At 43.9% G+C, this 144179-nt stretch overlaps 2 protein-coding genes across 2 annotated transcripts in view; one reads left to right on the top strand and one right to left on the bottom strand.

The window, feature by feature from the left end:
• slx4ip (SLX4 interacting protein) overlaps nt 1-44362 on the top strand; it is a 114224-nt gene extending 69862 nt beyond the window's left edge. Inside the window, 5 exon segments of the mRNA XM_080199722.1 lie at nt 13715-13792; nt 20895-20983; nt 37022-37128; nt 43114-43927; nt 43929-44362. Coding sequence (XP_080055848.1) covers nt 13715-13792; nt 20895-20983; nt 37022-37128; nt 43114-43927; nt 43929-43982 — 1142 coding nt within the window. The 3' untranslated portion in view covers nt 43983-44362.
• Nucleotides 44363-62900: 18538 nt separating this feature from the next.
• Nucleotides 62901-127950, bottom strand: jag1b (jagged canonical Notch ligand 1b). Its single transcript, XM_080200015.1, has 26 exons — nt 127744-127950; nt 126601-126909; nt 107845-107893; nt 99951-100205; nt 99742-99802; nt 94659-94789; nt 93759-93878; nt 91615-91728; nt 91277-91390; nt 89442-89555; nt 88545-88591; nt 87439-87612; nt 85793-85943; nt 83695-83859; nt 82566-82679; nt 80711-80824; nt 80473-80586; nt 79580-79696; nt 76980-77007; nt 76807-76892; nt 73216-73329; nt 72030-72139; nt 69990-70223; nt 68514-68645; nt 67472-67622; nt 62901-65672 (listed from the first exon to the last, which is right to left on the bottom strand). Exons 1-26 carry the CDS (start codon nt 127888-127890, stop codon nt 65218-65220), a joined length of 3720 nt encoding a protein of 1239 aa, XP_080056141.1. The 5' UTR covers nt 127891-127950; the 3' UTR covers nt 62901-65217.
• Nucleotides 127951-144179: the final 16229 nt, after the last annotated feature.

The raw sequence follows: 144179 nt of genomic DNA, 5'->3' as shown, positions 1-144179 counted from the left end.
GAGGCAATTAAATTAGATTAGGTTATTTGCATAGATTAAAGAAAGACCTCGCATATAGTTTACCCAGAAACATGAAAAACGGCCCACCCATCTTTTGGGCACCCTTGGGTCATGGGACATTGACCTACAAAATTAGTTCTTGTTACATCTCTTTTGCACCTATAAAAAGGGCGCAACTATGGGTGCTACTAGCTCTAATTCCTAAAGCCAATTGTCAAACTGCATTTTGCATCGAGCCTTCAGAGGGTAATCAACACCACTATTAACTAAATATTGATTCAACTACATGTAATGGATTTGTCCAATATAGCATGATAATCTATACTTAGTGGGCAAACATCTTTTTAAATTAGAATGGTACGTGGCATGTCTATTTTTGAACAAATCCAAGTTTTCCTGGAAGTAGTCCCAATCAATCAATCAATTAAGCACAATTAATGCTTATTGTCCACATAATATTGTTTACATACACTTGAATCCTTGTAATTTTCCCTACATTAGTCTTTGAATGGAAGCAATTTTCCAGTGGACACTGATGAAACTGCGGCTAAAATCTGGGGTCATTTAAATGATTAAGATGACAAGTCGTTTTTACAGATGGACAACATTACAACTTAAATCTTTCTCATCATCACACATGCTTCTAATACTGAAGGGAGATTAAAAACATGAGCAAAACCTGGAGTATTTGCCAATTTCAAACATGTAGTTGTCACTGGGCCAGTTTTACCCGTTTAGTTGTCATTTAAAGGATACCTAGCCAATAGTATACCAGCGCATTCTGTATCCATGACAAAGAACTACAGACATGAAACACTGGAAGTGATTACACTGATAATCTCTCCAGATGTCCACGGGCTATTTGAGGTGGTTTTATCAAAGTACATCTGCTTAATTTCTAGAATAACTTACTTATTTGACTACATGAGCTCTGCCTGTATACATAGTTTTAATTATCATACGTAAATTGATAAACACAGCTTAGATGTCCTCCTGATTCGTACTGTCATCGTAACTTATTCTTGCTTACATAAGATTTTAATTACCTCGAAAATAAATATGGGTTGTCCTTTGTAACAAAACTTATGGGTATTTTTAATATGCAGCTAATAGGCTTCCAACTTGCAAGATAAGTTATGTGATTGTAATGGAAAGATAGTTAAAAGTTTAAGAGTAAAACGATTAAATTTCCCAATTAAAAGAGCAAACTTTTTTTGAATTTAAATTTCTTGAAGTTGTGAACTCATATGTTGGCTGTTTACAGGAAGACAATGTGCCTCCTTTAGTCTGATACACAGTTTAGAGAAAATGCTGCTGGTGTTAGTGGTAGAGTTATGCAGGTGCCAGATTCCGCTGGGACAGGAACACCTGCCAGGCTGCTCCAGATAACTCAGCAGCTTTGAGGCATTTTCCCAGGCTCCCAAATGAATGGTCACTAATAGCCGTGGGAGAGGGCTTCCAGTGTCGCCAAGTGTACCACATTCTCCACTTGGCAGTGCTATGTAGCTGAAGTCTGTTTGGCTGTGATTGCAATTTTTTTCAAGACTGAAGAAATATGCAGCAAAGGTTTTTTTTTCATTTTTCATCTTGAACAATTCTTAAGTTTAATAAGCATAACAAAATGATCTAATTGTAAGATGGTAACTTTGAAATATAAGCAACTACACTATCTCCTAAAATGGTGTAACTTGATTACAGTCAGTGTATCAGATAATGCTCTGCTGGAGAAAGGCTGAAGGTAGCTGCCAAAAATGACTAAAAGTAATTGCACATCATTCTGCAGTTGGTGAAGTTATTTTGAAAGTTTACATGACTTGAAATGCTCAGACATACTTGACCACTTCCCAGATTCAAGCGGAGACATGTAACTGTGCTATCTCCTGGGAAATAAAGATATTGACTGAAAACATTTGCAAAACTCAGTGTGGTCAGCAATTACATGTTATGTGGTTTAGAACTGATTTTGCAAATATATTCAAAAGTACTGTTTACTGATTTTTGTAATTAATAAGGTTATGAACTGTGTATAGTTATTCAATACTTAAAGAAAATGGATAATTTATTTTGTATCAAATTTTATATAGCTTTTCATATTACAGTACTTTGTATTTTGTTGACGAAGCTTTATAGTACATTATTGGCATATGATAAAAGTTTAGAATTCTTTGTCAATATTGCTGATGTGTGATGTTCACTGTGTAATTACCTTTGTGTGCTTGTTTTAGCTTGGTCTGTTCAATTTGTCTTAGTAGTTTTTATTTTCTAAAGTATTTGTTATATTTACTCATTGCTATTAGCCAAATGGGTCATAGAAGAAAGAAATTAGATTTGCAGAGGAATTCAGCTTTAAGTCTTAAGGCAAAAGGTATTGATTAACTATTGAGGAAAATGTCTCATTGATTGATACAGGTTTAAACTGGAATGACTGATTGATACAAGTTTTTTACAATTCTAGTTCTCTCAGAATCCATTCGAAAAAGATGAAATTCTAAGAATCCCTTGGGGGCTACCACCTTATATCTCCAAGATTCTCACATGAATTAGTCTCTTGGGGGACAAGCAAACAGAATCTGGTCGCTATAATAGCTTAACTTTTCCCTTACAGCAGACTAACTTGACAAGGCGGCTAGACTCAACTCTGATTTCTGGGATCAATCTTAATTGCCATTGCCATTATAAACTTTAGATTAGAGAAGGCATTAAAATCCCCACCCTCGCATCCATTACCTCATTGAATTGAAAGTGAAAGAGTTGACTTGTGACATAATAAGTTGTGTATTTTAAGATACGCACGTCTTTTTCTCTTGTCCAATTTTCTCTTCTTGTATTTCCACTATTACCAAGCACCTAAATGTTATGTTCCTCTGTTATGTTCTCCTCCTTGCAACGGACTGCAAGAAGGCAGTTGACCTATGCTCTCTCAAGAGCAGTTAGAGACGGGCATTAAGTGCTGGCCTAGCCAGTGATGTCTACATCCCATCCGTAAAGATTCTTCAAGGAGCCCTTACAGATTGGCAAACTGTTCCATAACATCAATTTTAATCTATGATGTGGAGATGCCGGTGTTGGACTAGGGTGGGCACAGTAAGAAGTATCACAATACTGGGTTAAAGTCCAACAGGTTTATTTGGCAGCATGAGCTCTTGGAGCACTGCCAGTCATCTGAAGAAGGACACTGCTCCGAAAGCATATGCTATCAAATAAACCTGTTGGACTTCAATCTGATGTTGTGAGACTTCTAACAATGTGAATCTATGCTGGGTTTTGGAACTTTGGTCCTATATTTGGACTCTTGACTAGACACTCAATGCTCGTACTTTAATTAAAGCCCTTGAATTAATGTGTATTATTTTAAAAATGTGCAACAAATATCAAAATTTGATTTTTTTACAAAATTTGCGTCTATGCAGATTTCCTATCTACAAAATCTTTCTTCCTCTGTCGACTTTCCACATCATTAATTATGTCTGCATTCATGATGAAGACAGCCCATATCACACTACAGTTGCACACTCCCCACCATTAATGATGATGTAGTGCCTCTATTTGACTCACCCAGCTCTTTAGGTTACCTTTCTCTCTTCAACCTTAGCAACATATGGTACAACCTATTTCTGACTGATAACCGAGCATTGACTAGATGCGGTGGGGAAGTCACCCCTCCCTTTCCACTGGATATGAGTACTCTGCTGGTTGTTAACCTGGTATTCAGAGGTTTCGTTCTGACTTGCTCACTGTGGCTATGTTAAAATGAGTCATTCCACTGTCGTTGGATGAATGTTTCCCACTGGATGTCTGATATTTGGACATTAGACAGAGCTCTTACTCCAGAGAGACTCCAATGTTCCAATCAAAGCTCCTTCTCTCCTTCCTCAATTGCTGTAGGTTTTGGTCCTTGGACATGTAAAATCAAAGCTATGGCAGAATATCTGACTTTACAATTGGAACTCAATTCTGTTGATTCATGATCATCCAATTACCCCTCAAACTCTTCCGTCCTCTAACTCTGCTTCCCTTGAAGATTATACTTGGGCTTGACTCCCAATTTGTGGTATCATAAGTGTTAGCTGGGACAAAGCAACTTGTATTTATATGGTATTTCTAACATAGAAAAACATTCTATGCAAGTGTAATCAGATGAAATAATGGCAAAGGAGAGCTTAGATATGACTAAAAAGTTTGTCACGAAGTTTGATTTTAAGGACAGTGTTAAAGGAGAAGAGAGAGAAGTATAGATATTTTAGAAGGGAATTCCAGACCTTGGGATCAATACACCTAAAGGCATGGCTGCGAAAGTGTGTTGCATGAGATGTCAAAGTCAGATACAGAGTTTTCAGAAAGTTGTATGACTGGAGAAAGTTGCAGAGATGAAGAGGAAGAGACCAGAAGATTTGTACATGAGGATAAGAATTTTAAATTTGAGGCATACTAGCTAGCTCTCTAGAAGCTAGGCCATGATTTAATTTTGAGTTAATTGTTAGTTAATTAAGAAAGTAGTTAACTAAATAAAATAAGTAACATTGGCTGGATTGGTGAGATGTGCAGCTGTAGAAAGTGGGGGTTTCTGAATGGCAATGTGACTCAGGACAAACCAACCTACAGAAAGTGTAAGCAGCTTGAATTCGGATCAAGATTATTGACCTGGAAGCCAAACTGCAGACGCTGAGCAACATAAGGGAGGGGAAGATATACCTGGATACTTTGTTCCAAAAGGTGGTCACACTTCTTGGAATAAGATTTTGTGATGCTGTTTTGGCCGTAGCACCATGGTACAGGAAGCCATTCAAGTAGGAAGAACGAACAGGAATGCAGTGGTAATAGGAGACAGTTTAGTGAGGGTCATTGATACTGCTCTCTGCAACAGAGAGCAAGAGTCCAGAGCAGTGTTTTGCCTGCCTGGTGCCAAGGTTTGAGACATTTGCTCAAGGCTGGAGAGCAATTTACAATGGAAAGGAGAACTCAGTTATTGTAGTGTACGTAAGTACCAGTGACATTAACAGGACAAGGAAAGAGTTTCTTTATAATCAGTGTGATTTAGGAATTAGGAAGTGGCACCTCTGGATTATTACCTGAACTGAATGCAAATTGACACAGAGCAAATAAAATTAGAAAAATGAGTGAGTTGCTCAAAGACTGGTGAGGGGGAAGTGGGTTCTGGTTCGTGGGTCACTGGCATCAGGACTGGGGAAAGTGGGGGCTTTACTTTTGGGGTGGTCTACATCTGAGCTGTGCTGCAACCGATGTTCTGGCAAGTTGCATATCAATGGAAGTAGAGAGGGCTTTAAACTAAACAACGGAGGTGAGGGATCAAGTTTGAGTAGATGTAACAAATCAAGGAATAGAATCAAGGCAGGAGAGCAAAATAGGTTCGGAGAATGGCAGGAACAGAGAGAAAAAAAATAAAGTGTGCATCAACAGTCAAGGCTAGATTCAGCAAGATAAGAAAAGGCTCTGTATCTGAATGTGTGTAGCATTCATGACAAAAGTATATCAATTGAACAATGCATATTGCAGTAAATAAATACGATCTGATAGCCATTACATAGACACGGTAGCATGATTGCAGAGAATTGGGTCCTGAATGTTGAGAGGTATGTGATATGATATTCAAGAAGAATAAGAAGTGAGGTAAAAGTGGAGGGGTCGCACTGTTAATTAAAAGTGCCATTGGTGCAATAGTTAGAGATGACCTTGTTTCAGGAGGTCACAATATGGAATCAGTTTGGGCAGAGCTGAAGAATAATCAGGGTAAGAAGTCACTAGTGGGAGTGAGCTACAGACCCCCTAACAGTAAGCACAACGCAGGACAAAGTATACAAGAAGAAGTGAATGTGGATTACAGGGTCAACAGCAGGGCCCTCAGGAATGTGGAAGAACAGAGAGATCTTGGGGTTCATACCCACAGATCTCTGAAGGTTGCCACTCAAGTGGATAGAGCTGTGAAGAAGGCTTATAGAGCGTTAGCATTTATTAACAGCAGGTTTGAGTTTAAGAGTCATGGGGTTATGCTGCAACTATACAGGACCTTGGTAAGACCATATTTGGAATATTGTGTGCAGTTTTGCTCACCTCACTGTAAGAAGGATGTGGAAGCATTGGGGAGAGTGCAGAGGAGATTTACCAGGATGCTGCCTGGTTTGGAGGGTAGGTCTTATGAGGAAAGGTTGAGGGAGCTGGGGCTTTTCTCTTTGGAGGAAGGAGGATAAGAGGCGACTTAATAGAAGTTTATAAGATGATGAGGGGATAGATAGAATGGATGTCCAGAGACTGTTTTCTCGGGTAGCTGTTACTAGGGGGCATAACTGTAAGGTTCATGGTGGGAGATATGGGAGGGATGTCCGAGGTAGATTCTTTACTCAGAGAGTGGTTGGGGTGTGGAATGCACTGCCTGCTGTGTTAGTGGAGTCAGGACAATTTAGAAACTTTCAAGCGGCTATTGGATAGGCACATGGAGCACACCAGAATGATAGGGAGTGGGATTGCTTGATCTTGGGTTCAGACATAGCTCAGCACAACATTGAAGGCTGAAGGGCTTGTACTGTGCTGTACTGTTCTATGTTCTAAATGTTGGGGGCTTGTGATAAAGGGGTGGCAATAATCGTGGGTGATTTTAATCTGCATATGAAGTGAAGAAATTGGATTGGCATAGTAGCTTGGATGAAGAGTTCAAAGAATATTTTTGAGATAGTTTCTTAGAGCAGCACATTAAGGAACCAACCAGGGATCACTTGTAATCCCTGGTAATGCGACAGGATTAATTCATGATCTCAGCGTAAAGGTACCCCAGGTAGCAGTGCCACAATATATTTGAATTTTACATCCAGTTTGAAAGGGAGAAGAGTGAGCCTAAGACTAATATATTAAACTTAAATAAGGACAACTTTGTGGACATGAAAGCTGAGCTAGCTGAAGTGAATTGGGATACAAGACTAGAGGGTAGATCAATAGAGAAGGAGCAGCAGACTTTAAAGGGATATTTCTGAATATTCTGAATAAATGTATTCCTACTTATAGAAAAATTCTTGGAAGCAGACCCACTATCAGTGAGCAACAAAAGAAGGTAAGGCAAGTATCAAACTTGGCTTGCAACTGCATAAAGATGAGTGGCAGTTTAAATGGTTGGTCAGGATATAAAGAACAGCAGAGAATGACTAAAAGGTTAATCAGGAGAAATGAATTAGGGTATGAGATGAAGATAGCTGGAAATGTAAACATGGATATAAGAATTTTATAGGTAATATAAAGGAAAAGAGTAAGTTAAGTCACTCTAGAGAATGACAATTGGGAGTTAATAGTAGGTAATAAGGAAATTGTGGATTAAATGAACAAATATTTTGCTTCCATTTTACTATGGAGGCTAAAAAAAACACTCCACTAATAACTGTAAATCGGGAGGTGGAAGGGAGAGGAGAAGTTCGTGAAATTGCAATCACTAGGAAAGCCTTACTGAGTAAACTGATGGAGCTGTGGATAGCAGATCTCCAAGTCCTGATAGACTTCATCTTTGGGTCTTAAAAGGGATAGCTAATGAGGTACTAGATACCTGGGTATTAATTTTCCAAAACAGTAGATCCTGGAAAGGATCCATCAGACTGATCATGAATGACCATGCAACCATTGTGTATTGTTGGAAAAACCCATCTGGTTCACTAACGTCCTTTAGGGAAGGAAATTTGCCATCCTTACCTGGTCTGACCTACATGTGACTCCAGAGACACAGCAATGACTCTTAACATGCCATTTGAAATGGCCGAGCAAGCCACTCAGTTCAACGACAACTAAGAAAGGGCAATAAATGATGGCTAGCCAGGGATGCCCATGTCTCACAAATGAATAGAAAAAAAATGGCTTTTTCTGCTCCTGTATTGTATGTTCATATGCAAATCAAAGGTGTGTGTAATCTAGTTGAAGTACAGGTAGAGTTTTAAAATGATACACATTTTTTCAAATTCAGCAACTTTACATTTTTCCCAAGAAACTATTTTTGAATAATGTCTTCCCCTCATCTTTTGTCACTTGTCACTCGGTGCACCTAATCATTTGCACACAGATCAAAGTTGTTAAAGAGTTCAACATATTAAATTCAGCTATTCAAACTTCCATTCACAACTTGGGTTAGTATAATATTTTATGCTGTAGGTTAGCATGGAAACCTGTAATAGAATTTTGGCGTCTAAACTCCTGGTTGTCTGTCACATCTGACACTACTTAGTCTTTGGATAGACTGCAGGATAGCACACCCTTTAACTCAGACTATACTGTTGCACTTTGTATGAGAGAAAAAATAATATTTTCCATGGTCTGTCTTCAATTTGCACGAAGTGCAACAACAGTGACAAGAATACTGGAATATTCCACACCCTGCACTCTTCCATTCTCATTGTTGGAGAAGGGCGGCACAGTGGCATGGTGGTGCTGCCTCACAGTACCAGTGACCCAGGTTCAATTCCAGCCTTGGGTGATTGTCTGTGTGCAGTCTGCACATTCTCCCCGTGTCTGTGTGGGTTTCCTCCGGGTGCTTCGATTTTCTCCCACACTCCGAAGATATGTGGGTAGGATGATTGGCCATACTAAATTGTCCCTTAATGTTAGGTGGATTGGCAGGATAAACAGGTGGGATTACAGGGTTAGGACCTTAATGGGATTGTTGTCAGTGCAGTCTTGATGGGCTGAACGGCCTCCTTCTGCACTGTAATGATTCTATGATTCTAAGACTGTACCCAGTGATTATGAGCTCTGCAATTCATGGGGCTGAGGGGTGGGCAAATGACAGCTGAGATTTAATGTAGAGTTTCATTCTAATAGAACATGGAGAGGCAATATAAAATGAAGGGTGCAGGAGCAGAGGGACCTGAGTATGTATGTGCATAAAACATTGAAGGTAGCAGAACAAGTTGAGAGAGAGGTTAATAAAACAGCAAACTAGGTTTTATAAATAGTAGCATAGACTGTTAAATTCATATAAAGCACTGGTTTGGCCTCAACTGTAGTACTGCGTCCAGTTCTGGACATCACACTTTCAGAAAGACATGATTACATTAGAGAGAGTTCAGAAAAGATTCATGCATTTGATTTGCATTCATTTATTATTGTCCCATGTATTAGTATACAGTGAAAAGTATTGTTTTCTGCCTGCTATACAGACAAAGCATACCGTTCATAGAGAAGGAAAGGAGAGAGTGCAGAATATAGTGTTACAGTCGTAGCTAGGGTGTAGAGAAAGATCAACTTGGTGCAAGGTAGATCCATTCAAAAGTCTGATGGCAGCTGGGAAGAAGCTGTTATTGAGTTGGTTGGCACGTGTTCTCAGACTTTTGTATCTTTTTCTCAATGGAAGAAGGTGGAAGAGAATATGTCTGGGGTGCATGGGGTCTTTATTCATACTGGCTACTTTTCCGAGGCAGCAGGAAGTGTAGACAGTGTCAATGTGTGGAAAGCTGGTTTGAGTGAAGGATTGGGCTTCGTTCGCAATCTTTTGTAGTTTCTTGCGGTCTTGGGTAGAGCAGGAGCCATGTCAAGCTATGATATGATCAGAAAGAATGTTTTCTATGATGCATCTGTAAAAGTTGGTGACAGCCGTAGCAGACATGCCAAATTTCCTGAGTCTTCTGAGAAAGCAGAGGTGTTGGCAGGCTTTCTTAACTATAGTGTCGGCATGGAGGGACCAGGGCATTTTATTGGTGATCTGGATACCTAAAAGCTTGAAGCTGTAAACCATTTCTACTTTGTCCTCATTGATGTAGTTGGGTGGGGGTGGGGGGCATGTCATTCACTATACTTCCTGAAGTCAATGACTATCTCCTTCGTTTTGTTGACACCGAGGGAAAGATTATTATCGTTGCACCAGTTCACCAGATTCTCTATCTCTTTCCTGTACTTCATCATTATTTGAGATCTGGCCCATACAGTGGTGACTTTCAGCAAACTTGAAATTGAATTGGAGGTGAATTTGGCTACTCCATCATTGGTGTATAAGGAGTATAGTAGAGGGCTGAAGATACAGCCTTGTGGGGCACCGGTGTTGAGGATGATTGTGGAGAATCCTTAATGATTGCAGTCTGTGGATTCAGAAATTCAGGATCCAGTCACAGAGGGAGGAGCTGAGCCTCAGACTATGGAGTTTGAAGATGAGATTGTAGGAATAATGGTGTTGAAGGTTGAGCTGTAGTTGATAAATAGGAGTCTTTGTTATCCAAGTATTCCAGGTTTGAGTGCAGGGCCAGGGAGATGGCGTCTGCTGTGGACCTATTGCAGCGGTAGGCAAACTGTAATGGATCCAGGCAATCTGGCTAGCCAGAATTGATTTGTGCCATGACTAACCTTTTGAAGCATTCACAATGATGGATGTCAGATCACTGGGCGATAGTCATTAAGGCACACTCCCTGACTTTTCTTTGGTACCGGTATGATGGTCGTCTTCCTGAACAGAGAGGGACCTCAGATTGGTGTAAGGAGAGGTTGAAGATATCAACTGATTGTAGAAATAGATTGGAGAAACATAGCAACATAGAAAAACTACAGAATAATCAGGCCTTTCAGCCCACAAGTTGCAACGAACATGTCCCTTCCTACTAGGCGCACTTATAACCCTCTATCTTACTAAATTCCATGTACTTATCCAAAAGTCTCTTAAAAGACCCTATCGAATCCGCCTCCACCACCACTGCCAGCAGCCAATTCCACACACCCAGCACCCTCTGAGTGAAAAACTTAGTCCTGACACCTCGTCTGTACCTATTGTCCAGCACCCTAAACCTGCGTCCTCTTGTGGCAATCATTTCAGCCCTGGGAAAAAGCTTCTGAGAATCCACTTGATCAATACCTCTCATCATCTTATACACCTCTATCAGGTCACCCCTCATCTTTTGTCTCTCCAAGGAGAAAAGACCAAACGCTCTCAACCTATCCTCATAAGGCATGCTACCCAATCCAGGCAACATCCTTGTAAATCTCCTCTGCACCCTTTCTATGGCTTCCACATCCTTTCTGTAACGAGGCGACCAAAACTGAGCGCAGTACTCCAAGTGGGGCCTGACCAGGGTCTTATACAGCTGCAGCATTTTCTCCCAACTCCTAAACTCAACTCCTCGACTGATGAATGCCAGTACACCATACGGCTTCTTAACCTCTACCTGTGAAGCTGCTTTGAGCGTCCTATGAACCCTGACCCCAAAATCCTCCCGATCTTCACACTGCCAAGAGTCTTACCCTTAATATTCTAATCTGTCATCCTGTTTGACCTGCCAAAATGAATCACCACACACTTATCTGGATTGAAGTCCATCTGCTACTTCTCCGCCCAGTCTTGCATCCTATCAATGTCTTGCTGCAACTTCAGACATCCCTCCACACGATCCACAACACCTCCAACCTTTGTGTCATCAACAAACTTATCAACTCATCCCTCTACTCCCTCTTCCAGGTCATTTATAAAAATCACAAAGAGCAAGAGTCCCAGAAGAGTCCTTGGGGCACTCCACTGGTGCCTGACCTCCATGCAGTAAAAGACCCATCTACAGCCACTCTTTGCCTTCTGTGTGCACGCCAGTTCTGAATCCACAGAGCAATGTCCCCTTGAATCCCATGACCCCTCACTTTCTCAATAAGCCTTGCATGGGACACCTTATCAAACGCCTTGCTGAAGTTCATATAAACCACATCGACTGCTCTTCCTTCTCAATGTATAGACACATTCTCAAAAAATTCAATCAGGCGCAAAAGGTATGATCTGCCTTTGACAAAGCTGTGCTGACTATTCTTGATCATACTATACCTCTCCAAATGTTCATAAATCCTGTCTCTCAGGATCTTCTCCTTCAACTTACCAACCACTGAGGTTAGACTCACTGGTCTATAATTTCCTGGGCTATCATTTCTCCCTTTCTTGAATAAAGGAACCACATCCGCAGTCCTCCGGAACCACTCCTATCTCCATTCATGACGCAAAGATCATCGCCAGAGGCTCAGCAATCTTTTCCCTCACCTCCCACAGTAACCTGGGGTATATCCCATCCGGTCCCGGTGACTTATCTAACTTGATGCTTTTCAAAAGCTCCAACACATCCTCTTTCTTAATGTCTACATACTCGAGCTTTTCAGTCCACTGCAAGCCCGCACTACAGCCATCAAGATCCTTTTCTATTGTGAATACTGAAGTAAAGTATTCATTGAGTACCTCTGCAGTTTCTACCAGTTCTACACAAACCTTCCCACTGTCACACTTGATAGGTCCTATTCCTTTCACATCTTATCCTCTTGCTCTTCACATACTTTTAGAAAGCCTTGGGAAGTTGGGACTGTTTTCCCTGGTGAAATGAAGGTTGAGAGGAGATGTGATAGAGGTATTCAAAATTATGAGGGGTTTGGACAGAGCAGAGAGGGAGAAACTGTTTGCATTAGTGAAAAGATTGAGAACCGTTGGGCACAGATTTAAGGTAATTGGCAAATGAAGCTGTAGCGACACGAGGAAAATCTTTTTCGTGTAGCAAGTGCATCTGGAATTCCATGCCTGGGAGTGTGCTGGAGTTCAGTCGAAGCTTTCAAGAGAGAATTAGTTTATTATTTGAAGAGGAAAAATGTACAGAGCTACAGGGGAATGGCAGCAATGAATTGCTCCTTCATAGTCAGCACTGGCCTGATTCTGAATGGCCTCTTTTTGTGCTGTGACCATTCTGTGTGTGCTTCACAATTCTAGCAGGATATGTGTGGAGGAATATTAGCTCCAAAATATTTGTAAGATGAAATTAAATAACATAAATTAAGATTTAGCTGATAGTTTTGCATTGTGTACTTTTTGTTTTGATTAATCCAGAGAACCGAGGAACAAGACACTGGTAAGGCTGCACTTGGAATACTGTGTACAGTTCTGATCACCCTATTATAGAAAGGATATTATTAAACTAGAAAGATACAGAAAAGATTTATAGGATGCTACTGGGACTTGATGGTTTGAGTTAAGGGGAGGTTGGATAGACTGGGATTTTTTTCTCTGGAACGTAGAAGGCTGAGGGGTGATCTTATAGAAGTCTATAAAATAATGAAGGGCATAGATCAGCTAGATAGTCAATATATTTTCCCAAAGGTAGGGGAGTCTAAAACTAGATCATAGGTTTAAGGTGAGAGGGGAGAGATACAAAAGTACCCAGAGGGGCAAATTTTTCACATAGTGGGTGATGAGTGTCTAGAACAAGTTGCCAGAGGTAGTAGTAGAGACGAGTACAGTTTTGTCTTTTAAAAAGCATTTAGACAGTTACATGGGTAAAGAGGGATACGGACAAAATGCAAGCAATTGGGACTAGCTTAGGGGTTTGAAAAAAAGGGTGGCATGAACAAGTTGGGCCGACGGGCCTGTTTCCATGCTGTAAACTCTATGACTCTGTTTTAATGGCCGTGCTTATGCTCATCATGTCAGGAACCTTTCTCTGAAAGGCTGCACCTCATTCACTGAAGGCTCAGCTACCTCTAGAGCCTTAGCCACTCAAAGACAACAGATGCCTAGTTTTCTAGCTTATAATGCATTATAACCAATTACAAAAAGTATTGTCACATCTTACTCTGATAGAAAAGGATATAATGCATCCCCAAAACAATTCAGGAACTTTGTATACACATGAAGTAGGTGTGAAAGGCATATTATGGCAGCACTTGGTTATATCAGATGAATTGTTCAAAATATGTTTTGTACTATGCATTGATTTTCACATTTATTTTCTAGGGGAAAATTTTCGACTTGCCTCTTATTTTATAAAGAGATATACAAACTTGCGATGTGTCACACAGAAGCAGCATTGTGGTATGTACATATTTAGGAATGGTAGAAGTTTAATCACATTTTAATGGGAAAATGTTTCGTATGTTTTGCACTTCCATAAGTAACTGAATAAACTGAAAATGCTATGTAGAATTAAGATGAATTATTCATACTTTAGTGTTCTACGTAACTGTTCTCCATTCTTGTTTTGGTTGGATTTTCTTTTCTGTACTTTAACGTGGAAGGAAAACTGAGGAGTCAATGAGTGGAGAATATGACAGGAAATAGAGGATAACCATTGAATAAGCCAGCACTCTGGCCACATCACTGACAGACAGGCAGCATCCTACAGTTGTTCCATAGAAAACAGGAAATCATATTCAGACTGGGCTAGGAACTGCCTCAGAGTCACCCAACACCACAAATCCATATTGTAAATTGGAAAGCTGCCACTAAAAAGCCATTAATGATTGCATAAAACCATTGAGGAACCCTGCAGGGCAGATTTGGGTGGAATCCCAACATATGGCTAAAGTTTTAAATGACTATTTTGCATCACTCTTCAGAACTGAAGATGACGCCAAGTTAATAATGCTGCGATATATAGCTGATGCTAAAATTATGTGTGTAAAAGTGAATGTGAAAACTTAAAGCAAACTGAACTGTGCTATGCTGCCTGATACATGTGCTGGCTCATATATGTAGTAGTCGCTGAGATCTCAGATTGTTCCCACCTACAGGGAAGAGGCCTGCATGATGCCTATATTTAAAAAAGAACAATGAGTCAGTGCTAGGAAACTGCACGTCTGTTAACTTCAGTTGGCGGTACTTTGTTAGAAGGGATTATTGGAGATGCTTTATGTTGAGAAAGGGTTATTAGCAAATTGCCAGCATGGCTTCTGCAAAAGGAATCTTACCAATTTGGATTTTTCAGAAGATTACAAAGTTGATAGATAATGAAAGCCTGGTCAATAGTGTGTATTAGATTTTAAAAAATGCTTTTGATAATAGGCAGCACAAAGGCTTCTAAGTAAGATTGTACCTTGTGAGATTTGTTGTGAGATCTCCAGTTGGTTAGTGACTTGGTTGTACTTGTATAAGGGAGTTAATAAAAGTGGTGGTTTTCCATTGGGGAGTCCTGCAGGAATTGCTTTTAGCACTGTTCACTTTTTATTATCCATTTGGATGTTGGCATCAGGAAAATGCTGAAATGTGGATGACTAAGAAACATGCAGGAGTTAGGAGCTTTGATGGAAAGAAATGCAGGTGGACGGAGACACAATGAAAGAATGCTGTCCCCCTCCCCCCAAACTCCTGACATTTCTTTTTCAGTATAGATACGTGCATTGTGAACCATCTTGGGGTGCGAAATTTCAAGTTTGTAAACTCTATACAGGATTGCACATTCAAAGCTGCTGAATGGGAGAAGAACCTGGGAGTTATGGTGCATGAATCTTTTAAGGTTCAGTGGCTGGCCCTGGAGAATGTTGTGGCGAATTATTAGGATACTTGTAAAAGGTCTCGATCTGGAGTTACTGTACCTAATTTTGAATCTTTCACGTCTGCCAAAGCCCTGGGAAAGATTAAAGAGAGAATCTAAGTACCTTAATAAAAGCAAATTTCTGCAGATGCTGGAATCTGAAACCAAAAGGGTCATCTGGACTTGAAACGTCAGCTCTTTACTCTTCCTACAGATGTTGTCAGACCTGAGATTTTCCAGTATTTTCTCTTTTGATCTAAGTACCTTTGTTATCAGGACAGACTTAGAGAACTGAACCTTATTATTTTGTAAGAGACTTTGAGGAGAATATGAATAAAAGCTGTAAACTGATGAAGGAATTAGATTCTGTTCTTTAGTAAAGGTTATTTGAGTTAGAAAAGCAAGGGGCATCTAAGAGACATCAATAAGAATTAGCTTAGGTGGTAGAAGTACTTGTTCTATGATTACTGAGTGTGGCAAGTGTTCGAAAGAGAACTGTGGTGGAAGACATCATGATTTATGGATGATAGGTGAGTTAACAAATCCCAGTGCTGGAGCTTATTTGATAACCATCAGAATTTGGAGCATAATTTCCTGCATCCCCCTTATCCATATCCTATCCCTCCCCTTAAATTGGCCAACCATCCCCCTGAAGCTTATGTTACCTTAACAGTGGTGGGATGGATGACTGGCAAGTGTGCAGCAATGGGACAAGCTTGATGGACTAGCTGGTCTTTTTCTGCCCTTTTTCATATGTTCTTCTTTCCCTATCTGATTGTGTGGTTCCAGAGTGGCATTCAGGCCACCATGCCCTCCACTGTAGCTGTTTTGTTCATCACAAGGTTACGTCACATCAAACAAAATATTAAAACAATTATTATACTTACATAATTTTTTAAAATAGGAATATTTTAAACAATAAGAAATCACCAGACTGTCTATTTTTTTAAGCTATATTAAATTTAGTCTTTTTATTTTTAAGAATCTGAGAAACCACCAACTATGTTGACTGTGCACATGTTAAGCATCATTTCATAATCAGACTACACATCTAAACGATATACAGTAAAACCTTTGTTAGCTGGTATGCTCAGGGAATAGGTGGTGCCGTTTAAACAAAAGTGCTGATTAACAGGAAGTTACATTACTCTGGACACAAGACAAGGTGCAGTATATTTTTGCTCAGGCACAATAGCCACAACTGACCCAATAATAATTTCAGTGTAAAGCCCAAGAACTTCTGCATACTTGCAATCCATTATTATTAGCTTTTTTAAAAAAGAATGCGTTATCTGAGCACTGGAAGTGATTTGCTTATAAAAACATCGAGCTGTCAGACGTGGTTACTATAAAATTTTGGTCAGTAGAAGGATTAGTGGTTAAGTTAATTTACAAGGTAATATTTACATCAGATTGCTATTTAAAGATGTATCAGCCTCTAAAATTTTCCTGATGTATTCCTGGTTGATAGATGTGTAATTTGTTCCTATAAAGTCACTTTAGCCACTAGTTTACATAAAGCATTAACCTATTTAAAATAAATGAGTTAACACCTCCATTGAAAATAACAGATGTAGAAATGTCACATCATTGTGCAAAGCATTCATCTATTAATGTCTCTGATAGTAATTTCTATTTCTTAGTTTAAAATGAGGAACAAAGTGAAGTAATATTCATTGCATTGAAGGTCACTGAAAATCCTAAAGGAATAAATTTGCATATACGTTTGTGATGTTTGGTATACTCCTAAAATTAGCACAAAAGGAACCCAGTATATTTTATGTTTATTTTCTATCAGGTTACTTTTAATGTTGGTGTTTTCAGTTACTTATCATTTTGAATTCATATTTGTTTTTTGCCTGTGGGAGCCACAACATGGATACAGAATAAATTAACATTTGCTATATTCAGAGTGCATGGTACTGATTTTTTTACGAACAAGAATTGTTTCTGACACATCCTTTCTAGCTAGTCTGAAGACTGAATAATATGTAGGCTGACTGAGTGAGCTAAGCTTGCAAAACTTTATTTGAGCTGATCACTCTATGGAGGTCATAAGTTTGAATGACCTTAAAGGATTAATATTAAAAATGTATTAAATATCTGTAAATAGAGTGTGATATCTAAACTTTATTCATTACTTTTATCAGAGTGAATACCTGAGAACAATTAAGATTATATTTTATAATGTGTCGCAATGAAGACATGATGTTCTACTGTAATACTTAACAGATGGATAGCTGGTAATCGTCTGTAGTCAAGTTATTAGTAGCACCGTTACACTCAGTCAGGATTGAATTAGTATCAAAAGTAATGATAAATTAAAACAAAATATTTTTATAAATTCAAATATGGTTTGAAATTTTAGGCAATCGTAACTAAAGAATGAAGGAATCCCTCTTTCCCCCATCTTTTTGTTTTAATCACCATTCATTTTCTCTCTGTTAATTTATAAAGCAAAAAAAATTCTCATTCACATCTAGTACTTGTGACAAGAGTTGCCTAGGTTGATAATTTTCTCAGAGTGCCTTCAATTTTTTTTGATATTATACCCGCTTTCCCTTAAAACCAATACACCTTTAGCAGCTTTGCTAATTTTCTTGCATAACCCCTTTTTAAACTTCCTTCTGTAACTTTCCTATATGTATTCATCATAGGTTTTATTTTAAATATTTGCTCCATTAGTATTCTGTGTTTCTTTTCCCGTTTCAAATTTGATTTAATCGCCCTCGTCAATCATGGAACCGCAGCTTTCCATGTATTCCCTTTGTTCCTTTGGAATATGCTTAATATGTACTATTCCTGTCTCCTGTATCTAACTGTTTTTAATTGCTGATGTACAATGTTATTTGCTAATTTGTACTTTTGTCTCAATATGTCTTATATAAGGATTAGTGTGTATTTTTATGAATATTTTACGGGCGGCATGGTAGCACAGTGGTTAGCACTGCTGCTTCACAGCTCCAGGGACCTGGGTTCGATTCCCAGCTCGGGTCACTGTCTGTGCACATTCTCCTCGTGTCTGCTTGGGTTTCTTCAAGTTGTTCCGGTTTCCTCCCACAGTCCAAAGATGTGTGGGTTAGGTTAATTGGCCATGCTGAAAAATTGCCCCCTTGTGTCCTAGGATGCTTAGGTTAGAGGGATTAGCGGGTAATAATATGTAGAGAGTAGGGCCTGGGTGGGATTGTGGTCGGTGCAGACCCGATGGGCCGAAGGGCCTCTTTCTGCACTGTAGGGTTCTGTGATTCTATTCTTTTTATATATCTATTTATATGTGTTATATTTTTGTATAAAATATGTATATTAAATATATGGGCACTTGCTTTTTTTAGTCAAGTGCTCTTAGTCCTCATTCTTCTTTTTCCCTTTTCTGTTCTTTATTAAATCTATATATATAGTGGTCTGTACTTCACAAATTTTCCCTATTTTCGGATCACTTACTTTCTCCATTTAATTAGCCAGATCTGGTCAAGAAATGTTTCCCTCTTGGAATAATAACATGTTGATTGAGATAACAATTCTGGACACAGCGCAAAAAAACTTTTTATCACAAATGATCTTCCTGACACAATATATTTTTGAATAATTAGAATCTCCTCTTTGTATTTTTTTGAATTCTACATTATATTTATGTCAGATACATTCAAAGTCATGCTAAAAGCCACACTACTATCGCGGGCTGATCTTAAGAGTAGGCCGCTCCAGTTAAGCTTGAATACTCGGAACAATTCTCATTCTTTTACCAGATGTCGCCGTCTGGACTTCAGAGCCAAGAATGATCTACAGTTAGCTGGGCCTGTACTGACTGTGGGCTGGCAGGCCACCCTCTTTCTCACTTGCACTAGTAGGTCAGACTCCCACACTATTAAGTGAAATATGCTGAATGAACAAGGAAATAAAATTACTTATCTTTAGAGCCTTCATCATTCTTAAATATCCTTTATATACTAAGATGAATGCCCCCATTCTTTTTGGAATTTATTGTATACTTTTACCATGTTCTATTTTCTGCTTTCTGTAGGGGAGAATCGATTCACCAGTTCTTTCACATAGCAAAAAGGGTGCCTTCATTGGTATTTAAAATATAATAAATAGGCTATATTCACATTTGAAGATAGAAAAAAATATTCTCTGTTCTCCCTCATTTCCTTGCTATAAATCAGAATTATCTTGAAAGGATTCAAATACCTGGATTATCCCATTCTCCCTAATGCGATTGAACTTTTCAAAGTCGTCTGTCAATTGTGTCATGTCTGGGTTGTATGGGGTGAGGGAGAAGGTGTATGGCAGGCAAATACAAAGGTATGTGAAAGCGTCAGTACATTCCCACCAAATATGTGGCTCTGCACAGAAGATTTGTTGGCATTGAATGGTCTGTGAAACAGCAGTACTACAGCAACTATTTGTAATTATACATGCCTCTAATGTAGCATTATGCCACAAAGCACTTTGCAGGAGTGCTCTAAAGCAAAATTTGACAGCAAGGCACATGAAGACATATTAAAGTTTGGTCAAAGAGATAGGGAATGCACAAAAGGCCAGAATTGGAGGAACACAGAGATCTTGGTGATGGGGAATTGGGGAAGAGACAGGTCTGATGTGAGCGGTTTTAAGTCTGTAGGACATTGCAGAGATAGGGAGAGGATGAGACGAAGCTTTTGAGGCGAGGTAACAACGAGCAGCATTTATTTTTGCGTACCTCTTGCCAGTGCACTAGTTCTGTAAAAGGAACTTCTTCCCTTTCCTCCCCTTCCCTCCTCCCCTTCCCTCCTCCTTTCCTATTGTATTTCCATCTGATTATAGCACTGCTTCTCTTGCATCTGATATTGCCAAATTCCAAATGTGTTTTCAGTGTTGAAAGTTGTTTCTTAGCCAACCTAAGACTCAGGAACCCGAGTCTGTGCATTTTAGAGACAAATTTACTTTAATGCTAACGTAAAAATTTAATCATATTCGACATTTGAGGAGCAGAGTTTTGTGTGTAAATTGTTAGAAATCAGCCTTGTTGTGTTCTTTGTGTGGGTTTGAAAGACAGTACAATCATTGGCAGAAAACTTTCATAACTTGAAATACATATTAGATTACCATTTTGGGAATACTTTAGAGGAAGTAGTCTAAATTATTTTTAAAAGTTAATTATATTTCATTATTTATGGCTGAATGGAAAAGTTATTTGTTACTTTAACTTAGTATGATATATTTTTTTCCTTTCTTAAAATTTAATGTTCCCACTCACAAAATCATAGAATTCTACAGGGCAGAAGGATGCCAATCAGCCCATCAAGTCTGTGCCGACTTAACATCTCACCAAGGCCTATCCCAATCACCCCATGTATTTACCCAGCTAAGACCCTGAACCTACACATCATAGGACACTAAAGAGCAATTTAACGTGACTAATCCACCTAATCTGCACATTTTTGGAGTGCTGGAGGAAAGCATAATACCTGGAGGAAATTCATGCAGACATGGGGAGAATGTGCAGACTGCATACAGGCAGTGACCCAAGGCCAGAATTGAACACAGGTCCCTGGCAGTGTGAGGCATGCTAACCACTCCCGTTTCATGTTTACATGTCCACCATAATATTGCTAATATTGATGAGGTTTGGTGCAAGCATTGCATGAAAACATCATGTGAAAAATGTAATCTTCCCCTTTATAGGACTCTACATATTCCCTGATCGTTTTGTGGTTTGCATAACTCCATGTGAAACTGGTCCAAAGAATGAAATGGCTGAGGAACCGATTACTGTATGTATTTTTTATAAAATTTCTGAATTATGATACTGGTTTGTCAAACCTCATAATAATGTTGAATATTTTGTTACTTTCACAACAATTCACTAACGTTTGAACTTTTGAAAGAAGCTGCACTCCTATTAGCAAGGTTTAGGTATGTTACACATTGGTAAAAGTTTGCAGAGCTCAGTTCCCATTGAGAACCTTGCTAGATTTGAAGGTAGTGCCACAAAACTACAAGGCTGCTTTCTGCAACCTGTGTTCCCACCAAAGCTCCAATTTGGGAATGAAGACTTATAAAATTTCTTCCTGTATATTTTTTTTCTTTATGTGATAGCAATGGATGTCAAGTTTAGGTTTATTGGAACAGAAGGCAACATATGATTTTAAACCTGGGTTTAAATCAAGATGATGTCATTCCAGGTATACTTTGATTCTGTTTGCTTTTTAGTTTAAGCTATATCTATATAGAGAAATATTTTTGCATCCTGTTTTGCAGTTTATAACAAATCAAAGGCTGTGTGGGTATATTAGTAGTGGCTAAACTAGCAGGTAACAAATAAAAAGGTGCAAAACTGATCTAATTGACAACTCCTTGCTGATCTTCTTGTGTGAAGAGCTGCCTGTCTCACACTTCATATTTGATCTATTTATAACTTCTAAACAGGAAGTCAGAATGACCTGCGTGCTCTGAAGCAAAAGAATGTCATGTATTGAATAGAGACAGCTGCCTCCATTTATTCGTGACACATGTAATACTTGATACATAGAAGTTGTTTAACCCTTTTTCCATAATGTAAGTGGGAGTGCATACTTCACTGAAGTCACCAAGGTTTTATAAATGTTTATTTCATTACAATTTATATAGCATTACAAAACACTTCCATTTGAACAACTTGGAAACTTAAGAATTCAATAAATTAAAAGGTCAAGTTTTTTCATAATCTTTCTGTACAAAATAGAAATGCATATTTTAAGTATAAACATTAAGTATTGCAACAGTAATGGATTATTAAATGAAAATGTTTACTACTCTGTGTTCTTATTACATTATTTTGGAGATAGTAGTGGCAGCTGGTGGTATTATTTATTACCTTGAGGCATAATATAGAAGTGTTGTGATCCCTAATTTAAACCTTTGTATTAAATATATATTCATTTTGCAATGAGTTAAATTTCAGCTTTATAGTAAACTAAAAATAGAAATAGTCTTTCTATACACACTGAAGTTCTATGTATCAACAGTGGATCTGTACCAGTAAATAATGTCTTAATTGAAAAAATATATAATCTGGGATTAGTACTTCAAAAGGAATTAAATTAAATTTACAGATACATTACTTATGGCAAGCCTTGTTTTAAAATGTTATCTTTATATTAATTAGCCAAATCATAATCAATGTGCTTTCTGAACTGTGTGGACAAATGCCGAGTTTACTTATAAGCGATAGTTAAAACTGGCTCTTTGAAATGTTAAGAAGTAGGCCCTACAGCTAATGTAATGTAATCTCCCACATCACTGATGTATTTACTCATTTGGTCACACAAATGTAGCTTTCTAAGCCGTAGATAGATTGCATTGATGGTGGTTATCACCAGTTGTTCTGCTCTGTTTGAATTATCTTCCTGAAAATAGTCATCAGATGATGTATAACTTGCCTGCAATCACTTATCATATTTCTGTTTGCAAACAACACATTATATACTTGCAGACCTATTTAGTGTAATCAGAAATGTTACTTTGAAAATATATTTGAGGTAGCTTGCTCTCAAATGTCTGGCTTTTGCTTCGTTCTGCACAGTTCTAGGATGCTTGTTAATGTATCATGACAGATTTGTGCAGTATATTACAATGAAAATGAAGTGTTTGTGAAAACAGTACCACTGGACTACTGATCAGGGGAGTTTATTTTAAAATATCAGTGACAACTATACACTAGCATAGAATCATTGAATCTTAGAATCCCTATTGTGCAGAAGGAGGCCATTTGGCCCATTGAGTCTGTGCCAACCACAGTCCCATCCAGGCCCTATTCCCGTGACCCCATATATTTACCTTGCTAGTCCCCTGACACCTAGGGGCAATTTAGCATGGCCAATCCACCTAACCCGCACACCTTTGGAGTGTGGGAGGAAACCGGAGCACCCGGAGGAAACCCATGCAGACACGGGGAGAACCGTAAACTCCACACAGACAGTGAACTGAGCTGGAAGTGAACCCCTGACACTGAGAGTCATTAACTAATTGCCTTACTATCTCTCTCCAACTTAAAAAGCCCCCTCAAAATCATTGCCAGTTTCGTCAGATACTTCCTTTTTTTTTACTTTCTGCTTTGCGTTCAGCATACCCCAAACAAGCACCTTGGGATGGTTAATTAAATGAATCATATTAAATCAGTATAACCTGCCAACAGAATAGCATCTTTAAGAATGGTGCAATTTTGTGGACAAAAATGAACTGATATTCCATGTTCTTTTGTTCTTTATTTTGTCATAGTTTTCTTTGTCAGTTGTCTCCTCTTTTCTGGAAAGTGCAGATCCCTTGCTGGGGATTTCCATAAATATCAATTGCCACTTGGAACATTACCCAAATTACTATTCTCCCTTGGAGAATTAATGCAGTGAGTAGCAGTTGCCTGTTGAACTATGGAGCTATCGGAGTTTAGCCTAACTCTGCCCTCACCTAATGTTCACAGGTGCCAATTTCAGCTGTTTCCCTTTCTGCCTGGTACTTCCTGCATCACGTGTTACTTGACCAATAGGTAAGGCGAGCAAATGACTTCCAGGCCTCTACCAATACTGCAACTGTGTGAACAGTGCGGTTATTCCGTAGCTAATTTGCCTTTGACCAACCTGCTCCCCACCGAAATTTTCTCGCAGAAAATTTTTTTTAATGGTCCATGTGAAGCTGCGAAATTGTGTAGATAATTTATCAAAAGACCTGTGATCTATCAGCTATGGATGACTTTCATTAATAGTATGCAATTCACACCTGATTATGTATCTACAATTTTGGTCGACAGCCATAGTGAACATTGGTCCCAGACATTCAATTTTGTTTGCTTGATTATGTCAGACAAAGAGCACTTACCAGTATTTTGAATCATGTTTAGTGGTAGACTATCAGCAAAAATATATTTTGATGAATTCTCCCTTGATGCATATGTTTATCTCAGGTCGTGTTAGTCTTGAATGTCTCTTTGGGATGGACCTTTAGCAAACAGCCTCTTTGGTCAATAGCTGCTTGAGGAGCAGAACTATCAGATCTGTTAACTGGAGTTCTATGCTTCTTACTCTTTGAACCTTTTGAAAAAAAAACCTCATGATTAAACCAGTGTTCCTGAGAACAGACAAAACCACAGTGACGTTTTATTTGAACAAGCAAAGCAGAATGTGTTTGCTATTACTCGGAGCTTAGTCAGAGCATTTTTAAATGGTCCCTGGTGAGGAACAGTTGTGGTTGTGGCCAGCCATCTTTCAGAAAAGTAACAGTAAGCTGAATTTGCTTGATGATGTTATGACAAGTTTCCTCCAGGTGAATGGTCCTCCTACTCACTCTCGTGTGTTCTCTCGCCTGCACCTACTCTCCTTTATTCTACAGAAGTTCAAACAATCTATTGTAAAAAAAAATCAAATTGCTGATTCATGACCTGGCTGGCTATGGCTTTCAGAACATTCACCTGATAATCTTTTGCAACTTCTCTGGTTAAAACTCCATCCAGACTACCACTGATAGTGACAAAGCTTTATATACTACTTCCAGTCTTTGTGAAACTTCTTACCTAGAAAGTGCTTCATCAAAATGTGTGTCCAAGATTTAAGAAAAGGCCTAAAAACAGAGCTGGGGTTGAACTGGGGTTTCTAATCACATTTTGAGGCAGTGAACGTTTCTGGTTTGCATATACGCAACCCAGTTATAAACATTCTGGGGTGAACTTGGACTTGAATCTGAAGAAGGTGACACATCAGAAACATGATCACTCTGTGTCCAAACTTGTTGGCACAAAGCCTGAGCCAAACTCAACACTGGGTCTCATCTGTACTTAACATTGAGCTGTGGGGGCTGGAGTGAAGGGAGACTGTGGGGTGTCTGGAAGCAGCTCACTGATACCCACTACTGCTAGCATTGGCTGCAGTCCTCAGTGGTGGGGAAACGATGTTGAGTAGATAAACAGTGGCTGCCAGCAGAGCAGAAAGTGAAATGCAGCTTGACCTGCACTTTGTCCACTGTAGAACTGATCAGACTTTAAGAACTTGGCCGGATTCTGAAATAGTCACACTGCTCTTCGGATTTCTGTCTAATGCACAGAAAAAAGGAACCCTGTTGGAAGTTCCATACTCACTTTACTGGAATGATACCACTGCCCTGTGCGAGGACAGTAATAATTTTCAGTGTTGCTAGTGGCAAATTTACTGACAAGTTACTTGTGTTTTCTTTGCCACTAGTTATCTTTCTTTGTGCTTATGTTATCTGATATGGTGCACCAATGAAAATCACTTGATGTTCCAATTTTGTTTCCCTAAAAGTGGAACTCAATCATGCATGTGCATCGTTGTGTCTTTTCCTCCATGTGAAAATTCTTCAGCGACTAAATTGGGCATTTCTTTGTACTTTGCAGACAAATAAGAATGGAAGATGGTGTTGAAAATTCACCCACATATTTCCCACTAGAAGTGTGCAGTGTGCCATTTTGGTAAAGTGATCTCACACTCCTTACCTTTCTTCTTTCACCAAATATCACATTGTCCTCTCATTGCCAACATTTAAAGAAAATAATTAAAATTTAATTTTATCTGTTCACACCTTAAAAAATGTACAAAACCAAATTAATTACTATTGTGCATTCCTTTAGTGCCCCTCTTCTGTGTGCCTTTACCTATCCTAGTGTTCTTCTGAGGTTCTTTCCCAGTGATTGGAGTATGAGTGATGAAAGCTGATCTTCATTTGAGGAGACTCTAAATGCTTTGGCCTCAAGCAGCCCGGGGCCGAGAGGGCCCATCTTAAGATTGTCCACCTTGGCCTGGGCTCCAAATCTCTGGGCTGGCTGGCAGACTAGCTGACTGTAGCCAGAGTGCAGGGTTGAGAGCAGGAATTCTGACATCCAGAGAGCGAGGACAGCATGTTTCTGCTCCATAGAACCGTTGCCTCAATATTTCTCCTGATTGTTGGAAAACAGATTGATGGATTCTAATGACACATTGTATTCAGAGCCACGATGGGAGCAGCCTGAGCTTGCAATGCATGAATCTGAGATTTCACTGCAGCATTCGGGCCTTTGAAGTTTTTGTGCTGCAACAGAAACTTTGACGTCTGCCATCATGACAACGCTCCACAAGGGTGCTGATGGAGATGACCATGCGGCCAGTGAACAACAGGGGCAACAGTGGCTGCTCTCAGGAATTACAGGAATCAGCAAGCAACACAAATGCAACATTCTGCATGCAACATAATGAAGATGTGCAGGTTTATTGTTCATTGAGAAATTCACGCCTGTGTTCAGTCTTATACAATTCAAGGCCTATCATGTTCCACAGAAAAACAACCAGTGCTGATCACTGAGTGCTATATATTAAGTAAGCACAGTGGCTATTAATATTGCAAGACCTTTTCAGGGAACAGGATCATGCTCCTTCTCTAATATGTTAATTGAAAGCTGTGATAACCCCCATGAGATCTATGGGGAAATCATTTTTGAGTATGAGTTCCCCTAAAAACAGGCAGCAGACTGTCCAGTTGGAACTCATAACTGAAGCTTTTTATAAGGCAGGACCCAGGACTGGGCCTGCTGAACTGTATGTCCATCGTAAAGGCTTTACTTTGCATTCTGTAATAAACTATGGGAATTCCTTTCCAGTCAGGCTTCCTGACTCATTACAAAAGCATAGTGGCTTAACAGGGTAGACGTTGAGAGATTGTTTTCTACTGCTAGGGAATCCAAAACATGATGCTGCAGACTAAGGATAAGAGTCGATCGCTTAAGGTTGAGAAGAGGAGAAATTTCTTTACTCAAAGGGCTGTGAACCTTTGGTATTTTCTACCCCACAGAGTTGTGGATGCTCCAATGTTGAGTGTATTTAAGGCTGAGATAGAGTTTTGCTGTCTCAGGGAATCAATGGATATGGGGAACCTGTGGGAAAGTAGAGGTGAGGCAGAAGGTCAGCCATGATGGTATCGCCATATGAATGGCAGAGCAGGTCCAAGGAGCCTTATGATCAATTGCTGCTCCGATTCCTTCTGTTTTCAAGCCCTTACAGCTCTTCCTGACACATTTAGAACCTTATACTGAAAAAATGAAATGCTGAGTTGAAGGTTCACTTTAAACATTTATTTTTATTTAAAGGTAAAATAATTAAACACTTTATTGTAAGTGTTTTTGAAAACCTTTAAGAGACGGTTCTATTATCATAATGCAAGAACTAAAATAGAACATAGAACATTACAGCGCAGAACAGGCCCTTCGGCCCACGATGTTGCGCCGACCAGTTAAAACAATGACCCACTAACCTAAACCAATCCCTTTTTGTCCATAAACCTATCCACGGATCTCTTAAATGCCCCCAAACTAGGCGCATTTACAACCGCAGCAGGCAGGGCATTCCAATCCCTCACCACCCTCTGGGTAAAGAACCTACCCCTGACATCCGTCCTATAACTACCCCCCCTTAATTTAAAGCCATGCTATTAAATGGCTATTAACTGACATTAAATAATATGCCTTTTTGCTGTATCAAGTCTAAAATTCACAAGTTAAGGCTGTGACATGTCTTGGCTTGGCTAGTATGAGAACTAAATGTGACACCCAAACCTCTCTGTTTTTGTTTGTTAATGCAATCGGTCTTTTATTTTGCTGTGTATGTTATTTCCATTTTGCTACCTTTGTAGATTGTACAATATTTTTGCAGTATTAGGAACGATTTCCATTAGTTTTGCAGCCTTACATAATTCATTTTATGAAATTAGAATAATTGAAAACTAAGCAGATGAAATAGGCCCATTTAGAAATATATCACAATTAATTTGGTGAACCTATGCTTTAACCAGTGTTGGGATCTAAACTTCCAGTCATGGATTATAATGGGGTGGAAAATCTAGTTATTTTCATATTGTGGACTGTATGGATCAATAGCAACCTAATGAAGAATGCCATGCTGCACGTCTATGTCCTCAGTGTCCTCCCTACTTAGTAAGGGAAGTTAACAGGGATGGCAGCGCAGTGTTCCTCCTGTGGGATGTTTGAGGTGAGGGACACCATTATGTCCCAGCTGAGTACACCTGCAGGAAGTGCACCCAATTCCAGCTCCTTGAAGTCTGTTTTAGGGAACTGGAGCTGGAACTGGATGAACTCGGGATCATTCGGGAGGCAGAGACAGTTATAGAGAAAAGATATAGGGAGATAGTTACTCCTAGAAATGAGGACACTTGGGTGACTGCTAGAAGGGGTAAGAAGCAGTCAGTGCAGCGATTCCTTGTGGCCATTTCTCTGTATAAGAAGTATACTGTTTTGGATATCGTTGAGAGGGGGGTACTTACCAGGGGTAAGCCATGGGGTACAGGTCTCTGGCACAGAGTCTGCCTCTGTTGCTCAGAAGGGAAAGGGGGAGAGGAGTAGAGCATTAGTCATTGGGGACTCCATAGTTAGGGGGACAGATAAGAGATTCTGTGGGAATGAGAGAAAATTGTGGTTGGTGTGTTGGCTCCCAGGTGCCAGGGTTCGTGATGTCTCGGATCGTGTTTTCGGGATCCTTAAGGGAGAGGGAGACTAGCCCCAAGTTGTGGTCCACACAGGCACCAAAGACTTAGGTAGGAAAAGGGATGGGGATGTAAGGCAGAAATTCAGAGAGTTAGGGTGGAAGCTTAGAGCTAGATCAAACAGTTGTTATTTCTGGTTTATTACCCGCACCACGTGCTATTGAGGAAAGGAATAGGGAGAGAGAGCAGTTGAACACATAGCTACAGAGATGGTGCAGGAGGGAGGGATTCAGATACCTGGATAATTGGGAGTCATTCTGGGGTAGGTGGGACCTCTACAAATGGGATGGTCTACACCTGAACCAGAGGAGTACCAATATCCGGGGGGTGGGGGGGTGGCAGGCAGGCAATTTGCTAATGCTCTTTGGGAGGGTTTAAACTAATTCAGCAGGGGGTTGGGAACCTGAATTGTAGCTCCAGTGTACAGGAGGTTGAAAGCAGTGAGGTCTTGAATAAGGTTTCAAAGTCGCAGGAGTGTACTGGCAGGCAGAAAGGTGGTTTGAAGTTGTCTACTTCAATGCCAGGAGCATCTGGAATAAGGTGGGTGAACTTGCAGTTGGTACCTGGGACTTCGATGTTGTGGCCATTTTGGAGACATGGATAGAGCAGGGACAGGAATGGTTGTTGCAGGTTCCAGGGTTTGGATGTTTCAGTAAGATTGGGGAAGGTGATAAAAGAAGGGGAGGTGTGGCATTGTTAGTCAGGGACAGTATTACGGTGGCAGAAAGGACATTTGGTGAGACTCATCTACTGAGGTGGTATGGGCTGAGGTTAGAAACAGGAAAGGAGAGGTCTCCCTGTTAGGAGTTTTCTATAGGCCTCCAAAAAGTTCCAGAGATGTAAAGGAAAGGATTGCGAAGATGGTTCTGGATAGGAGTGAAAATAACAGGGTAGTTGTTATAGGGGACATTAACTTTACAAATATTGACTGGAAACGCTATAGTTCGAGTACTTTAGATGGGTCAGTTTTTGTCCAATGTGTGCAGGAGGGTTTCCTGACACAGTATGTAGATAGGCCAACAAGAGGCGAGGCCACATTGGATTTGGTACTGGGTAATGAACCAGGCCAGGTGTTAGATTTGGAGGTAGGTGAACACTTTGGTGATAGTGACCACAATTCGGTTACGTTTACATTAGCTGTGGAAAGGGATAAGTATATATTGCAGGGCAAGAGCTATAGCTGGGGGAAAGGAAATTATGATGCAATGAGGCGAGATTTAGGAAGCATAGGATGTGGAAGGATCTGGATAGGCTGAGCGAGTGGGTGAGGACCTGGCAGATGGAGTATAATGTTAGTAAGTGTGAGGTTATCCACTTTGGTAGAAATAATAGTAGGAGGGATTATTATTTAAAAGGTGAAAAGCTGTAGCATGCTACGGTGCAGAGGGACCTGGGGGTCTTTGCGCACGAGTTGCAAAAACCCAGTCTGCAGGTGCAGCAGGTGATCAAGAAGGCGAATGGAATGTTGGCCTTTATAACAAGGGGGATAGAATATAAAAGTAGGGAGGTCTTGCTGCAACTGTACAGGGTACTGGTGAGGCCGCAGCTGGAGTACTGTGTGCAGTTTTGGTCGCCGCACTTGCGGAAGGATATATTGGCCTTGGAGGGAGTGCAGAGGAGGTTCACTAGGCTGATACCGGAGGTGAGGGGGTTAGCCTATAAAGAGAGACTAAATAGACTGGTTCTGTACCCGTTGGAGTTTAAAAGGCTGAGGGGGGATCTTATGGAGACGTATAAGATAATGAAGGGGATAGTTGGGTAGAGGTAGAGAGATTCTTCTCGCTTAGAAAGGATAGCAGGACTAAAGGGCACAGCCTCAAGATAAGGGGGGAGCAGTTTAGATCGGAGTTGAGGAGGAACTTCTTCACTCAAAGGGTGGTGAATCTCTGGAATTCTCTGCCTGTTGAAGTGGTGGAGGCTACCTCGCTGAATGGATTTAAGGCACGGGTAGAGCCAGGAGGAGACATGAGAAGTCTTTGGCAGGTAGGATCAAAGAAAACCCTAAACTTTTCTGTAGGTATGTCAAGAATAAAAGAATGACTAGGATAAGATTAGGGCCAGTCAAGGACAGTAGTGGGAAGTCGTGTGTGGAGTCCGAAGAGATAAGAGAGGTGCTAAATTAATATTTTTCGTCAGTATTCTCACAGGAAAAAGACAGTGTTGTCGAGGAGAGTTCTGAGATACAGGCTATTAGACTAGACGGGATTGAGGTTCACGAGGAAGTGTTAGCAATTCTGGAAAGTATGAAAATAGATAAGTCCTCTGGGACGAATGGGATTTATCCTAGGATTCTTTGGGAGGCTAGGGAGGAGATTGCAGAGCCTTTGGTTTTGATCTTTAAGTCATCATTGTCTACAGGAATAGTACCAGAAGACTGAAGGATAGCAAATGTTGTCCCCTTGTTCAAGAAGGGGAGTAGAGACAACTCTGGTAATTATAGACCAGTGAGCCTTACTTCTGTTGTGGGCAAAGTTTTGGAAAGGATTATAAGAGATAGGATTTATAAACATCTAGAAAGGAATAATTTGATTAGGGATAGTCAACACGGTTTTGTGAAGGGTAGGTCGTGCCTCTCATAAACCTTATTGAGTTCTTTGAGAAGGTGAGCAAAGAGGTGGATGAGAGTAAAGCAGTTGATGTGGTGTACATGGATTTCAGTAAAGCGTTTGATAAGGTTCCCCACGGTAAGCTATTGCAGAAGATACAGAGGCGTGGGATTGAGGGTGATTTAGCAGTTTGGATCAGAAATTGGCTAGCTGTAAGAAGACAGAAGGTAGTGGTTGATGGGAAATGTTCATCCTGGAATTCAGCTACTCGTGGTGTACCGCAAGGATCTGTTTTGGGGCCACTGCTGTTTGTCATTTTTATAAATGACCTAGATGAGGGCGTAGAAGGATGGGTTAGTAAATTTGCCGATGACACTGAAGTCGGTGGAGTTGTGGACAGCGCAGAAGGATGTTGCAGGTTACAGAGGGACATAGATAAGCTGCAGAGCTGGGCTGAGAGGTGGCAAATGGAGTTTTATGCGGAAAAGTGTGAAGTGATTCACTTTGGAAGGAGTAACAGGAATACAGAGTATTGGGCTAATGGTAATTTACTTGCTAATGTGGATGAGCAGAAATCTCAGTGTGCATAGATCCCTGAAAGTTGGCACCCAGGTTGATAGGGTTGTTAAGAAGGCGTACGGTGTGTTAGCTTTTATTGGTAGAGGGATTGAGTTTCAGAGCCATGAGATCATGTTGCAGCTGTACAAAACTCTGGTGTGGCTGCACTTGGAGTATTACATACAGTTCTGGTCGCCACATTATAGAAAGGATGTGAAAGCATGGGAAAGGGTGCAGAGGAGATTTACCAGGATGTTGCCTGGTATGGTGGGAAAGTCTTATGAGGAAAGGCTGAGGAACTTGAGGCTGTTTTCATTAGAGAGAAGAAGGTTAAGAGGTGACTTATTAGAGGCATATAAGATGATCAGAGGATTCGATAGGTGGACAGTGAGAGCTTTTTTCCTCAGACGGAGATTGCTAGCACAAGGGGATATAGCTTTAAATTGAGGGGTGATGGATATAGGACAGATGTCAGAGGTTGGCTCTTTACTCAGAGAGTAGTAAGGGCGTGGAATGCCCTGCCTGCAACAGTAGTGGACTCGCCAACATTAAGGGCATTTAAATGGTCATTGGATAAACATATGGATGATATTTGAATAGTGTAGGTTGGGCTTTGGTAATGGGCTTTGGATTGGTTTCACAGGTTGGCGCAACATCAAGGGCCGAAGGGCCTGTACTGCACTGTAATGTTCTATGTTCTACAGTGGTGAGACCCAGACAACATATGCTAGCAGGGGAAAAAACTGAACAATGCTCACCTTTGTTGTCTCAGAAGTATTATTAACATGTCTTCTTGGGACAGGGTCACCAACTCAGAGGTTTTGGACCATGCTAATTGTATCAGCATACATTTATTAATATGTTGATGGTGTGTGTGTTGACTTGGCCATGTTTGTTGGATGGATGACGGCCATATACCCAAAGACCTTCTGTACAGTGAACTGGCCACTGGGTCACGACCTGCTGGGAGTGTTCTTATGCTTCAAGGAGACCTGCAAACAAAATATAAAGACAGCAGACATCAGCACATACAGCTGTGAGACAGTCATCAACAGCTGGGACATCTGGAAGCTGACTGTTCGGAAGAGACACTGGAAGAGGCGAGGACAAATGGAAAGCTCAGCTGGCTGAGAAGAGGGCCCAGGGAAAATAGAGCAGTGAATTCTGCATCTTCTCAGCTTTCTGTCTTCATCTGCAGCAACTAAGGCAGAGAGTGGGGTTCTTGGATCATATCAGGCATTGCTTAACATACAGTTGACCACCAAGGCTCAGATCATCATCTCATGAGACTAAAGGCTGCCAGAGAATAATTCCTATTGTGGAAACATTCTAATTATTTCAAAGTTTCTCGTAAGTTTATAAGGTAAGTAGAATACCCTATACGTTAAGCTATGAGACGACTCATACATATGTGAACTCTTAACTTATGATGCTATCCTCATTTGTTTTATTCATGTTATAAGGTGAACTCAATAATTCTTTGTTGATTTTGGCTGGCAAGTTGCCAGTGGAATTTGCAGGCTAGATTTTTTTCCGGGGTTTTAGTTACCTTGACATAATTTTGTATAAAGCCACTGAAGCAATTTTAACATATTCTATCAGTGTAAAGATTTTGTGTAAAGAATAGTGGTTTGTGAAGTTATTGGGTGGGTGGGGGGTAGGCGGGTGAGGTATCAGACAGGGCAGATGACACTGGTGGCACTACTGCATTTGGCATGAATGGAGGCCTTTATTTACTATACTGAGGAGTCTTGAAGTATTGTAGAAATAAATTTTAAAGCAAAAATTGCCTTTTTTTCAGTTCCTTCTATAAATACTAAAACTATAGATCAAGATGGGATGTAAGCAACATTCAAAATTCATACAAAATGTTTCTTTTAAAATTAAATAGAAGTTACATGATGGCGAAATATATGGGCTAAAAATAAGTCCTAAGCACGGAATTATCAGATCTAATATTAAACACACATTGCAATATTTTTAACATCGGAAGTAAAAACTAGGTTATTTTAAGCGCAACAATGCATGCCTTTTGATCAACAAACATCTGGGGCTATCACTGTGTCCCGTTTTTGTCTTCTAAAAGCTGCTTAATTGATGCCTACAGGAAGGATTGCTGCGTCAGATTTAGTTTACCATAACAAATGTTTCTGAAAGAGTTTGTGGTGTTCTGATTGAAGCAGTTGCAAAGATTCCAACTTCATTTATGCCACCCCTATTCTAAATAGAGACTGATTAAGTTTGAGAACATTGAGGAAAATCACAAGAAATACATCCGTATTAGCTCAGTGATTGCTTGGACTTACATTCTGTGTCATGTCCTTTGGCTTTCCTTATTACAGCTTCCCTTTGTGGCTTATTTCCAGCCTGAGGGAGTTTACATAATTCTTTCAGAAGAATTTTCAGCAGTTCCCACAGTGTCTTTCAGTATCAAGGGCTGACTCATAGTTGAGTCCTTTAATTGAACAATTCTGCATCTATTTTGTGTGTTCTTTTCATGTTTTGTTTTGTTTTAAAACTACTCTGGGGAATGGGGGAGAGAGAAACACTCACTTATGACCTACCCAGACTGTGATCACTTGTTTTAAGAACTCATGTTTATTAACTCTTTCAGGGCTGCGAAAGCAATTCTGCAGCAAAAGAACCTGCCCCAAGATTTATTGTTAATCCCAGGATTACTAGAGTGATGCAACTTGCTGCACATTTCTTTCTTTTATAATATTTTGTATCAGTAATGAATATGAATTATAATTTTCACTCGCTAAATATGAAATATATTTTGAAAGGCAAAACATGAAAAATAAACAAAGGACAAAGAAAATTACAGCACAGGAACAGGTCCTTCAGCCGTCCAAGCCTGCACCGACCATGCTGCCCGACTGAAACCCCTTACCCTTCCAGGGACCATATCCCTCTTCCCGTTCTATTTATGTATTTGTCAAGATGCCTCTTAAAAGTCACTATTGTATCTGCTTCCACCACCTCTCCCAGCAATGAGTTCAGGCACCCACCACCCACATTCTGTATAATAGAGGTTGAAAATTAGAATTACCGTGCCGATTAAACTGGGGGAGGTTTTGATGTACGTATTTTGGATTGGTGCGGTTGTTACATTTGGATTGTTTATTTTATCTTACATAGAAACATAAAGGGATCAATAGTATAATAAACAGAACAGTCTAATGTTTTATTATATTTTTACAAGCAGTGACCCAATACATGATATAGAAACAATAAACTTTGATGTGTTTTACTGATTTGATTGCATGTTATGAAATTAAATCATGAACCATCATATGTTTGTTATATTGTTTATTCAGTGCAAGTCCTAAGAGCTGCCTTTGTAATTTATATTTATAGGATCATGAGAAACCAGAATGTACTAAATATTTAATATTTAAATGATATGACATTTTCAGTAATGAAATGTGGGTGCACCCTTCTTTTGAAATACCTTGATATTTGAGAGCACTGTGATGAGATATGCATTGTTTCTATGTCGTGTTGCTAGGTGGTTCCTTTTTAGCCCTATAGGATATGCTACCGTCCTGGTCAGGCCATGCCCATAGAACCATAGAATTCCTACAGTGCAGAAAGAGGCCGTTCAGCCTATTAAGTCTGCACTGACTCTCTGAAATAGCATCCCACCCAGGCCTGCCCTTTGTCCTATCCCCGTAGCCCACCCACACCGCCACCCCCCTCCCGATTTTCCAATGGTAATTCACCTAACTACACATCTTTGACACTAAGTGACAATGCAGTATGGCCAATCCACCTAACCTGCACATCTTTATGACTAAGAGAAGAAAACAGAGAAAACTTTGTATGAGGAAACCCACACAGTCACCCATGGCTGGAATCAAACCCAGGTCTCTGGAGCTGAGAGGCAGCAGTGTTACCTAATCACTGTGTCACCATTGCTAGATACACTAACAGAATCAAAGTTTTGCAGTTTCCATTTTGCAGGAAAGATCCTACATTAGTGGAGCGTGAACTGTCTTGGTCCACTTGTGAATAGGCAGATTGGCAACACAGACGTTTTCTTAATGTGATGCTAATTGGCACTAAATTAACAATTTCAATGAGAGAGTTTATACAGCATGTGTGGTGTTAGAAATGGCAATGGGATGTTCTTTTGTGATTGAGATTGAGGCAGAGTGGGCATGCCTAACTTTGTTCTGCACAAATCCAGTGATTTATCACAGTATATTTACCCAAACGTCAAACGAATTGTGGGTAAAATTTTAAGGAGATTGTGTTGTAAATTAAAATAATAGCTTCAGTTGAAATGTGCTAATGTGCCTTCAGAGATACCTGAATAGAGTTGGTTTTAAATCTGCTTTGAATAATAAGCTTGCTTGTTAAATTGTTTCTTTTCAAATAATAGAAAAGTGAACATTGGGATCAGCTGCATTGTTGCACTATATCAGCTGGAGCTGTGGTATGGCATGCAGCCAAATAAAGCTGATTCAGTACAATACAGCCGATGCATTACAGCTGATACTTAAACTTGATTCCAGCAATCAAGTTTATTTTATTCACTATCTCAAAATACAAAATGCCAAAAATGAGTCAATGGAATAAATAATTCCTATTATGGGCCAGAACTCTACCACCTTGCCCACCACAGAATCGGTTGGGCAAGCATCCGACAACAGGAGTCTCTGTTGACCTCGGGTGGGAATTTCCAGTCCCGCCCAAACAAGGCCGTAAGAGTCTACCCAATATGTTAGCTTTCCTAAGGAACAAAAGTATGTTTCAGGATTGATTAAATTTATAAACCATCTCCTATAGCCTTGAAGAGACAATTTCACAATCATGTTTATTGATAGCAGACTTTACGTACCAGCTCCAAAATGTGATTTCATGAGCTTTGGCTATAACTAACCTAGAATTAAGTTTAAGTTTATTTATTAGTGTCACAAAATGGCTTACACTGACACTGCAGTGAAGTTAATGTGAAAATCCCCTAGTCACCATACTCCAGCGCCTGTTCAGGCACACTGAGGGAGAATTTGGCATCGCCGATGTGCCTAACCAGCACGTCTTGCACCTTGCTGCTTATGGGTGACCCAGATAGAAAGTATTTTATTTCCCAGTTGGTGATAAGTGATTAGTGCATAAAATAATAAAACAATAAGCAGATTTCTATATAAGCACACCTTTTCTTAATGAGATATTGTATTTCTTTAATAGGGCACAGAGCATGGAGCCTCAGAATACTTCACTGGGGATTCAGAAATGAAAGAGCTTCCGGATGTGTCTCTTTCAGTACAGAAGAAGAAAGAAGCTTTGAAACACATGTATGTATTACTAGATAATTAGGCTGAAGAGCTTAGTCCCCGACTATAAAATGAAAAGCCTTAAGTCCGACTATGTTATGGACTTATGTAAAAGGAAAGCTGCATTTTTTGCAACTTTTGAAGAGGCACCATTAATTGCTATTTGAGAGTTCCAGTCCTCTAGTGGAAAGCTTGGTTGCAGGTGGGATGGAAAAATTTGGAGAACAAGCAAAAATCAATTGAAGCCACTGGCAGGACTGTAAAATTCCATATGTTGCTCTCTTCTATATAGCAGGCACATTTTAGGCCTTAACTTTATGCCTTGGTGAGAAATTTTTGGAGTTTGTTTTTCTTTCCTACCTGCATGCCACAATGTATCAGTGCAAACTTTTGCATCTACTACCTCACATTTTTCTATAACTCTATCAAGCTGTAACATTTCATACAGATCATTCAATGGTGTTAATCAATTATTTGATCTCTTGAGAGATGATACTTAAACCATAATGACAACTTTTAGCACTTTTAACATAAACAGTGTCCAAAAGCACTTCACACAGGTACAATCAGAAAAAAAGATGTCCATCTAAAGGAGATAACTAAAGGATGGGTAATTAAAACATTGATCAAAGAGATGGGTTTTAAGGAAGGTCTTAGCGAAGGAGTGTGTGGTGGAGTCATTTCAGGTAAATCTAATAAAATAAACTGAGTAGTGGTTTGCAATCCTTCTGTTACTCACCTGGAGTCACCACAGTAACAGAATAAATATGCCTACATAACAAAGAGAGTTAATTGGAAATGTCCATTGTCTTGCTGGGAGTCAATGATAACATTGACTTTGATTGCAAAGAGCCTTGATGGTCCTTTTCTTTAGGCAACTTGCTTGGTCTCTCTTTTAACTAGCTTTTAAAAACTAACCTCAGTTGTCTATGTGAAGTGCTTTGGAATATTAGTGGTTGGAGTACTCTCATCCGTGTGCAGAAATTCCTTTAAAGTGCTCTTGCCATTCTTCGTAATCCATCTGGTGCTACAGAAACTAGAAAAAGAAGCAGTATTCCTACTGGTTTCTCATTTCCCAAACTATTCCAGACAAAGCTCTAATCCCAGTACTATTCAAATTAATATATCCTCCACTTACAGCAGTGACTGTTATAGATCATAGGCAGCTATCTTTGAAATGTTATTTTTGGCTCTAATCCCAGTTGCAAGTGAGAAAGTTATAAATTCTAATGGCAAAAATACCATTATCTTATCTAGATTGAATTTAGAACAGTGATTAGTGTGTCTTGTTTTGGGATTTTTGGTACATTTTTCTTCATGGAAAGGATGCAGATATGACTAATGCTAAAGTGTTGATTTAGATTGTTTTCCAAGATTAGACATCCTCCTCCAACATGAACCTGCTGGGACAGAGATGGGATTTATATATTAATTGCCCAGGCTCTAAATTAGTTTCGTATGCTGATTTTGGTTTAGTAGGAAATCATTATCTGAGGCATTGACACTATGGTAGGATAGAAGGTTCTGTCCTGTTGAGCTTTGCACAAAACTCATTTCAATTCAGACAGCAGGCTTGATTAGCTGCTCTTTAGGCCAACTCCCAGTTCCCAGACTGGGAACCAAGCCTCAACTTCCTGTAGATATAGAAGATGAAGAGAACAAAGACTCTCGTTGAGAGATCGGCTGATAAAGTCTACTAAGAGGGGGCGACCAAGCAAGTTGCCTAAACATCCAGGCTCTTTGCACTTCTTCATCTAGCTTAATACCGACTGGCTACAAGCAAATGTATTCAGCCCACCGATTTAGATAGGATCTTTTATATTTTTCTTACTCAGCTTAAACAGTTATTTAGAGCAAGTAAAATTTTGTTATGTTTGTTATTAGCATTCTGTCAGTAAAATAAAACTACGTAACAATGTGTGTTTAAGAATTGGCTCACCATATTGCTCTATCTTTGAAAAGGTCGGTAACAGTGCAGTTAAAGATATCTGCGAAAAGATGCTGTCTTAGGTTCTGATTGCATGGCTGTCCTATTATTTTGTTTCCCAGGATATGCTGTTGCAAATTGCACGGTATGAGCTTAAGTATAAGACTTAGACCACTTCTAGAAGTGCCCAGCATCCAAAAGAATATATTTGGCAAAACCCGAACCCTGACATGGTCTGCTTTCACAATGGTCCTAAATTTACCAATGGAAATAAATTCTATAATGTGATTTTCAAATAGGTATCTACTTATCAAACTGATCTGTAGATCCAATTACTAGCATTTTGTTTCTTGCTTTTCACGTTAAGTGGTGTAATAACAGAGTATGGTTAGAGGCAGTAGTAACAGAAATCAATATTGCATTATACTGAACTGGTAGTTGCTGGGAATGGAAGACTTGGAGAGACTGCTGGTATATCATTGAGAAAGTGTCTGGTTTCCTACAACCTAAAAATAAGTTGGTGGTTTTCTATAACCCAAACTATGCTACTGAAACCCAGTATTAAATTCCTGACCAACCCCTTTAAGATGACTTTCACTTCCCCCTTAAAAAATGTTACACTCCAAACCAGCTTCTTCCAATGCCACAGCACTGACTGATGGCCAAAGCCTTGAATGATATCTTCTATGATATTGACTGTAGTGAGTGTTCCCTCTGTCTTCCTCAGTCTTTTCACAATGTTGAACAATGTAGATCTCTGTCCTGGCCCTCCCATGCCAACGCTATAGTTAAGAAAACCCACCAACGCCTATACTTTCTCAGAAGTCTAAGGAAATTTGGCATGTCAGCTACAACTCTCACCAACTTTTACAGGTGCACCATAGAAAGCATTATTTGTGGTTGTATCACAGCATGGTATGGCTCCTGCTCGGCCCAAGACTGCAAGGAACTACAAAAGGTCGTGAATGTAGCCCAATCCATCACACAAGCCAGCCTCCCGTCCATTGACTTTGTCTACACTTCCCGCTGCCTCGGCAAAACAGCCAGCATAATTAAGGACCCCACACACCCCAGACAGTCTCTCTTCCACCTTCTTCTGTCGGGAACAAGATAGAAAAGCCTGAGGTCACATACCAACCAACTCAAGAATAGCTTCTTCCCTGCTGCTGTCAGACTTTTGAATGGACTTACCTTGTATTGAGTTGATCTTCCCCTGCACCCTAGCTATGACTGTAACACTACATTCTGCACACTCTTGTTTCCTTCTCTAGGAACGGTATGCTTTGTATAGCGCGTATGAAACAATACTTTTCACAGTATGTTAATACATGTGACAGTAATAAATCGAATCAAATCAAATCCCTGTTCTTCTCCACCATATCCAGTTTCAGATTCCTGTTTAGTCCATTCCTAACTATCTGAATGCAGCTAGCATGCATCTTATAACTCGTTTTCTTTCCTTATTGCACTGTCACCTCAGGAGTCTCTGAAGATTTTCTTTGATCCCTCCTTTTCCTTATCTTTTCTGCTGTCCTGTTGTGACAGCGTCCACAAATGTGGAGTTAGCTTCCATAATTACGTTGGTGCTATCCAGCTGTACTTCTCAAAACATTTCACTCAATCTTGCAACCACGTCTTTGCTATTAAACTTCCCATTTAAAATCTAGTCTTTGTTGAGCCACGATTTCCATCAGTACCAACAACAAAAAGACTAATGCCATGGTCTGCGGTACTCGTCATAAACTCAGTTAGAGGTGATCTTGCAGAAATATATGAGGGGATTGACAGGGTAAATGCTGAGAGGATGGGAGGGGATTGCCCTTGGAGGGGAATCTAGAACTAGAAGACACAGTTTAAAAATAAAATGTTTCCTACTTAAGATGAGATGAGGAGGAATTTCTTCTCTGAGGCATTTTAGCCTTTAGAAAATCTCTTCCACAGAGACCAGTAGAGATTTGGTCATTGAATATATTCAAGGCTTGAGTTAGGTAGATTTTTGTTTTTTTTTATTCATTTGTGGGACATGGGTGTCACTGGCTGGCCAGCATTTATTGCCCAAACCTGGTTCTCCATGGCGAGCAGTTGAGAATCAACCACATTGTTGTGGCTCTGCAGGCCAGACCAAGTAAGGATGGCAGATTTCTTTCCCTAAAGGACATCAGTGAACCTGATAGATTTTTCAAACAATTGACAATGGTTTCATGATCATCAATAGATTCTTAATTCCAGTTACTTTTTATTGAATTCAAATTCCACCATCTGCCTTGGCGGGATTCAAACCTGGATGCCCCGAACATTAGCTGAGTTTCTGGATTTACAGTCTAGCGATAGTAACATTAGGCCATCACCTCCTCAGCAAAGGACTCAGAGGTCATGGAGGCAATCAGGAAAGGAGAGCTTACAGATCAGCAATGCTCTTATGAGTGCAGAGAAGCTCAATGGGCCAGATAGCATACTCCTGCTCCTATTTCTTGGCTCTTATGAATCCATCCATCTTTGGCCACTCTTGGTTCAGTAAGACGACAATACCTTGGCTTCTGCTTGAGCCAGAGCTTCAAATCCCGCATTTACAACATTTATTTCTTCCAATGTAATATTATTCGCCTCTGCCTCTATCTTATCACTCTAACATTAAAAACTTTATCCATTGTATTGCCATCTTCACACTCAATTATTCCAGCATTCTTCTTGCTGGTATCCTTTCATCCACATTTCATAAATTGCAACTTATCCAAAATATACTTACTCGTATCTTGCCCTGCATAAAACCATGCTTGTCCATCATGGCTCCCTATTCCTGATACATTTAATTTAAAATTGTCATCCTTGTCCTTAAATCTTTCCTTGGTATCCTTCATCACCACCACTGCAAGCCCCTTCAGACTTACTCTCTCCTTTGCATCCTTTGGTTTCTGAATCTGGCTTCCTGATCTTCCTACCCTCCCCCTGCCACTGAGGTCTCAGAACTTTCAATTGCCTAGGCCCTGACCTTCACAAGACTCACCTTTACTGCCAAGCCTTTAATTATCATCCCTAATTTCTCTCCCAATTCATTCAGTGTTCAGTTCCTCATATTACTCCTTTGTAAAGTGCCTTGGGACATTTTCTGTGTTAAAGGCATCAGTTAAATGCTTTTTATTGTTGCATTGCAATTGCTGGGTTTGCAGACTACAGCATCGCAAGCAGCTGAAACAGAATGTGAAACCTTGTCCGTAGCTGAAAGGCTCAAGTGAAACAGGGAATAAGCTCTCCCATACATAGCATTTTCAAATCTTGAGCAAATTAAATTTAAGAATTTTTTTTAGCTTTATCAGAATCAGCTTTAAGTACTTCTTTACAGGAACACGATATTCTGGGCATCACGGTGGCACAGTGGTTAGCACTGCTGCATCATAGCACCAGGGACCCATATTTGATTCCCGGTTTGGGTCACGGTCTGTGTGGAGTTTGCACATTCTCCTCGTGTTTGCGGGTGTTTCCTCTGGGTATCCTCTCACAGTCCAAAAGATGTGCAGGTTAGGTGAATTGACCATGCTAAATTTTCCCTCAGTGTAACCTGCGCAGGCACCGGAGTGTGCTGACTAGGGTATTTTCACAGTAAATAAAAATACAGTAACTTCATTGCAGTGTTAATGTAAGCCTACTTGCGACTGATAAATAAACTCTTAACTTTACTTTTTAACTTTGCTGCTGCTTGTTAAGTGTTCAGAGTTTTAAAATATTGGAATTTCCACTTATGACCTCAGAATAAAGACTTTAATTTTAATGTGTTGTCTGTTTGAACAAATAATATGTTGTTAGAAGAATTCTTTTAGGTTCGTTTCAAAAACAAACGTTTCCTGTTAACCCCACAAAATGTACTTCCTGCTTTTGCTTTTTTACTTAATATAAAATTTATGCAAAACGAGTATTAGTTTTCACAGCTGGAAACATCTGAACAATGTGCAACAGAAATAATTAAGATTGACATTTGAAAAACTTTGGGGGACTTTTCACACGTACGGGATACTTAAATGAATATATTTCATCTGAGTGACACTGAACATTTTAATTCTTACTGGATCTCTCATCTTTTTCAGCGTGAAGAAGACTTGTCACACAAAAGTGGGAAACTTTAACAAATCCGAAACTAAGAATTGCTTGCCAAAAGTATTACATGCTGTAATAGAAGATGAGCAGGATGTAGTCCAATCTGCTACAGGTTTCAGGCATGAGATTCAGGATATAAATACTGGAAGAACAGAAGATTGTATGAACTCTGTTCAAAGCAAGTTATTACTTCCTGTCATAAAACTGGAAAAATATATTAACGAGACATGGCCAGCTGAAGAGAACTGCCAACAACAACCTCAAGCGATTGAACAGCTGAAGACAGGTTTGAAAAGCACAGTGGGCGGCAGTGAGCCAGCACTGCAGGATCCTAAACAAAATGAAGTAAACACAAAATTGCAGAAGGAGCGAAGGAGAGGCTCTGGTCAGGACGGAACAGATAGTGCCAAGAAGCTAGTTTCAGGAGAGACCCCAGCATCCCTCCATGAGGTTACAGTGGGAATGAATTCTCCCGAGTCTCTAAGAAAACCGTCTGTGAGAATAAAACTTTTAGAACATAATTCCATTTGTAAAAGGTCAGTCAAAGGTAAAGCCAACAGTCTTGACCTCACAAAAGAGGATGGATGTGGGTCGTTGTTTTCTGTGGACAGTTCTCCCCAAGACTTTCACTTGATGGATAAATGTAAAAAGAGACGATTAACACAAACCAAACTAACTAAGAAACCAGGGAAGGCACCTCCGCGTCTTTCTGGTTCTGAATCTGTGAATTCAGCAACAAGTACAGCTTCGGTCAAAGTTGAGTCTGAGGTAGAAAATATGCCAAGAAAATTGAGACTTCGACGGTCAAAAGAGGCTGGAACATTCAGGAATTAATAAGTTGTTACATGACAGTCGCTAATCATTAGCACTGTTTGCTTGTAACAGGAGAGTATTTCAAATAATGTAGTGCCTCAATGAGAAGTAATTTTATAAAAGCACGTCACTCTTGTAATGTTATCAAGATGCCAGTTGTCTTAAATATTCCAGGGACAGATTTGTACTATAATATTAAATTCATTCCTAATGGATAACTCACAGTCATTTAATTTTACTGCAATTCTCTTTTTATGACCTGAAGTGACAGTAAGAAATTTTCTAGTATTTTCCGTTCTATCTAATTTGATGTTAATCCCATTAATAATTAGTTTACAAATGATGGATTTCAGCAAATGTGTTTTTAATTTGATTTTAAAATCATTCTTTCCTGTCTTGGGAATCTTCCTACCATTTCCATTTTTAAGCCTGTTCCATTGTGTAATTCACAATAAAGTTGTTTATACAATTGTTTGGTTTTCACTTTATATAAACTTGAGGCATCATAAGCTACCTAATAATATTGGTTTTATGGTGACTTGGTGGTTTGTGTGTTCGATGACATTTATTAATGATTTATTACTGTAATAAACTACATTAGATATGACAATTTAGAAATGGTTAAAGCAAGAGTGACATGAATTTAATGTTGGCAAGTGTGAGGTGGTCCACTTTGGTAGGAAGAATGGTAGGAAGGACTATTACTTACGTGGCGAAAAACTGCAGCAGGCGACGGTGCAGAGGGACCTCGGGGTCCTTGTGCATGAGTCGCAAAAACCCAGCCTGCAGGTGCAGCAGGTGGTCAGGAAGGCGAATGGGATGCTGGCCTTCATAGCGAGGGGGATTGAATATAAAAGTAGGGAGGTCTTGCTGCAGCTGTATAGGGCATTGGTGAGGCCGCAGCTGGAGTACTGTGTGCAGTTTTGGGCGCCGCACCTGCGCAAGGATATTTTGGCCTTGGAGGGAGTGCAGAGGAGGTTTACTAGGCTGATACCGGAGTTGAGGGGGTTGAGCTATGAGGAGAGGCTGAATAAACTAGGCTTGTACTCGTTAGAGTTTAGAAGAATGAGGGGAGATCTCATTGAGACGTATAAGATGATGAATGGGATGGATAGGATAGAGGTGGAAAGACTCTTCCCGCTCAAAAAAGACAGTAGGACTAGGGGGCACAGCCTCAAGATAAAGGGGGGGCGGTTCAGAACGGAGTTGAGGAGGAACTTCTTCACTCAAAGGGTGGTGAATCTCTGGAATTCTCTGCCCGTTGAAGTGGTGGAGGCTGCCTCGCTAAATATTTTTAAGAAGCGGGTTGATGGGTTTTTGATAAGAGAGGGGATTAAGGGTTATGGGGAGAGGGCGGGAAAGTGGAACTGAGCCACGACAGATCAGCCATGATCTTATTGAATGGCGGGGCAGGCTCGAAGGGCCAGATGGCCTACTCCTGCTCCTATTTCTTATGTTCTTATGAATAAATATTTGCCAGTAAAATCTAGATTTTCAGTCTCCCAATTTTGGTGTGCATAAATTACTTGATAATTCATTTATTTTGTGTTGAGATTTAGCCTCAAATTGATCATGTAGTTATCACTGGTAAATGTGGGAAAATGTATAAACCAGACTGTGAAATGAACTGGGCTTCGTTCACAACTCTTTGTAGTTTCTTGCAGTCTTGGTCAGAGCAGGAGTCATACCAAGCTGTGATACAACCAGAAAGAATGCTTTTTATGCTGCATCTGTAAAAGTTGATGAGAGCCGTCGCTGACACACTGAATTTCCTTAGCCTCCTGAGAAAGTAGAGGTGTTGGTGGGCTTTCTTAACTATAGCTTCAAGGTGAAGGGACCAGGACAGATTGTTAGTGATCTGGACACCTAGAAACATGGAGCTGTTTCCACTTCATCCCCGTTGATGTAGACAGGGGCATGTTCTCCACGACGCTTCCTGAAGTTGATGACCATCTCCTTCGTTTTACTGACATTGAGGGAGAGATTATGGCTGTTGAATCAATTCACCAGATTCTCTGTCTTTCCTGTACTCCATCTCATTGTTTGAGATTCGATCCACTGCAATGGTGTCATCAACAAACTTGAAAATCAGGTTGGAGGGGAATTTGGCCACTGAGTCATAGCTGTATAAGGAGTATAGTAAGGGGCTAAGGACACAGCATTATGGGGCACCGGTATTGAGGATAATTGTGGAGGAGATGTTGTTGCCTACCCTTACTGATTGTGGTCTGTGGATTAGGAAGTCTAGGATCCAATCGCGGAGGGAGGAGGGAGGAGCCAAGCCCCAGGCCACGGAATTTGGAGATTTGTCGAAATAATGGTATTGAAGGCTAAGCTGTAATCAGTAAATAGGAGCCTGACATCAGTGTCTTTGTTATCCAGGTGTTCCATGGTTGAGTATAGGGCCAGGGAGATGGCATCTGCTGTGGACGTGTTGCGGTGATAGGCAAATAAGTGGATCCAGGCAATCCGAAAGACTAGAATTGATTCGTGCCATGATTAACCTTTCGAAGCACTTCATGATGATGGATGTCAGAGCCACCAGACAACAGTCATTAAGACACGCTGCCAGACTTCTCTTTGGAACCGGGATGATGGTCGTCTTCTCGAAGCAGGTAGGGACCTCAGGTCGGTGTAAGGAGAGGCTACATTTTTGATTATGCTTCATATTTTTATGGTTTTCAGTGATTTTTAAAAATCAGATCCTTTCTGTAATGATGTTTCTACATGCTTTGAATGCAGTAAATTTAATGCTGATGCTGTTTCACCAACAACAACTTGCATATACATAACACCTTTAACATGTTCTGTGTCCCAAGGTGCTTCACAGGATAATTATTAAACAAAATTTGACACAACCACAATGATAATTGATCAGCAAAAGCTTGGCCACCTTTCAAATTTTGAGGAGGGAGGTGGGTTTTAGGGATGGAATTCATGAACTTAGGCCTAGGTAGTTGAAGTCGTGGCTGCAATTGGTACACTGGTTAAAATCGGGGATGTCTGAGAGAGTGCAGAGATTGGGGTTGGAGACTGGACTTGGTATTAATAAATGGTGGTGACAGTGTTGAAACAGATTACAAACATAAGAGTGGACAAGGTGATGCAGGGATTTCATAACAAGGATTTTAAAATTAGGACATTGCAATTCTGAAGCCAATGTAGGTCACTCAGCAGAGCGTTGATAGGCTAGCTGGATGTGATGTGAGTTAGGATGCAGGCTGCAGTGTTCGGAATGAGTTTATTTATGGCAGATGGGGAGCCAGCCAGAAGAGCATTGGAATAGTCAAGTCTGGGGGTAACAAAGGCATGGATGTGGGTTTCAGCGGGACTTAAGTTGAGCAGGGTCAAATGAGGGCAATGCTATGAAGTGAAAATGGGGTCAGCAACTCACCATAAATGCTAATGGTCACTCATTGTAAATGTATCTTAACAACAAAATTACCATCATCAGAAATCATTCACAATAATGTGGCAAAATTTCAGTAGCAAGAAAATCTTCAAATTGGATTCTAATTTGAGGTCTGCAGCTGTTGAGACCACATCTGTATTATACAACAGCATACATATTTCTGTTGTGGGTAAAATGTTAGAATCCGTCATCAAGGAGGAAATAGCGAGGCATCTTGAGGGGAATTGCTTGATAGAGCAGACGCAGCACGGTTTCGTTAAGGGGAAGTCGTGTCTGACAAATTTATTGGAGTTCTATGAGGATGTGTCTAGGGCAGTGGATAGAGGAGAGCCGGTGGATGTGGTCTTTCTTGATTTTCAGAAGGCGTTTGACAAGGTACCTCACAAGAGGTTATTGCAGAAGGTAAGGGGGCATGGAGTTGGGGGTAGGGTATTAGCATGGATAGAGGATTGGTTGTCAAATAGGAGGCGGGGGGGGGTTAATGGGTGCTATTCAGATTGGCGGTTGGTGACTAGTGGAGTGCCCCAGGGGTCGGTGCTGGGGCCTCAGCTATTTACCATTTATATAGATGATCTGGAGGAGGGAACCGAGTGTATGGTGTCGAAATTTGCCGATGACACCAAGATTGGTGGAACGGCAAATTGTGCGGAGGGTGTGGAGAGTCTGCAGAAGGATCTAGATAGGCTGGGCGAATGGGCCAGGAAATGGCAAATGGAATTTAATGTTGGTAAGTGCGAGGTGGTCCACTTTGGTAGGAATAATGGTAGGAAGGACTATTACTTACGTGGGGAAAAACTGCAGCAGGCGACGGTGCAGAGGGACCTCGGGGCCCTTGTGCACGATTCGCAAAAACCCAGCCTGCAGGTGCAGCAGGTGGTCAGGAAGGCGAATGGGATGCTGGCCTTCATAGCGAGGGGGATTGAATATAAAAGTAGGGAGGTCTTGCTGCGGCTGTATAGGGCATTGGTGAGGCCGCAGCTGGAGTACTGTGTGCAGTTTTGGTCGCCGCACTTACGCAAGGATATTTTGGCCTTGGAGGGAGTGCAGAGGAGGTTTACTAGGCTGATACCGGAGTTGAGGGGGTTGAGCTATGAGGAGAGGCTGAATAAACTAGGCTTGTACTCGTTAGAGTTTAGAAGAATGAGGGGAGATCTCATTGAGACGTATAAGATGATGGGTAGGATAGAGGTGGAGAGACTCTTCCCGCTCAGAAAGGACAGTAGGACTAGGGGGCACAGCCTCAAGATAAAGGGGGGGCGGTTTAGAACGGAGTTGAGGAGGAACTTCTTCACTCAAAGGGTGGTGAATCTCTGGAATTCTCTGCCCGTTGAGGTGGTGGAGGCTGCCTCACTAAATATTTTTAAGACGCGGGTTGATGGGTTTTTGATAAGCGAGGGGATTAAGGGCTATGGGGAGAGGGCGGGAATGTGGAACTGAGCCACGACAGATCAGCCATGATCTTATTGAATGGTGGGGCAGGCTCGAAGGGCTAGATGGCCTACTCCTGCTCCTATTTCTTATGTTTAGAACGGAGTTGAGGAGGAACTTCTTCACTCAAAGGGTGGTGAATCTCTGGAATTCTCTGCCCGTTGAAGTGGTGGAGGCTGCCTCGCTAAATATTTTTAAGAAGCGGGTTGATGGGTTCTTGATAAGAGAGGGGATTAAGGGTTATGGGGAGAGGGCGGGAAAGTGGAACTGAGCCACAACAGATCAGCCATGATCTTATTGAATGGCGGGGCAGGCTCGAAGGGCTAGATGGCCTACTCCTGCTCCTATTTCTTATGTTCTTATGTTATGTTCTTATGTTCTTATTTCCAAATTCGTCAAGGAAATTACTGCTTCAGGCTATAATTTAACCACAGGAAATTTTTATTCATAGAAATTATAGCATAGAAGTAGGCCATTCAACCTATTGTATCTCTCCAACTGAAAATATACAAAGCCGTTTCACCAATTCTTCTCTAACTTAATGTTTTTTGTTCTTTCTCAACTACTTCTCTAATTATCTTTACAATTAAGTTTTAGTCTATACCTTAATATCCTCTTGCAGTCAAAAGAGAAAATTGCTGGAAAATCTCAGGAAGTCTGGCAGCATCTGTAAGGAGAGAAAAGAGCTGATGTTTCGAGTCTAGATGACCCTTTGTCAGAGCTAAAAGGCATAGAAAGTGGGAGATATTTATACTGCAGCGTGAGGGAATGAAAGATGACTCATAGCCACAGAAACCAGGGAAACCAGTTAATAGCTATCCACAGAGACAATAAAGGGTGTGAATGGCCAAGCGGCAGAGACTAAAATGAAGATGTTTTGGGGGAGGGGGAAGGAAAATGAAGAAAGACAATAAAGAAATAAAATTAAATTAAATAGAACGAAAACAAAGGGGTCGAGTTGGGGTAGAGCCAATCATCTGAAGTTGTTGAATTCAGAGTTGAGACCGGGAAGCTATAAAGTGCCGACCTGGAAGGTGAGATGCTGTTCCTCCAGTTTGTGTTGAGCTTCACTGGAACATTGCAGCAGTAAGAAGTCTCACAACACCAGGTTAAAATCCAACAGGTTTATCTGGCAGCAAAAGCCACTAGCTTTCGGGCCTCTGACCCTTTGTCAGCTGAGCGGAGAGTACTGATCACAAACAGGGGATGTAAAGACACACAGTCAGTTTACAGAATACTGATTAGAATGTGAGTTTTTACAGCTAATCAAGTCTTAAAGGTGCAGACAATGTGAGTGGAGATAGCATTAAGCATAGGTTAAAGAGATAGTACACACTGCCACTACTGAGTGTCAGTGGTGGAGGGATTGAATATTTGTAGGTGTGGTGCCAATCGAATGGGCTGCTTTGTCCTGGATGGTGTCAAACTTCTTGAGTGTCGTTGGAGCTGCATCCATCCAGGCAAGTGTGGAGTATTCCATCACAGTCCTGACTTGTGCCTTGTAGAGATGGTGGTTAGGCTTTCAGAAGTCAGGAGGTGTGTTATTCGTCACAGTATTCCTAGCCTCTGACCTGCTCTTATAGCCACTTTGTTTTGAGTTCCTGGTTAATGGTAACCCCCAGTATGTTGACAGTGGGGGGGATTCAGTAATAGTTACACCATTGAATGCTAAGGGTCAGTGGTCAGAGTGTCTCTTACTGGTGATGGTCATTGTCTGGCATTTGTGTGGTGCGAATGTTACTTGCCACTTGTCAGCCCAAGCCTGTCCAGATCTTGTTGCATTTGAACATGAACTGCTTCAGTATCTGAGGAGTTACGAACGCTGCTGAACATTATGCAGTCATTGGCAAACGTCCCCATTTCTGACCTTATGACAGAGAGTAGATCATTGAAGCAGCTGAAGATGTTTGGGCATGAGAAAAGGCTTCAAATGCTAAGTCTATGTAGACTTGCTCCTCATTCATCAACTACAAAATATAGTCGCAAAGCCCTATTCTGTGATCGTCTTTCTGTCCAGGGAGCTATAATCCCTTTACTGCTATGTATCTTAATTTTTTGCAACAGTTTCTTACGTGACACCTTATTTAACACCTGAAACCCATGTATACAGTAGTCTCAAGCTTCTGTTTTGCCAAATGGCTCAAACATCTGGTATGTACTTCATGGATCATGTTTGCAACATAGGAGATGTATTCATTTGTATACACAACTGCTGCTGAGCTGGTCCAGTGTATTGACCCACCACCCGTGAGCACCATGAATGAGGTCCAAATATCCAATTGCTCTTTCCATAATACGTCACATTGCTTGTTTGCATACCTCTGTATTTTGGCATTGTTGGCCGAAAGACATAATGACAAGTTAGTTGGCTCTTGAAGTGAATGTGATGCTTGGACAGTTACAACTTCAGGTGCTTCCACCAGACTTTTTTCCATTAACTTCATATTATGGGAACGCTTTACTAACCAATAAGGCAATTCTCAAAGGAATAATTGTTCATTTAAGTTAGTTTAATTTGGACCCACGTTACCTATACTTATCACTCCCTATTTATAAGCAAGAATTATTTGGATAATTTCCTTCCAGCCAACCTATTAGATTTGGTTCCCCTTATAAATGCAAGAAGAAAATATTCTCTCAGACAATATTGTTTCTGTTCTCAGCCTGTGAGCTTGAGAATTATTTTTAGTAGCTTGAGCCGTGACTCAGTTCTGCAAAAATTATGAATTTTGCCAAGTAATGATTTCATAAGGCAAAAGGCATATTAACAGTGAGTCGCTTTTGGTATTTTCTCATGAATTTCGCATTCGCATTGTTCACACTTGTGCAATGGTTGCAAAGGAGCTCCGAAACTGAACTCGGCAAACTTAAGCTGAGAAAGCTTGAATATGTTGCATTGATCTAATTTCTGAACTTTTATATTTTAATATTTTGAACCGTGCATCTATGTGAACCAGGCAGAAGTTTCATACCAACTATACAGGGGCTGAACAAATGTCAGCAACAGGTAACACATAACATAGAAACTAGAAGCAGGAGTAGGCCATTCATTATGATCATGACTGATCATCAAATTCAGTATCCTGATCCCCAAAGCCCTTGCTTCCTTGCTTCCCCACATCTCTTGGTCCCTTTTGCCCAAGAGCTATATCTAAAGCTTCTCCCCGCCAGTCGCCACCAAGCTAAATTCCCCTTAGTTGACTAAAATGGCATTAAGCAATTATACGTGGCACAGTTGTTAGCACTGCTGCCTAACAGCGCCAGGGAACCAGGTTTGATTCCCAACTTGGGTCACTGTCTGTGTGGAGTCTGCACATTCTCCCCATACCTGCATGGGTTTCCTCCGGATGCTCCGGTTTCCTTCTGCAGTCGGAAGGATGTGCTGGTTAAGTGCATTGACCCAAACAGGTGTCAGAGTGTGGTGAATAGGGGAGTTTCACAGTAACTTCATTGCAGTGTTAATGTAAGCCTACCTGTGACACTAATAAATAAAATAAAACCGTGTGACCTTAACAATAGGTATTCAGCAGAGTTGCTCAAGTTCTCTATTTGGTTTTCTAATTTAAAAATCATTCCATTTTGCCCCAGTGATATTATCACCTCAGGAAAGAAAATGGCTGGAGCCACCTAATGCTTCAGTCATGGATACCACATATTCTGTGTTAACAACACTGAAGTTGATGTCTTCATTTCTGGGGATAGGCTATTGGGCAATATCCAACATAAGTGCACTGACATGCACAGCTACCTCATAGAATCCCAACAGTGCAGAAGCAGGCCTTTTGGCCCATCGAGTCTCCAACTGAGCATCCCACTCAGTTCCTATTCCTATTTACGCCCCCTAACTTGCCCATCTTCATACACTAAGGGGCAATTAAGTATGGCATATCCACTTAACCGGCACATCTTTGGACAGTGGGAGGAAACCAGAGCACCTGGAGAAAACCCATGCAGACACGGGGAGAATGTGCAAACTCCACACAGACAGGCATCCTTCCTAGATGTATCACAACTTGGTATGGCTCCTGTTCTGACCAAGAGTCCGAGAAACTACAAAGAATTGTGAATGTAGTCCATTCCATCATGCAAACCAGCCTCCCATCCATTGACTCTGTGTACATTTCCCGCTGCGTTGGAAAAGCAGTTAGCATAATCAAGGATCCCACGCACCCTGGACATTCTCTCTTCCATCTTCTTAGTCAGGAAAAAGATACAAAAGTCTGAGATCACTTACCAAACAACTGAAGAACAGTTTCTTCCCTGCAGCCATCACACTTTTGAAGGGACCTAGTTTATGTTAAGTTAATTTTTCTCTACACCCTGGCTATGACTGTAAAAGTACATTCTGCACTCTCTCATTTCTTTCTCCCATGTGAAGTCTATGAACAGTATGTTTTGTCTGTATAGCGTGTGAGAAACAATACTTTTCACTGTACTGTAGTATATATGCCAATTATAAATCAAATTGAATCACCCAAGGCTGGAATTGAACCTGGGTTGCTGGCACTGTGAGGCAGCAGTGTTAACCACTGTGCCACCCAAGAAGTGCAAATGCTACAATGAGCCAGCACGGGCCTCATAAAGAAATGGAAAACTTCACTTTTCAAAATGGTACTTAGCATTGCTGACAAATGCATTGATTGCAAACGGCAATGTGATGACAGCTGGATATGATTCTTGTGTTGAGGACATTGCAGAGTGTGAAACGGCTTTATCCCAAAGCATTCTGGCACTGATTGGTCAGACCACCAAGCAAAAATAAAGTGCAAATCTATCACAATTGCACAGAGGACGACACAGTGGTTAGTACAGCTGCCTCACAGCAGCAGGGACCCAGGTTCGATTCCTGGCTTCAGTGACTGTGTGGAGTCTGCACGTTCTTCCTCTGTCTGCATGGGTTTCCTCTGAGTGGTAATTGGGGATAGTGTAGTTAGGGGTATAGACACTGTATTTTGTCACAATGATAAAGAATACAGAAGGGTGTGTTGTCTGCCTGGTGCTCGGGTCCAGGATGTCTCATCTGGGCTGCAGAGGAACCTGGAGTGGGAGGGTGAGAATCCAGTCATTGTGGTACATGTGGGTGCCAACGACATAGGCAAAGTGGGAACTAAGGATCTGCAGAGGGAGTATGAAAAGCTGGGAATGAAATTAAAAAGCAGAACCGACAAGGTGGTTATCTCTGAATTACTACCTGAACTGCGTGCAGATGGGCGTAGGGTAGATAGGATTAAAGAGATGAATGGGTGGCTCAGGTATTGGTGTGGGAGGAATGGGTTTGAATTTATGGGGCATTGGCACCCTGGGACCTGTTCAGATGGGATGTCTTGGTCTGAACCGTGCTGGGACCAGAGTCCTGGTGAATCGAATAACTAGGACTGTAGATAGGGCTTTAAACTAATTGGGGTGGGGAGGGTGCAGGGGTGGGAGAAATTACAATGTCTAAAGTAAAAGAGAGGGTATGGGCGCGGGAAAATGTTGAGGATGTCCCAATAATAAAGGGAGTAGGGAGCATGAGAAAGGTTGGTAGCGTTCCTTCAAATAGGGTCCAGATAAAGACACTTTACCTGAATGCACAAAGCATTCGGAACAAAGTGAATGAGCTGGTGGCGCAGATCAACACAAATGGATATGATCTGGTGGCCATTACGGAAACGTCGTTGCAGGGTGATAGGGACTGGGAGCTGAATGTCCAGGGGTATCAAGTGTTTAGGAAGGATAGACGGGAGGAAAAAGGGGGTGGGGTAGCTCTGCTGATTTAGGATAATATCAGGGCGGTAGTAAGGGAAGATATAGGCTCCAAAGAGCAAAACGTGGAATCGTTGTGGGTGGAGATAAGGAACAGCAAGGGGAGGAAGACGCTGGTGGATGTGGCCTGTAGGCCCCCAAATAATAACTTGGAGGTGGGGTGGGCTATAAACAAGCAAATAAATGATGCGTGCAGGAATGGAACGGCGATAATTATGGGGGATTTCAATCTACATATTGATTGGTTGACCCATGTCGGACGCGGTGGGCTTGAGGAAGAGTTCTTGGAATGCTGCCGGGATAGTTTCCTTGGACAGTGTGTGACGGAACCGACGAGGGAGCGAGCTATCTTAGATCTGGTGTTGTGTAACGAGGCAGGTAGAATTAGGGGTCTTGTTGTGAGGGATCCTCTTGGGACGAGCGATCATTGTATGGTTGAGTTTTTGATGCAGATGGAGGATGAGAAAGTAGGGTCCCGGACCTGTGTCCTCTGTTTGAACAGAGGGGAGTACGATAAGATGAGACAGGAATTGGCAAATGTAGACTGGGGGTGCAGATTGGTCGGTAGGACTGCTGAGGAACAGTGGAGGATCTTTAAGGAGATCTTTTTCGGTGCTCAGCAGAAATATATTCCAATGGTAAAGAAGGAACGTAGGAGAAGGGATGATCAGCCGTGGTTATCGAGGGAAATAAAGGAGAGTATTAAATTAAAAGCTGATGCGTTTAGAGTGGCTAAAAGTAGTGGGCGAGTAGAAGATTGGGAGAGGTTTAAAAATCAACGAAGAATGACTAAGAAGTTGATAAAGAAAGGAAAAATAGACTATGAAGCTAAACTAACACTAAATATAAAAAAGGACAGTAAGAGTTTTTACAAATATATAAAGAGGAGGAGGCTGGCTAGAGTGAATGTTGGACGCTTAGAGGATGAGAGGGGGGATTTAGTGGTGGGAGATGAGGAAGTGGCGGAGGCCTTAAATAAGTTTTTGCCTCGGTCTTCACGGAGGAGGACGCGAATAGTTTGCCGGATATTAAAGATAGAAGGATGGTAGGAGTTGAGGGCATTAATGCGATTACTGTCGCTAGAGAGGTAGTGCTTGATCGACTAGTGGGACTGATGGTGGACAAGTCCCCAGGACCGGATGGAATGCATCCCAGGGTTCTGAAGGAAACGGCAGAGGTGATAGTAGATGCCTTAGTGATTATTTACCAAACTTCGCTGGATTCTGGGTAAGTGCCAGAAGATTGGAAAATGGCTAATGTTACGCCGCTGTTTAAAAAAGGTAGCAGGCAAAAAGCAGGGAATTATAGGCCAGTTAGTTTAACGTCTGTTGTTGGAAAAATGCTGGAATCCGTCATCAAAGAAGAAATAGCGAGGCACCTAGAGAAGAATTGTTTGATAGAGCATTCGCAGCACGGATTTGTTAAGGGGAAGTCGTATTTGACAAATTTATTGGAATCATATGAGGATGTGACTAGTGCGGTAGACAGAGGGGAACCGGTGGATGTGGTGTTTCTCGATTTTAAGAAGGCGTTTGATAAGGTGCCGCACAAAAGGTTGCTTCAGAATGTTAGGGGGCATGGAGTCGGGGGTAAGGTGTTAGTGTGGATAGAGGATTGGCTGTCTAATAGGAGGCAGAGAGTTGGTATCAATGGGTGCTATTCTGATTGGCGGTTGGTGACTAGTGGAGTGCCGCAGGGATCGGTGTTGGGGCCTCAGCTATTTACCATTTATATAGATGATCTGGAGGAGGGGGCTGAGTGTAGGGTGTCAAAATTTGCTGATGACACAAAGATGAATGGAAAAGCAAATTGTGCGGAGGGTGTGGAAAGTCTGCAGAGGGATCTAGATAGGCTGAGCGAGTGGGCGAGGACCTGGCAGATGGAGTATAATGTTAGTAAGTGTGAGGTTATCCACTTTGGCAGGAATAATAGTAGGAGGGGTTATTATTTAAAAGGTGAAAAGCTGCAGCATGCTACGGTGCAGAGGGACCTGGGGGTCCTTGCGCACGAGTTGCAGAACCCCAGTCTGCAGGTGCAGCAGGTGATCAAGAAGGCGAATGGGATGTTGGCCTTTATAACAAGGGGGATAGAATATAAAAGTAGGGAGGTCTTGCTGCAACTGTACAGGGTACTGGTGAGGCCGCAGCTGGAGTACTGTGTGCAGTTTTGGTCGCCGCACTTGCGGAAGGATATATTGGCCTTGGAGGGAGTGCAGAGAAGGTTCACTAGGCTGATACCAGAGATGAGAGGGTTAGCCTATAAAGAGAGACTAAATAGACTGGTTCTGTACTCGTTGGAGTTTAAAAGGCTGAGGGGGGATCTTATAGAGACGTATAAGATAATGAAGGGGATGGATAGGGTAGAGGTAGAGAGATTCTTCCCGCTCAGAAAGGACAGTAGGACTAGAGGGCACAGCCTCAAGATAAGGGGGGAGCAGTTTAGAACAGAGTTGAGGAGGAACTTCTTCACTCAAAGGGTGGTGAATCTCTGGAATTCTCTGCCCGTTGATGTGGTGGAGGCTACCTCACTAAATATATTTAAGTCATGGGAAGATAGGTTTTTGGTAGGCAAGGGAATTAAGGGTTATGGGGAGAAAGCGGGAAAGTGGAACTAAGCCACTTCAGATCAGCCATGATCTTATTGAATGGCGGGGCAGGCTCGAAGGGCTAGATGGCCTACTCCTGCTCCTACTTCTTATGTTCTTATGAGTGCTCTGATTTCCTGCCAGAGTCCAAAAGACGTGCTGGTTAGATGCATTGGCCATGCTAAATTCTCCCTCAGTGTACCCGAACGGGCACCAGAGTGTGGTGACTAGGGGATTTTCACAGTGACTTCATTGCAGTGTTAATGTAACAATACTTGTGACACTAGTAAATAAATGATAAACTTTACAGTGCCAAGGACCTATGTTCAATTCCCAGCTTGGATTGCTGTCTGTGTAGAGTCTGCATGTTCTCCCTGTGTCTGTGTGGGTTTCCTCTGGGTGCTCTGGTTTCCTCCCACAGTCTGAAAGACGTGCTGGTTAGGTGCATTGGCCATGCTAAATTCTTCCTCAATGTACCTGAACAGGCGCCAGAGTGTGGTGATCAGGGGATTTTCACAGTAACTTCATTGCAGTGTTAATGTCAACCTACTTGTGACACTAATAAATAAACTTTATAAAAACTTACAGTAGAACACACAGCCAATTCTGTCATTTATAACATTAAATTTCCATTAAAAAAGAAAATATCTTTTCAGTAATGATTTGCTGAAGATTTATGAACCAGAATCACTTAAGCCATCCAACATGCCAGCATATTGGAGGCTTTGGTAATCATTAGGCTCGTAGATATTATATATATGTATATATAGCTCAAACTGCAGATACAATTAATGAATTGAAATGTACTATGTACAAAGTAAATTTGTTCCGTTGGCTGCCATTAAATATGTATTACAATTTAGCTGGGCATATTCTTGTGTTTTGATTGAGTTCGTGGAATACTGCTTTCTTGAATGCTGGCATCTTTTCATTTTGAGTTTTAGTATTTATTCTTTTGTGAAGTTTCCATTTTGTACCAGTTTTAAATAATAGTCCAATTTGGTGGTTGATCCTTGTATGTTGTGAGTTATGTCAGCATTCCACATTTGTTGGTGCCCTCTGGCAGCACTATGGCACAGTGGTTAACACTGCTGCCTCACAGTGCCAGGGACCCAGGTTCGATTCACTGTCTGTGTGGAGTCTGCACGTTCTTCCCCTGTCTGCATGGGTTTCCTTTGCATGCTCCGGTTTCTTGCGATAGTACAAGGAGGTGGATTGGTCATGCTAAATTGTCACATTGACTGTGTAGGTTGGATGGATTAGCCATGGTAAATGTGTGGGTTTATGGAGATAGGGCAGGGGGAGAGGGCCTGGGTAACGGACTCTGTCAGAGTCAGTGCAGACTTGATGGGCCGAAAGGAATTCTATGAAAACATGCAGGAGAGTGCTATAACCAGCTGAATTTCCTCGAAAGAATGGCATGGTGAAAAATGACATGTCAAAAGCAAGAGCAAAGTTAAGGTTTCTGTGCTTTTAAACATTATCCATTAGCCTCTCAATCAATTGTTAATATGAAAGCCAGGTGTTATCCATCTCGTGTACAAGTGAGGAAAACATTCTCTGGAGCACATGGAATGGCTCCAACGCCATCATGGCTGTGCTGGCTCTCTGCTAGGGCAACTCAGCTTGTCCCACTCCCCCTGAAGCCCCTCAAATTCTGTCTAGTTACTTGTCCAATTCCCTTTTGAAAGCCATGATTGAATCTGCCTCCACACTTAGACAGTTCGTTCCAGATCCTAACCACATAAATCATATTTCCTCATGTATTCAACAGTTAAAAACCTAATAACGAAGGAAGCACGTATGGATAGCCCAGGCAGATGTTCATAAATCATCCCCAAGTGATTCATCCACATTCAAAATCTATCCCTAAAGAAGGCATGTTCAGGCAGCAGGACGATAACAATAAGGGGTGGCATCTAGAATCTCATTAACGCACAAGGAATGCAGACAAACCAACTTCACAGTAAACCCATGTTTTGCAAATAAATCTATCACAGGCTGCTCGATTAAGTTGATGAAGTCTTCCTTTTTTGCGGGCTTGGAACAAGAGCGAGGGACACATTAGCCACACAAATCAAGAAGCTATTCCTCACAGCTATCCCAACTGTGCTCTCGCCATCAGCCTAATTGGATTCAGCGCTGCGTGTGAACGTTACATTAGTGCATCAGAATATGTAAGCTTGCTGGAAGCAACCCAGCAGTCTGAGGTTAGGGAAAAGGGAGGAAGGATAAAAACAAGAAGGTTTTTAAAAAAACAAGGATGAGTTTTTTTTTCATTGTTGGGACATGGGCATTGCTGGCTGGCCAGCATTTATTGCCCATCCCTAGCTGCCCAAGGACAGTTGAGACTCAACCACATTGTTGTGGATCTGGCTTGAGGCCAGACCAGGTAAGGACAGCAGATTTCCTTCCCTAAAGGACATCAGTGAAGCAGATGTGTTTTTCCGACAATCAAAAATGGTTTCACGGTCATCAGTAGATGCTTAATTCCAGATATTTGAAAGCGAAGGCAATGCTCAACTGGAAGCCCATGCAGGTCAGTGAGCACTGGTGACGGGTGCACAGAACTTGGGGGGAAATTAGGATATGGGCAGCTGAGTTTCGTCCACGAGGGAGTGCATGGATGTAGTCCAGGTTAGAGGTAACCAGGACATGATAAGAGTTCCACAGATGAGCTGGGGCAGGGAACAAGTCAGTCAATGGAAGTGAGCAATGGCTTGGATGCAGCCAGAAATTATTCATATCGACTCAAATCTATGCAACCAAGTGGAGGTGATGGCCTAGTGGTATTATCGCTGGACTGTTAATCCAGAAACTCAGCTAATGTTCTGGGAGACCTGAGTTTGAATCTGACCATGGCAGATGGTGGAATTTGAATTCAATTTGGAATTAAGAATCTACTGCTAACCATTGTCAGAAATACCCATCTGGCTCATCGATGCCCTTTAGGGAAGGAAATCTGCCGTCCTTACCTAGTCTGGCCTAAAATATGACTCCAAAGCCATAACAATGTGGTTGACTCTTAACTGCTGCCTGAAGCGGCCTAGCAAGCCACTCAGCTCAAGGGCAAGTAGGGATGGGCAATAAATCCTGGCCCAGCCAGCGATGCCCATGTTCCACAAATGAACAAAAAAAAGCTTTGGTGCAAATTGAGAACCATGTTCTATCACTCATTCTTTTCTAGAGTTGGAACCTTTTATCCCTCAAGTCTCTTTACACTTTACAGGCTTTTCCGTATCTCAAAGCAAAACAAGCTTGGCACTACTCGTCTTCCCCCAGATTAACAGGTACTAAAATTTCAACTGTGCCAGTGTTCTTCAGGTTGGGGCCCTGCCTAGCTATCTCTATTTAAAAGAAAGGTTTTGCAGTTAATCACTAACTTTTTCTCACTATTAACAGGGAGAAATGTGGCAGAGTAGGTTTACACATTGCCCTCTCACCTTTAGTGAGCTGCATTTGATTGTCATTCCAGGATGGATTCAAAGTCTCCGCTCGGTGCTAGTTATGAGAGTCCTGTGTGAAAATCTGATGCTTAACCTCAGTTGCTGAGGAGTATGGGATCAGAGAATAAAACTGCCCATCGATTGCCACCAAGTTATGTCGCATCACCCAACCAGGATGGTGAGTGTCTGGAACAAGCTGCCAGAGGCAGTAGTAGAAGTGGATACAATTTTGTCTTTTTAGAAGTATTTAGACAGTTACATGGGTAAGATGGGTATAGAGGGATATGGGCCAAATGTGGGCAATTGGGACTAGTTTAGGGTTTAAAAAAAGGGCAGCATGGACAAGTTGAGCTGAAGGGCCTGTTTCCATGCTGTAAACCTTTTACAAATGGGGAGGGGGTTAAAACAAGTCACACAACAGAAATAATGCAGGATGCAAATTAATTAAGAGATCATTGGGCAGTTGAGCTGCCAATATTTGATCTCACTGACTGCCAAAAATATATTCCCCCTGCACAGTTTTCTCTCACCTGTTTTGTTTTGGTAGTTTTGAGCAGGAAATTTAAAGTATGCCAATTAGGGTGGCATGCTGTCTCAGAGTGTTGTTGAGGCAGATGAGCAAGAGTGAGTCCTGTCCAAGGTGATACCCAGGTATCTTGGATGTGTATCATGCAATAGCAAACACTAGGTTCCTTTAGAGTAGCATTAATATTCCAATGGAACGCAACAGGATTGAGTTTGGAAGCAACATTCCATGAAGTCCAGGTGGTTTGTGAGCACTTGCTTATGTTTCATCAACTGTGTTGATCTGGTGTTGGGTATATCCATCATTCATCTCAAAATACCATCCCGGTGTCAAACCATTATTGTGCATCCATGTTCCAAACAGGAGCTGCACCTTAAGAGCGGTTGTAATCCAGAGACTTTGCAGCATTGAATGATCATTGAAAGCTTCAGTAACTCCAGGTGACAAGCTAACCGGTGCAAGCACTGGTTCAAAAGAACTTGCCAACAGATATCAGGATGTCAACCAAACTCAAAGTAACCTCCTGCTCTGAAAAGCATGAAATTACCAGTAATTATTTCTTCAAATCTATTTTATGCAGTGACTATTTCAATGCACACATAGCAGGAGAAAGTCAGTGACTTGAGTATTGTACAGTACTCATTTTAAACTGTACAACTAAATACAGCAGCTAGGCTCAAAACCCAGAGTAAACATTGGGGTGTGAAGGGGATTGGCATTTGCAATGGGCAGGTTTTCATGTCGAGATTACAAACATTTTATGGTCCTCAATATAGGTTGCAAATTTTGTACTGGTCAATTACAGCAGGAAATTTGTAGATGCACCACTATAACCTAGCTGGCAGTACTCAAGAGAAACTTTTGAATAGGAATTCCAAGTAACAGGATATTACTTTTAAAAAGTTCAACTGGAAGTAGAGAATTAGGATCTAAATTAGAGTTTTACTTCAAGGGCTCCTAACTGAAAGTCTTGCAGAGAACTTACACATGTGACACATACAGTCTAAATTCTACCATCAAGATTCCAACTCGAGACCATAGGTTAAAAGGCAAATGCCTTTAATAGCACGACCAGGACTCTACATGTGAATCAACTGACAACTTTCCTTTCTCCCAACTGTGAACAAATATCAAATTAATGGGCTTAAAATGGTTGAGGGAAGGCACATCACAACTAAGAGACTAGCAAAAGTTCTCCAGTCTTGTGCAGTGATAAACACTTGTAGAGCATTAATGCAATACAAAAAAAGTTTCTAAATTAAAAAACAAATTGGGAGTACAGAATGTAGCAACAAATAACCACCTCCCCCAACCCCAGGTTACAGCACTCAGATATAAAACAGCACCTGAAGTCTTGATGGAAAATCTGTGATGTACCATGGAAAGGGTCCATTCAGCCCATCAAGCAGGTTGGTCATATCTAGTATAAGATTGCCTCATGTTGCACTAAACAAGTGATGAGCAGCCATTTTATTCTGTCATGCCCACTATTCCAAAGCCATTTCCAAATCTATCTGGTCACAGGAGCAGGTGCAGATTTCATCCTATGTAATTCTGTACAGTTGGCCAATCCAGACCAGCAAACCAGCCGTCATTCCCTCATTAAATGTTTCTGAATTGCTAGAATGTAGGAACAGTTTGTTCAAAACAATTCTAGATCTCTTGCTTGCTTAGAGTAGGGTGGGGGTGGGGGTGGGGGTGGGGGGGGGGGGGGGGAAGGTGGCGGCGGCGGCAGGCAGGTAGGGGACAAAAGAGGTCAAAAGCAATGAGCAAACTGAGTGACAAGCAAAAACCTTCCATTAAAAATCAGGACTATCTGTTCAAAACTTTTTTTTTATTGGGATTTTTCTTCTTGGTAAATTGGCACAAGAGTCACAGTGTACAGACATGTTACAGAATTAAATGCAGTCAGCAAACACGATTGTTACAAATTGGACAGCAAGAACTTGAGTAACAAAGTTGCTCAAGAAAACATTCATGAAACAGTGAACCAAATTGTGGAAAAGTCGTCTTGCTCTCTCAAACCGGCTACCGTACAACTCAGAAGAATTCTGGCAGGCAGCCTAGAAAGGGACACAGGGCTGGCTTCTTGCCCACATCGAAGTGGTGCCTGTCCTCTCCGTCCAGTTGGCCAAGAGACCAACAACCGTCTGCAGTCCACGTGAGGGTGCACAATTGGAGAAAAGATATGCAGAAAATTTACAAAGCAAGTCACCAAAACCATTCGACAAAAAGTTTGGCATTATTAATATTCAAGCAACCACAAGATACATCGCAGCGCTCAAAAACAAGAGTGTTAGTTGCAAATGTACTGTACAAGTCAGTCTCTCGGATCGCGAAGTAAAAAGGAGGTACCCCCCTCCACCCACCCGTTATCAATGTTGCTTCCATAATGTCACCAGGAGAAACATTACAGGATAAAACACCAAGGAGCACGTTTTAGACCCAATCATGGGATGCTAAGGTTTTTTTCCTCAAAATTATGGTAGTGCATGCAAGTCTGGAAAAAGAAAGCACACAAGAGGAGTACATTTGTTGTATCAAAATATTTAATAAATATTTCCAAAATTTATTGCCAGGAGCAACACAATTAGATGCATCCTCATGTTCATTAACACTAATGCCACAATACACAAGAAAACATCAAGGTTTTACCAATGAGATTACCATATTTAAGAGCCCTTTTCATTTCAGTATAGTTTATGCTCTGCAGAAGCACTTGGGGGTTCGCTCGGCTAAGGTAGGCCAAGAAATTTGGCATTGCTACATAGTGATCTCACTGGAAAAATCTACCATTCAAGTATTGAACAGCTAGCTTATTATTAGAATACTTCCTAAATGCAGGTATGTTATTACAAAAAAAAAAATCAAATCTACAAGTGGTTCAATATTTATATCCAGGGTGAAAAGATCAGGATTTACAAAACAAATGTTGTGCTGTGCTTCTTTTAAAATTCAAAATGCACTATCTAGAGATATTCAATGTAATTTTTTTTATTTTTTTTAAAGTACATGCAACCACTCACATTTCAGTTACACAAAAGTAAATAGGTTAATTTGTTCCCTTACAGAGTGTATTTTGTCTGCTTGTCACTCAAATGTTTTAAATTCTGAAGCAGCAAATATCAAAGCATTCTAATCTAATGCTCTGCTCATCTCAGTTTGATGTATATAAAAGTAGTAATCCTGGCCAAAAGAGCTTGAAGTGATACTATAGAAACTGATCCAGAATGTCTGACAATGTACAAAAAAAACAGTTCCAAGGCACAAGGCCATCGCTAGTGCTATAAAATAATCTAACGGCATCTAGACACACCTCAAATTTGGCATGAAGGCAACTTTTACAGAAACGGAAAGAAACAATTCAAAAATAAAGGAGCCATAAGCTTACAAAGCTATCAAAAAACCTTCAAATCTAAACATACATATAAATAAAAGGAATGGTATAAGGCTCTTGATTATTTAAGTTATTAAATCAAATATACACAGCGATTAATTAAAAAAGTATTTACATTTATACAAAAATCATAAACACTTGGCCTCTTTTAATTAAATTCTTCATCTGAACAGCAACTGCTGACATTGTATACCCCAACCCCCCAACCCCAACTCCGACAAAAAGAAAAATCTCAGATGTTGATGATTGCTGTGGTTTCCAGCTGCGTAGGCACTTACAAAACTAGACTAACAAAAAAGTCAAACCCTATTATACACAACTTAAACAATACTGAAAGAGATTGTTGAGCCAGTAAAAAATAAATAAAAATTCACCATCTTAAGTTAAACTGGGAGCGGGCAAAACACCTACCATTGTTTTGAAAAGAGGAATTCTAATTTGGCGGCAATTTAAATTGGTTCAGCAACTCATCAACAACAGTAACCGAACTCACATCGGGGGCACTTTGACTAGTTTAGCGCAAGAGGCGAAGCGAAGCCTGAAGTAATCTCAGCCTAACCACAGCAACTATCAATGCCTCGGTAAGCCAGTTTGTTTCAACTTGAACTAACGCAGGGATTCTTTTGTCGATGATAACCCTTTGACACTCAAAAATATTACAGAACAATTTCGGAACTATGACTTGAGCCTTTTAAAGGGTAGCAAAAAGGCTGTCCATCATTTAATATTAAATAGACACACTGCTATACAATATATTCCATGTGACTCAAGCTCTGTGCACTCTCCAAGTCTCTGTTGTCTTGTTTATTTGTCCAATTCGGATTCTTTGTCGGAGTGCCATGCGCCAACTTTTCATCCCTGTCTACCAGTGTGTACGCGGGCTGCTTGGAAAACCTCGTCTTCTGCTGGTGCTTATCAACATCCACTTCTTCTAGCTCTGCGTTATGCGTCCTTATTTTGGCAATTTTCGAATTTTTGTTTTCGTAGTCTTTACCAGCCGAACTATTCATCCCGTGCTTCTCGATGGGGTTCTTTATCTGATGCAGCTGCTCTCGCACGTTGTTTGTGGTGTCGGAGGATGCCGTGGGGGTAGGGCTGCTGCGTTTCCTCCGCCGGCGAATCCACCAGAAAAACAGCGAGGCAAAGCAACAAATCCAAACCACCGTGATGACGGAGCTCAGCAGGGGCACTAGGAAGTCTGGAACACGAGAAAGAACACGAGTGAGGATAGCAGCACAAGTGGAAGGGAGATTCCCAAAGCCGGCACTGGAAGATGCAGCCATGGAAACCAATTGAGTTTTGGAAGAGAGGCTGGATAAACTGGAACTTTCTCTCCCCTGCAGTATAGGAAGCTTAGGGGTGATCATATAGAGGTCTATAAAATAATGAGGGGCATAGATCAGCTCTGGAGTCACATGTAGACCAGACTGGGTAAGGATAGCAGATTTCCATTCCTAAAGGACATTCGCGAACCAGGTGGGATTTTCCAATAATCAATGGTTTTGTGGTCATCACTAGATTCTTAATTCCAGATCAGTGACTCGTGGATCAGTCAACATCTTTTCCCAAAGATAGGAGACTCTAAAACTAGAGGGCATAAGTTTAAGGTGAGAGGGGAGAGATACAAGAGGGTCCAGAGAGGCAATTTTTTTTCCACACAAGGTGTTGAGTGTCTGCAATGAGCAGCCAGAGGCAGCTACAATTTTGTCTTTTAAAAAACGTTTAGTTACATGGGTGAGATGGGTATTGAGGGATATGGGGCAAATGCCAGCAATTGGAACTAGCTCGCTGGTTAAAAAAGGACGGCATGAAAAATTTGATCCAAAAAAGGGCCTGTTTCCATGTTGTAAACCTCTATGATCAGAACCGATTTCACAGTCACCGAGTTCGTGCAACTCAACCACAAGAGGCAACTGGGAAGGCAATGGCCTAGTGGTATTAGCGCTAGACTATTAATCCAACAACTCGGTTAATGTTTTGGGGATCTGGGTTTGAATCCCACCAGGTCAGATGGTGGAATTGGAATTCAAATTTAAAAAATTTGGAATTAAGAATCTACTGATGGCCATGAAACCATTGTCGATTGTCAGAAAACCCATCTGGTTCACTAATGTCCTTTAGGGAAGGAAAACAGCCATCCTTACCTGGTCTGGCCTACATGTGACTCCACAGCCACAGCAATATGCCCTCTGAAATGGCCAAGCAAGCTCAATCGCTACAAAGTTTTAACAGTTTAAAGTTTGTGTCACAAATAGGCTTACGATAACACTGCAATGAAGTTACTGTGAAAATCCCACAGTCGCTACACTCCAGTGCCAGTTTGGGTACACTGAGGGAGAATTTAGCATGTCTGTGGGACGAAACTGGAGCATCTGAAGGAAATCCATGCAGACAGAATGGGCAAACTCCACACAGGCAGTGACCCAAGCCAGGAATTGAAGCTGGTGCTGTGAGGTGGTAGAGCCACCCTGCTGCTCTAAGAGGGGAACTGTGCAATGAGAAAATAACAGTCTGGTGCTGGTCACCCTAGTCTTGGTTACAGAAAGCAAAAAAACCACATGTGTTTTGGACAGAAGATGGCTAGGGCGAAGAGTGAATAGGGAGAGAAAAAGGGAGAGTGAAAACACATTAGGATGTGGCGTTGGTCACAGTGCATTTGAACAATTCCATGTATACAGAACCATATTTGCCCAACAGATGTTGGGTCATGTTGGCCTGGCACTAAGATGGGTTGTGTGTAGAACATCTGTTTACAGCAGACCTTCTCCAGGGAAACTAGGGATGGGCAATAAATACCAGCCAGCTAGCAACACCCATGTCCCACGAATGAACAAAGATGCCTAACTCCAATCTAAAACTGTCAGCAAGCACGACAGCAACCCAGGCGGGTGCCACCGTTTATTGGTCCCCATTCTTGCAGGGGAAGACACTTCAGACAGCCCAAACTAAGCTCTGCTCTTTCTCTTAAGAGAGAAGTCCAATTATGTTGGGTCTTACCTGGCTTGAGTGGTTCATGCATCGTCTGGACTCGAACCTCTGCGATAGCTGCAAGAAGAGTGTTGTTTCCATCGGGTTTACTAATGACGTCTGTAATTTTTTCTGTTATATCTTTGATTGGATTCTTTCCCTTGAGTGAATTTTCCACCGACTGCAGAGTAGGGGGAGGGGGATAAGAAGAATTAAAAAGTAGTTTTACATTGCTGCACAGACAAATCACCAAAGCTTTGTACTCAACAGGACAAATGCAAGAATGCCAAATTTCAAACAATCACTACCATTTACACTACAGGAAAAAGTGCAATATGTTGGTAGGTCAACTCTGACTGGCTGAGGTGTTGCCATGGAGAATGCAACATGTTAATTATGAGCTCCTCAAACTCCAGGATCATTTAAAAATGATGCAAAGCTTGAAATTATTCCTTTCAGTGAGCAGAGAAGGGATCCCTGTGTATGAATGTCATGTGGCTTCTTGAAACCATAATGAGGGGAGGCAGTGGCCCAGTGGTATTCTCACTAGGCTATTAACCCAGAAACTCAGATAATATTCTGGGGACCCGGGTTTGAATCTTGCCACGGCAGATGGTGGAATTTGAATTCAATAAAAAATATCTGGAATTAAGAATCTACTGATGACCATGAAACCATTGTCAGAAAAACCCATCTGCTTACTAACGTCCTTTAGGGAAGGAAATCTGCCATCCTGACCTGGTCTGGCCTACATGCAACTCCAGAGCCACAGCAACATGCTTGACTCTCAACTGCCCTCAGACAACTTAGGGATGGGCAATAAATGCTGGCCAACCAGCAGTCATGTCCCATAAAAGAATAAAGCCATGTTATGAGCTTGACTAATGACTGGTATGTTAGCACAGCCATTGCTCACTCAGGATTGCTCAGTAAGTGCAGCCCAATCGTGGAATCACATCTGACAGACGAGGCTTTGGTTTGGGTTCAAGCACCGACTTAAACAAATCTTTTCAACCTGATCTTATTATCAGGCCCGCTTGAAAGACTTTAAATACTGCAGGAAGATACTTACTATTGCCACATTAATCTCGTTAACAGCCGAATGGGTTTTCTCACAAATGAGATAAAGCGAATATTCCACTGAAAGGTTGCGTAAAATCTGCAGATGCCTCAGTTCCGTGCAGATCTGTTCAATGGTAACACCCTAAAAGCAAACAAATCAAACTACAATAATACCAGGTAAATTTTCCCGCAGCTGAAACAGACAAATTAAATCAAACTCAGTCAGTAACATTCCCCAGAATACCAAGGATTAGATATCTAATGGCCATCAAGCTAATTAATTGGTCGTAAAACCTCTGGTTCACTTCTTTAGGGAAGGGAATCTGCCATCCTAACTTAGTCTGGCCCATGTCATTCCAGACCAATGCTGATGTGATCTGATTCTTAACTGCTCTCAAATGGCCCAGGAAGGCATTCAGTCATATTCGACACAAAAATAAAATGGTGGCACAGTGGTTAGCACTGCTGCCTCAGCACCAAGGGACCCAGGTTCAATTCCCAGCTTGGGCACTGTGTGGAGTTTGCACATTCTCCCCGTGTCTGCATGGGTTTCCTCCAGGTGTTCCGGTTTCTTCCCACAGTCCAGAGAAATGCGAGTTAGGTTGATTGATCATGCTAAATTGTCCTTTAGTGTCAGGGGGTCTAGCTAGGGTAAACACATGCAGTATGGGGATAGGACCTGGATGGGATCGTGGTCAGTGCAGACTTGATGGGCTGAGAGGTTTCCTTCCGCACTTTCATAGGATTCTACGAAAACAGAAAAATGCTGGAAAATCTCAGCATCTGTCGAGAGTGGAGCCAACAATGAGCATAAATGACCTTTCATCAGAATTCTGGTGAAGGGTCATCTGGACTCGAAATGTTGGCTCCACATTCTCCAGAAGCTGTCAGAACTGCCGAGATTTTCCAGCATTTTTCCGGTTCAGACTCCAGCATCTGCAGAATTTTGCTTTTACATCGATGATATTCAATTGTAGCTTGTCGTTAGGAGAGTTTGAGGCGATTGTGTGATTTCAAGAGGAAATTGGATACAGCTCTTAGGGATAAAAGGATATTGGGGTTGGGGGGGGGGGAGAGAAAAGAAGGGGGATCAGAATACTGAATACAATCAGCCACGATCACAATGAATGATGGACCAAGTTCGAAGGACCGAATGGCCTACTCCTGCTTCTAGTTTTTATGTAGCAAGAAGTCTCTCAACACCAGGTTAAAGTCCAACAGGTTTATTTGATGGTAAACGCCACAAGCTTTCGGAAAGCTGTTCCTTCGTCAGCTGAGTCACCTAATGAAGGAACAGCGTTCCAAAAGCTTGTGGCGTTTACTATCAAATAAACCTGGACTTTAACTTGGTGTTGAGAGACTTCTTACTGTGTTTACCCCAGTCCAACGCCCGCACCTCCACATCATGACTAGTTTCTATGACCAGTAAATGCTGGCCTTGCCAGTGACGCCCATACCCCATGAAAGAAAGAATATCCTCACATACCGGTCGAAGCATCTCCTTGTTGATAGCGAGTGTGATCTTGGCACAAGTACTGTCGAGGTAATCCACATTTGGCTGACATCTGGTTTTTGTCGGCTCACCAGACGAGCATTCACCCAAGCCCACACACGGAGGGACAAAGCAGCGATCCTCCTGGATAGGGAGGCAGGTTTGCCATGCTGGGCAGCCGCCATGACCTTTCCCGTGAACTCTGCAAGGTTTAGGTCCACACCACATCTACAAGACAGAATTGATTCATTATCCATTTGACAGTGAGCCTATTCTCAAAGCATTCCTCAATGAATTTCTGGACTCTGGTGCAGCATTTTTAAAAAAAAACAGGCTCCTCAAAAACTTCTTTAAAAATAAAATCTCACCAACTGCTGAGTAAAAGATTCTGTAAATAAAAAACCCATCAACTCAACAGATCAACACTTAATTTCACAATAGTTACAGCACAGAATGAGGCCATTCAGACCATCATGACACTGCTGGCTGTCTAAAGCAGCAATTCATCTAGCACCATCTGGGCCTTTTCTTTATTGTTCAGCAATTTTCTTTTTGCATAATAATTCAATTATTTTTGAAAGCTTCAATTCATCTCAACACCACCACAGCTCAGGTGCTGCATTCCATAAGACCAGAGCAGAATTAGGCCACTCAGCCCATCAAGTCTGCTCTGTCATTCAATCGTGGCTGATATTTTTCTCATTCTCATGCCTTTTCCCCCATAACTCCTGACCCCCTTACTAATCAAACAATTCCACTTGCTAACCAGATGTTGGATGAAAACATTCTCCCTCATGTCACCATTGCTTCCTTCGCCAATTACCTTAAATCTGTGCCCTCCAACGAAAACAGTTTCTCCCCATCTACTCTGCCTCCTCATGATGGTGAATATCTCGATCAAATGTCCTCAGACCTTCTTTGGGGTGGCACAGTGGTTAACACTGCTGGCTCAGAGACAGGGACATGGGTTTGATTCTCAGTTTGGATCACTGTACGTGTGGAGTTTGCACATTCTCCCTGTGTCTGTGTGGGTTTCCTGTGTGCGCTCCAGTTTCCTCCCATAGTCATAGTCTGAAAGACGTGAGGACTCGGTGGATTGGCCATACTAAATTGCCCTTTAGTGTCAGGGGGACTAGCTTGGGTAAATGCATGGGGTTATGGGGATAGGGACTGGGTGGGATTGTTGTTGATGCAGATTCAATGGGCCGAATAGCCTCCTTCTGCACTGCAGGGATTTTATGATTCTGTGAACCACAACAAAGCTTGAACATGCAAAATGTGGTTAGACAACTGAAAATATGGTTAGCAGAGTTAACAGATGAACATTGAGTCATTCCTTATAAATCCCCAGCACCAACTTAGTTTCAGATAAGATCCATCGATCCTGCAACCATTACACTTACTTACACCCCAACATCCCTGGTTAATAGTCCTTAGATATTTTCTGTCACAGTCCAAAGAGTTTAGGTGAATTGGCCATGCTAAATTGCCTCAGTGTCCAAAGATATGTAGGTTAAATGGATTAACCATGGCAAATGCATGGGGTTATGGAGATAGGGCTGGGTTAAATACCAGTGAGTCAGTGCAAACTAAATGGGCCAAATGGCCTCTTCTGCACTGTCAGGATCCTACGATAGTGCACTTTGACCGTCATGGTGTAGGCCAGTCTCCCCTTTCAGGTTGCTAAAGTCACTCCTTCATTCCAATGGCAGAATTATATCAATGTTCAATGATGCAAGCAAAACTGCATAAAAGGAGCCAAATCTAAGATCACCTTCATTTCTGTCCCCCTTCGTCTCTCACCACCCCACGCCCCCACTAAATCTGGAATGACTTTTCAAGCAGACAGTGTCTCCTGTAGTATAAACTGTTGATAGTTTGAGATTTAACACACTGGTGAACGCAAAAGGGGAAAAAAAAATGCTTCAACAGTACATACCTCTCGACAGCAATCATTCAAAAATCGTTTTCTAAAGTAAAAATCAATTAATTGAAAACAACTTTGAGTTGAGTGCAGTGTTGCGTTTATCATACCTTTGTACAGGTAACCCTGCCATTATGACACTGGCAACCATTGCAATCTTCTTCCCACTTGGCTCCATGCGATGCAACACTATCTTTCAGGATGCAAGCTCTCCCTGTAACTGCACAAGACCATAAGATATAGGAGCAGAATTAGGCTATTTGAATTTGCTCTGCCATTCAATCGTGGCTGATATGATTCTCATTCCCATTCTCCTGCCTTCACCTGTAACCCTTGATCCCCTTACCAATCAAGAACCCATCTGTCTTAAAGACACTCAGTGACCTGGCCTCCACAGCACTCTGTGGCAATGAGTTTCACAGATTCATCACACTCTGGCTGAAGAAATTCTTCATCAGTTTTAAAGGACCGTCCCTTCACCGAGGTACCCCTTCCAGTTCTGGTCTCTCCCACTAGAGGGGACAGCCTCTCCACAGACAGAAATTGACATTAAAACCACAACTTAAAAAAAACAAGCCTTGAAAAGTCTCAGACATTTTGCAAAGTCTAATTCAAAACTTTAGTGCCCAAATTCAGTCAAAACTATAACACAACTGCAAGTTCAGAGAACATTAAAATCATTCTATGTTATGTTAAACTCAAGATGCATCAGGGTCTTGCCAGTGGGAGTAAAAATATAGATGGGCATGGTAAAATATGGTTAGATGCCAAACCAAGAACAGGCCATTCAGCCCTTCCACTCTGTTCTGCCCTGTATCGAGATCATGGGAGAAACTGAATTTGGGGCCATGTACTACGTACTGAATAGCAGATCAAGCTCAATGGGCCAAATGGCCTACTCCTTCCTGCTCCTGTTTTCCGATCAGTACTTCAGTTCCATTGGGCTTCTGTAACCCTCAAAATCCTTACCCAACAAAAATTTCTTTTGAAAAACCTCAATAAACCCACCCATCAACTAGTGGAAGTTCCTCACCCAAAATAAACCCTTCTGTAAATTAGCCCTTCACACCCTCAGCCTCAAAAACTAGTGAGGGAGTTCGAGATCTCCATTAGCCCTTCCACCAACTGCATCACCCCATGGATGGGCGGGCTCTCATTTTAATGTCAAACCCCTTCACTCTGCATGTGTTTCTCTGTCTAGTCTAGAAAATCCTTTAACCATCTTAAACACCTTCTATATTCATGGGATATACATCCAACACATTTAAGTCCAACACGCCTGGAGACAGGTTTTACCTTCTTGACATCGGAGCCCACTGCGACCCGGAGGACAGATGCAGCGATAGCCATTGATTTCGTCCACACACGTAGACCCGTAAGCACAGGGCGAAGACTGACACTCATTGATGTCTGAAAAAAGGAAATCATTTCCCTGTGAGACCCAAGGCATTTCACAAAAAGTGCCATTCTGCCCTGAAATATTAACACTTTCTCCTGCCACAGATGCTGACTGAACTGCTGAGTTTATCCAGCGTTTTCATTAAAACAATGTTGCGGCCCAAACCCCTGTCTCGTTCGAAACCCAAACTCACATTTGGTTAGAATCTCATTTCATAGATTCCTTATGATGCGGGAGGCGGCCATTTGGCCCACTGAGCCTCCACCAACACTCCCACCCAGGCCCTATCCCCTGACAACACCACTCAGACCCTATCCTCATCACTGAGGGAGGAATTACCAATCGACCTAATTTGCACATCTTTGGAGTATGGAGGAAACCCACACAAACAGTGACCCGAGACTGGAATTGAACCTGGGTCCCTGGTGCTGAGAGGCAGCAGTGCTAACCACTGTCACCATGCCACCCATAAGGTGGTCAGGCCAACATTAGATAGAAAGATGCACTGTTGAAATTCATCCAAAAAGATTGTGTCCTTGCATCAAATTTATCACAAGTGGGCTTACATTAACACTAATGAAGTTACTGTGAGAATCCCCTAGTTGCCACACTCTGGCACCTGTTCGGGTACACTAAGGGAGAATTTAACATGGCCGATGCACCCTAACCAGCACGTCTCAGACTGTGGGAGGAAACCCACGCAGACGTGGGGAGAATGTGCAGACTCTGCACACTCACCCACCCCACAAAGCTGTGATGATCTTGACTGCAACCTGACTGGCACGCAAGACCACCAAGAAATGAAATCAGCCAAAAGGAATACTTGGTTTCAAATACTCTCTAACCCAAAAGGTGACACCTTGCCATCCAGGTACATTCAAAAGGAAGCCTGAGCCTCTGGTACAACAGCACGAGTGACATTTAAAATCAGTCTAATTGACTACAGTGGCATAAAACAGCAGAGGGTGGGGACAGAGACTGGGAGCAAATTAGCCGCAGGAATCTCTACAGGGGCCAAGTAACAGCCAACCCCCATTACGGATTGACTAACTCAGGAGTCCAACAGTTAGATGTGGGACTTCTTTGATCTGCAGGACTCAAACCGTTCAAGTGGATAAATCCAACAAGGAGGGCAGAAAACATTTTTTTATTTACCCACCCCCCCCCCCACAAAAAAAAGACAAGCAGAATGAAATATCACCAACAGCTTAAACATCAAGTAAAACACAACAAAACCACTGTCCCACCACACCAGGCTGCCTCACTGCGCCAGGGCCCCGAGTTCAATTCCTGAACTTGGGTGACTGTACACTTTTCCCCCGTATCTGTATAGGTTTTCTCCGGCTTCCCCCACAGTCCCGAAAGGCATACTGGTTAGGTGGTTGGCCATGGCTAAAGTGTCCCTTTAGTGTCCCAAGATGTGTAGGCTGGGTGGATTAGCAGGGTAATTACGTGGGGTTACAGGGATTCGGCCTGGGTAAGATGCTGTTATCGGAGAGTCAGTCCAGACTCGATGGGCCAAATGGCCTGCTTCTGCGGTGTCAGGAATCTATGATTAAAATGTCCATTTTGATTGCCTAGCCCTTTAGTGGCATACTTGGCTTGACTCTTGTCGTGTAATGTGCTATGGCGGGGCCCTGCGAATTGCTGGAAGTGATAACCAGCGAAGGGCAGAGTCCAAAACGGTGTCTGCAAACTCATGGTGACTGGCAAAGCAACGTGCCCAGGAGCTGAGTGTTGAAGCTGCTCCGTACAGCATTATCACGGAGACTGAGGTCACAATGAGCACAACTTAGTTAAGCAAATGTTTGATTACAGAAAACTCGCTTGCTCAAAGTGTGGCACAATAAATAAAAGTCAGCAAAACATTTAACTGAACCAGGTTCAACTGCACACCTGCGTCCTTCTTTAGCTCCAAGTGCCACTGCACAGACCGGCTATTTAAGATTCAGAATCCCCACAGTGCAGATAAAGGCCATTTGGCCCATCAGGACTGCACTGACTCTCCAAAAGCTCACGTACCCTCCCCCTTGTAACCCCACACATCTATCCTGCTAATATCGAAACCAACAGAACTTGGGACTAAAGAGCAATTTAGCCAACCGCCTAACCCACACTGTGGGAGGAAACAGGAGCACCCGGAGGAAACCCACCCAGACATGGAGAGAATATGTAAACTCCACACAGTCACCCGAGGCCAGAACTGAACCCAGGTCCCTGGCGCTGAGACAGCAGTGCTAATCACCCTGCCAACATGCACAGTGGTGAGCACTGATTTTTGAGACTGTGCCAGTTCACTTCCAACCATCCAGAGAAACAACCAAATACCGCAATTCCGCCAGGTCCAAAAACCAAAGTTCCGCTAACAAGTCTACATTAACCCCCTGGATCTTTCCAGCGAGATTCCGGCGGACGTAAAATCATCCGATGCATTGAGAATCCACATGCCCCCAGAACTACCACAAGTCCTTCATCTGAGAGATGGGCAACTTTTACAGGTGCACCACAGAAAGCATTCTTTCTGGTTGTATCACAGCTTGGTATGGGCTCCTGCTCTGCCCAAGACCGCAAGAAACTGAAAAACAAATCGTGAAGGTAGCCCAATCCATCACACAAACCAGCCTCCCATCCACTGAGTCTGTCTACACTTCCCACTGCCTCAGAAAAGCAGCCAGCATAATTAAGGACCCCACCCCCCACGCAGCCCGGACATTCTCTCTTCCGCCTTCTTCTGTCAGGAAAGAAGTACAAAAATCTGAGGTCACGTACCAACCGGCTCAAGAACAGCTTCTTTCCTGCTGCCGTCAGACGTTTGAATGGACCTACCTCGCATTAAGTTGATCTTTCTCTACACCCTAGCTATGACTGCAACACTACATTCTGCACCCTCTCCTTCTCTATGATAACACACAAGAAACAATACTTTTCACTGTATGTTAACACGTGACAATAATAAATCAAATATCCTAGCAATGACTAAATTCATTCTGCCCCTTCTCCTTTGCTTCTCCCTTGTGTACAGTATGTCTCGTCTGTATAGCACAGAACAATACTTTGCACTGTTTACTAATACATGTGACAATAATAAATCAAATCAAGCGCATCTTGCCTTTTGAAAGCTCAATGCTGAGCATTTCTGCTCACATTTCCAAATGCTCACTAACTTTAATTTTTCACGGGATCGTGGACTTGCCTACGAGCAACGTTCGAAAAAAAGTGGGCCTGTAGTTAACTGCTTTATCTTCCCCTTCTTGAGCTAAAAAAAATCTGTGTTGGTTAACCTCCAAGACCACAGCAGTAATGAAATAACTCAACAGCTAGTAAGTGAATGCAATGCAAATACAAGCGGGGGAGTGAGAGGGTTTGAGCTGAGCCTATTCAGCAACTGCTGCTCTCACTGCATTAGCCACCAGCTGCCCTCTGAAACAAATCAGATTCAGTAATGAAAAACAAGCCCCGCGAAGCAAAACGGCTTAGCGAATACTCACTGATCCGGCAGTCCGGTCCCGCGAAGCCAGGCGCACACTCACAGCGATACCAGTTTTCACCGTCTACACAAGTCCCACTGTTGTAACTTGAGGTCAGAAAGTCAAGTGTCAGACGCGGAGGCATTTACAGTCACACAAAAGAACGCAAGAATACATGTAAAAACCTCACTTACCATGGGTGCGGATTGCAATCATTTGTATCTGGAGGGGGGGAAGAGAGAGAAAAAATTAAAGTTTTAATGACAAGTCAGAGAGGCTTCTGCGAAACATAAAATTCCCACTGTACTCGCGCCCTTAGGTGGTTACTTGTTAACAGGCCAATGATTAAAGTGTAGGAAGTCATTTACTGTTTGTCAAATAGGCTGTTACTCTTCTGAATGGATTCCAGGCTTTCACCATGGACTCTGCTAAATACATCTTGACAGATGTGCGCATAGGGAGGCAGTCCTTGTAAAGCAACTAACAGGAAGAAATGAGTGGAAGCAGACATTTCACCGATCTGCCAAGAATGTTGGGAACAAGATCACATCTGCGTTCATTTATGCAATTTGTGTCTCTCCCAGGCACAGGTCTCGAGCTGGGCAGTAAAATGAATTGCGATTAGATCGGGCAGAGACGCAGTTAAAAATGCTTATTTTCCCTGCTTTAAGAGAGAGAAAAGAAAGGGGGGGAAAAAGAAACATGGCCAAGAGGAGAACATAAACATGGTGAAATTAGATTCAGGCCTGAATCTGACAGAGGAGTGAACAGCAAGTCTGCTGTTAGCTAGACTTGCCCTCACAGGTTTCATCTTGCATTATTTTTTGGCCGTGGCGACTCAAAGTGAGTGCAAACTGATAACGTCACCCGAGGGAGGGGAGTAGGGCATCAGGGACTGAAACAAACAGGGCAAGTAACCAAATACTGCCTTTGTTTCACCACGACTAACAGTGCAAAGGCTGAGAAAGGGTGGGCAATTTCAATTCAGCTTCAGAAAGCGAAATAAAAAGGGAGGGAAAGAATGATTGGACAGAGAGAGAAAGCAGATAATAGAAAAGTAAACATACAATTTACATTTCCAACAGCAACCGAAACCTGAAGGAATGAGACTCCACACTTTCGAAGAATTAATTCTCAGTGGCAGAGGATTTATTCATCGCATTGATATAGAGCAAAGGCCAAAATGGACAAGGTTTCTGTAGGGAGTTTAGTTTGTATCCACTGTACAAGTTCAGCAACTGTGCGCCATTCCGAAGTCTGAGGGAGGGTGGGATGCAGACAGCAAACTTAACCGAATAGATGAAATTTGCACAGATAGTTTGATATTTCATCTTTAACCACGTCCCTGCCCATTGCCTGAAGTTACACTGCTACATCCGCGCATAAATAACAGCAAGAACCATTAGTTTGGTGGCGATTAATGGTGGTCAGAGGAATAGGAGTTAGACCCTTCAGTCCCACAAATCCATTCTGCCATTCCATAAGCTCATGACTAATCTGTGACCCAACTCTATATACCCACCTCAACCACAGGTATTCAGGGATACGTGGCAAACAAAATGCAATCGTTCAAATTTTAACCACAACTGCTCCAGCATCAACACCCAATTATGGAAGAATGCAGCAAACTACCACTTTGCACGAAGATGAGTTTCTGAATTTCACTACTGAAAAGGTTTCTAAACTATACTGCTTATTCAGAGACCTCAAATTGAGGAAATACTTTCTCTCTTGACTCCATCCATTTCCCTCAACTTTGATCCAACTGACCCAAAATAGGAGAAGTCCCTTGAGCCTGTGCCCACTCAATAAGATCATGGTTGATCTGTGTCAAATCGATTCCCTTGCCCAACAAGAATCTATTCACCTCTGCCTTAAAAATATTCACAACCACGTGCCTTCCAAGATAGATATCCAAAGTCACACAACCTTCAAAGATCGCTAATCTGATCTAAAAGGGCGAATCCCAATTTCCCCCCTCCGCAGTTCTGGACTCTCCCACACGAGGAAACATCTTGCCGAGACCATTCAAGACCTTATAAACTTCAATCCAATCTGTCCTCACTCTTCCAAACTAAGCCAATAAGTTTATTAGTGTCACAAATAGGCTTACATTAACACTGCAATGAAGTTACGGTGAAAATTCCCTAGTTGCCACACTCCGGCACCTGTTCGGGTAACAGGGAAAATTTAGCATGGCCAATGCACCTAACCAGCATGTCATTTGGAGTGTGAAATGAAACCCATGCAGACACGGGGAGAACGTGCAAACTCAGCGCTGTGACCCAACCCAGGAATCGAACCGTGAACCCTGACGCTGTGAGGCAGCAGTGCTAACCCACTGTGCCAGCAGCAGAAACAAACCCTCCTTAACCAACTAGATTCCAGCCAATAAAATCTCTCCTAATTTAACCCTTGGGTGTCCAGGTATCAGTCTCATACATCCAGGCTGCACTTCCAAGGTGCGGAGCCCAGACCCGCTCTCAATAACTCCTGATGTGGTCTAACCAGGGGTTCGTTCAAACGAAGGAGAGAACCCTCTCCTTGTATTCTAGATATAAAGGCCACATTTCATTTGCCTTCTATTATTTTCTCTCAAGATCATTAAAAATGTCCTGAAAGGATACATTACCCCACCGGTCACCTGCCTGGATAAAACACAAGTAACCTGAAGCACATTGGACGGTTTTGGCAATGGGGAAGGTGCAGTGCATTAAACTGGTGGCTGTTCACTACAGTAACAAGCACAGCGCCCTGTTATATATTTTTACCGCTCCACCGTATTGGCACTCACTTTGCGAACACGTGAATCCTTCCCAACCTTCCTTGCAGACGCAAGTAAAGGAATCGCCGCTGACCACACAGGTCCCACCGTTCTGACATGGATTCGGCAGACAGCTACTATTCCTTGCTACGGGGACAAGGGTGGTGGGGGGGGGGGGGGGGGGGGGGGGGCGGAAGAAAAAATAAAAAGATTGCAGTCTTAGCCAAGAGAATACCGAGAGAGGGGGATGGTTTAAAAGAAAGCATAAATTATACTCCAATAGAGAAAATGCTGGAAAATCTCAGGTCTGGCAGCAGCTGGAAGGTGAGAAAACAGCTGATGTTTCGAGTCCAGATGATCCTTTGATTTTTTTTTCCGACCAAAGGTCAGCTGGACTCGAAACCATGATGTGGAGATGCCGGCATTGGATTGGGGTGGGCTCAGTACGTCTCATTACACCAGGCTGAAATCCAACAGGTTTATTTGCTGAAGGAGCAGCACTCCAAAAGCTCGTGCTACCAAATAACCTGGACTTTAACCTGGCGCCGACAGACTTCTTATTGGACTCGAAACATCAGCTCTTTTCTCTCCTTACAGATGCTTAAAGTTTATTGATTAGTCACAACGCAGGCTTACATTAACGCTGCAATGAAGTCACTATGAAATTCCCCTAGTCACCACACTGCAGCACCTGTTAGGGTCAATCCGCCTAACCTGCACATCTTTGGACTGTGGGAGGAAACTGGAGCACCCGATGGAAACCCACGCAGACACTGGGAGACCGTACAGTGACCCACGCCAGGTCCCTGGCGCTGAGAGGCAGCATGCCGGACCTGCTGAGATTTTCCAGCATTTTCTCTTCTGGTTTCCGATTCCAGCATCCGCAGCAATTTGATATTATTAAAACTGTACGATTTACTTACCAATGTTGCAAGTGGCACCTTCCCAGCCAGCAGGACACATACACTTAAAGGTATCTCCTTCATCATAACAAGTTCCGCCATTGTTGCACGTGGCTTCATCGCACTGACTATCCCCTGCAAAGCACCACAAGTCTTAAAACAGTTGTCCACAAACGAAACGAGAAAAAACAAAAGGTCCCCGCTTTCTTGTGCGAGCACCACAATGCTTTGCTTGAGGAATTAAGCCAAGGACACTTACTGGAGTGACAGGTCTTGCCTTTCCAATCATTCTGGCATTCACAGTAGAAGTCATTCACCAGATCCTGACACTTGCCTCCGTTCTGACATGGGTTGACGCTGCAGTCATTGATATCTGCAAAAGGCAAAGCCTAGACTCAATGGCTGGCACACACAACTGGCACTGCACCATCAGGCTTGAAGACAGAATCATCTCACACCAAGTATTGCCCACACAGGAGAAAAGCGAACCTGCACACATCTTCCACCAGCCCTAAAACTCACAGCGCTCCTCCAATTCTGACCTCACCTCCCATCCCCAATCTCCCACCATTGGTGCAGTGGTTTCAGCTGCCCTGGCCCCTGCCTCTGGAATTCCCGGGAGGCGTAGGTTAGAGAGATTAGCGGGTTAAATGTGGGGTTACGGGGAGAGGGCCTGAGTGGGATTGTTGGTGCAGATTCAATGGGCTGAATGGCCAGCTTCTATGCTGCAAGGTCTCTAATGATTATTTTATGACATCATAGATCATAGAACCCTACAGTGTAGAAAGAGGCCCTTCGGCCCATCGAGTCTGCACCGACCACAATCCCACCCAGGCCCTACCCCCATATCCCTACATATTATACCCACTAATCCCTCTAACCTACACATCCTTGGACATACCTCCCTGCCGTACATTTAGTGATTTCTCTTTCACCAACCCTTTGGTCATCCACCCCAACATCTCCCCACGGGGCTGGGTCTCAGTTTGACAAAACGTCACCAGGGAGTTTAAACATATTTTAAAAAGTCAACACAAACTCAAATTCTTGTTGCAATGCCAGCCTGACAAATACAAACAAGGTCTACGTACATCTACTCGCTACACATTTCAGAACCCCTACAGTACAGGTGGTCATCATTTGGCCCATCCAGTCTGTACTGACCACAATCCCACACAGGCCCCATCGATGTTACCCTACACATTTACCCTGCTAATCCCCCTAAAACTAGAATTAATTTAGCACGGCCAATCAACCTAACCGGCACATCTTTCAGACTGTGGGAGAAAACCCACGCAGACGACAGGAGAATGTTCAGACTCCACACAGACATGATCCAAGGCCAGAATTGAACCCGGGTCCCTGGCGCTGTGAGGCAGCAGTGCTAACCGCTGTGTATTTAATCTGGGGAGCACAAGGGATCTGGGATATTCACCTTGCTAAACTACAGAGTAAATAGTGGAGAAGTGGGATTAAGCTGGGGAGAGGGGCAGAGAGGGGGGCCTCGGGTCACTTTGTGGAGTCTGCACGTTCTCCCCCATGTCTGTTTTTCCTCCGGGTGCTCCAGTTTCCTCCCACAACCCAAGGATGTGCAGATTAGGTGAATTGGCCATGCTAAATTGCCCTTTAGTGTCCGAAGTGTAGGTAAGAAGGGATTAGCAGGGCAAGTACGTAGGTTTACACAGACGGAATTTGCACATTCTCCCCGTGTCTGCGTGGGTTTCCTCCAGGTGCTCCGGTTTCTCTCCCACATTCCAAGGATGAGTGTCAGGTGGATTGGCCACGCTAAATTGCCCTTTAGTGTCCAAAGTGTGGGTGAGGAGGGATTAGCAGGGCAAGTACATGGGTTTACAGAGATGGGACAGAGTGGAAGACAGTGTCAGAGTTGGTGTAGCCTTAATGGGCCAAATGGCCACCTTCTGCACTGCAGGGATTCTAGAATGAGCCTCTGTCTCCTAAACTTTCTACAATTGTATGCAAGAGGATAAAAGCAACTCTCCCAAGTGTGGAGCAAATACTTCAGATTTATTTAATGAACAGACAGTTCTACCATCTTGCTGTGGACATTTTTATTTTTGAAGGGTGCACAGTAACTCGGAGGCTGTCGGACTTACTGATTTGGCAAAGGACTCCTTCCCATCCTTCGTGACAGATACACTGATAAACGTTGACTCCATCAATGCAGGTGCCACCATTTTTACAAGGATCACTTTCGCAGTCGTTAATATCTGTAATGGGGGGGTAAAATAGAGGGTCAGTAAGCCTCTCCCTTTGTTCGAGTCAGTGTAAAATTCCCAAACTTCAAATTATCAGCACTGTTAAAAGGAGCGGCAAGTTCCCGCCGACTTCAGACGCAATCCGATCTCGGAAAATAAGAGCGCAGATAAAGGCTATTAAATATCGCGACGGTTTTAATCTCCTGTTGAAACAAAGGTCACTGCTTCAAACACACTAAAGACAGCAAACTGATCACAAGTTTGCAAATTGCTGCTCACTAACCACAAGGGAATTGAGTGTCAGGATCAGGGACAGCTCACTGATTACTCACAGATGCCACAAGGTCACGAGGGAAAATAAAAAGCCTTGGATAGTCAAGGAAACATGTCAAACCTACAGCACAGTCCAAGGTTCAGACGAGAGAGAGGTTCTGCACATCGAGCACAAGCACTGCTGCCTCACAGCCTCGGCAACCTGGGCTCAATTCCCGGCTTGGGACACACTGTGCGGAGTTTGCACCTTCTCCCCATGTCTGCATGGGTTTCCCTCCCACAGTCCGAGGATGAGCGTTAGGCGGATTGGCCGTGCTCCTCAAGTGTCCAAAGGCGCGTAGGTTAAGAGGGATTAGCCACGCAAGTACAGACGTGGCTTTACAGGGATGGCGGGGGGGGGGGTGGAGAGGCCCAGATAGGACATTGTCAGGAAGTTGGTGCAGCCACAATGGGCCGAATGGCCACCTTCTGCACTTTCCTCCCACAGTCTGAAAGATGAGCTGGTTAGGTGTGTTGGCCATGCTAAATTCTCCCTCAGTGGGCCCGAACAGGGCACCGGAGTGTGGCAACTGGTGGGGGAGGGGGGTCCACAGTAACTTCATTGCATTGTTAATGTAAGCCTACTAGTGACCAATTAACAAACTTTACAAGCTGTAGCTCACAAGGAAATGAATGGGGTATTAACAGGAGAAAGGTGAAAAGAGAGAGAGAGAGAGAGAGGGGAAATTAAAAAGAGGGAGATCGTCATCCTTACTTTCGTGACAGTAGGTGCCAGTGAATCCCTCGTTGCAGTCACAAGTGAATTTCCCTCCTGCCTGGCTCTTGCACTTGCCGTGAGGCCCACAGACGTTCGAGGAGATGTAGCGTATCCCAGCGGGCGTGCTGTTGGATGCCACACCGACTGTGCAGCTGTCAATAACTGAAAAACACCAGGAAGCAAAATACTTTCTGAAAATGGGAAATTTTTCAGAGCCGTGTCAATGAACCCGTACACCAACGATAACAGCGAGGCAGGCAGATGTGCCTTCAGCTATCAATAAATTTAAAATATTTTGTGGAATTTAAGAGCACTCTCCCAACCTTTTGGAAGGAAGCCACAAACAGGGATTTTTTCCCCCCCTGTACAATGGGGGGGAGGAAACGAGGAGCGGGGGAACCCCCAAATGTAATAGTTTTGACACAAACAAAAACGCAAAAACCACCACACGCCTGCATACAACTGCCCGCATTTCTTACCCCCCCGCCACGACAAGCATAAACACTCGAGGTACTTAGATTTTCTTGTAAATGTTAAAACGCACCAGAAACAAGCTGGGGAAATCACTATCGTGCTCTGTGGTGGGTCTGACCTAACATTCTCCATCCACAGAACAGAACGAGAAAGCCACAGAGCAATTATTAGGCGGAACACACACAGAGAGCTGGTTAGTGGTTACGCCTGGGGTCTGCTCCATTGAAAATAATTCCCTCCCCCTTTCTGTAGGAACTCCAGACTCCCACAGCACTCAGGAAACACCGAAGAGTATACATTTTGTTTACTGCACTGACAGGGCTCCGAATGTTGACGAGCTGTGAACCAATAACTTTGGCCAGAAAGGCAGTGACCACTGGTTGTAAAGAACATACCTCTACTTTCTCAGAAGACTAAGGAAGTTTGGCATGTCCGCCACGACTCTCACCAACTTTTTCCAAATACACCATGTAAAGTATTCTTTCTGGGTGTATCACAGCTTAGTATGACTCCTGCTCTGTCCAAGACCGCAAGGAACTACAAAAGGGTCATGAATGTAGCCCAATCCATCACACAAACCAGCCTCCCATCCACTGACTCTGTCTACACTTCCCGCTGCCTCAGCGAAGCAGCCAGCATAATCAAGGACCCCCACGCACCCCGGACATTCTCTCTTCCATCTTCTTGTCAGGAAAACGATGAAAAAGTCCGAGATCACGTACCAGCCAACTCAAGGACAGCTTCTTCCCTGTTGCTGTCAGACTTTTGAATGGACCTACCTCGCATTAAGTTGATCTTTCTCTTCACCCAAGCTATGACTGTAACACTACATTCTGCACCCTTTCCTCTCCTCCTCTCTTATGTACTCTACGAACAGTATGCTTTGTCTGTATAGCGTGCAACAATACTTTTCATTGTAACACCAATAATATACTGGGATACAAGTAGGCTTACATTAACACTGCAATGAAGTTACTGCGAAAATCCCCTAATCGCCACATTCCGGAACCAGCTCAGGGACACTGAGGGCGAATTTAGCACATCCAATGCACCCTAACCAGCATGTCTTTCTGACTTTGGGAGGAAACCCATGCAGACACGGGGAGAATGTGCAGTCTCCACACAGACAGCGAGCCAAGTCGGGAACCGAACCCCAGTTCCTGGCGGTGAGGCAGCAGTGCTAACCACCGTGACGATAGATCACATTAGTGACCATTGCTGGCAAAGAACAGAATTCCTACAGTGCAGAAAGAGGCCATTTGGCCCATCGAATCTGCACTGACCACAATCCCACCCAGGCCCTATTCCCGTAACCCCACACAATTACCCTGCCAATCCCCGATGCTCGAGTCAATGTAGCACGGCCAATCAACCTAACCAGCACGCCCTTCGGACTAGGGAGGAAACCCACGCAGACACAAGGAGGATGTGCAGTGACCCGAGGATGGAAACGAACCCGGGTCCCTGGCACTGCGAGGCAGCAGTGCTAACCACTGTGCTACCCACATGCACTGTAAAGAACACACACACTACCTTAGATCTGGCAATGATGTTACTTCGAATTTGTTGCCTCCCCACAGGAATAACAAAGAGCCACGTGCAGCGGGTGGCCAGGACCTACCTTCACATGGAGTAGCTCTGCAGTGGTCTTTCAAATGGGAACAGTTCTTTCCTTCATAGTCTTCTGGGCAGCTACAGAAGTAATCATTGGCCAGATTAAAGCACGATGCCCCATTCCGACATGGGTTTGGCTCACAGTAATCTATGTCCAGCTGTAAAACATAAAAAAGGGTCATTGTTTGTTTTTTGAGAGTAGGTAACATCAGAAAGAGGTGGGCAGGACAAGAGACAGCATGTTAAACTCTGATTCAGAATGGCGTTGGTATACTCACACCGTAGCTAACATGGACCTATAATCTACCTACACTTCAAACTCTCCAGCTTCAACAATGGGTCATCTTAAACTCTTCCAGGCAAAGAAAGGCGGGGGCTGTTTAGAAGAACGGTTCCCTGATTCAGCTGGGTAAAGGCAACAAAAAAAAGAGGAACAGAGCACAGGATCCCCAGTGTGATGGGATGCTCCAGCACAGTCAGTGAGTTAATCTGCAGCCAGCAGTTTGGACACTGCAATTAACCTTTAACGACCCTGGGACTCAGGAGGGGAGGGGAAGAAACAACACTAATCGGCTACAGCGCCTCATCACGAGAGAGAGAGAGATTTTATTGGGGGTGTTTCCTGATGCTCAGGGTGCTGAGTGTCGACAAGATTGCCTGCTCGTCTATCAGCCCCAGAGAGAGGTCTCTTGCCTCAGAGTCATACTTAGAACATAAGAACATAAGAAATAAGAGCAGGAGTAGGCCATCTAGCCCTTCGAGCCTGCCCCGCCATTCAATAAGATCATGGCTGATCTGTCGCTGCTCAGTTCCACTTTCCCGCCCTCTCCCCATAACCCTTAATCCCCTCTCTTATCAAAAACTTTGGCCAGACAATCGTGCCGCACTCACACCACACAACAGGCACAGTGGGTTAGCACTGCTGCCTCACAGCGCCAGGGACCCGGGTTCGATTCCCAGCTCGGGTCACTGTCTGTGTGGAGTTTGCACATTTCCCTCTGCATTTTCACACTGCGAAAAGGATTGCATGTTAGGTGGACTGGCCACACTAAATTCTCCCTCAGGAACAGGTGCCGGACTGTGGCGACTAGGATTTTCACAGTAACTTCACTGCAGTGTTAACGTAAGCCTTCTTGTGAGTAATAAATAAACTTTACTAATACTGTCGCACCCACACCACGACCCAATACTTTCACACTAACACAACACTACAGGCTAATACTATCACGTGGGGAGCAGCAGGAAGTGTGCCCCAGGCTAGAGTGAAGATAAAAGTGCACCAGGAGGGATTTGCAACAATCTAGTCATATCATGGTCATGTTACCGAGATTAGCCTTCTCAATTCAGATTTTCAACTTGTTGGTCAAATTTGTCAGCCAGTGCCCGGATCTGAACTCTCATTTCCAAATCTAATAGCCCAGGTGCTTGGAGTGTAGCCGTCACCGTGCCAGAGCAACCCTGGTGTCACAGAATAAAAAGGCCACTTTCTTTGGTTGAACAGGGGAAATCAAAAGGTGGACTTCTTTCAAACATTCTTTCCAAGCCCCTGTCCAGTGTGCAGGAGACCCCAAGTGACTTTGAACAGTGTATACCAGTGAAGGGGGTCTTCATGGTAACCCAGTTACCCAGAGTGTGCATTACACCAAAGCTCACCTGACACAGGTTGCCAGAAAAACCAGCAGGACACAGGCACTGGAATCCATTGACTTCATCCTGGCAGTGCCCACCATTGAGGCAAGGGCCACTTTCACATTCATTGATGTCTTTCTCACAATCATCACCAGCGTAGCCAGGCAAACAGGCGCAGCGGTAATCATTAACCAAATCCTGAAAAAAGAGTGGGGGGGGGTGGGGGTGGTAAATGAGTCACAACCTTTGAAAACAAGTCTTCACCACAGATTCCCTGGAAGAGGCTATCCGGCCCAACTCTACGGAAGAGCAACTTACCCAGACCCACCCTATCCCCAGAACCCCACACATTCAGCATGGCCAGTCCACCTAACCCGCAGCTCTGGACACTAAGGGGCAATTTAGCACGGCTAATCCATCTAACTTGTACATCTTTTCAGACTGTGGCAGGGTACTGGAGCAAACCCACGCAGACACGGGGATAACACGCAAACTCTCACAGTCACCCAAGCCCGGAATCGAACCAGACTCCCTGGCACTGCGAGGAAGCAGTGCCAACCACTGTGCCACCCTACAATGGGCAGATACTTAAAACAGCCAATGCACGTGTGGGTCAAAATGCTGAAAGGATTCGAGTCTAACCTCAGTTTGGACACAAACTCTGCCAAACTGCAACGGAGTGTGGATTGTGTGTGAAGTCTATCCCAAGCACATCACAGGAGGAGGAACAGGCCATTTGGACCTTCGAGCCTATTCTGCCATTCAATCGGATAATGACAGACTCGATTGAAGCCTAAAACACCACTTGTCTGCTCCCTCTCCCTGTAAGCGTGGACCTCTCAGATCAAAAACCTAACACCAGCTGTTGATTGGACTCAGCCTTGTATAAACTCAACAAGCCAGTTCCCACTGCCCACTCTGGAAGAAAATTACAAGCCAACAACTCCTGTGAAGAAAGTCCTCCTCATTCCCCCATCTAAACAGGAATCCCTTGCTCATAAACAGGTTCCAAATCCCATCACGAGGGGAAGCATCCATACCAACCTCGAATGAAAATCTAAGCGATATTTATTATTTCATTTTGTTATTTAAAAGAAACCTTTTCACACAAAAAAAAAGCAGAGACGCACCTTGCAAGTTCCCCCATTTTGGCACTGTCCGTGACAGTCGTTCACATCTGCGAACAGAACAACACAAAACTTTTACAAAGAATCTCAAAGGACATTGGCGTGCAGGAGGATGTGGAAGCTTTGGAGAGAGAGAGTGCGAAGGAAGACCACCAGGATGTTGGCCATGAGGGAGGGGGTTGAATAAACTGGGATTGTGTTTCGTTGGAAAGACAGAGGCTGAGAGGGGAGAAGAGACCTGATAGAGGTCTACAAAATTATGGAGGGGAGTAGGCAGAGTGGAAGTGTCAATCAGGAGGGGTCACAGGTTCAAAGTGAGAGGGGAAGTTGAAGGGAGATCTGCAGGGGATGTTTTTCAGGATGGTGGGTGCCTGGAACGCACTGACGGAGGAGATGATGGAAGTAGGCACATTAGCAACATTTAAGAGGCATCTGGATGGAATAGAGGGATATGGACCAAATCAGAGCAGAAGGCTGTTTTTAAGTGTAGGTCATGATCGGCACAGGTTAGGGGGCTGAAGGGCCTGTTTCTGGACTGTACAAACAGTCACATATATTTTTTGCTCTTATTCAGGCAATCTGCTTATGATGGTCTAACGCCAGGCAAACCCTTTAAAAATACTGACCAACACTTCAAGCTCTGGCTTGCTTCTCAAGTGTTATCAGGAAGCGGCTACATTAAGGTTCAACGACTGATAAAATGTATTATTATTTTCACGCCGGATCTTCACAGCTCCTTTAGAGAATTTGCTTCAGCTGCAGACGTCTCCCTGCCTCGTTACTTCTTAACGTAAATCATTCTGAAGGTAGTTTCAAACTTTGCAAGCAGCACACATCAGTTTTACACAATCCCACCCAGCGCCTCCCCCACCACCTCCTGTCCCATGTTAAAATACTAACCCAAATCACAATTCTTGCCACTCCACCCTGGCATGCAATCACAATAGTAGTCACCAATCAGGTTTCGGCAAGAGTTCGCATTTGCACAAGGTTTTCCTTCGCATTCGTTGGCATCTAATGAGAAAGGATTACAAAAAGAAATCAGGATATCCATGCGAATATTGCACAGTGGGTTAGCACTGCTGCTTCACAGCTCCAGGGACCCAGGTTCTATTCCCAGCTCGGGTCACTGCCTGCGTGGAGTCTGCACATTCTCTCCGTGTCTGCGTGGGTTTCCTCTGGGTGCGCCGGTTTCCTCCCACAGTCCAAAGACGTGCGGATTAGGAGGATTCACAGAATCACAGAACCCTACAGTGCAGAAAGAGGCCCTTCGGCCCATCAAGTCTGCACCGAACACAACCCCACCCAGGCCCTACCCCCATATCCCTACACATTATACCCACGAATCCCTCTAACCTACGCATCCCTGGACACTAAGGGGCAATTTCTTAGCATGGCCAATCAACCTAATTGGTTATGGCAAATCTCCCCATAGTGTTTTGGGGGGGGGGGGGGGGGTGCAAACAGGGTAAAATACTTGGTTACAGGAAGGGCCTGGCTGGGTTTGTGGTAGGTGCAGACACGATGGGCTGAATGGCATCTTTCTGCACTGTGGGCATTCTGCGATAGCTGTTTGGGACAATTGAGGGCTAATTCTCAACACTGGGACAGGGTGAGAAAGTGTGTGTGTTATGATGATGCGTGTTACATTTAGTGACTGTAGCTTCAAATTCCAGGGCTCCTACTCCAACCCAAGTTTGGTAATGCATCCTCTTTCAGCAAAGTCCTCACCCAAAGCACAAAAATTTATAAATTCATACTTTATCCGTATTAAATTTATGAATTTAATGACACAAGCAAGCTTGCATTAACACTGCAATGAAGTTACTGTGAAAATATCCCAGTCACCACACACTAGTGCCTGTTTGGGTGCACTGAGGGAGAATTTAGCATGACCAATGCACCCTAACCAGTAAGTCTTTCAGACTGTGGGAGGAAACCAGAGCACCCGGAGGAAACCCACGCAAGACCTGGGGAAAATGGGCAGACTCCACACAGACAGTGACCCGAGTTGGGAATCGAACCCAGCTCCCTGACGCAGCAGTGTTAACCACTGTGCCACCGGGAGAGGTTTCATGACGAAATGACAATTCAGGAAGGTTACTGACACCCAAAAAAAAAGGTGGTGCTTGCGACGTACTTGCCTCTGCTGTAGCTCACTGACAAGTCAAGGGGCGTTCTAGGGGAACACAGACCACACTGAGCGTGCAGGGAGAAGGGAAACTCAAGAAAACTTCCACTTAAAAAAAAACAATGCAGTTCAGACCAACACGCTGACGCAAGCACAGATACCCTCCAATAGTGAGAACGGCAGGATTAAAAGTCAAAAAAAGGAGGCAGTCAAGCATTTCCAAAGTCCAGTAAGACTTGCCCCCATTGTAATCAAGCAGATTAATGGATTGCAGGAGGAATGTGGCCAGCCCCATTCTTTGGAGGGATCATCCCCCATTCTAAATCCAACTGCAAAACTTCTTGGGCTGAAGAGGAAACGGAAAAGGAAGGTACGGAATCTTCCCCATTAGGGAGAAACGCTGTGTGTGCTTCCCAATCGAGAGACTTTCACCATCTCCACCCACCCCTCCCACCCGCCTTCTGTTACAAAGCACGATGCAATCACACCCAAAAAAGACCCCCAAGGATGATTAACAAAAACCACATTTTACAGGGCACACATCAAAATAACCAGCTCACAAAATTAAAATGCTTTAAATATTTAACAAGAAAAAATGTGTTACCTAACTGGCAAGTTTTGCCCATCCATTGCTGCGGGCAAATACATTTGAAGCCATCAACCATATCCTGGCATGTACCGCCATGGGCGCAGGGGTTCGGAGCACAGTCGTCGATATCTATACAAATAGGAAAAAAGAGAGGCAAATTAGCAAGAGGAAAAACTCCACAATTGCATTCGAGTTTAGTCTGCGGTCTGTCAGTCTCTTTCCCTCCCCCACAGCCCTCAGTTTTTAAAATCTTGCTTTTAGATTCATTCAGGATGCCCCGCTGATTTAAACTGCAGAGTCAGAAGAACGGCCCGGTCCAGCCTTCTCCAGTGCTGTGCCATCGCGGTACTCACCAACACTGCAAGTCGGACCAGTCCAGCCAGGGAGGCAGAGGCATTCGAACCCCAGGGCCGTTTCTGAACAGCTTCCCCCGTGATGGCAGGGATCAGAGATGCAAGCGTGCTCGGCTGCAAGGCGAAGGAAATACCGATCAGCGAATCCACATTCATCCTTACACACCATAACCTGCTCTGACCATTCATTGTCTTTATGATTCATTACTGTCACATGTATTAATAGTGAAAAGTATTCCTTCTTGCACACTATACAGACACAGCATAGAGTACACAGAGGAGGAGGACAGGAGGGTGGTGAGGGTCTGGAACAAGCTGCCAGAGGTAGTAGAAGAGGTGGACACAATTTTGTCTTTTGTAAAACGGTTAGACAGTTACATGGGTATAGAGGGATATGGGCCAAGTGTGGACAAGTTGGGCCGAAGGGCCTGTTTCCATGCTGCAAACCTCTGACTCAGAGCGCACAGAATGTAGTGTTACATTCATAGCAAGTGTAGAGCAAGATCAGTTTAAAACGGGATAGGTCCATTCCAAAGTCTGATGACAGCAGAGAAGCAGCTGTTCTGGGGTCGGCTGGTACACGACTTGTGTATCTTCTTCCTGTAGGAAGGCAGTGGAAGAGAGCGTACGTCCCGGGGTGTGTGGGATCCTCGATTACACTGGCTGCTTTGTCAAGGCAGCGTAGACAGAGTCAATGAACGGGAGGCTGGTTTGCGCGACGGACTGGGCTACGTTCACAACCCTTTGTAGTTTCTTGCGGTCTCGGGCAGAGCAGGAGCTGTGATACATCTGGAAAGAATGTTTTCAATGGTGTATCCGTAAAAATTGCTCTCTCCTCTGTGAATGTGTTTTTTTTTTGGGAGTACAGATCCCACGTTCTCTTTAGCTGCCCCATGATTTCAGAGACAATAATTTTTATTCCAAAATGACCTAACGCACCCTGACTTAATCCAGAAACCAGATTCCCAGCTGCAGGGATTTAGTGGGGGGTGGGGGGTGGGGGGTGAATCCTTGGTGCTTGTTTCAAATTTTAAGTTTAAAATCTTGACACAACTAAAATGAAGCAAGAAGTTGATAAAAACGGACTGATCTTTTGTACTCGAACGTGGGTAAACCGGGACAGGATGTTTAAAAAAAACCTCTTAGAAACCAAATACCACTCAGTCAGGGCCTGAGAAGATTCGATCGCTGCAAGTAATTGCTACAATTTGCTAATAAAGCCATTAACAAGAGTGATGCATCACAAAAGAGAGGTAGATAAATAGCTGGACAGAACAAAAAGTCACCACACACCAGCCAGCCAACTCAGCAATTTGCTTAGTGCTTCCTCTGCTGCATGTCTGAGGAGAACTGAAAGGTTTGCAGAAAGGCAGGAATATGTCTCAAGAACAGCACAGTTACACATAATACACCGAAAATAGAGGGCTCCGAATTTCCTTCCAAACGTGGGCATTCCCCTGTTCTGCTCTTCACAATTTAATCCTTAATGGCAATATACTTTCAACTACTTTCCCTTGTTCAATGGTCTCCTATTCCCTACCTGAAACCAGAACAGCCTAGCACAGGAGGCCATTCGACCCATCCAGGCAGTGCCAGCTCTTGTGAAGAGCGATCCGGTTAGACCCACTCTCCGTATCCTCCACCCCAGTTTACCTCCTTCAAAACATTCACCCAATTCCTTTTCCAAAGCTGCTATTGAGTATGCATGACTGGGGGGTGTTGGTTAGGGGGACTGACCATGGTAAACTGCCCGAGTACCCAAGGATCTCAGGTTAGGGGGGCTGGCCACGCCTAAACTGCCCCTCAAGTGTCCAATGATGTGCAGGTTATTGGGGGTAAAAAATGTGGTGTTACTGGGATAGGGCCTGGGTAAGATGTTCCATTGTACAGTCAGCACAGACTCAATGGGCTGAATGGCCTCCTGTTGCACTGCAGGGATTCCACGCTTCTGTGAAGATGTGGAACTCAACTAGCACAAACAGCAGTCGAGACGAATGGAATAGCTGCATTTGTGGGGAATGTGACTCAGGCACTCGAGGGGGGGGAGACATGGATCGAGTTAGACGCAGAGGGGTCGGAGGCAGTTCACAAGGAACATTTACACGTACTGTAAATAGTTTGCCAGTCGAAGTGCTAACACTCACCTATTTCACAGTTTTGCCCAGAGTAGCCATCGGAGCAAGTACATTGGTATTTGTCTGGTCCAGTGTTGCTACAGGTACCACTATTCAGACAGGGCTGGTGTGTCCCACAGTAATTTAAATCTGAAACGCATGGATATGGAGGAATCTGATTAGACACTAACCGCATTACATCGACAGCAGAAAACTACAGATGCTGGAAATATTACAAGAACAAAAAACTAGATAGGGACAGATCGAAAGGTTTGATTTTTTTCATTCATTCTTGGGACCTGCGCATTCCTGGCTGGGCCAGCATTTATTGCCCATCCCTAGTTGCTCGAGGGCAGCTGAGGGTCAACCACATTGCTGTGGCTGTGGAATCACACGTAGGCCAGACCAGGTAAAGACAGCAGATTTCCTTCCCTAAAGGACGTTGGTGAACCAGATGCATTTTTCCAACAATGCTTTCACGGTTATTCTTAATTCCAGATATTTTTATTGGATTCAAATTCCATCTGCCATGGCGGTATTCGAACCCGGGTCCCCAGAACATTAGCTGGGCTTCTGGATTAAGAGCCTGGCGATAATACCACTTAGGCCACCACCTCCCCTTATTGTGATGAAGCTGCGCCAAACATTAATCCTTTATTACGTTACTGACACGTCTGGTGCTCACTGGAAATTATTCAGTTTAAAAAGTGACTCGCCGGTCATTAACTCAGTCGTTCGCTTTTGTTGAATAAAAAGGTCGGAATCATCAGGAGGTTACCAAAGCAAATAAAAGACCTTTTTATTCCAACTCAAAAAAAAAACTTCACCCACCTACAATCTAAACGCTTAAATATTCCAAATACACATTCCCCCCTCTGCATTTCAGAACACTAGCAACTCACTCAACGTATCTACGCAGCTTTAGCCTACCTTTGTTACACAACTGACCACCCCAGTTAGTTTCACAGAGACACTGCCACGGTTCGATACAGGTACCATGGACACATCCCGGGTGAGGAATGCACTTGTCACAGTACAACCCCTGCCAGCCGTATTGGCACCTGTAAAACACATTAAAAAAAAAATTAATTATATTTTAAAAAAAAAACGACAAAGCCAAACCAACCGCTAATTTTTCGGCAGCACACAAGAGTGGTTACTTCCTCCCGCCACCGCTCCCCCCCCCACCCCCCAACCTTTTCTTCCTTTATTGATGCCTGATGAACAAATATTTAAGGCAGAATTTCCAACGCTTGGAAGCCAACTCTCACACAAAGAGTGACTGTTCAGCGAGGCACAGCGTGGCGCTACCAAACACAATCTCATCTCATTCCCAAAACCCTGCGGAACTGGAGTCAGAAAAGGCGAGTGTGTGTGTGTGTGTCTCACATTTGTCCTCACAGACAACATCAGATTTAGCTGAATCACGGGACTCGTTCGCGGATAATGGGGACTGGCAAATTAAACATTTTAGTGGTCTCGATATAAAACGGGAGAGGCCAAAAGAAACAACCCACCACACTATCTTCACTTCCAAAATTTCTATCAAACACCAACCCCCCCCCCCCCCCCCCACCCCCCACCACCACAACCACCAACCAACCCTGCTCAAAAGACCAACATTCAGCCACTTCCTGTGACCTTCAAAGCGACTGCGGGAAAGCAATTTACTTCTAAGGCTGATCCGTCCAACAGTTAAGGTTAGAACGATCAGCCTGTTGTATTTTGGTAGCTGTCTTTCATTTCATTCCTCCTCTTTTTCCCAGACACTGGCATTCCTTCACTTCCATATTCTTTTCCCAGCAAACTGAGGGGGTGTTTGGGGGGGGGGGGAGGAGAAGAGTGAGTTTAACTAGCTTCCAAACAATGACACACACACAGTTACAGCTAAATGCAACTTTAACGTTACCAGTCTTGACAGTAACAGGCAGTAAAGGCTGCAGCAGGCACACACACACACCAAGAATAGTAAATCACCGTCAAGATTCTGAGACTTGACTTGTGGAGGCTACTAGCAAAATAGTCAGACCAAGTGTCTCGGGAATCTTTTTAAGCTCTTAAATTGTTGCTATCCAAAAGCAAGTTTCCATTCCCAAGTTGTCTCCTGATGGATATATCACAACACGAGTCTCCCAAATTGACCATAATTTTTAACTCATTTAGACCAAATGTTATAAAAAGATAGTGGGTGGCACAGTGACAAGTACTGCTGCCTCACAGCACCAAGGATCCAGGTTCGATTCCTGGCTTGGATCACTGTCCCGTGCAGAGTACGTCCAAGCAGGTTTCCTCCAACAGTCCAAAAGGCGAACCAGTTAGTAAAAGTAAAGTTTGTTAGTCACAAGTAAGGCTTACATTAACACTGCAATGAAGTTACTGTGAAATTCCCCTCGTCCCCACACTCTGGCACCTGTTTGGATCAATGTACCCTAACCCGCACAACTTTTAAACTGTGCGAAGAAACTGGAAGGAAACCCATGCAGACACGGGGAGACTGTGCAAACTCCACACAGATAGTGACCGGTTAGGTGCATTGGCCACGCTAAATTCTCCCTCAGTGTACCTGAAGAGGCGCCAGCGTGGCAACTAGGGGACTTTTCACAGTAACTTCACTGCAGTGTTAATATAAGCCTAATGGTGACACTAACAAATAAAACTTAAAAACAAAACTTAAGATGCTTTCCTCAATTATGGTTTAGAGGTGGGTGTGGGTAAAGGAGGAAAGATACTTCTTAAAATCAGAACGACTTTAAAAAAAGTTGCCGCATTAAGGCTTGCAATTAAGGTTCTCGACAAGCAGCCTGCTAATTCACTGGCGTTTTAAAAGCTTATCTAAATGGGAAACAAGAGATCTGTAAACAGACAGTTGACATTGAATCAAAGACTAAGTGGTACAAAGGCAATTAACCCAAGGCTGTGAATAAATCAAAAATAAACTTGCCTAGATGAGTCTTTCCACTGGAAGTCAGAATAATTCCAAAAGGCTCATTGTATTAGTGTTTCAAAACAAAATCCATCTATTAACTTTCGGTAGCAAAGCTCCGCAAAAAAAAAATTCTAATTAAAGCAAGCATGAATGTACAGACTCAATGGGCTGTAGGCTAGTAGATGTTTACAGTCTCAAATTGTTAACTCACCCTCTCCCCACCCCCAATGCAACAGAACCAGCTAAACATCTTAGGAGGGCGTTGCAATTGTGGATAATATTAAAAATAAAGATCATTTGCAATCTTTTAAAAAGGTCAGCGGCCCGTGTAAATCGAGTGACTCACTGTCAATGAAAAATGACTTATCTGGAAAACTGAGGGTACTGAGGAATTGTGGGGGGTGGGGGTGGCTATCGCTCCCAGCTAAGAGACCACTCAGTCTCAAAATCAAACAACAACAAGGCCAGGGAAGGGATACGCGCTCTTCCGAAAAAGGAAAATAACCCAGCATTAGGTATTAATCCAGAACAGACCCTGCCACAAATGAGTTGCCCTGTTGTAATACGCTTCTGCACCGGGGCAAGTTCTCATGGGAAATCCTGCACAATTTCCACCGGTTCTGCACAGATGAGCAACCTTAGCCCGGCAGGAAAAAATCAGGAGCCGAGGTTAGCACAGCAGAAAGCACTCGAGCGCTAACTAAGCTTTTTTAATTATTAGATGGCTTGCAGACAGCAATCCTTATATATATATATAATATATATGTCCCCCAACCCAGATCAGCATTGAAATGCTGCAATTACACAAAGCCAAAAAAGTCATTTCAGGCCCCACAATACAAAACATTATTGAACGCAGGGCCTAGGTTTCTCCCAAATGTCTTGGTCCCCAACGACCACCACCCCCCCCCCCCCCCCCCCAACTAACCTACAGATAGGTCAGGCAGCCAGCTGTGGCACAAAATGAGGAAGCCATTGTTTAAAGAAAAAGGACACAAGTGTGCAGTTGAGAGCCACACAGCTATGCAAATGAACTGTGGGAACGCTGCACCTTAAGTAAATAGTCAGCAATGCATGGCCCAGACACACAAGCGGGGAGGTGAGGTGTGGAGGCCCAGAATCCCAGGAAAACAAAGCAGGCCGCGCTGGTTCAAATCGCTCTAATCCACCCCACCCCCGTTTGGTTATGTTTACTCTGACCACCTCAGCACAGTCGCTTCCCCCGGTACAAATCTCAACATCTGCTCTGACTCCATCCCACCAGCAATTAGCTAAAAAAAACAGAGAGAGAGAGGGAGGGGGAATTGAAAAAAGGTTTAACTCAGGCCCCCCAAATCTGGTCAGATAACCTTCATTGGATTAAGAGGCAGCTGTGGGCACATTAGCCGCATCTGTATGTCAGAAGCGGCAGGTATAACTCAGAGCAGCATCTCTCCAGAGAGCAGCAGCCTCGCAGGAGGAAAATTAAACGGACTTTAAAGCAATTTGCACAGCTACCTGCCATTACCAAAACGTGGAATGAGTTAAGTGAAGCGTTTTATCCCACTCCCCCACCTCATCCTCCACTCCATCTCCCCGAGCGCGCACCTTTTAAACGCAGGGTGGCATGGTGCCAGGGACCCAGGTTCAATTCCCAGCTCGGGTCACTGTCTGTGCAGACTCCGCACATTCTCCCTGTGTCTGCGTGGGTTTCCTCCGGGTGCTCCGGTTTCCTCCCACAGTCCGAAAGACCTGCGGGTTAGATGGATTGGCCGTGCTAAATTCTCCTTCAGCGTACCCGAACAGGCACCGGAGTGTGGCAACTAGGGGATTTTCACAGTAACTTCATTGCAGTGTTGTGACTCTAATAAATGCTAACTTACTTAACACAAGGTCCTATCTTAAGACAGCAGTGATGGTTTGGGAATTTGGCACTGTATATATAAAGATACAGTGAGAGGTCTAGACTTACAAACCAAAGTCGGGGAGTTGGACTTATGAACCCACAACTTTCTGACAAATGCAACGTTTCTGAGCTAAGCATTACAGCAATTATTCTTGGCATCTCATTCCTATTGCATAAGCATTGAAAGCACAGAACCTGGAGCCGTGATCCAGCGCTACCCAGGGAGGCTATGAGCAAAGATTTCTGATGGAGAGCCCAGCGAAAAGATTCACACCAACTTCTGTCTCGCTTAGGGAGAACTTATGAAAAGTACCAGCTGTGGCTCAAGTGGGTAATGTTATCAGCAAGTCTTCAGCCCAAAGCCTAGGCTGACAATCCAAGAATCCATTTTCTATTGTAGCTCTTGGGACTAAAGGGGGTCAGAAGGATATTGGGCAGGGGCTGGAGGAAATCAGGATATTGAATTCGATGATCAGCCATGGTCATAATGAATGGTGAAGCAGGCTCGAAAGGCCTCATCCTAACTATGAGGGGACAGTGAATAAACTGGGACTGTTCTTGGAAAAACGGAGACTTAGGGGCGACTTGATAGAAGTTTATGAGGTGCACAGATAGTTGGAAGCTTTTTCCCCAGGGTGGAAATGACAATTATAAAAAGGGCACAAGTTCAAGATAAGGCTGGGGAGGTTGAGTGGAGACATGCGGGGGAAGTCTTTTTTTTTTGTACACAAGGTGGTGGGGGCCTGGTGCCAAGTGAGGTGGTTGAGGCAGTTACGTTAGCCACATTTAAGACTTAACCAGGTCGGCACCTGAACAGACAGGCTACAGAGAGATACGGGCAGTTGGTCTGGATAGGACAGTGTGATTGGTGTAGGCTTGTGAGGGCCGAAGGGCCTGTTCCGGTGCCGTACTGTTCTCTGTTCACCAAAAAAACAACTCTGGTGGTTAGCGGTTTGCGGTGCACAAAATTAGCTGCCGCGTTTCCAACGTTGCCGCAGTCACTACATTTCACTGCGACGTCCGACGCTTGGGAGAGATGCTAAAGAAACGCAAGTCGCTCTTTTCCAAGAGTTTCCGCATGTTTTTAAACAAGCGTTCCAGGTTTCCACTCCGGCACTGCTCCCCGCCCTGTGCCCACTCACGCTCGGATTTACAGGAGGGACCCAGTGCCGGAGGAGGGGGGGGAGGAAGGATGCGTTTACCTGCAATTCCCGGGAACTTTGCAGGAGCCGTGCTCGGGGCTACAGCCCTGACGACAGATCGCTGGAATGGAAAAGGAAGATATTACAATTCAACAAACATAAAAAGGCCCTGTAAATAAACCAAATATTCACCCCCACTGCATTATATAAACAACCCAAAAATCTAGGAGAGGGGGGGGGAAAAAAAACAAAATAAAAAGGCGGCTAACCTTTGTTACAGTCATGACCCATCCAGCCCTCCAAACAGGTCTTGTTGCCATTGTGATCGCAGGTATAGTGCCCAAAGAAATCATCCCGTGGTCTGCAGAACTTGTTACAGCCAAAGCCATAGTAGTGTTCGTCACACATCACCCGGATCTGATACTCAAAGTGGGCAACGGCACCGTTGTGTCTCAGGGTTTGCCACTGGTGGCTGGGGTTGATCATCCCCGAGTAAACCGCCTTCTCTATCGTGTCGCCTGGACCTGCAGGAGATAAAAATAACAAAGTTAGGTCAGTGACAAGAACGTTTGGAAACTGGTTAAGCAGCTATTTTGACTTAACGATTGCCCTCGTTCTCAAGGTCATGTGGCCATGACCCAAATTTTTTTTTAATTCATTTGTGGGACATGGGCGTCGCTGGCTGGCCAACATTTATTGCCCATCCCTAGTTGCCCTTGGAGACCAGTTGAGAGTCAACCACATTGCTGTGGCTCTGCAGTCACATGTAGGCCAGACCAGGTAAGGACGGCAGATTTCCCTCCCTAAAGGGCATTAGTGAACCAGATGGGTTTTTCCAACAATTGACACTGATTTCATGGTCATCAGTAAATTCTTAATTTCAGATTTTTACTGAATTCAAATTCCACCATCTGCCGTGACGGGATTCGAATCCGGGTTCCCCAGAATATCAGCTGAGTTTCTGGATTAATAGTCTAGCAATAAAACTGCTAGGCCATTGCCTGCCCAAAAGAACAGACTGAATGATATCCCCTCTTGACCTGTCACCATATATTCGCATAGTGAAAAGCATTCTTTCTTACACGCTATACAGAAAACATACTGTTCATAGAGAAGGAAAGGAGGTGGTGAAGAGTGTAGTGTTAGTCATAGCTAGGATGCAGAGAAAGATCAACTTAGTACGAGATAGGTCCATTCAAAAAAGTCTGAAGGCAGCAAGGAAGAAGCTATTCTCGAGTCGGTTACTCCTGCTCCTATTTCTTATGTTGGCATGTAACCTTTTTCCCGATGGAAGATGGTGGGAGAGAGAACGTCCAGGGTGCGTGGGGTCCTTGACTGTACTGACAGCTTACCTGTTCCTTGGCAGAACAGTTCCTGCTGCATGCATTGAGTCTTTAACAGAATGCAGATGTCTGTACTGTGATACCAGTGCTCTATAAAGCAATTGGATTAGATGGGTATAGAGGGCCAAATGTGGGCAACTGGAATTAGCTTAGCTATTTTGAAAGAGAAAAAGGATGGCATGGAGAAGTTGGGCCGAAGGGCCTGTTTCCATGATGTAAACTTGTCTCTCTCTACTGGGGGGGCTCTCTATTTGAATGCCGACAGTGTTTACAGAACATTCAGCACTAGGGGTCCTGTTAAAAATGCAACATTAGTGCATCGCCTTGCCCCCTCCCCCTTTGCTGAGAAGCCCAACGTTGTGGTAGGGCAGTGATCAACCAGGTTTGCTCAAATTAAAACCAAAGTTCCACGCTGGGTGACACATATTCTCGACCCAGGAGCGAGCTGGCAGCAATCACACATCTGTAAACACTGGAGATTACACTTCTCCGGCGTGGCAGGTTCCGAGGCCCCTCCAGAGAGGTTTTCACACCGTGCTCAGAATCCGTGTGGTACACTGCCTCTCAGATGTCATCTATTATTAGCTGCCACCTTCTGGCTTCAAAACCAACCTCACAACAGCGTCTCTTAATTATACCGCCAAAATATTATTTCGCATCAAACTGACACTTGGGAGAGATTCGCGGCATTTGACAGCGTTCCTCCAGTCCGACGACAACCCAACTTAACACTTCCTTTAAAACCTGCTGCCGGCAGCACTTGGCTGGAGAGTGAAGATTTATCGTAAAACATCCAGAATGTCGGCACACGGTTAGCGAAGGGCGGCAACACCGCACCGCTCCAAATCCACATCAAATCGTGGAAGAAAATCAGCCCAGCCTCTTGGTGCAGGAGAGAAGGACCACAGTAACCATCCCAGACTATACACAAATACCCACTCAGATTTTGCTGCAATGTCCCGCCAAAGTTTTTCTCCTTGCACTCATCAGAACAAAATGGCAAGCATTCCAAATTTCAAGCAAGCACAGTACACGGGGGGGAAAAAAGGAATATGGTTAGGTCATACACCTTTGTTAAATGACCCAGGAGCCTATAGTTCCCCATGGCAATGAGTCTGCGCCAACTGATCAGCCCCCTCTCTCCCCCCAACAGTACTTGTCACAGATAGGGGGAGGCGATGGCTTAGTGGTATTATCGCTAGACTACTAATCCAGAAACTCAGCTAAAATGAACCAGGGTCCCCAGAACAAATCCCACCGCGGCAGATGAAAAAATCTGGAATTAAGAATCTACTGATGACCATGAAACCATTGTTGGAAAAACCCATCTGGCTCAATGATGTCCTTTAGTGAAGGAAATCTACTGTCCTTACTTGGTCTGGCCTACATGTGATTCCAGATCCGGAGCAATGTGGTTGACTCTCAGCTCCTCTCCAAGGGCAATTAGGGATGGGCAATAAATGCTGGCCAGCCAGCAATACTCCATGTCCCACAAATGAATTAAAAAGACGGGAGCAGGAGGCCATTAGGCCCTTCGAACCTGCACTGCCATTCATCGTGATCATGGCTGATCATCCAATTCAATAGCCTAATCCTGTCTTTTGCCCATAAACTTTATTCCCATTCACCCAAGTGCCATATCCAGCTATCTCTTGATTACATTCAATGTTTTCACATTGTGATAATGAATTCCACAGGCTCACCACTCTTTGGGTGAAGAAATGTCTCCTCATCTCCGCCCTCAATGGTCTACCCTGAATCTTCAGACTGTGACCCCTGGTTGTGGACACCCCCCACTATCAGGAACATCCTCCCTGCATCTAACCTGTCAGAATGTGACAAGTCTCTACGAGATCCCGCGCCCTGCCCCGCACCCCCCCCCCAACCCCCATTCGTCTGAACTCCAGCGCAAACAATCCTAACCTCGTCAATCTCTCCTCATTATCAGTCCTGCCATCCCCAGAATCACTTAGTAAACGTGTTGGTGAACTAGATTGTTCCTTGTGCGCTATACAGACAAACATACTGTTCAGAGAAGGAAAGAGTGCAGAATATATTATGCTAGGATCAGAGCCAGAAAGATCAACTTAACAAGGGATTGAAATAGAACAGTGTTAGAGAACTTATAAGGGTTAGAGTTTTAAAAACATTGAACGATGTCAAAGATAGAATTAGGGAGTGTCCTGGGAACAGTTCGCAAGTAGTCGCCACACTCCGGCGCCATCTTGAATCCATCTCTCTCATCATATTATCTTGTGATTTTTGCAATTTGACATTCTTGCATTTGTCCTGATGAGTGCAAGATGCAAAGATTCAACAACACGTCTCTTTTTCAGAAAGATGATACGTTGCCCCTTTAACGCAAGTTAATGTTATGAAAAATTTTAACCATATAGGAGGTGACTTTTAATTTTAGAAGAGGATATAATTCAGTGCAGGAGGCGAAGTAACTGGCATATCAGCTTAGAGACTTGTGTCCACAGAACATGAACATGAGGATAGTTATGCAGGGTTTTAATTTCTCTAAAAGATGCTGCCAGCATTACTGTATGTCAGTCACTTTAATATGTTAAACAAACTCTCGTCTCAGACCCGTAGTCAGCAGGCTTAATTCAACTGAAACCAGATAGGATGACTGCTTCAAACCATTATAAACCTACTCTAGTCGTTAGTATAGAATCCCTACAGCGCAAGAGGCCATTCAATCCATTAAATCTATACTGGCTCTTCGACGAGAGAATCCCACCCAGACCCAGCCCTACCTCCGTTACCCATTCACAATGGCCACTCCACCTAACCTACATATCTTTGAATACTAAGAGACAATTTAGCATGGTCAATCCACCTAACCTACATATCTTTGAATACTAAGAGACAATTTAGCATGGTCAATCCACCTAACCTACATATCTTTGGACCATAGGAGGAAACCAGAGCACCCCGAGGAAACCCACAACGAAACGGGGAAAGTGCGCAAACTCCAGACAGAGTGACTTGAAGCCAGGATCGAACCAGCGCCCTGGGGCTGAGGCAGCAGTGCTAACCACTGTGCCGCCCATTTTTCTGGGGCATTAATAACCGGAAGGCCACTTAAAAAAAAATCTACCAAAAAGTGGCACTCGTCCAAAGATGTCACCCAACGAGCTTGCCGAGTGAACGAGTGGCTGTGTCACAGCTCTGCAGGACATTTAGTGCATCTCCATTAAGTTCCCACGACACTCAGCCACCATCAACTTTTAAACTAACAGATTAAAACGTACCCGACTGCCCAGACAAACCACACAGAAGAATGTCAACTCTCACGTCTCCCCCCCAACCTCCAGCAGACCTTGGGAGAAAAAGCAAAGTATTCATTTCCAAATCTGCATAATAAGCAGCTCATTACAGGGTGTGGCAAGGAAGTTATTTCCTAAGCTTACACTTCAGAACAATCGCACATTCCAAAGATATCCACCTGCATTTAAAACACATACTAAGGGACTTCATTTGGCCCGAGGTGTCATAAATAGAGAAATCATTCAAAAATACAGCTGTTCAAATAATAAACAACAGGCAAGTTTCCTGCAAATTAACACCATTCATTTAAGCGCAATAAAATGCGGACACGGGATAGTTCTTGCACATTCACCAGTAACCATTGTAGGGTGGCAGACTGGTTAGCAGGGGACCCCACTGAGTTTGATTCCTGGCTTGCGTCACTGCATGTGGAGTCTGCACATTCTCCCCGTGTCTGCATGGGTTTCTTCCGGGTGCTCCAGTTTCCTCCCACACTCCAAAGACACGCTGGTTAGGTGCACTGGCCATGCTAAATTCTCCCTCAGCGTACCCAGAGTGTAGCAACTAGGGGATTTTCACAATAGCTGCACTGCTGTGTTAATGTAAGCCAACTTGTGACACTAACAAACAAACTCTAAACCATTAGTTAATGTCAAAAGACTGAGAAAATCGTTTTAGTATAGCATCTCAATCTGCAGGAACGTGCACCGCTAACCCATTCTGGGTCTTAATGCACATGCCAGATCCACCATTTTTGTATCTGCACTGGACACTAGGCAACTCGGATTATAGAACACTCCACGTAGCCTGCCACCAATTCATCAACACTCCCAACTTGGCTGTCATGGCAACACAACCACTGGCCAACCTCCAAGCCAAAAGCGATGGTTAACACTTCACCCACATTCAATCTAGATAAGCTAGCAAAAGGAACTTGCACAAGAGTCTAGATATTTAATTACTGTCACAAGTGGGCCTACATTTACACCGCAACAAAGTTACTGTGAAAATCCCCTAGTTGCCACACTCCGGCACCGGCTCGGATACAGTGAGGGAGAAATTAGCACGGCTGATGTGCCTTTGTGGGTGGCAGAGTGGTGAGCACTGTTGTGTCTCAGTGCCTGGGACCCAGGTTCAATTCCAGCCTCGGGTCACTGTCTTATGGAGTTTGCACATTTTTCCAGTGTCTGCGTGGGTTTCCTCCCAGTCCAAAGATGTGTGGGTTGGGCTGATTGGCCATGATTAATTAACCCTGTGTGTCAGGGACATTAGCAGGGTAAACGAAGGGTTATGGGAATAGGGCACGGGTGGGATTGTGGTCGGTGCAGACTCGATAGGCCAAATGGCCTCCCTCTGCACTGTAGGGATTCTATTTTATGATGCTACCCAGCACGTCTTTCGGACTGTGGGAGGAAACTGCAGCACTCAGGCAACCCATGCAGACACGGGGAGAATGTGCAGACTCCACGCAGACAGTGACCCGATGCTGGGATCGAACTCAGGTCCCTGGCACTGTAAGGCAGCAATGCTAACCACTGTGCTACCGCTATACTGAATCTCGTCACCAACTTTTAAACTAGTCCTCTTACTGGGATGGTTTTTCTAGAACCCCACAAGCCCCTGGATAGGTGTAAACTTGACTCATCTTTCTGCCATTACGGAAAATCGCCATAGAAACCAAACCCACTGTTTCAAGTCCAAAATCTATTCCTGCCACCCTCATTTAGCCAAGTGCAGCAGGAATAGATTAGCTGCCTTTCCACCATTCCCGCCTCACCCAGACACTTCCGTCATCTCCCCATCCCCAGTTTTTCTTAAAAACTGGTGTTTCTGGGACATGGCATTTATTGCCCATCCCTAGTTGCCCTTGGCGGGCAGTTGAGAGTCAACCACATTGCTGTGGCTCTGGAGTCACATGTAGGCCAGACAGGGTAAGAATGGCAGATTTCCTTCCCTAAAGGACATTAATGAACCAGATGGGTTTTTCCAACAATGCTTTCATGGTCATCAGTAGATTCTTAATTCTAGGTATTTTTTTTATTGAATTCAAAATTTCACCACCTGCCGTGGCAGGATTCGAACCCGGGTCCCCAGAATATCAGCTGAGTTTCTGGATTGTTAGTCTAGCGATAATACCACTAGGCCACTGCTTTCATGGACCCCAGATTGATGCAGGATGGCTACAATAAAATAACCATACCATTTTGTTGAAGCATTCACAGTATTATTACATCCTGGGCAATGACTGATTTGCCCTTGCGGAACTTCAGGATTTAGTTGAGGTGCAATGGTAAACCACTGGTCTTCCATAATCCCCTGTAATACCTGGGCCAGTCGGAAAAGCTGGGATTGTTCTCCATAAGGAGAGGGGCGGTCGACTGGAAGGTGACAGCAGTGTTCCAAAGGAGGAAGATTTGGACACAGTTCAACTTGATTCCAGGGTTGACATAGGAGGACAGATTAAACGGTTTGGGTTTATAATCGCTGGAGTTTAGTCGGAATGGGGCGGGGGGGGGATCTGATCGAGGTATATAAATTTTTATTTAAAAGAGGGATAGGTAGAGTAAATGTAGACCAAACATTTCTCCTCGTGGAGAACTTAAAACAAGAGCTCGCAGGTACAGGTTGAGAGGTGGTAGATTCAAAACTGATCAGAAGGAATACATCTCTCAGAGGGTGGCAAATTTGTGGAACTCGCTGCCCCATAGTGCAGGAGAGTCCAAATTGTTGAACAGATTCAAGATAGATACATTTCCAATTAAAAAAAAGGGTTAAAGGTGGATTTGAGAGCAGGGACAGATCCATTCATCTGCAGTTAAAAATGTTGATCTAGTTCCGCTGCATCTACGACAGGTAAGATTTCCCTCAATTTGCATGCATTTTATAAATACACGCACTTGAGAATCCAGAACTGATCCAGGCCAGGACTGGGGAGGGACAGTTGAGAAATGTTGTCACTGCTGGGGAGAATGCACGCGGCACATACATTACAGGTTTATGATATACAGTTGTGCATTCTCCCGCTGCTCAAGGCCGTGCAGGGTCCACATAACCGCAACACCTGCCATCGCCCGTCATCTGTACAAAACCGTTCCGATTGCCAAGTAAGGCCTGTTCCTCCTGGCTCGCTGCCTCCAAACCAACCCCATCCCCTCCCCCCTCCCCCACAGCCCACCTGTCAATGCACAAACAGTGGGAGCGGGAGAGAGAGAGTGCAGGCAGGGGGAACGGCAGCCTACATCCACCATCACTTTTAAAGTTGGTGGGGGGGGAATAAAGTGTCAATACCAAGGGGGAAATGGGAAAGCGGGGAGAAAAAGTTGTAAACAAAATTATTCAGCGACTAATGACTTGCCCACAAGCCAGCACCCCCAAGAGTCGCGAAATTGCCTCATGCACGTACAGCCTCTCCACTTTACCCAAAGCGGGAGCCCTTGCCGGTTTTTGAGTTAAAAAGTGGCACGGTGCGACGGTGCTTTTACTCAGCCCTGCTATTTATAATCGCACGCACAAATCTGTAACCCAAGTTAACTGGAACACTTACTGGTGTCATTATTATAGTCACAGGCTTCCACAATCAGAGTGTAGGATCTCTGCAAGACAAAAAAAGAGAAATAATATTAGACGTTACCGTCAAAAAGCAACACATTCTTTTAAAAGATGCCCATTCGAGAAAAAAAAATTGATACTTGCACTAGCCAGATACTATCTACATTGCTGCACAGAATTAAACATCTATGTTTTGAGTGAATTTTTTTTTTAATTGGCTTGTATCGGGGATTTTTTTTTAAATCAATAGGTTCTCATCGCCCTCCAACTCGGAAGTGTAGAGGGTAGATACCATTACATTTTCCCCTACCCCCATGCCACAAGTTAACTTGATCTTGCAGTTCCACTTCTCTTCCTTCTCCCTCTCCCCCACCTTCAAATATTTCACATTTAGCAAGACTCAGAACTCAAGAAGTTGTCAATTCCCCCGGCACAATAGACGCCGAGAGCCCTCCCCGTTTTTTTTGTTTGACCCCGCCACTGGTGTAAGTGAAGAACATTGAGGTGGAAGAGTTGAACACCGAGTGAGCACAATCCCAGGGGTTTACTGCATTTCAGCACCCCTTTCAAGACGCTTTGTCTGTCCCAGTCCATCACTGCTCCCACAAGTATCGGGTGTCAGAGGGCAGATCCTATGAATCTCAGCAGAAGAAAAGGAACATTTGCCTGCCTGCAGACAAAGGCCAGTGCAAAAAAGCATCCTGGAACAAAACACACCTACCACGCCACTTCTTTGGGCAGTGATACTGGAACCCTCACAACACTATCAGCATTGAAGAGTCACATCAGATAATGCTCACATACACACAAGCCTTGCCAGGCTGCTAAATCACGCCTTCAAATTTTATTAAAAGCAACACACTTGCTAATAGGAATAGCAGCGATCTTCATTCTGCACTCATACTGATTTGGGTTGTCTTTACTCCGGTTTTACAAGAGTCATCAGTTTTTTTATTTAAAAAAGACTCCCCGCCCCCCCCAGTTTAGAGAACTTGAGCTTAAATAACTACGCGGAAGATCAAAATGCTGACACCAAAACACCTCAACAGCGAACGGAACATTTGACATTTTACATTAGACACACAAAAAAAAAGGCGTGATAGACAACATTTTTTTTTGGACCGAGACTTAATTGTGTCATATTCAGAGCCAAGTGAAACTGAAGTTTCGCTCTCTGATAACTGTGGGAAAAAAGCTTTAACATGACCAAAACCAGGGCAAGTTCAGGCAAGTACCTCACGCCTCAATTTAAAAGACTCTCAACCTGCAGGTTCAAAAATAAAATCACTCGCCAGGTGATAGGATTGCTTAATTGCAACCAAGAGAGAAAAAAAACCTGATTTAAGCATGGGAAGCAATTTGAAATTGAGGGTTGCTTTTCAAGGTGTAGTAATTAGGGTTTGGATGAATTAAACTCCACGGTAAACAAGTCAACCCGCACACACCTCGGCAGCCAGGTTCAGCGCCACTATTTACGGCGAGGGGCACAGATTTACACCGCTTGGCACCAAAGGAAAGCATGCTCCATCCAAAATCTCAATTCAACACCATTTATACAGTGCCCTTTTAACAGAGCAAAACGGTCCAAACGTTTCACAGGAACGCAATCCAATAAAAAAAAGACAATCACACACAAAAAAATGAGAAGTATTGTTTCTCGTGCGCTATACAAAGTGTGTAGAGTACGTAAGGGAGGGAGTGCAGAATGCGTTACAGTCACAGATAGGGTGTAGAGAAAGATCAGCTTAAATATGAGGTAGGTCCATTCAAAAGTCTGATGGCAGCAGGGAAAAAGCTGTGCTCCAGCCAAGCAAGGAAACGTTGGGGGTAATTCCTAGAATCCCTACAGTGCAGGAGGAGGCCATTCAGCCCGCTGAGTCTGCACCGAGGGCAACCCACCCAGGCCCCATCCGAGTAACCCCATGCATTGACACCAAGAGGCAATTTGGCACGGCCAATCCACCCAACTTCCTTTCTTTGGAGTGTGGGAGGAAACCTGAGCAGATTCCAAAGGTGGTTAGGTTGATTGGCCATGCTAAATTAACCTGGTGTAAAATTGGCAGGTTGGAGAGCCTGAATGGGATTGTCATCGGCGCAGGCTCAATGGGCCAAAAAAGCCTCCTTCTGCACTGTAGGGATTCTCGAAGTCTAACGCGCAAACAGTCATCCAAGGCCAGAATTGAACCTGGGTCCCTGTTGCTGTGAGTCAGCGGTGCTAACCAAAAATCTTAGTTTTATAGAAGCAACGCTCAGGAGGGGGAAGGAGTGGGAAGAGGCGAAGGGAGGAAATTCCAAAGATTAGCACCTCAGAACAGCCAATGGTGGCAAGATTAGATTAAACAGGACTGTATGCCCTTCCACTTCTGACCTCTTGCACATCCTGAGGGTTTAGGGCTGGAGGAATTTGGGGATGGGGGGAGGCCACAGAAGGATCAGAGAGCAAGGGTGAGAATTTTAGGACTAAGCCAGAGTACATCTGTGGGCACAAGGGTCGAGAGATGGAAAGGGCTTGGTGAGATTCAGGGTGCACAGTTTTGAATGAGCTCAGGGCGACAAACGGGAAGATGGAGGCCAAATGGGGGCGAGGCAGAATGTAAAGAGAGACGGAACACCGTCACGCAAGTGGTACTGGAAAACATGCAGGTGCATGAGGATCGGTTAAACATTACAGTGGTTAGCACTGCTGCCTCACAAGGCCAAGGACCTGGGTTCGATTCCTGGCTTGGGTCATTGTCTGTGTAGAGACTGCATGTTCTCCCCATTTCTGCATGGGTTTCCCCGAGTTCCCTCCCAAAGGTGTGTAGGTTAGATGTGTAGGTCATGCTAAATTGCCCCTAGTGTCAGGGGATTAGCAGGGTAAATCTGTTGGGGTAGTGGGGATAGGGCCTGGGTGGGTGTGCCAAATGGCCTCCTTCTGCACTGTAGGGATTTTATGGATTATATAGGGGCAGGAAGGTTCAACTGTAAGAATGCCCAGGTACACTTAAGTCTTTGCCTTACAAGCGAAGAACAAGTCAGTTGACACAAGCTAGGAGGCACCAATTAACTTCTAATTCAAGATAAGAACAGAATTTTCAAATCAATGACAGTCACCATTCCACTCAAATGGCAGAAAACTCTTCAGAATCACAGAATACTACAGTGCAGAGGAGGCCCTTCAGCCCATCGAGCCTGCACTGACCTGCCCACCTAATCCCACTTGCCAGCACTTGTTACAGTGCGTCACGTACTCATCCAGGTACTTTTATTTTTGAAAAGGGATGCGAGTTATCCCGCCTCCACCACCCTCCCAGGCAGTGCGTGCCAGACCATCACTACACGTGTGTGTGTGTGTGTGTGTGTGTGTGTGTGTGTGTGTGTGTGTGTGTGTGTGTGTGTGTGTGTGGGGGGGGGGGGGGTGGTGGTGTTTTGGGGGGTGGGGAGGAAGAAGGAACTCCCTCAAATTCATAGAAGAATCCAACAGTGCAGAAAATCGCTGATCCCTGTCTATGGCCCTCTTGATTTCTGCTTTAAAAACATTATCTTCCCGCCCAAAACACAACAAGAAATCCAAAATGTTGTAAAAAAAAAACTAAACCTTCCAGGTCGCATTACTAGGTAAAAGAATAGTCTACGGTAGAGAAACAAGCTTGGTCATACTTAAATAGTGAGTATTAACACACAAGGAGTAGGCTTTTCCCATTAAAATTCCCCCCGGATGATTCACAGTCAGGTTATCAGTACTGGATAGATATCGGTATGCCGTTTATTTTTCCCAGGCTCAGACTTGACCTACGTTCATCACTGAATTAATGGGAAGTTCAAGACACACTGCAGTGATTCAGGCCAATATATCCGGCACAAAGAAACTATTCTGTCCATCATTATAATTGCTCAGTGTGCAGGAACCACGGTCCACCCACATTTACCAATAAAAATGTTAACTCTAATGGGGAAGGGGGGGGGGGGAAGAGGAGGGAGAAAGTCACGCTAAAAGCCACCTTTCCTCACATTAGATAGCGTCTCCATAAAAATACGTTGAAGTTATTGCCACAAATGCAGCCCTTCTGTAAACGCTGAACATTCCACTTTCCCCAAAAACTACATTTCTGACTACGCTGAGGTCACGTCTCAGTTTCACAAGTTTATTGTAACTTTTGTCCCCCATCCCCAAGATTTTAAAAAGAAACCAAACGTCAGTGTACACTACAAAACCGAACGCCAAAGGTATTGCCCGCTTCGGGATGGATGGAATGTACAAAGTTAGTTCCCTTCCCAGAATAAGCTCACGCCGTACCAGTAAGCTAGTTGAAGAGGATAGGGGACTGCACTATCAACATTTTAAAAAGTACAAGTCTAAACAATCATTTCAAAAACTTCCCATCACTGCTGTGTTGTTTATCAGTTGGCAGGGGCAATTGGGGGGGGGGGGGGGGCGGAAGGAAGCGAGCGAGGAGGATTGTTAGGGAAGGGAAGGAGAGCGACTCCGCGAGTTTTTGGGTGCAAGTCGATGAGATACAGCAGGGGGGGGGGGGGGGGGGGGGGGGCGACAGCTCAAGGTTAAAGGATGGCGGGGGGTGGGGTTCAGAGGACAATGAGGAGAGAGTGACCCCCGTGGAGGGAGAAAGGAAAGGACACAAAAAAAAAACACCACCTACATTTCCACCTCTGGTAATTATTTACCCTCTCTTCCTGCTGCCAGTTCCCTGAATTCACCTATTTCAAACACCTTTTAAAAAGGGATCTTGGCTCCCACCTGGTTCACAAATGCCACCCTTCACACATTCTGCCGAGCGGACCCACACAGCGCCAGGGGTCAATTCGGGTCACTGTCTGTGCAGAGTCTGCGTATTCCCCCCCCGTATCTGCATGGGTTTCCCCCGGTTTCCTCCCACACTCCAAAGAGGTGCGGGTTAGGTGGATCGGCCGTGCTAAATTGACCCTTAGTGTCAGGGGGATTAGCAGGGTAAATACATGGGGATCGGACCTGTGTGGGATTGTGGTTGGTGCAGACTCAATAGGCCAAATGGCGTGAAGGAATCCTACGGATGCATCCAGCTTCCCAACACCTTCAGATTTCCAAATCAATTATATTTCCATCTCAAATTGAGATGGGAGAATGTTAGAAGCATATGAATCTTATTTACATCTGTTACTACAAGTGCGGTGACATCAGTTGTCATTACCCTTGTACATTCAGTGCTACTGCTTGTCATTTTGCTTAATCAGCTTCTCCTAATTTTGAGTACACGCTTTAAACTTCATTAGTTTTCTATAAACATGATCAACTTTCACAACGCGTTTCGACTAGCTTTTCTTTGTCGCATCACTTGGAAAAAGCTCAAACCAGGAGTATTCTTACACCATGTTTAGTAGAGGGGAGGGGGGTCAGTGCTAAAACAGGGAGGTAGATACAAGAGCCTCCACATCGGTAATCATGGGGAGACCTTCAAGGCGGCTCGAGGCTCTGGATGTACACTGGCTAGACTGTGGTTAGCACTGCTGCCTCTCAGTGCCAGGGACCCAAGTTTGATTCCTGGTTTGGGTCTGTACATTCTCCCCATGTCTGCGTGGGTTCCCTCCAACAGCCTGAAAGACGTGCTGGTTAGGGTGTAAGGCCATCCTAAATTCTCCCTCAGTGTACCCGAACAGGCGCCAGAGTGTGGCAACTAGGGGATTTTCACAGCAACTTCACTGCAGTGTTAATCTCAGCCTACTTGCAGCACGAATAGATTTTAATTCTCCGACCTCGCCCACAGCTGGGATTATCCGGTGCTGCGCAGTGATTGAAGATTCCATTGCTCGGAGCGTTGGAGGCGGGTACTGTATACAGCCATGAGGCAAGAGGGTGGGTCCTGGTGGTAAAAGGGATGGGCCTAGTGTACAAGGTGTGGCTGACTCAGGAAAATTCCACTGAACTAGGGCGAGATTGAGCAAAGTAGAAATCATTCAGAAGTATCTGGAGGTTTTCACAAGCGAATGGGTACTTTCCAGGGCAAACTACTTGGCAAATCCTCAGGCTGTTCCCATCCTTGTCACAAGTAAGGCTTACATTAACACTGCAATGAAGTTACTGTGAAAATCCCCTAGTCGCCACACTCCGGCACCAGTTTGGGCACATTGAGGGAGAATTTAGCACAGTCAATGCACCTAACCAACACGCCTTTGGAGGAAACTGAAGCACCCGGAGGAAACCCATGCAGACATGGGGAGAATGTGCAGATTCCATACACAGAGTGACCCAAGCCCCTGGCACTATGCCACTGTCACACCTAGGCATGGTGAGGCAGCAGTGTTAACCACTGGGCCATTCCTTGCAGGAGGCAAGACATTTTCAACTGTGGACATATCAGCAACGCTGGCTAGAGGAAGACTGGAAGTGGTACACGACCATCAACACACATAAAAAAAGGTTATTCAGGTACAATCATTCGGTTTTTGGCTCATCCTCCAGTCCCACAATCTTCCAAAGGACGATGGACAACCTCTTACAAGGCATTCCCCAGGTTGCAGTCCACTGGGACAATATTTTAGTTACAGGTCAGACTGAGGGGGAGCATCTCAGCAACCAGATGGAGTTAAGATTTTCAGAGGCTAGGGCTGGGTCTGAAGAGGGAGCAAGTGTGTGTTTTCCTGAGGAGTACCCAGGTCACAGATTCACTGCACGATGCTCACATCCTGTGAAAGGGAAAGTTTGTGCGATTAAGGAAGTTCCAGAGCTCAGGAATGTGGCCAAAAGCTAAGGTCACTTGCAGGTTTGATAAACTATGATGGAAAGTTGTCAGACCTGTCTACCAGTGTTGACTCCACTGTACCTACTTGTGCACAAACAGAACCCAATGGAATTGGGAGGCCACGCAGAAGGCGGCTTTCAAACATATGCAAATCAGCTAAATTAATCTGATCCAAACAGATAGGGCAGCACGGTAGCACAGTGGTTAGCACTGCTGCTTCACAGCTCCAGGTTTCGATTCCTGGCTCGGGTCACTGCCTGTGCGGAGTTTGCACATTCTCCTCGTGTCTGCGTGGGTTTCCTCCCACAGTCCAACAATGTGCGGGGTTAGGTTGATTGGCCATGCTAAGAAATTGGCCCTTAGGGCCCAGGGACGTGTAGGTTAGAGGGATTAGTGGGTATATGTAGGGATATGGGGGTAGGGCCTGGGTGGGATTGTACTCGGTGCAGACTCGATGGGCCGAAGGGCCTCTTTCTGCACTGTAGGGCTCTATGATTTCTGCTATACGATGCCTCACCCTACAGTGTGGAGACTGTACTCTCATCTAATGGAGGGCAGGTCTGAAAAACCCATTGGTTTTGCATCTAGGGTGCTGACAAAGGACAGAGGTGGTCTCACTATTGAAAAGCGAAGTGAAAAGGTTCCAACAGTATCTCTATGGCCTTTCGTTCACCCTACATACCAACCACAAGCCTTTTCAGCAAGTTAATATATTCCTCCCATGGCTTCAGCAAGAAAACAGGTGCTTACATGGTCGATGTATCAGTACAGCACAGGGAAGAATGATGCTATCACAAGAGGTGTTGAGTTCTCTCCCTTTACTGGATTTGCCAACCCAGGTATCGTATCCGCCAGAGAAGATTTCCTTAGAGAGGCAGGCCCAATCTCCAGTTGGTACAAGGCAAATTAAGCAGTGGATGGACAGAGGTCCTGTCGCAAGTGTGCAGGATGGATGTGTATTTCAGGAGCTCAAGAATGGCCTGGACTGGTATGACCAATCTCGAGTCTGGGTGAAAATCGTGAGGCTTGTTCAGGTGCCTCTTGAAATAAGAGTCCAGCCAAGGTTGTATGTTTGGTGACCCAATATGGAGGTGTTGGGGAACAAAGTGAAACCCTGTTCTGCATATCAATGTAACCAGGCAAAGGCACCACTATGTCCTGGGAGGGGTGGCTCGACAGCCTATGGATGAGACTTCATGTGGATTTTGCAGGACCTTTCGTGGTCCATGTACTTTTAGTCTCTGTGGATGCTCACTCTAAACAGCGCACAGGGGCAACACTACAGCTTCTGTTGCTTTTACAACTTGGATTCTCTGGGTACAAGACGGAGCTGTTCCAAGAGTTGATGCAAAGGACTAGAACATGCCATATGCGTACCACATCTTTTCATCCAGCTTGCAAATGGTTTGGCAGCGCAAGCTGTTCAGATATTGATGGAAGAATTGAAGAGAATGATGTTACTTTAAGAACCAAGCTCTCAAAGTCCTTATTTCAGTATCGCATCCCGTCACAAACTACCGAGACTCTTACCAATCGAATTACTGGAAGACCAAAGTCTGCTCCGTCCAGTTCATAGAATCCCTATAATGCAGGAGGCCATTCAGCCCCTCGAGTCTGCACTGACCACAATCCCACCCAGGCCCTATCCCCATACATTTACCCTGACACCAAGGGGCAATTTTAGCATGCCCAATCCACGCACATCTTTGGACAAACATCAAAACAAGAGTGGCAAAGAGACAAGAAAAGCAGAAGAGACATTTTAACCCAATGATTGTGTTTATATCATAACTTTTGGCAATAACCAACTGCCATTCTTACTGGGGGCATAGCTTTAAGGCATGTGGGGCAAGATTTAAAGGAGATTACGAGGCAATTTTTTTTTTTTTACACAGTGTGGGTACTCACTGCTGGGGGAGGTAGTGAGAGCAGAATCGATAGTGACTTTTAAAGGAGCAACTTGACAAATATATGAATAGGATGGGAATAGAGGAATATGATCCTGGGATGGGTAGGGGGGGTTTTAGTTCAGATGGGCAGCAAGGTCAGTGAAGACTAGAAGGGCCTGTTCCTGAGCTGTAATTTTCTTTGCGACTCCCGGGAATCATTCCGAACCAAAGTGGTCTGCTTTCTTTGGCAGTGAAATGGGAGAGCTGTTCCCAGGCACCAAGATCAAACCAGTCCACAACAGGACTCAGAAAAGGGATCCAGATAACACAGTAGGAGGGAATGGTGCTGTGGAAATTCAGTAAGAAGTGATTCCTGGTGAACCAGGACTTGACTTCAGGACGGAGAAGGAGATATTCAACCTACTCCTGCACCCACAAGCTCAGCTGAACAAAGTCAAGCAACACCAGTCAGCAATGGTGCAACATAGCCACAAAGCTCCTGAAAGACATCTAATTAAGGCATTAGTTTCATTGCATTTGTCTCCTTCAGGGGATAGAGAGTGTTAGAGGGTGTTATTATTGCGCATCATATTCAAATCCATTGCTAATGTTATCATTAAGTGCTGTGACAGCAATGGAGATGCATAATAACACCACCACTATCAGGAAATATCTAACACACAGAGTGGAGAATCAGTTACGTGTTGCTCATTGAGTAGATAAATAATAGAAAGCAGAAATTACGCAAGTAGACAGGTTTACTTAAGTCACGATTGCAATCTTGGTCTGTGTCTTATGCAATGCTGCACTGCAGAAGCAGCAATCCATAACCATTAGCTAGTACAGCATTGTAGACCAGTCAGCCTCATGTCTGGGTTTGCTCTGGCGAAGAATCACAGAATCCCTACAGCACAGAGAGGCCATTCAGCCCATCGAGGCTTGCTATCCAGGCCCTATCCCCAAACATTTACCCTGCTACTCTCCCTTACACTGAAGGAGCAATTTAGTATGGCCAATCCATGTAACCTGTACATCTTTGAAACATGAGCACTCAGGAAACCCACGCAGACACGAGGAGAATGTGCAAATGCCACACAGTCACCCAAGGCCAGAATCAAACCCGGGTCCCTGGCGTTGTGAGGCAGCAGATTTAACCACCATACTGCTTATTTTGGAGCATCCCAACTTAACCTTCACCACATCCCAAACCTTGACAAGTTTTTGAACTAACCAGAGTACACTCCAAATCCCAACCACTATTACTGGATTTGATACATCCCATCAGCCTCTAGTTAATTTACCTCACCGTGTTGACACTGGGAACAGTTTTGCTTTAACGAAAACCCTTCATGATTTTAAACATTACCAAAGGGAGGAAAGTGATGGGTGTAAATTTGAGCATTCGCAATTAGCAGACTGGAGCGTATGGGTGGAGTTTTGTCCTGGAATGGTAGCAGGCGGGACATGGGACTATGCAAAGATCCATGGACCTCAGGTAGGTTTTTCTGGCTTTGGGGCGAGTGTGGCTAGAAAATCCCACCTCATCCGTTAATCCCTTCATTCGCATCCCAAACATTCAGGAAGTTTAAGCGAGGCAAAAAGGCCAATTAAAGTTCTCAACCTATCTTCCCTGCCTTCTCACATGCCAACCATGGTTCCAGTTAACACTGCTCTGGTCACTGAATCATAAGGCTGGAGTCTCACTTCTGGCTAGCAATAAGGGTGACAGTGGTTAGCACTGCTGCCTCTCAGTGCCAGTGACCCGGGTTCAATTCCCAGCTGGGGTCACTGTGTGGAGTTTGCATGTTCTCCCTGTGTCTGTGTGGGTTTCCTCCCACAGTCTGAAAGACATGCTGGTTAGGTGCAATGGCCGTGCTAAATTCTCCCTTAGTGTACCTGAACAGGCACCGGAGCGTGCTGATTAGGGGATTTTCACAGTAACTTCATTGCAGTGTTAATGTAAGTGTACTTGTGACACTAAAACAAACTTTAATCCAGGTTACACTTGCAGTACTGTGGGGAGATAACGGTGCCAACCTCTGGATGCAATATTAAGCCAAGGCCTCACTTAACCCTCTCAGGCAAACATAAAAGATCCCAAGGCACTATTGCAAAGAGTAGGGGTTCACCTTATATCCTGGCTAATACTTACGTCTCAAACAACATTACAAAAAGAGATTGCTGCTTGTCGTTTTCTATCTAGATTAGAACTGACCACACTTTCAAAAGCACATCAAAAATGAGACCTTCACAGAGGCCCAGATACTTCCAGTAGCCACTTGTCCCTTCAGTACAGCATCAAACTAGCTTCCTTCCACAAAGGCAACCACCAGGAAGCTTGATTTACACAGTGGGATCCTTTTTTTTTAAAAAGGATAAAATTCTCATCTTGAGCTGAAAGAGCAAGTTTACCCAACGAAGATATTGTGACCCGATGTCTGACAGAGGTCCAGTACAATGAGGCTGCTGTAAGGAGACGATACCCCGGATTAAAAAAAAACTGGACACTGCTCTCACCAACATGAATAACCTCTGGCTCCAAAACAGAAGTGGAAAATACTTTCCGGCCACATTCAAATCGAGATGTAAAAGCGAATTAATGATATTAAAATCGCTGCTGGCCTCCTCCTGCTCAGGAATTAAGCTACTCAAACCACAATCCCTTTCTTCTCATATCTGCCCTTTGTTCCCCAAATGAACTTAAAAAGTAAAAAATATTTGGGGGACATGGGTGTCGCTGGCTGGCCAGCGTTTATTGCCCATCCCTGGCTGCCTGAGGGCAGTTGAGAGTCAACCACATTGCTGTGGCTCTGGAGTCACATGTAGGCCAGACTGGGTAAGGATGGCAGATTTCCTTCTCTAAAGGGCATTTGTGAACCAGTGTGTTTTTATAACAACGGAAGATAGGATCCTGGGTTCAATTCCCGGCTCAGGTCACCGTGTGGAGTTTGGACTGTGGGACGAAACTGGAGTACCTGGAGGAAACCCACGCAGACATGAGGAGAATGTGCAAAGATGTGCAGGTTAGGTTGATTGGCTGTGCTAAGAAATTGCCCTTTAGTGTTCAGGGATGCGTAGGTTAGAGGGATTAGCGGGTATAACATATGGGGGTAGGGCCTGGGTGGGATTGTGTTCAGTGCAGACTCGATGGGCTGAAGGGCCACTTTCTGCACTGTAGGGTTCTATGGAATTAGGAGCAAAAGTAGACAAATTCGAGCCTGCTCGGTCAGTCAGTCAGACCAAGGCTGATCTCTCCCTGCTCAAATCCACCTCCCCACCTGTTCCCATATCCCTCTTCCCCTTCTTTTTAGATCTACTTCTAATCTTATCTCCTTGAAACTATTCAATGATTCAGAACTCCAGACAATAGTAGATTCTTAATTCCAGATTTTCTTTTCATTGAATTCAAATTCCACCATCTGCGGGATTCGAACCCAGAACATTTAGCTGAGTTGCTGGATTAATAGTCTAGCGATAATACCACTTGGCCACAGTAGAGGTTGTCATCCAAATGGGAGCACGCAGCGTATCATGGACTGGGCTGATGTTGGATCTAGCGGGCCTGTTGGGATAATTAGTGCCCTGTGTGAACATGTATATAATGTGCTGAAGTTGCCATTGTGAAGTTCTGGTGCGTCTGGGAGATCAGCAATGCTGAGTCTACTGGTGCTTCCTGTTGCTTGTCCTGTATTGGCATTATTTCTGGATGGCTCCATTATATTCCGTAATCCTCAGTGCAGTCAGTTTGCTTTTGCCATTGTTCTTGGTTAATATTAGCAATCCCCGCCTCTGTCTGGGTGGCCAGAACACCACTTCCTAGACTCGGAGTACTGATAAGCCAAAGAGTGCGTGATATATTTAAAAAATATATCAAATAAAAAAAAAGTGGAAACCAGAGTCACATGCAAGTATCTGTCCGAAAATGCAAAGTTTTACAAGTCTGAGGAGAAGGAAGCTTTACAGAACCTCTCCCCCACCACCACCACAAGAGTCAGTACAGGAGTCGCTTTTTGACTTAAAGCATCCCATTGATAAATGTATTAAACGCACTAGTCACTGAAGGGAGGCTGCGAGGTTAATAGAAGCAATACCTCAGCCAGCCAGCCGCGACATTCAGGTTCACGAACAGCAAGTCTGAACAAGAGGGCTGGTTACTCAGGGCAAAAATTAAATAAGCCAAGCCTGCGCATTGCTCTCAAGAACACTTTAGCCACTTCTGCCCTTCACACACACACACTTCCTCCCCATCCGCCCCCACAAGCAAGCAAGTTTCACCTCTACCTTCTCTGAACACACCTCAGAATTCAACGCGCTGAAGCCAAAGACCAATTTTCGGCTAACTAATAAAAAAAAAGGGTTACCCTACACAAAATGGCCTCCCTCGTAAATTGGCCGTTATCACGGGCAGGCGATCTTCTGTAGGAGTTGCCCTGCCCCGTGTACAGTTAAGTATCAGCGCTGATGAGAAGCCACTGAAAAGCAGCCTGACCTGTTCAGGTACGCGGCATTGCGTTATTTTCTTAGCGAATCCCAGGAAGCAAAGCCTCCCGTTTGTCGGCTCTTTCTCTCCGTTCGGTGACGGACAAGATAGCACCGTCCCGATTAGATTCAGCCGTCCAGAAGTGGCCGCTCGTTGAAACTTAAGTGACTGCATTAAAATTGAAATTTGATCCTGAGCTTTTTTTGGGCGCATACCAAGAAGTTCAGTAAGGCTTCCCCTCATTGTATTCGGTTCAAGAACATTGCAAGAGGGCCATAAAACAACACAAAAAAAGGAAAAAGAAATGTGCCCACAGACACGAGAGAAAAAAAAGATAATTTCAATAAATTTCACCTTAAAAGTCTCTCCCCACCCCCCCACCACCACCAATAACATCCAGCATCTGAGGTTGATTACCCTTCTTGGATTCAGCTCAAAAGCCAGATTCAATGCACTGACCAACAAGCCACAGATTCCCCCCCCATACCACAATTGCACATCAAAATCCACAGGATTTTGGCACCAGCATTGCCAGAAACGTTACAGCACCACTTAGTGCTGTCACTGCCTTTTGCCTCCAGATTCATTGGAAAAACTCAGCAGGTCTGGCAGCATCTGCAGGGTCAGAGTTAACGTGAAGTCCACGGGACTCTTCTGCAAACTAAAGTTTGGAGCTCTGAAGAAGAGTCATAGACTCAAAACATGTGGGGGGGGGGGCACACAGTGGTTAGCGCTGCTGCCTCAGTGCTAGGGGCCTTGGGTGGCTGTCTTGTGTGGAGTCTGCACATTGTCCCCTGCGGGTTTCCTCCAGATGCTCCAGTTTCCTACCAGACGCCAAAGATGTGCAGGTTAGGTGGAGACTGGCCATGTTCAATTGCCCCTTGGTGTCCCAAGGGGTGTAGGTTAGGGGCACTAGCAGGGTTACTGGGATAGGTCCTGTGTAAGGTGCTCTGTCGCAGAGTCATTGTAGACTTGATGGACCTGGGTTCAATTCTGGCCTTGGGTCACACTGTGTGGAGTTTGCACTTTCTCTGTGTCTGTGTGGGTTTCCTCCCACAGTCCAAAGATGTGCTAGATAGATGGCCGTGCTAGACTGACACTGGTGTCTGAGTTTATGCAGCATTTTCTGTTCTTATTTCAGATTTCCAGCATCCACAATACTTGGCTTCAACGAGTCAGATGGACTCGCGAAACGTTAACTGTTTCTCTCTCCGCGATGCTGCCAGACCTGAGATTTTTGCTGTTTCAGTTTCAGATGATTCCAGGGTTTTGCTAAACGACCTCATCACAAATCGTCAGATTTCTTTTCAGCCTCTCGCAAATAATTTAAAAGATGTTAAGATAGGAGGATTAGAGGGGACAGAGTGAGGTGGGAGTCTGGAATTCACTGTCCGTGTTGGTGGTTAAGGTGGAAATAGTCCATTCATGTTAAAAAGATACCCAACTTGCATTCTAACTGGCAAGGCCGTGGGCCAGGCACTGGAGAGAGATTAAAGAGGCTGGTTTCTTTCCTTCAGGGGCAACGCAGTAGTTAGCACTGCTGCCTCTCAGCACCCAGGAGCTGGGTTCAATTCCCAGCTTGCGTCATTGTCAATACGGAGACTGCACATTCTCCCCATGTCTGCATGGGTTTCCTCCAGGTGGATTCTTCCCACAGTCCGAAAGGCGTGCTGGTTAGTTGCATTGGTCATGCTACATTCTCCATGTACCAGAACAGGCGCCAGACTGTGGAGACTAGGGGATTATCACAGCAACTTCATGGCAGTGTTGATATAAACCTACTTGTGACACTAAAACTTTGCTCTGTTTTAGCCAGCACAGGTATGATGGGCTGAATGGCCTCCTTGTGCCGTAACTTTGTTATGGTTCTAAATTATCATTTGGTTCACCAACTGTTACCAGGACCTTGCCTTCCTATTCTCATCAACAAACAAGAATGATTCAGGCACGCGACAAAGGGGAGAACTAACACCAACTGGTCCCAAAAACAGCCCCAAAACATTAAAAAAAGGGGAAAAAAAGCAGAAAATAATCCAAGATTTATGCCATGTATTAACACAAGCCTCTGGGATAAGCTAGATATGTGTGGCAAAATTAAAGAGCCACAATTAACAGAGACAGGAATTTTGCTCCAACTGGAATATTTCAAATTGATTTCTGCTCTGCAATCTTCCTCAGCAAGGAAATCACCGCAGGTTTTCATAGAATTTTACAGCAGAGGATGTGGCCATTCAGCCCATCGCATGTGCACCAGCTCCTGGAAGAGCTACCCAGCTGGTCGCATTTTCCAACCCCCATCTCTGGGGCAGCACAGTGGTTAGCACTGCTGCCTCACAGCACCAGGGACCCGGGTTCAATTCCAGTCTCAGGTCATCGTCTGTGTGGAGTTTGCACGTTCTCTCTGCATCTGACTGGATTTCTTCCGGGTGCTCTGGTTTCCTCCCACTGTCCAGAGATGTGTGGGTTAGGTCGATTGGCCATGCTAAACTGCTCCTTAGTGCCAGGGGGGTGGGTGGGGGCGGGGGTAACTGTGGTGGGGTTAGGGGAATAGGGCCTGGGTGAGATTGTGGTCTGAACATGCTCGATGGGCCAAATGGCCTCCTCCTGCATTGTAGAGATTAGATGAATCATTCGATGATCTCTGTAGCCTTCAACAAAGCAGCAGGGAAAAGATTTCAAGTAGCACATTGACAAAACAAGCTACTTTGATGGGGTTTTAAACTAATTGCAAGGTAACAAAGCCTCTCGTCAAACAATGAGCTACAGTAGTTTACACTGTATTGTCAATAAGATTCAGGTATTTGAACTCTGCAGCCAATATACAGTACACATCCTCCTATTGTATTCAGTTGAGTTGCTATTTCACACAGCCTGGATACGGTTTTGAGTTCTTTTTTTTGCATCAGATATGGTTTTCCCTCTAACATGCAAGAGAGGGTTACATTTACCAACAAAAAGGCAGCCCTGCAAACAATAATGCCAGCACTTGGGTCAAACACTTTTGGAAAATAAACCCACAGGCGTTTGCGCCAAGTGCTTCCAACGCAGGTGTAGCTCCAGCGCACTCCAACTATTCCTCAGGGCTGGGCTGCTTCTACATTTCCTAGCAACCCATTCAACCTTCCAATCATTTAAATGAATTTACAGCCCCACACTCATTACTCGCATTATTCTGTCAAGCCCCACACACCAGAGCCAAGCTGTAAACTATTTGCAGGAAGGGGGGGGTGAAATCACCCTCACATTACATACACAACTGCTCCCTCCTGATGTTTCTGACTCCTTACTCACCTACTGTGGCACAATTTACATTTGCCACGATGGCCATCTACATGCACTCTGAATAAGTAAGCATGCAAGATGACAATGTCCAATTAGAACTCACCTTTCAACACAAAGCGGGGGGGAAGAAAGGAAGTGTCAATAGCTGTAGCCAAGGCAACGCTGCTTTTTTCCAAACCTATACCCCCAATTACGAGGAATGCGCTCCTTTGTATCAGGTCATCTGCGATACTAAACCCATGACAAGGAACTAAAATCCCCAATAGTGCCAGAATGAAAGACCCGGAGCTCGGGGTGACTACAAGAGGTCCAAGTGCAGGAGGATGCAGTTAAAACACGACATTTGGACAGGGGCTGTACCAGAGCAGACAATGCTCTCACTCCCTTCTCCACTGCAAAGAGAGTCACATAAAAACCATTCACAAATACTTCAATGAGCGCTTACTTGGCTGTTGCAACACAGTACTAGTAGAGCCTGCTAAGGTACTCGCAAAAGCCAACAAGTCAATGCAAATGTGCGCAGAACACTTTTGCAGTTCATCTTGCAGCAAACATTTCATCTTTCATTGAGGAGTGTGGAGGAGGGGGGTGGGGATGGCATACATAATCAAGATAATCTTCTCCTTTTGCAATCCACAGCTCAGCTGTCAGTCAAGAGTAACAGACCCACTCAGTGAGAAACTTTACGGAACTGCAAAACTTCTGTTGGATGTTCTTACATCTCTAACACGAGGGACATAAGAACTCTAGAGGCTGGGGTGGAACTCAACTCTTTCCCCTATTTTTTCTTTCCAAAAAAAGGGTTTAAATTTAGAGGATTCAAAAAAAAAACTGCCTGCAAATGCCAAGTTGTAAGGTTTGTATCAAGACTCCAAAATTCTGTATCACCCAGCAACCCTTTTGTTTCAAAGCCTTTCCAAAACATTGATTGCGCTAAATTTGAATAGAAAGACCTTAGCCACAGTGCAACAGGGAGCATCTATGTACTCAGAGAGATGGGGGAAAAAGTCTTTATTTAGAAGCCCAACTATTTAGCCACAAACTCAAACACAATCAGATTTTCTTCAAATACAAAAACAGGTTTAAAAGTGGAATTGCTTATCTCCAAATCTTCACAGGACAGGCACATTATATACATTACTGGCCAGTGGGGAAAAAAACTTTCCATTGTCATTGTCTCAGTCACATGGACTCTGACACAATTACTTACTAACAAAGATCCACAAGAGGCAAATTTACTTGCAAGTTCTGCCACAGCAGGTTTGTCCACTGGAAGCAAGTGCTAAGATGGTTGCAATAGCAGATGCCCATCCTACATTGCAGACTGCAGTCCGAACACAAAAGCAAACAATGCTGTAAAGGATGACAATGGTTGAACCCCATATCACAAGTTACTGGGGAGAAATAACAACAACACCTATGACCAAATAACGAACGCTTGGAGAAAAATTCACAACAAAGGCTGGAAGGAGAACTCAAAATGCTGGATCCAGAAATGAGTAGGCTTTGGATGGTGTTGCAACCACCCCATTATTGACATTCCACATTTACTCAACAGGAAAGAGGTCTGAAAGGGCTATTTCAGATGGCAATGAACACATTCTGCAAGAAATCATTCCCCTCTCCCTTCCTTCCAAACATAAAAGGCCACACTTATGGCTGAGAGAGCACTTAGAGTGGAAAAAAATGCAGTCCCTCTTGGAGAAAAAAAATCATTTCTGCTTTGCAATCAGTGGCCTCCACAGGGCTTGACCAATAAATGTCGCCAACAGAACACACACACACACAGACAGCTGCTAATGCTTTAGAAGGTACTTTAAAAAACTGCTTGAAAACAAGTGTAGAAATTGCATGGACACGAAAATTGGAAAACTATTAGAAAGTATATAAATAAACCTCAGAGTGTTGGGGAACTAATAGCAAGTCTTAAAACAAGTCTGAGTGTGTTGGGGGGGGGGGATAATAGCAAGTCTTAAAGCAAGTTTGGGGAGCTAATAGCAAAAGTCTTAAAGACTGTGTGTTGGGGAACTAATAGCAAGCCTTAAAGCAAGAGTGTTGGGGGGGGGGCTAATAGCAAGTCTTAAACGACTGTGTTGGGGAGCTAATAGCAAAAATCTTAAAGCAAGTTTTGCTGGAAAACTAATAACAAGTCTTAAAAGCAAGCTTGAGTGTGTTGGGGGGGGCTAATAACAAGTGTAAAAACAAAGTCAAGTGTTTGTAAAGAAAGGTGGCTTTACAGTGCAAGTTAGGAAGGAGGCACTAAGTGGAGTAGTGAGACACACACACACACACACACACACACAGGCAGACACGAGAAAGGCAAATCTCACAGCGCTTGCAGATCTCTCTCTGGTTCCGCAGCGTCCCCACCTCCCTGGATAACTCACCGGCCAAGCGAAGCTGAAGGGCAGAATAATGCTGCGCTCGCTGTTGCTGCTGCCCGTCCTCAGGTTAAAGGTATTACCCCCGATGACCGGGGTGGAGGAAGACCCGAAGCTGCACGGTCCGCCGGGGGAGACGCGGGACTGATACTCCTTGAGACAGACTTTGAAGAAGGTATCACATTGAGCCCGCACGCACTTGCGGTCTTGGGGGTTTCTCCTGCTCCCTTCACAGCAATTCCCATTCTGCAACTCGCCGTTAACATTCTGCATAAAGTTTATCTGCAACTCGAACTGCCCGGACGCTTGGGAAAGCTGGCAAAAAGGGAGATTGATTTCAACATTAAAAAAAAGTTAGAAAAAAAACAAAGTCTTTTAAAAAGTCTAAGTAAAAAAAAATACAGAAAGTTAAAGTTTCTCTAAAACACAAGGTAAAAAGTTTCACTAAAGTACAGAAAGTTCACTAAAATTAAAAAAAGCAAATCAGTAACATAGAAAGTTCACCAAAACTAAAACAGAAAAGAGTATTTTTGGTGAATTTTGTATTTTGCAGTTTCCAAAAAGGTTCACCAAAACTAAAATACAGAAATATTAAGTCTCACAACTACAAAAAGTAAAATACAGAAAGTTCACCAAATACAAAATCTCACAAACTAAAACATTAAAATACAGAAAGCCTCTCAAACTAAAATACAGAAAGGAAAAAGTCTCACAAACTAAAACACAGCAAAAGCATAAAATACAGAAAGTTTCAATGAAGTGCAGAAAGTTTTAAAAAGACAAGTTTCACAAACTAAAATGCAGAAAATTTTCAAAAAAAAAGCAAAAGGTTAGATTGAAAGTTTTTAAAACGCAGGGTAGATTAAAAAATACAAAACCCAAGACCGAGAAAGGGGGTTAAAAAAAAATCACAAATAAATCGTCAGTCTAACGGAGTGGAGACCCCCCCAAAAAAATCAGAAAATTTTAAAACAAGCAAATTGTTGCAAGTGTACATTTTGCAACACTAGCCCAAAAAAAACACACACACCCCAGAAAAAAAAGTTGCTGTGGTTGTTTTTTTTAAATTCCACTCTTTCTCTTACCCCGGTTGCAAAAGCATTTTTATATATATATATATATAAAAGGATCCGCACAAAAAAATCCTACCTGGGTCCGCAAGGCGATGAACCAGAGAGCAAGAGCAGCGAGGAGTGAGAGCTTACTGCAGACCATCGCTTCGCCTTGCCTGCACTTGCCTGAACTGAGCTTGGGTACGACCTCGGCCACAGCAATATAGTCCACCGATTCTCGCATGCACAACTGGAGAACCGCACACTTGCTAACTGGGGGAGAGAGAGAGAGCGAGAGAGAGAGAGAGAGGTGGTGGGGTTGGGGGGGGGGGGGAGGAGAAGGGGAGGGGGTGGTGGTGTGTGGATGTTTGAAAAGAAAGCGAATCTCGTCAATTCAAAAAAAACAACACACACAAAAAAAAAGCCTCCCCTCTCTCTCTCTCTTTCTTTCTTTTATAAATTATTCTCTTTTTATTTCACACACACACACACCCCCCCTCCCTCTCCTTCTCTTTCTCTCAAATCTCCTCCCTCTCCAAAAATAAACTCCTCCTCGGTCACATACATACACACAACAAATCAGTCCCCCCCCCCTCCTCCTCCTCCTCCTTCCTAACACACACACACACAAAAAACACCCGTCCAGTTAGTAGTGATAGTGACTGCTTAGCTATACAGAGAGAGAGACACACACAGACAGACAGACGCATGCGTTCATTAATATGTATTAGCAGGGTTGGACATTAAACGCCTCCTGGTTCTTTTTTTCCCTCCCCTTCCCAGATTTTGTTTTTTGGAAGGGGGGGGGGGGGTGGTGGTGTGTGTGGAGAAAGAGAGATAAAAGTTGGTTTGTCGGAATGATAAAATTGTATCACAGATGGGAAGGATTAAAGCGTGAAAAAAAAAGGTGCTGGACAACAACAGCAAAAAAAATTGGCAGACAGGAACAAAACTTTTCTCTTTCTCCCCCCCCCTCTCTCTTTTATTTCCCCCCAACAAACACACCCCTTGTGCAAATACACAGGGGGATTGCACATTACAGCTTGCATTGTTGCTCCCTCCCTGTGCTGTTGGAGGAACTTCTGTCCTGTTATTCTTTTTAAAGAGAGGTGGTGGTGGAGGGGAGAAGAAAGCGCAGTAGAATGAAAGTGACTTGCTGTAATCTGTTACAAGAATTTCCACACACACGCAGACAGAAGCTAGCTTGTTGCTTCCCTCCTATTGCACCTCTAGGCGTCTCCTCTCACCCATGTGGCTGCTATTTAGCCCCGCAGTTTAATGAAAGCTATTACATATTTGGTATTGCCTTGTAACCACCACCCACCCCCCCCTCCTCACGCACAAAGCTTTGCAATGATTAATGTTTTTTTGCAAGGTGCATGGGGCGAGTGGGGAGGGGGGAGAGAGGACATTTGTTGTGTGACCGCTTTTAAAACCAGCAATCTTTGCAAATTAACCCAACACGTTCAACGTGACAAATGTTTAAAAATCCCTAGTGGTGGGTGCATGTGGAAATTTGTGCAGCAGTTTTTTAAAAAAAAAATCTTATTTGGTACCAATCAATATTAATTTAATTACCAACAATAAACACGTGGCAGCTCAGTGGATATGTGTGTGTGTGTGGGGTGTGTGTTTTTGGGGGGAGGGGGGTGTTGGTACATTATAGTCGCCAATTACTGAGACCAGTAACAATTTTTTAAAAACACCCTGTTTCTACACGTTTCCACCGGATCTGGACAGACCCTGTCCTTTGCAAAGGAGATACCCAATTCGAAACTTGATTATTGGATCTTATCTGAAATGTTGTCGAGATATTGTTGATTTCTGATACATTGCATCCATTTTTTTTCCATTTAAAAATATACAAACGTTTACAGATTGCCCAATATCATTCATTCACCTCCAACTGAACATTAGTCCGGCCCTGATTTGAATTCAACCTTTTATATGCGATTTAGATTGAAGTTAGGGGAGCAATGGTCTGGTGGTATTCTCTGATGAATGAGAAACTGGTGCTACCAAATAGACCTGTTGGACTTTAACCTGGTGTTGTGAGACTTCTTACTGTGGTATTATCATAGAATACAAAGTGTAGAAGGAGGCCATTTGGCCCATCGAGTCCACACAGACCACAATCCCACCCAGACCCTCTTCCCATAACCCCCATGCATTTAAGAACATAAGAAATAGGAGCAGGAGTAGGCCATCTGGCCCTTCGAGCCTGCCCCGCCATTCAATAAGATCATGGCTGATCTGTCGTGGCTCAGTTCCACATTCCCGCCCTCTCCCCATAACCCTTAATCCCCTCTCTTATCAAAAACCCATCAACCCTCTTCTTAAAAATATTTAGCGAGGTAGCCTCCACCACTTCAACAGGCAGAGAATTCCAGAGATTCACCACCCTTTGAGTGAAGAAGTTCTTCCTCAACTCCGTTCTAAACCGCCCCCCCTTTATCTTGAGGCTGTGCCCCCTAGTCCTACTGTCCTTTCTGAGCAGGAAGAGTCTCTCCACCTCTATCCTATCCATCCCATTCATCATCTTATACGTCTCAATGAGATCTCCCCTCATTCTTCTAAACTCTAACGAGTACAAGCCTAGTTTATTCAGCCTCTCCTCATAGCTCAACCCCCTCAACTCCGGCATCAGCCTAGTAAACCTCCTCTGCACTCCCTCCAAGGCCAAAATATCCTTGCGTAAGTACGGCGCCCAAAACTGCACACAGTACTCCAGCTGCGGCCTCACCAATGCCCTATACAGCCGCAGCAAGACCTCCCTACTTTTATATCCAATCCCCCTCGCTATGAAGTCCCACTTAAGGGGCAATTTAGCATAGGCAATCAACTTAACCACCACATCTTTGTGGAGGGGGGGGGGGGACCTCTTTCGGGTCAAATCAAACGGGGGGGCGTCTGTTTCGGGTCAAGTCTTTCAGGTCGTTCTTTCGGGTCGAACCAAGTAAACAAACTCAGATTACATTCGGACAAAGAAAAAGGGTGCAGCTCCCCAAAAGGAGGGGGAACGGCCCGAACAGAAACAAAAAGTACAAAGGAAACTTAAGACACGTCAAATCAAAATGTGGTTGTCGGGGTCTATAACACACCTCAGCCCCTGCGGTGCCCAACGGGCGCGGAAGGTGTCAACTGTGCCCACGGACACCGCGTGCTCCCTCTCCAGGGACACCCGGCCGCGAGCGTAGCCGCAGGAGAGGGGCAGACAGTCGGGACGGACGCCCCCCCCCACCGATCGCCCGCTGCCTGGACCTATTGACAGCCAGTACATCTTTGGCCTCTTTTAAATTTATTTCAAACCAAATAAAACAAACTCAAGTTAAATCAGGACAAAGTAAAAAGGGGCAGTTCCCCAAAAGGAAGGGGACCTGCACATCTTTGGACTGTGGGAGGAAACAGGAGCACCCAGAGGAAACCCACGCAGACACAGGGAGGGTGTGCAAATTCCACAGAGACACTGATACATCACGTAGCCTATTAATCCTGAAACTCAGCTAATGTTCTGGAGACTGGGGTTCGAAACCTACCAGGGCAGATGGTGGAATTTGAATAAAATAAAAGAAAACCTGGAATTAAGGGTCTACTGATGACCACAAAATCATTGCCGATTGTTGGAAAAACCCATCTGGTTCACTAATGCCCTTTAGGGAAGGAAATCTGCCTTCCTTACCTGGTCTGGCCTATATGTGACTCCAGAGCCACAGCAATGTGGTTGATTCTCAACTGCACTGGGGCAATTAGGGACGGGCAATAAATGCTGGCCCAGCCAGCGACGCCCATGTCCCATAAATGAATAGAAAAAGTATTTAAGGAAGTTTCATATTAACATTGCAAAGGCACATTTTTTTTATAGGATGTGGGCATCGCTGGCAAAGGGTGGCATTTATTACTGATCCCCAATTGCCCTTGGAAAGGTGGTGGTAAGCTGCCTTCTTGAAACACCACAGCCCACCTGGAAGCCAATTCCAGCATTTTGACCCAGTGAGAGTGAAGTTTATATTTCCAAATCCGGGTGATTGGCTTGGAGGGGAACTTGCAGGTATGGGCATTCCCGCGTGTCTGCTCTCCTTGTCCTTCTCAGGGGTACAGGTGACTGGGCGGCACGGTGAGGAGCACTGCTGCCTCACGGCGCCAGGGACCCGGGTTCAATTCTGGCCTCGGGTCACTGTCTGAGTGGAGTTTGCACATTCTCCCCGTGTCTGCGTGGGTTTCCGCCGGGTGTTCTGGTTCCCTCCCACAGTCCGAAAGGTGTGCGGGTGAGGTGGATTGGTCGTGCTAAATTGCCCCTTAGGTCAGTGGCATTAGCAGGGTAATGTGTGGGGTTGTGGTAAAAGGGCCTGGGTGGGATTGTGGGCGGTGCAGACTTGATGGGCTGAATGGTCTCCTTCTGTGCTGTAGGATTCTGTGATTCTATGATCATATCTGACCTGATAATCTTCAACCCCACTTTCCCACCTTACCCCCCTAACTTTTAATTCTCTCACTGATCAAAAATCTGCTATCTCAGCCTTGAATGTACTTAATGATGATGTGGGTATGCCGGCGTTGGACTGGCGTAAACACAGTAAAAAGTCTGACAACACCAGGTTTTAATAAATAGGTTGGACTAAAACCTGGTGTTGTCAGACTTTTTACCGTACTTAATGACCCAGGGATCTGCGGTAAAGAATTCCACTACCCTCTGAGAGAAGAAATTCCTCCTCATCTCTGTCCTCAATGGGTGACCCCCTTACTCTGAGATTACTCCCCCTGATCCCAGACCCTCCCACCAGGGGAAACAACCTCCCAGCATGGAGAATAAAAGCAAAATCCTGCAGAATCCGAAACAAAAATCAAAAGTGCTGGAAAATCTCAGCAGGTCTGACGGCAACTGTGGAGATAGAATAGAGCCAACGTTTCGAGTCTGGATTTTGCGCAGATCATTCATTAGCAGCAGTGATTTTATTTCATTTTTGAACCCGGGATAGGGAGAAAAAGGGGAGAGAGAAACAAATCATGGAAACTTTAACAAAAGAGGATGGGGGAGTGGAATTAGCGACATTGTGAACACAAGGGGCTAACGCAAGTTCAACAAGTCTCCTTCTGAACAATTGTCACTCTTTTCTTCATTCATTCGTGGAACATGGGTTTGCTGACTGGCCAGCGTTTATTGCCCGTCCCTAATTGCCCCAGTGCAGTTGAGAATCAACCACATTGCTGTGGCTCTGGAGTCACATGTAAGCCAGATCGGGTAAAGACAGCAGATTTCCTTCCCTAAAGGACATTAGTGAACCAAATGAGTTTTTCCAACAATGGTTTCATGGTCATCAGTAGATCCTTAATTCCAGATTTTTTTTTCATTGAATTCAAATTCCACCATCTGCCGTGGCGGGATTCGAACCCAGGTCCCCAGAACATTAGCTGAGATTCATAATCTAGTGATAATACCACTAGGCCATTAGTTCCCCCATTCTAAGACATTCTAAGACTCCCCGATTCTAAATTCACCCTGAACGAACTCCAGCCAAACTGAGAATTCCATCGGCTAGATCTGATCCTGTATATTCCCTGCTGAGGCCATGAGGGGTGAGGCCATGGAGGGACTTGAAGACAAGAATGAGAATGTTAAACCCAACACGTTGCTTGACCCAGGGCCAAAGTGGGTCAGCGCATGACCTGCGTGATAGGCGAATGGGCATTCCCATGGATGGTAGGGTTTTTTCTGACCTCAAGTTTAGAGAGGGTAGAATGTGGGAAAGAACGGTCAAGAATACACGGGAGTAGTTGAGTCTGGAGGAAAGAAAGACCTGGGTATGGATCCCTGCGGCAGATAACCTGAGATGGGGTGCAGGTGGAAATGGTTCAATATTGGTGCGAATATGAGATTGAAAGCTTCACATTTGTCCTTTCACCCAGTGCTCTTCCAGTTTGCAAATTGTGCCTGCCAGTCCACAATCCCCCCCCCGGCCGCCACCATCCTCTCCCCCCCCGCCCCCCACCCCCCAACCATTTTAGGAAATTTGGCATGTCAGCTATGCCTCCCACTAACTTTTACAGATGTACATAGAAAGCATTCTTTCTGGTTGTATCACAGCTTGGTACGGGCTCCTGCTCTGTCCAAGACCGCAAGGAACTACAAAAGGTCGTGAATGTATCCCAATCCATCACGCAAACCAGCCTCACATCCATTGACTCTGTCTACACTTCCCACTGCCTCGGCAAAGCAGCCAGAATAATTAAAGACCCCACGCGTCCCGCATGTTCTCTCTTCCAACTTCTTCCATCAGGAAAACAATACTAAAGTCTGAAGTCACCTACCAACTGACTCAAGAACAGCTTCTTTCCTGCTTTTGAATTATACAATTATACCTTATATTAAGTTTATTTTTCTCTGCAGTCTATTTATAAATGTAACACTACATTCTGCACCCTGTCCTTTCCTTCTGCCCTATGTACTTTATGAACAGTATGTTTCATCCGTATAGCGCCCAAGAAACAATATTTTTCACTGTATCCCAATACATGAGACAATGATAAGTCAAAATCAGTGGTTGAACCACACCATCCGCCCCCTGCTCAATCCAACTTTTGAAAGTTTTCTCAAAACCTACTTAATGGTAAAAACTGGATAGCATGGACAAGTTAGGCCAAAGGGTCTGTTTCCATGACTCTATCCCTTTGTATCCAAAATTGTATTCTTTTCTTTTGTTCGTCAATGAGTTGTGGGCATCGCTGGCATGGTCAACATTTTCTGCCCATCCCTTCAGTCCCCCATCTGCAGTTTAATAGCCAACCCGCTGCCCCTGCTATGGGACATTACAATAGAACCACACACCACTAATTGAATGAAGGCTGTTGTGGACCAGCCAAAGCCCTCCCCAAGTTCTGCCACCCTCATATTTAATCGTGTTTTTCTAAATTGGTAGTGTGGGCGCTATTAACTGTGGCCTGAGGGTAGAAGCCATTTCAGTTCTCCCACAGGGTTAAGACGGGAAGAATAGGATCGAGGATGGCAGGCAACTTTTGAAAATGAATCGCGTCACTGTGAAGCAACCGGAACCAAAATCAGGAAACTGGAATGGGACTATCTGACCAAGGCAGCTTCACATTCTATGCAACACAAAACCGCACACACAAAAGCAACATGTGGAAAGCAAAGTTTCCCATTTCTCAAAGTGTTAACTTGAAGCTTCTGCCAGTTCATTTCTCACTGACCTCAGAACAGGCCAACCAGCCATTCATTACAGAACAGGAACTTGAAATGTGATTACAATGCGGTTGCGTTCCACTATCTCAGCACATATAGAATCATTGGATCCCTACAATGCAGAAGGATAACACTCAGCCCGTCTGTGCTGACAACAATCCCACCCAAGCCCTATCCCCAAAATATAACGCTATCCATTTTTTTACCCCACTAACCCTCCTGACACTAAGGTGCAACGTAACATGGCCAATCCAACTAAGCAGCCCGTCTTTGGAATGTGGGAGGAAACCGGAGGAAACTCATGCAGACACAGGGAGAATGCGCAAACTCCACACAGACAGTGACCCAAGGCCGGAATTGAGCTCGGGTCCCTTGCGCTGTGAAGCAACAATGTTAACCACTGTGCCATTGTGCTGCCTACAAGATATCTGACCAGCGAGCAGAGGTGAGCCAGCAGTGTAACACTGAATTGCCTACTCTTCATCACTCCAAGCAGGTATTGGAGTTGAATCTGAACCTCTGATAAGATCATAGAAACCCTACAGTGCGGAAGGGGGCCATTCGGCCCATCGAGCCTGCACCAGTAACAATCCCATCCAAATCCCACATATGTATCCCATTAATCCCTCGAATCTATGCATCCCGGGACGCCAAACGGGGGAGGTCGTGGTAACGTCAGTCGACTAATAATCCCGAGGCTCTGGATCTGATCCTGGGAATGTGGGGCCTGCGGAAGGCCCTGCCTCCCCCCACTCCGGTACTCTGCTTCCAGTGACCATTCCTTTGGTGCCAGCCTGCTTGTTGCCTTTCTCAGAGGGCAGCTGACCAGTGGCACAGAGGTGACACCTACCAATTAGAGCCACCTTCAACTGCCTGAGTTCCGCTCCTGGCTAATCATTGAGTCTCATGCGCTTTATGCCGTAACTAAGAAAACATAGAAACACTACAGTACACAAAGAGGCCATTTGGCCCATTGAGTCTGCACCAACCACAATCCTACCCAGACCCTAACCCCATATCTACCCACTAATCCGTCTAGCCTACACATCTCAGGACACTAAGGGGCAATTTTCAAGCATGGCCAATCAACCGAACCCACACATCTTTGGACTGTGGGAGGAATCCAGTAAAAAGTCTGACAACACCAGGTTTTAGTCCAACCTATTTATTTGATAATATACTCACTAGCTTTCGGGGTTACCCCCTTCGTCAGGTGAATAAATAGGTTGGACTAAAACCTGGTGTTGTCAGACTTTTTACTGTGTTTACGCCAGTCCAACGCCAGCATACCCACATCAGGAGGAATCCGGAGCAGAGGAAACCCACACAGACATGAGGAGAATGTGCAAACTCCACACAGACAGTGACCCAAGCTGGGAATCGAACCCAGGCCCCCGGAGCTGTGAAGCAGCAGTGCTAACCCACTGTGCCACATGCATGCTGGTTCCCTTCCTTCCTATATCTGCATAGCCTGTACTAAATCTACTTGAAACGTACCATGAACAATGAACTGAGAGAAACATTTTCAGGCATTGTGAAAATAAATTTTCATCTCCACTTGCCTCTCCTCTAAGTCCTTTTTTTAATGAATGAGCTTAAACAAAATATTTGCAGCTTGTCGAATGGCACAGCAGGTACATGCTGTGGGTTGCGTGAGGGAATTAGACCACAAAAGGTCACAGGTTCGATCCCCAGTCAATACCGGGTTAATTGATCACAACACTGACAGAAAGCAATGGCGGAAATTAAGTTACCCCAACGTCCCGGGACCACAGAGTAAAAATAAGAAAATTGCCCAATGTTTCCACTCCTGGCAATCACGCAGTGACACCGGGTTAGAACTGGCTTGCACTTGGTCGCACAGCCTTTCAGGTGAATAGCCTGTCAATGTACAGTGATATCCTTTCAACATGTGGAACTATATTCCCCCACCACACTGCGGAATCCCAGACAGGATGGGACCTTGGGTTTCATTCCCGGCTTGGGCCACTGCCTGTGCGGAGTCTGCAGGTTCTCCCCATGTCTGCGTGGGTTTCCTCCGGGTGCTCTGGTTTCCTCCCACAGTCCGAAAGACGGGCTGGTTGGGTGCTAAATTCTCTCTCAGTGTACCCGAACAGGCGCCAGAGTGTAGCGACTAGGAAATTTTCACAGTGACTTCATTGCAGTGTTAATGTAATTAATAAACTTTAAAATCAGAAGGGGAAAGGTGAACAAAACTTAAAAAAAAGAAGATAAGAGAAGGGAGAGGCCATTTAAAGTTTATTTATTTGTGTCACAAGTAGGCTTACATTACCACTGAAATGAAGTTACTATGAAAATCCCCAAGTCGCCACACTTTGGCGTCTGTTTGGGTACACTGAGGGGGAATTTAGCATGGCCAATCCACCTAAACAGCACGTCTTTCAGACTGTGGGAGGAAACCGGAGTACCTGGAGGAAACCCACGCAGACATGGGGAGAATGTGCAAACTCTGCACATTCATCCAAGCCCTAAATTGAACCTGGGTCCCTGGCGCTGTGAGGCAGCAGTGCTAACCGCTGTCCCATAGAGCATTAATGAATCAGATGAAAGACACACTTTCAACTCAACTTTTTTTCATTAACAGGTTGAATTTTAAATTGCATCCACTGCTGTGATGGGATTTGAACCACATCCTCAAGGCCATAGCCTGGGCCTCGGGATTACTAATCCAGTGACATTACCACAATCTCCAATAAGGCAACACGGTGGAACAGTGGTTGGCACTGCTGCCTCACAGCGCCAGGGACCCGGGTTCGATTCCTGGCGCGGGTCACTGTCTGTGTGGAGTTTGTACGTTCTCCCCATGTCTGCGTGGGTTTCCTCTGGGTGCTCTGGTTCCCTCCCACAATCTGAAAGACATGCTGGTTAGGATGCATTGATCCAAACCAAAGTGTGGCGACTAGTGGAATTTCACAGTAACTTCATTGCAGTGTTAATGTAAGTCTTGTGACTAATAAATAAACTTTACTTCTCTATTCAACAATGATGCGTACTTGGACTGATGAAAAGTAGGCCGTCCAGTTTACACTGCTGCCTCACCTTTGGTCTGTGATCAAATTTCTTTCTTTTTTTATGAGTGTCACAAGTAGGCTTACATTAACACTACAATGAAGTTACTGTGACTATCCCCTAGTCGCCACACTCAGGCGCCTATTCGGGTACACTGAGGGAGAATTTAGAATGGCCAATACACCTAACCTGCACGTCTTTCAGATTGTGGGAGGAAACCGGAGCACCCGGAGGAAACTCATAGACAATGTCCCAACACGGGAATCGATCCCAGATACCCTCCCACAGATGTGCAGGGTAGGACAATTGGCCATGTTAAATTGTCCCTCAGTGTCCCAATATGTGTAGGCTAGATAGATTAGCCATGGTTAATGTGTGGGGTTACGGGAATAGGGCAGGGGAGAAGGCCTGGGTGAAATACTCTGTCAGAGAGTCAGTACAGGCTTGATGGGCTGAATGGCCTCTTTGGTATTGCAGAGATTCCATGAAGCAGAAAACATTGGAAACACTTTGTGATCTGACCATTATTAGATTGGCATGGTGGCATCATGGTTAGCACTGCTGCCTCACAACATCAGGGACCTGTGTTCGATTCCTGGCTTGGGTCACCGTCTTGTGTGGGGTTTGCACATTCTCCTCATGCCTGTGCGGGTTTCCTCCGGTTTCTTCCCACAGTCCGAAAGACATGCTGGTTGGGTGCATTGACCTGACCAGGTGCTGGAGTGCGGCAACTCGGGAAATTTCACAGTAACTTCACTGCAGTGCTAATGTAAGCCTTACCTGTGACTAATAAATAAAGTTTAAATCTTGTGAGTCAAAATTTATTTATTAGTGTCACAAATAGGCTTACATGAACACTGCAATGAAGATAGCTGCGAAAATTCCCTAGTCGCCACATTCCGGCGCCTGTTCAGGTACGCCGAGGAGAATTTAGCATGGACACTGCGCCCGAACCAGAACGTCTTTTGGACTGTGGGAGAATTTTGTTGACCAAAACATTGCAAGTTCTTCGCTGACAGGGCGCAAAACCCATGTGGAGAAAGGCATGAGGTTACAGTTTTTTAATAAAAGCACAGGCCACGACACCTGCGGACGGCGTAGGACGATAATATTTGACTTTCCTTTGCTCTTTCCCTGTCGCTCAGTGAGCGCATGTGTTGAATGTCGGGTCGGCTGCACTTGAGCAGAAAGGGATCAGATCACCTTGGGAGGATGCAGCAGGCAAAGCCATGTGTCCTCTCCCATTCTCTTGGGTCAGACTTAAATGTTGTAAATGAGACTTTGAATGGAATCCAATGAGAAGGGAATGGTTCTGATCAATATGTATGGAGTCCCTCAGAACAATAATGTTTCTCTGTCTCCCTCAAATCAGAACAGCTGCAATGCTCCATTCGCCCCTCATTTACCATTGTAAGCCATGAACTTTATAGAGAGGGAGTGAAAAGCAGATAAGCCAATTGAAAGTGTTGCCCTAATAATTGTTTGACATTTTGTATGTAGCGACAGAAGGGAATTAATGAGAGCTTTGAATCCAAAGCTGGGAGAAAGTCAATTTTATTGTTACTTGACATTTCTTTGCATTTAAAAGACTTGTCACGGGCGCAAGCTGGTCGCATCGTTTTTTTTTCTAATCCTGGAGTTGCCCTCCAGAAAATGCGAAAGAAAGAACCCGTTTCCAAAAGGGGGGTGGGTTTCAGAAGCCGTGTAATTCGATAAGCTGAAACGTGAACGAAGACTTGATCAAAGTAAACTTTGCAAATGATGCAAGCACAAAAAACAACAAACAGCAATAAGTAGGAAGAATGGAACTGTTGATAGAGGATAAAGAGGTGCCTTTTATTCAGTATCCGTCAGAATGCAGATCACAGGCTGTAACCACAAAATAATATATAGACAGGTTTTGATGCAGCAACAAGGCACTTATTTGTTACCTCACCCCAAAATATGAATGATTACGGTCCATAAATACACACTGGCTGAAAACATCTTGAACTTTAGTGCCCAGTTGTCTCTTATTTTAGTTTTATTTCTGATTGTTGTTTCAAAAGTCAACCCACAATCATGCCCTGAGTTTAGAGAGTACCATACCATGGGTGGCACGGTGGCACAGTGGTTAGCACTGCTGCCTCACAGCGCCAGGGACGCAGGTTTAATTCCCGGCTTGTGTCACTGTCTGTGTGGAGTTTGCACGTTCTTTTTAGAAGTTTATTTATTAGTCACAAGTAAGGCTTAGGTTAACGCTGCAATGAAGTTACTGTGATATTCCCCTAGTTGTCACACTCTGACGCCTAACCCGCACATCTTTCAGACTGTGGGAAGAAACCGGAGCACTCGGAGGAAACCCACGCAGACATGGGGAGAACGTGCAAACTCCACACAGACAGAGACCCAAACCGGGATTCGAACCTGGCTCCCTGGCGCTGTGAGGCAGCAGTGCTAACCACTGTGCCACCATGCCATCCATGGTGTGGTACTGTCTAAGTTCAGGGCATGATTGTGGTTGACTTTGAAAAGTCATTGGATAGACATATGGATAACATTGGAATAGTTTAGGTTAGAGGGTCATTAGATTGGTTCCACTGGTCAGCGCAACATCGAGGGCCGAAGGGCCTGTAATGCGCTGTAATGTTCTATGTTCTAATAACAATTCTCCCCCCATATCTGCGTGTGTTTCCTCCGGGTGCTCCAGTTTCCTCCCACAGTTCAAAGACAATGCTGGTTAGATGCTAAATTGCCCCTCAGTGTACCTGAACAGGCGCCGGAGTGTGGCGATTAGCGGACTTTTACAGTAATTTCATTGCAGTGTTAACATTAGCTGACACGTCACACTGATAAATAAACTTTAAGCTTTAAGACGTCATTATAAAAGTTGACATTTGAAGCTTTCAACAATGAGTTCAGAAGTAGGAATTGATTTATGCGCCAAGTACAAAACAAATTTCTCTCTTCCCTGTTGCATCTCAAATTTAAATAAATTACAATTAAAATAAATTGCCAGCTAAATAAAATGACCTTATTTCTCTAAGCCATGATTGTGGGTGAACTTCTAGAATAGCGATTGGAAATTAAAACTAAATAAAAATAAAACTAAATAAAACTAAATAAAAGACAATTGGGCACTAAAATTTAAAGTGTTTACAGCCGGTGTGAAATTCTGTAGTTCAATGAACAATATGTGACTGTATAAAAGTGTTTTTTTAAATGGCTTCAGTTCCCAGCTACCTGCCAGGTTTTCTATGAACGCACTCAATTTAGATAAAATTCTCAGACATAACTCCATCAAAGATCTCATTTCCCCAATGATCTTGTCAATCTGTGGAGTCACAGAAAGTTGCAGCAAGACTGTCTTTTGTATCAATTGTTGGCGCGGTTTAAATCTGGGCCACTGTACCCGGTATAATACAGGCGAGAGCCACCATTGTCCCGTTATTAGAGGGGGCAAGGGATGAAAATGCCTTTGTGCGGCTCATTGTGGGGAGTGCAAAGACGGCTGAGGGTTGAATGATCAGGGCAATGATAGTTTGTGTCTCCACAGAGAAAGAATCCTGCGTGGGTGTGTGTAGCAGACTGGTCAATAGACACTGGACGTCAAGTTTCCACACAAAGAGCAGGCTGTATCAGGAACCCTGTCTGCTGTGGGGGAAAACACATTGTTTATTTTCTTCGAAAACTGCCGGGTGAGATAAGCAAGGAGGAACGCTGGCAAAAGAGCAAATGCTCTTAGCTTTACCATTATTCAGTACGCGATAAGGGTAAAACTTCTGTGCACAATCCATCCTGTCACACGTATAGCGGCATCAGTTGTATTTTGGACGTTCAAATGGCCATCACTTATTTACAGACGCAAAAAAGGCACAGATAGGACAAAAACACAAAGAAATGGGAAGTATCGGACCTCGCACTTAAAATACCAGAGCTGTCGGTGTACGAGATGATTCTTGAAGCTTTCAGAAATCACTCCAGAAACAGGGGTTGACCTATACGCTGGGTATTGTGGTCAGAGATTCATAGCGGTTTACAGCATGGAAACAAGGCCCTTCAGCCCAACTTGTCCATGCCGCCCTTTATTTTACCACTAAGCTAGTCCCAATTGCCCACATTTGGCCCATATACCTATATACCCATCCCACCATGTAACTATCTGAATGATTTTTAAAAGACAAAATTGTATCTGCCTCTACTACTATCTCTGGCAGCTTGTTCCAGACACTCACTACCCTCCGTGTGGAAGAACTACCCCTCTGGACACTTTTGTATCTCTCCCCTCTCACCTTAAACCCATGCCCTCTAGTTTTAGACTCCCCTATCTTTGGGAAAAGATATTGACTATCTAGCTGACCTATGCCCCTCATTATTTTATAGACTTCTATAAGATCACCTGGAAACCTTCTATGCTCCAGGGAAAAAAAGTCCCAGTCTATCCAGTCTCCTCTTATATCTCAAACCATCAAGTCCCAGTAGCATCCTAATAAACCTTTCGTGCACTCTTTCTAATTTCATGAAATCCTTTCTACAATAGGGTGACCAGAACTGTACACAGTGGTTACCTGACGAAGGAACACCGTTTCTGAAAGCTTGTGAGATTACTATCAAATAAACTGGTTGGGCGCTAACCCTGGTGTTGTGAGACTTCTTAATGTGTTTACCCCAGTCCAACGCCGGCAGCTCTACATCACAGTGGTCGGAGCAGACTCGATGGGCTGAATGGCCTCCTTCTGCACTCTGTGATTCTATGATCCCATAAAATGTGAGCTCCTGGTATAAGTGGTTGCCATTTTGAAATGTGAACAAATCCACTCTGGAAAACATACTGTTTATTGCAGGGGGTTGGTTTAGCTCCGTGGACTGGATGGCTGGTGAGTGATGCAGAATGGTGTTAATTCCTGTATTGGCCGAGGTTATGCATGAAGGGCCCCCGTTCTCTCAACATTGCCCCTCACCTGAGCTGTGATGATCCTCAGGTTATATCACCACCTGTCAACTCTCTCCCTCAAAGGGGAAAGCAGTCTATGGTCACCTGGGACTCTGGTGACTTTACTGTTTATTGAGTAAATTAATTGTACAAAGACGCCTATATAAGTGCAATGAAAGTGTTTTAAAACCTATCAAATTGAGTATCAAAGAAAGAACAAAGAACAACCCAGCACGGGAAACAGGCCCTTCGGCCCAACGAGCCCACGCCGCCGCACCTTCCCACACTTACCCCGCCCTGCGTGTATGTGAGTGGAACCCCTAACGTAGCCAGATTCAGGGGAGAATAGTGTCAATTTGGTACACCATTCAGCCTAACAGCACATCTTTGGGGTGTGGGAGGAAACCGGAGCGCCCGGAGGAAACCCACGCAACCACAGGGAGAATGCGCCAACTCCCACAGACACAGGCCCAAATCCATGTATCTGCACAGCTAGCAGTGCTAGTCACCGAGCTGTTGCGGTGCCCGTGTACCGGTCCAGGATTAAGCATACACAACGACACGAAGTACTAGGCCACTCCCGGAACCTCCAAGAGCAGCCCACGCACGACCCACCGTGCGCATGCCCCTCGTTCGACAACAAGGTGGACCGACACCTGTGGAATAAAAAGACAAAACATTAACATGTAATACTACACTTACGGTGTCGTCCCGAGGCTCTGACCCTATTTAATACCCTCTACTATAACCCTCCATCCCTGTTTCGCTCATGTGTCTGTCTAAGTAAACCTTAAACAAGTCCAACGTGCCTGCCTCCACCACCCTACTCGGTAGCGCGTTCCATACCCCCACGCCCCTCTGCGTGAAAAACCTTCCTCTCATATCCAAATTATACTTCTCCCCCCTCACCCTTAGATCGTGACCTCTCGTAATTGTCCCCAATCTAGGGAGCAGCCTACCACTGTTTACTCTGTCTATTCCCATCAGTATTTTATACACCTCTATCATATCACCCCTTAATCTCCGTCTTTCTAAGGAGAAGAGCCCCAGTTTCTCCAACCTTTCCTCATAACTCAGTCCTTCCATGCCAGGCATCATTGGCGTTCAATGCAAAAGAGTTAATCAAAATTCATTCTGAGTCACTTTGGTTACGATATCATCATAAAGGTGGCACTGTGGATCAAATGGGATGCTTTTGGCTTCAGAATCATACCCCCAACGCTCCCCCATCCCCCACCACCCTCCCACCCCAACAACAAATATCTTCCTCTCCATTCATTGAACTTTTGATCCTGCATTTCATAAGGGCAGCATGGAGGCACAGCGGTTAGCACTGCCGGCTCACAGCGCCGGGGACCCAGGTTTGATCCCCAGCTTGGGTCACTGTCTGCGCAGA

This window comes from Carcharhinus amblyrhynchos, chromosome 12 (assembly GCF_965287045.1).
Source record: "Carcharhinus amblyrhynchos chromosome 12, sCarAmb.v2.hapA, whole genome shotgun sequence".
In the NCBI taxonomy this organism is placed as follows: domain Eukaryota; kingdom Metazoa; phylum Chordata; class Chondrichthyes; order Carcharhiniformes; family Carcharhinidae; genus Carcharhinus; species Carcharhinus amblyrhynchos.
The sequence above is the reverse complement of the archived record's forward strand: the minus strand, read 5'-3'. Positions and strand labels throughout refer to the sequence as shown.

Coding starts and splice junctions, on each gene's coding strand:
- jag1b (XM_080200015.1), bottom strand. CDS start 127,890: ATGCGAGAATCGGTGGACTATATTGCTGTGGCCGAGGTCGTACCCAAG. Junction 83,860..85,792: donor CAGAGCTACTCCATGTGAAG/GTAGGTCCTGGC, acceptor GGTGTTTTTCAG/TTATTGACAGCTGCACAGTC. Junction 70,224..72,029: donor GCAGGGTTACCTGTACAAAG/GTATGATAAACG, acceptor TCTGTCTTGTAG/ATGTGGTGTGGACCTAAACC.